General features: G+C 35.8%; 2 protein-coding genes across 2 annotated transcripts in view; one reads left to right on the top strand and one right to left on the bottom strand.

Annotated features, from left to right (window-relative positions):
• LOC115427390 (START domain-containing protein 10) overlaps positions 1 to 19,636 on the bottom strand; it is a 47,640-nt gene extending 28,004 nt beyond the window's left edge. The window contains 2 exon segments of the mRNA XM_075353495.1: positions 19,260 to 19,316; positions 19,318 to 19,636. Of these exon segments, the coding sequence (XP_075209610.1) occupies positions 19,260 to 19,316; positions 19,318 to 19,407 (147 nt within the window). The 5' untranslated portion in view covers positions 19,408 to 19,636.
• Positions 19,637 to 47,736: 28,100 nt separating this feature from the next.
• On the top strand, positions 47,737 to 130,849 carry tgfbi (transforming growth factor, beta-induced). Its single transcript, XM_030145996.1, has 17 exons — positions 47,737 to 47,945; positions 51,382 to 51,480; positions 84,113 to 84,177; positions 86,545 to 86,702; positions 88,380 to 88,544; positions 90,688 to 90,834; positions 90,969 to 91,110; positions 92,262 to 92,474; positions 93,154 to 93,291; positions 93,898 to 94,040; positions 109,826 to 109,962; positions 118,226 to 118,356; positions 122,565 to 122,689; positions 125,020 to 125,122; positions 126,811 to 126,878; positions 127,627 to 127,651; positions 130,033 to 130,849. The coding sequence occupies exons 1-17, from the start codon at positions 47,827 to 47,829 to the stop codon at positions 130,095 to 130,097; spliced, it is 2,043 nt and encodes a 680-aa protein (XP_030001856.1). The 5' UTR covers positions 47,737 to 47,826; the 3' UTR covers positions 130,098 to 130,849.
• The last annotated feature ends 13,330 nt before the right edge of the window (positions 130,850 to 144,179 follow it).

Genomic DNA, 144,179 nt, shown 5'->3' with positions numbered 1-144,179 from the left:
TCAGGTTATTCATGTTTTATGTTAAAGGATAGTTTGTAAATGTACATATTTTCATAATTGAATGTTTTTTATTGCACTAAAACAAAGAGAAAAAGTTGTAATTATTTATAGGTTTATAGGATGCTATTACTTTAGTGGTCCGGCCCACTTGAGATCCATTTGGGCTGAGTGCGGCACCTGGAAGAAATGAGTTTGGCACCCCTGCCCTAAATGATTACACTCTGAATAGAATAGAATAGAATAGAATAGAATAGAATAGAATAGAATAGAATAGAATAGAAAAAACTAGACTAGAATAAAATAAAATAAAATAAAATAAAATAAAATAAAATAGATCTTTATTGTTTTATTGTCATGGTCACAGGAACAATGAAAATCAGTTCAGCAGCTCAATTCAGTTTACCATCAAAACACTTAGTGCACTCTGTGACTGGACTCAGTGTTCACTCAGAAGATTTTACTAAGACTAAATTCACTAAAATGCCTTTAATCACATTGCATTTTCATTCTAGAAGAACTTTGGCCTCTTTGAAGAACACAATGGCTCATGAGATAGAGCCCCGCCTTTACATTTGAAGGCCTTTTTCAAATATAATGAAGGTGTGCCTCTTCCCTAGACACACCTTTCTTATATTTGTTTTATTTATACGCTCCCTGCTTGGGGATCTGCTCGCTCATCCGTTCATTCGTTTTACATTAATTCTTAATCCTCTGTAGGGTTGTGGGGGTACAGTGCCAATTCCAGGTAAAGGCGGAGTTCACCCTGGATATGTCGACAGTTCATCAAGCGCTGACATTTGGAGACCCTATTCACTTCCACAATATAAAGTCAGTAATTAGCCTGTTACGGTGTAGGTCTTTAGACTGTTGGAGGAAGTTGGAGCAGTAGTAGGACAGTACACTATGAGTTATTACAACTCTGTCTTCTCCAAACACATTCTTGGGACAATCATGATTATAACCCTGGACTACATTACCCAGGGAGCACTGCATAACAGCAGGGGCGCCGTAAAGGGGGGGTAAACGTGACAAATTCATGGGGCCCAGCATTTCTGGGGGGTCCATAGAACTGTAGAGTGGGTCCAGTGGATACAGGTTAGAAGGTGTGAAAATTTCATCTAAGATCTACTGTATAATAGAGGCACAGAATCCAGGAGTCAGACATTGAAAGCATGTTAAGTTTCACTTTTGCTTCATGCCAGCGTTTGGTAAATTAGTGATGGACCACACCCCCACAAATATCCTCCTGAGACCCAGCAATGCATTTTTGTCCTCTGTAGGGGAAGAGAGTTTCACAGCTTTACTTAAAAAAAAAAAAAAATGCTGTCTACTGCAAAAGACATTGCGTAGAAAAAATTAAAAATGTATCTGGAAAAAGTGTAGCATAAGTGTTTACCTTTCATGGGGCCCACAATTGCCAGCAGCGCCCCAGCATAACAGTATTAGGCTTCTATGAACATCCAGACTTTCAGTTTATCACAAAACATGTCAGCCCGTCACAATAGTTATGCCGTCTTGTTCAGCCACATCTACCACTTGAGTGTTATTTTTGACCTCACATAGACTGTTGATCATTAAACAACTGGTGGCATCACTCATCGGTTTTTGAACTGCTATTTTGAAGCCAGTATCTTCTGATTTCACTGTCATCGTGTTGGCTTTATGGAGCCGGAAGTGACCATATTTAGACAAAAAGAGTGGAATTGCTCAACCGCTCTGTCTTTTCTGATTCAACCAGAAAGCAAATCAATCAAAGAAACATAGGAGCAAGACTGGAAAGCCTCCAGTCTGCCCAGTTTCACTGTGGATGAAAACAAAACGGCTGATGTGTGGCTTATTAACTCATGCTTCAATAACATGTATCACTGAGCCTTTCCTATCTGTTCACTGATGTTGCTGAACGTTTGCTTAAAGGTGCCCTGCCACACATATTCCATTACTTTTGGACTCTGTAACATTTTTTGTGGAAAAAATACCTAGGTTACCAAGTTTCAAGCCAGTCTACTGTGGTCTAGAAAACCTGCTGGAAGACTCAGCTGGATTTGGGCCAGTTCTCACGAATATTCAACATGCTAATTTGCTTGACTCTGATTGGCTAACAGCTAGCCAGTGAGATCCTGGCTTTTCAGCATCCTTTACCCTGAAAGTTTCACCTTCAGAAACTGAAAGTGAAACTTAACATGCTTTGAACGTCCGACTCCCAGCTTCTATGCCTCTCCTGTACGGTGGACCTTACACGGAATTTTCTTAACTTCTAACCCGTATCCACTGGGCCCCCTCCACTGCTCTGTGGCCCCCCAGGAATGCTTGGCCCCACGAATTTGTCATGTTTACCCCCCCCCTTACGGCGGCTCGGCTTGCTGTATATGAAAACTGTCACTGAGCTAGAAGAATTCTGTGGGGATGGTCTCACCTGCATAAGCTGACGAATAGTAATGAGCTCAGGCATTAACACGTCACACTGACCAGCTTTTTGAATTGACCTGATTTCTCCACTTATTTCTTGTCAGTGGTGATAGCAGACAGAGGAGGTAACAGTTCATTTTCAAATTCACGACAGAACTCAAACACCTATGGACCAAACATATTAAAAAAAAAAAAAAAAATACTAGTAAAATCATTTTTGTGTGGTAGGGCACCTTTAGGCCTAATGTTTCTGACATTATTATAGTTCAGCAGAAAGGATTTCTTAGCTGTGATGGGAGGAATTAGTGACATTTGGTGAGTTTGGAGATTTTTACCTTTGGTTTAGATCAGGGGTGTCAAACTCATTTTAGTTCAGGGGCCACATTCAGCTAAATTTGATCTGAAGTGGGCCGAACCAGTAAAATAATAAAATAATAATATATAAATAATGACAACTCCAAATTTTTTTAGTGCAAAAAAACCCAAAAACCAACATTAAATGATGAAAATACTTACTTTTATAAACTATCCAGATTAAAAAAAAATGTGAATAACTGAAAAAACTGAAATTTCTTGAGAAAAATAAGTGCAATTTTAACAATATTCTGCCTCAACATATCATTTATACATGTGTATTATGGATCAGTAATATATTAATATATAAATAATGTCAACTCCAAACTTTTCTCTATGTTTTAGAGTGAAAAAGTAAATTTAGATTTGAAAAGGTTTACATCTACAAACTATCCTTTCAAAAGATGTGAATAACATGAAAAAACTGAAAAAATAAGCGTAATTTTAACAATATTCTGCCTCAGTTTATCATTTACACATGTACATTATAACTTACAAATACACAAAACATTTATCAATAGGCAGAATATTGTTAAAATTACACTTATTTCTCTTAAGAAATTTCAGGTTATTAACATTTTTTGCAAAATTACACTTTGTTTTAGTGTAAATACATGAAAATATTTACATTTACAAAGACAAAAATTTGGAGTTGTCATTATTTCTATGTTATTATGATAGTATTTTACTGGTCCTACCCACTTGAGACTGAATTGGTCTGTATGTGGAACTTGAACTAAAAGGATTGTTAATATTTTAGTGTAATTTTTGCATTTCACAAATTCATCCCAAGGGCCGGACTGGACCCTTTGGCGGGCCGGATTTGGCCCCCAGGCCGCATGTTTGACACCTGTGGTTTAGATCATATAAATAAGAGATATAAAATGCATGTGTGTTTGGTCTATGGTTGGGGTTCATGATTTGGTGTGTAACTGCTGTAAATGGACTTCACCTGTCACCAACACCTCAAACTGTTACATGCATCCTAATGATCATGGAGTTCATGTTAGATCCTATCAGGTGGTGTTATGATTTTCCAGTTGACGGATAAGATACTAATGTATGTGACAGAAATCTTGTGATGGTTGTGGGACCAACAGTTTTCACTAAGCAGTTGTTTATTCAGTGAACTTCTCCTATCGGACTCCACTCACACAGATCAGACTCTGGTCCACCAAGGCCATGATGTGGTTACATCTGAAGACTGGAATCTGGCATCTTTAGTCATTTCTTTCCTATTTCTTTCGTCCACCAAGATTCACTGTAACCATGGCAACATAAGTCCTCTAAATACTTATCAACCATCACTGACCATCATTACCTCCGCCAAGGAGGTTATGTTTTTGCCAGGGTTTGTTTGTTTGTCTGTCTGTCTGTCCGTTAGTGTGCAACATAACTCAAAAAGTTATGGACAGATTTTGATGAAATTTTCAGGGTTTGTTGGAAATGGGATAAGGAAGAAATGATTAAATTTTGGTGGTGATCGGGGGTGGGGGGGCCCACGGGGGGGCCCATTTCCAACAAACCCTGAAAATTTCATCAAAATCTGTCCATAACTTTTTGATTTATGTTGCACACTAACGGACAGACAAACAAACAAACCCTGGCAAAAACATAACCTCCTTGGCGTGGGGGGGCCCACGGGGGGGGCCACTGATCAGCCTTGGCGGAGGTCTGCGCTCTCCGAGTGCTTCTAGTTTTTTTCTAAAATCCATTTCTTTTCAAAGATGAAAACATTTTTAAAGACCCGTTAACATACAGTCGTAGAAAAAATGGTTTGACTACCCCTTGTTTTCTTCAGTTTCTTGTTCATTTTAACGCCTGGTACAACTAAAGGTACATTTGTTTGGACAAATATAATGATAACAAAAATAGCTCATAGTAGTTTAATTTCAGAGCTGATATCTATCCATTTAACATGTTTTCTTGATAATAACCAAAATCCCTTCAGTTCTTCCATCAGTATCTATGGCATTGTGCTTACAAAAACAGTGCTTTTAGACATTCCATGTTTTCTTTTCTGTCTGTTTTAGTCACATGATACACACAGGAGTTACTACTGGATTGTATAACTATTGTTTTATGATGACTTTTGACGCTCTAATAATTTTTTCTGCGGCTGTATATAAGGTAAGGTGCTATAGCGGAGGCATCAGTATGACTGCAGATATCATTCAAACAGGAAAAACAATAACATGAATGGGCATAGTCTACTACACAGCCGATAACACAACACACAACAGTGTTGAAGTAGACCTCATTCATATGCATCACAACCACAGCTGCAGCAGCATGTCAGTGAAATAATACCAATGTCATAAAAAAGAAAATGATGTCAAGAATTTTTTAACGGTTACTGATCCAGTTTTTACATCTTTAATGCTACTTTAGAGCTGGAACTGGACTGGGACTGTAATGTGTTCATCAAATCCCTTTTCTTAAAATTAGGAAAGACTAAATAATTGTTTTGGTATTATTAACAGAACAAAAATAAAACAAAAGTCTGTTGACATTGTTCAATATATTATATAATGATAACTTAGATTTCACTGGTCTGTGATTCTGTTTCTCTCTTCTGATCTTTTAATCCAACTTCACCAGAAAAACGACAATACTGGTCAATGTTGAAGGGCCGTAAAATGACTGGTGTTTATGTACCTCTTTCGGTTGTTTAGTTTAGTGACCTCTTATGGATTTATGCTGTAAAGTGCAATAGTCATGTCGGTAAATAGGGACAAACCTTAGACGGAGGCGGTTACATGGTCAAAAAATTTTTTTGCGTGTTTTCCAGTTTATTTTAGTTCTAACAATGATCTTTTCCAGATTATTTCTAAATCAAATTTAAGCCATGGCATTACCACAGCATTAATGTTTTGTGGTATTTTTTAACTCTGTCAGTAGTGTTCTGTCTCCGCCATTTCCGTGCCTATGTCATTTTGGGATTCACTGATAACACTGGTCAACAACAAATTTATTGTTTAAGTTTTTTGAGCTGATTTAGGATAATTTTGGTGTGCTGAATCCAAAAATCACATTAATTTTGCTCAATCAGGTCAACTTTCTGAACTATGCTACATATTGGCTTTTTAACATTTTTGCTTACATTTATGGGCATTTTCACATCATATGATACAAAATTCTTTCATATTTCTTGCAATAAACGATTTCTGAAGATTTTGCTTTTGCCAATTTATGATTGTTTTTTTAATATTACAGGTGAATGAAATGGCTTCGACTAGAAGATCTTGCAAAAATAAGCCTGACGTATTCTGCTACATCTGCGGTGAATACACCATTGTACCGAACAGGAATCAAGTCACGAGTTTCATAAAGTGTGCTTGCCAATCTTATTTTGGTATTAATTATTATATTTTGTGAGAAGATCAAATTTTTCAAAATCAAATTAAGAAAAAAACCTGACCTGATTGAGAAAAACAGATGTCATTTTTGGATTTAGCGGTGCAAAATGGTCCTAATTCAGTTGAAAAAACCTAGACAACTTGCAAAAAACCTTTTTTTTGTAACCCAGTGTAACCTGTTCTGTCATACAGCTATGAGCACCTGTTGGTTTGTCCTTCCCTCCTCTGACTGTTATGTCGGCAGTTAGTGTTTTATGTTACAAACACAGTAAAATAAGAAGACACCTGCGGTAACCTGTGAACAGTCTGACGCTATAAACACAGAACTGACGCGGGTTTGTTTCCTAGTGGAGGTCACTGTGACACTGAAAATGTCTTATCTTACCACCACAAAACACTGAACTGTCTGTCAGCTGTCTCATATATTGAATCTGACCAATCAGAGATGACCTCTGCCACCAGCTGCAGTTCCTCTGTCAGCCACTAGATGCTGCTTTGTTTTGTATTAACCCAATAAGACGTAAACATTGTTACCTCCGCCAAGGAGGTTATGTTTTTGCCAGGGTTTGTTTGTTTGTTTGTCTGTCTGTCTGTTTGTCTGTCCGTTAGTGTCCAACATAACTCAAAAAGTTATGGACAGATTTGGTTGAAATTTTCAGGGTTTGTTGGAAATGGGATAAGGAAGAAATGATTAAATTTTGGTGGTGATCGGGGGTGGGGGGGCCCACGGGGGGGGTGCAGACCACAAAATTTCATCAAAATCTGTCCATAACTTTTTGAGTTATGTTGCACACTAACGGACAGACAAACAGACAGACAGACAAACAAACAAACAAACCCTGGCAAAAACATAACCTCCTTGGCGGGGGGGGGCCCACGGGGGGGGCCACTGATCAGCCTTGGCGGAGGTCTGCGCTCTCCGAGTGCTTCTAGTTTGAGAATAGTCTCTAGAACCACAGGTCTTTTCTGAAAAGGTGGCAGAATTGTAAACACTCACTCAACATCGACAGTCGCCCATCATCAACAGTTTTAAAAACATTAATGTCGCACCTGGTCTTAAAAGTAAAACCAACTAATCATACACTCAATAAAAATACACAAACATTGCAGTCAGTGTTTACTCTTTAAAACCTGACTTGTCATCGCTGACACACCCTGTGCATATGCAGTTTGGATGGCTGTAATTCTTTCACTGTTTGTTCAAATAGAAAAATTCCAACAGTTTCTGAAACCTGAGACATCGCACTTTATTGGTTTTATGGGGTCATTACGGTAATTTCACTGGCGCCTGTACTAGAAGCTGGAGAAGAAGCCATTTTAGCAGAATTATAACACGCAGTAAAATGTAAATGACTGCCAGATTTGGAAAGAACTGGAAAAATAGTGCTCTGGAAAAATCGGCAAACGGACTCACAACATATTTTCGAAATTTTTTTATAGTCAAAATACCAAAAAAATGTTCAGGAGGAACATTTAGGCTCAGTGTAGGTCTTGAAGGTTAAAACATGAACATGCCACATGTAGTCTCACTGCATTAGATCGTAACAAGTTAACACAATGTAAGAAGCATTTTATAATGTTGTTCAGGGACATATTTAAGTGTTGCACTTCCCTCCAATTAGAAATAATTTTAAACTCTACCTAAACATTTATTTCAGGGATTTTAATGTTGCGATCTCAAGAGAAGTCATCTGTTACTAGTTAGGTCTCTGAAGTTGTAATTGAAACACATGCTTATTCTGTACATCGTCATGTATTAGAACAATAGGTGGAACAGAAGGTGGACTTAATGACAGTGATGATGAAATCAGATGAATAAATCCAACAGTAACAGATGAGAATACATGGAGTGATGAATAATTTGCTCAACAAGTTAAGTATCAGCAGATAACTTCATATGTGTTAATATGTACAGCTTTGACTGTTAGAAGGAAGTACGTAGACTTCCACATCGGTCTCATTCTGGAGCCAAAGCTGTTGTCTCTTGGTTTTGACTGATTTAAATTGCACTATTTATTTGAAAAGCTAATTTACTGAATTTCTAGTTACACAGTTAGCGTAAAACACTACTTTATAATGTTTAGTTCCATAACTCTTAATGTTAAAAGCTTTGAATTTAGTTAAGTGGTTCTGCAGTTTTAACCCTTTATCAGACAAGTGACTATTTTTGGTAATTTCCTCAAACATTAAAAATGGGGCCAATCTCATGCTTCAGCGACGTCCAGAAGCATGTTGGTTTTTATAACATGATACAGTGATTCAGAGAGATTTTATAGACATTTGGAAGCTGTAAAGAGTGAATATGAGTGATTTTTGTCAGTTTATGACCTTATAACAGTTGTTTTATTGCATGTGTTTACTTTTTAGCAAGTGCTGCTCAGATGTTTTATGGCAAGAGAAGGTGGATGACAATGTCCAATAGCATACTAAGGCTGAAATTTTGAATTTAGGGTATTTCAGTGAGTGCCCTATAAAGGGTGAAGAGATGACAGATCAACTATCAGGTCATTTATTTGGAATACATGTAAGGGTTTGGTGAATAAAAGTTTGGAGAAACAGGTCGTGTCCCTTTAATTAATAAAATGTAAAAGAACAAAATATTGCCGAAGAACTTAACAGAGGTGTTTTGAGTGTTTTTTTTCTCTACAGAAGATGGATACAGCTGAATACAGAGGTTTCTGGAGTTTTTAATTAGTTTGAATGTTTATTTGCATTACATTTCATTAGATTGTCACTTAACATTAAAAAAATTAAATGTATGGTTTTTGGGAATCGAAAAGAAATTGATGGATATTACATTAAAAATATGCGATGCTGAAATTGAAAGTGTTTGATATAAAATTTTTAGGGGTTGTTATTGATCACAAATTAACATGGAAACCACATATTAGATATATAAAAGGAAAGACTGCAAAATCAGTGGCAATCTTGTGTAAGTCCAGAAATCTACTCAACCACAAGGCACTACATATAATTTATTTTTCACGTATACTCCCTTATATGTCATATTGTGTGGGAGTGTGGGGCTCGACATATAGAACAACTGTAAATACTATAGTCCTCTTATAAAAACGAGCCATACGTATTATTAATAAGGCCGGTTACAATGAACATACTAATGAACTGTTTATGAAATCCCATATTATGAAATTTAATGATTTGGTTTACAATAAAATAATGCAAATAATGTATAAAGCCAAATTAAAGTGACTCCCCGTCTGTGTACAAAGGTTCTTCTCAACACATGAGTCTAAATATGATTTGCGAGATGTTTGTAAAATTGTTGAACAAAAAGCTAAAAAAGAGACAAAAAGCAGATGTATATCTGTTGTTGGAGTTAAACTATGGAATGAGGCCAGCATGGATTTAAGAATGTGTAGCCCATTTTTGAGATTTAAAAAAAGGCAATTTTTGAAGGATACAACTGTTAAACTCTAACAAGTAATAGGTAAATTATTTATTTTGGAGTCTACATTAAATTACCATTAATTTGGTGGTTAAGTTTTCTATTTCTCTGGTTTATTTTCACCTTTTTAGGTTTTGCTTGTTTGTTGGCTTGGATACTTTTTTTTTGTTGTTGTTGTTTTGTCTTTTTCTTTTTCCTATATTGGATGCTGGGTAGCTGAATTTGTTCTGTAGGACAGGCATTAATATAAGCATTCTGCTTCTGCCTGTGCCTTTTCAGTCATAACCTGTTTGTAATGTTTGAAGTGCTGTTGTTGACACTGGTTATTGTGTGATGACTGAATAAAGAATTTCATCATCATTCCTTCTCTTTTACTGAGAGGGATTCGTTTTACTGCATTTAACACATATTTTTTAATCATCACTAGCTGCTTTTGTCATGTATTTTTTTAACATTATTATGTCTGTTGTTGGGTGTTTTGTTAGTGTTTAGGTTACAGGTTTGGCCTGACTAAGGCAGCCTTATTTCTGTCGCAGTGTAACCTGTAACTCCAGCTGTAAAATGAGCAGAAACTCTCCGAACTGGAAATCCTCCAGTGGAGAATCGACCGGTCAGAAGAGGGTTTAACTGGGCTGCAGTGGACTGAATTATGCTGAACCAGGTCGGGTTCTGTCCTGGATCGACTCCCAGCTCTGCAGTCCCCTCTCGGACGCTCGGCTCTCGGGTTTCCAGCCGTTCTGCGTTTTTCTTTCCGCTCTGAATTTTTCAGCACGCTGACGCCGAGCGGCTGCAGGAGGCTGCCGGTCCGATTCCCCCCTGACCCTCTGACACAGTCGGCTGGACCCGGAGCCCCCGAGCAAGGCAGCGACACACTGACCTGATTCAGTAACACGGCCCACTTTTCAGGAAAAGGCTGCTTGGCGGATGGAGTCAGCTGTTTGACAAGCTTAAAGTCAGTGTGAGTCAGACTGAATGAAGTTAGTGATAAATATGGAGCTGCTCAGTCTGAGTAACATGACACACAGATAAACATGTGAGCTGACATCCAACACCTGCTTAATAATAATGTTTACATATTAGAGAACAGAAAACGATACGGAACTTTTTAATTCTACTTCTCCGTGTAAATAAATCCTGACGATCTTTGACATCTATTTTATTCATAGCCCTATCCATTCCATTCCATTCCATTTTTGTGTTTATCATTTTGCACCATGTGGCTCAGAGATGCAACACCATTCTGTTGAGCTTTTGAAATAAAATCCCCTGAAGCTCTTAAGAACAATCGGCTGGAGGAAACACAACTGGCTGATTCAGCGTCTGTATTAAATCGAAACTTCCATACTTTTACCGCATTGCTGTGTCAGATCAATATTTTTTTATGTCAGATGCTATTTACACCCAGTACGATTGGATGATACTGTACAATACAGCACATAGTAAACAATGTACAAGCATCTATTTTAACCCAAACCTAACCAAGGACTTATGATGCTTAAAACTAATCAAACTATATACTTAAAGGAGTGATATTTTGCTTTTTTAAATGGAATTATGCATTTTCAAACATTTCCCGGTGGTCTACATAAGCTGTAAATGCTCTGTTTGGGTCTGAATTCTTCATTAATTCAACTCCACAGCTCCATCTTCAACCCTATTTCTGAGTAATGACACCAGAAAGGTGGTTTGGAGCGCTGGCCCTTTAAATGCACATAAGCCACTTCAGGCCCCGCCTCCTCCAGGTTGTTGACTGTGCTTTCTGTCTCGTTCAGCCACTTGAGTTCATTAATACAACCAACAAATGAACATTTTAGGTAATCAACTCGAAGTTTGGACATATTTTCAGTTTTTACTACAACCGCTGCTGCTGATAAACAATTATGTCGTACTCGGAGAAATGCTCATCGGAAGTCTTGACCTTATATATGCAAATGTCGTGACATAACTAGATATAAAATGGAACAAACTAAGCAGGAATTCAAACAGGTTGTAGAAATCCACTCGATTTTGGCCAAAATGAATATAAAGATAGCTTTGCAGCACCTGGAGGGTTCAAATTCAAACTTTTGGAACCATTAGGATCCAAATGCAAAAACAAGTGAACCAAAGACTAATAAAAGTGAGTTTAGCAAAATATGAGCCCTTTAAAGTTGAAATGATGTGAATAAATAAACACAGTTCCTTCAGAAAACAGCATGTGTTCAAACTAATTTGGATTTTAGAATCCCTTTTAACTGTTTTATCAATTTTGTATTTTTCTGCTGTACAGATATACAGTCTACTCTCGTTATACCGCCAACTTCCGTTCACGGCCAAATTGGCGGTATAGCGAAAATGGCGTTACAACGGGTTGCGTCCATAATGTGCATGTCTTTACTATATGATGTCTATGCTGCCTCCGTTAACCCGTTCTAATTGCGTTTCTAAATAAATCTTGATTCCGTTATGTTGTAAGGCAGGGATCGGCAACCTTTAACACTCAAAGAGCCATTTCGACCCGGTTTCCACGGAAAAGACAACACTGGGAGCCACACCTCGGAGGTGCCGCGCCGCGCCGCTGGCGGTATAACGGTCGGGAAATCAATGGTATAAGTGTTGTTTGTGCATGGAACTGGGCTGGCGGATGGCGATAAGCGGAAATGGCGGTATAACGGCGGGCGGTTTAACGAGAGTAGACTGTAGTTTTCTTCATTTTGCATGTTTAAGGTCTGCACATACTTATCATGGTTTTAATAGTAATTTATTTGTCCATTTAACAGAACATGATATACATACTAGGCCTGTAACGGTACACATACCGAACCGAACCGTTTCGGTACACACCTGTTCGGTTTCGGTACACAGCTGTACTGAAACAGCACAGTATGATGAGAAAAAGAAAAAGGAATGAAAGACATCGTTCAATGCGGAACTTTAAATCCGTGCAAGTTTCACACGGACATACAGAAGGATGCACACATTGACCTCAAATATGAAATAGCAGCTGATATAAGGTTAAAAAAAACCAACAAATATGATGTGAACCTGGAAGGAAGAGACTGCAGACCCTCCACCATCAGTCCAGTCCAGTTTGGATCAGTTCAGGTTCAGGTGAAAGACAACAACGAGGAAAGAGACGTTAATAAGACGGACGTTGTTTGGCCCCTAGGAACTACGGTAGTTCTACAACACTGACACTAGCTCTGTCTGTCTGTCTGTCTGTCTGTCATGCACGCTGTATAATAGAGGAATAAATAGAACGTTGAAAGTATGTGAAGTTTCACTTTCGTTTCATGACAGCGTTCGTTACGTTAGTTATGGAATGCACCCCCAGGTATATAACTGCGCCCCCCTACCCCCCGGCTCAAACAAAAAAAAAAAAATCCCCTGTACACACAGGCACACAACACAGTTTGTTCTGTCCTAAAATAAATAATTTGGTTCATTGTGTTGTCAGTGTTTCTCTTCAGTTTGTTTCAACAGAATACCAGTTTACCCTCTTGTTAATGTTGCACTTCATGTGGAATTTTTTTGTTATTTTTATGCAGAATGTGAACTGACAGAACTGTGATTAGATTTTTCTTGTTTGTTCGAAACTACCTTTCAGGGAAAAGTGCAATACTAGTGTTTAAAATACATTTAGTAACACTAATAATTTATTTCATTTTCTGTTTGATTTATAGCAGCAGAATTATATTATTCCTGTTTTTCTATATTCTGTTGTGTCCAAAAATTGGGGGAAACATTTTTTTTTAAAAATTCATAAATGCATTAATAGACATTTTGAGGGGTTTTCTTTCCTCCCGTACCGAACTGAAAAAAACCGAACCGTGGCTTTGAAAACCGAAAACGTACCGAACCGAAAATTTTGTGCACCGTTACAGGCCTAATACATACATACAGTTTGGATTTCTATATGAAACATGGGCAAAAAGGTGTAGGCTGAAGCAACATTTTATTTATGCCTACCCTATTTACAAAAAGGAAAGTTGCAGAAACTAAACAAGGTAACAAGATGGCACAGTTTTAAACAATAATATAAATCAACAAATAATACAATCTAAGCAAAATTGGCTCACCCTAATATTTTATATTTATTGAATACCTTAAACATCCTTTTAAATGTAGTGACTGATGTGCATGTTTTTAATCCTTTATCGAGGTTATTCCATAATTTTACTCTAATTACAGATATACATTTGCCTTTTGTGTTGTGTTTTAATAGTAGTATATCAGTAAATTTCAATAATAGTCTGTAGATGAACTTGTGTGTTTTCATATTCACTATTCTATTCCAAACCTTTTTTTTTAATTCAGCAAAACATCTGCACTCATTATGTCTTGTTTTATTAAATGTATGCCTCTTGAATCCTGCTATAATTAGGTTTATTTATTTTATTAAATGTTGCCATACTTTTATCTTGTCAGTTTTTTGTTTTTTTTTAATCTTAGAAAGTCCTACAGACGTCTGTTGGAAAGTATCATCTGCTTTAGCTGCAGTGGTATTTCCAGTTTATCCATGAATGTTATTTGCTCCTGTCAAATAGAAGACGACTAACAGTTTAATTTTAATGTCCCATAATCAGCTTGGAGCAGGAAAAAGCCCCTCCCTCAAAAGAATCGACAATGAAGACTGTTCTTATACTTACACCTGAAATCATTCACCGCATTAGAAACTTGATAATGGATGAATTGCACATCGGAGTTAGTGGTTCGTACAATTTTTCAACTCGATACCCAAGAAATACTCCAAAAAATGTCATTTCATTTCTCCTCTGGACCCAGTGTTACAAAACTGCATTTTTACTGACTCCTTGGTTTTGCCTCGTGTCCATTTAAGATACATTTATGTTTTTGTACTATTTTTTAATGGAATTTCTGTCATTTTTACTTCATTTCCATCTTGTGTTTTGTGCATATTTTCACATCTTCTTCATCTTGAAGACTGAGACCCTCATCATTGCCCCGGATAGTGCAATCCCAGGGATCAAACATCACCTTGGAGACCTGAGTTCCTCGGTAAAGACAAAACTGAGGAATCTGGGTGTCATCTTTGACCAGGACATGTCTTTAGAATTCTACTCCAAACACCTAGTCAAAAACTGTTTCTTCCACCTACGCAACATCTCCAAACTCAGATCTATGGTGTCCACAAATGAGCTCGAGATGATCGTTCACGCTTTCGTATCTTCTCGCTTAGACTACTGCAACAGCCTGTTTACATGCTTAAACAAGAAGGAGCTGGCCCGTCTACAGTTTGTCCAGAACTCTGCTGCCAGGCTCCTGACCCACACAAACAGGAGAACCCACATCACTCCCATCCTTAAATCTCTCCACTGGCTCCCTGTTCTATATCGTCTTCATTTCAAAATTCTTGTGCTAACTTTCCGGGCCCTACATGGCCAGGCCCCTGCATACATTGCTTCCCTGATCCAGCCCTACAGCTCGACTCGTAGCTTGAGGTCTTCAGGACAGCACCTGCTGATGGTTCCACGGACCTGTTTTAGCACACGCGGTGACAGGTCTTTTAAAGCTGTGGCACCACGTCTATGGAATGACCTGCCTCTACACCTACGGTCCATGGACTCTGTAGAGAGCTTTAAGAAACACCTCAAAACCCTCCTGTTCAAAAAGGCTTTTTAGTCTCCCACCTGACCCAGGACCACCACAGACTGATTACACTCTATGTATTCATCATAACGTACTCCATGTGTCATCCCCCCCCCCCCCCCCAGTCTCTATATCTCTATCGCTCTCTCTTTTCTCCTCCTTTACTCTCTCTCTCTCTTTAACCCCAACTGGTCAAGGCAGACAGCCATCCTTCAGGAGTCTGGGTCTGCTCGAGGTTTCTGCTGTTAAAGGGAAGTTTTTCCTCGCCACTGTCACCAATCACAAGTGTTGCCCCTGAAGGATTCTGTTGGGTCTCTGTAAACTTAATTTGATTCTGATTTGAATTGATAAAGCACTTTGTGACTCTGTCTGTGAAAAGTGCTCTATAAATAAAATTTACTTTACTTTACTTTACTTTATCTTACTGCCTATTTTACACCATTTTCTTGTTTCGTTTTTATAACTGAGGCATCTCTTTTGCTTTTCATATCTTTGTTTAGGTCATCTTTTATAACACTTCCAGTGAACACTCTTCTTCTATTTAGAAGTAAATTAATCCAAAATGAATTCCCATCTCTTATTTTATTATTATTTCACCTTGACATCTGGCAACTCAATAAAAACAGCTCCCTAAGCTTTGGAAAAGGCAGATCTAAGCCCAAACAATAAACAACTAAATAAATAAATCCAGAACATCCAACATCAGTCTCAGTAATAATCAGTATTTGTAGAATTGAACTTAAAAAGAATAAGCTATTTTACCTCAGAGTCACCAGTTCAGAAACTTTGTGTTTCTACCTATAGAGAAAAACGCGGTTCTATCAGATTAATCACTTGTTCTTTTTATTTTGGTCAGGTTTAGGAAAAGATCCTGGTTGGGATTCAACACATCAGTTACCTGTTGTACCGCTAGTGTGCAACACTGGGTGTAAATGGCACTATAAAACAATTAATCAGGCCCTTTAATGAGTAAACTTTTCTAATAACTTCACATCTGTATCAGATAAACACTATATTTTCCAGTTCCAGATACCTGCTGCTCAATGTTCTGTGTATTTGTAGATCCACTGTGATCTGGAAGTTGTAATGCTTAGGTGTAAATGATAAACTGAGGCAGAATACAATTAAAATTCACTTATTTTTCTTGAAAAAAAAAAAAAAAAAAAAAAATAGCTTGCTCAGGAATGTTCAGGTTATTTATATTTTTTGTTTAAGGATAGTTTGTAGATGTAAACATTTGCGTACTGTAATTGCACTTTTTGCACTAAAAGACATTTCAGGCTGTTACTGTTACTCAGATTTTTAAGGAAATTTTGGAGATGTCAACATTTGTACTTTTTTTGACTGTTCTTATTTTACTGGTCCTGTCCATTTGAGATCATATTGGGCTGAATGTGGTCCCTGAACTCAACATTTGTATTCTACATCAGTGGTGTCAAACTCATTTTAGTTCAGAGGCCACATCAAGCCTACCATGATATAAAGTGGGCCGGACCAGTAAAGGAATATAAACAATAGGATAAGAACTTTTGAGTGAAAAAAGTAAATTCCATAAAATAAAAAATACGCTTAAATATCCTACAATACACGCAAAAATACACTTAATTATGCTCAAAAATCCTACAATACACGCAAAAATACACTTAAATATGCTTAAATATTTTACAATACACGCAAAAATACACTTAAATATGCTTAAATATTCTACAATACATGCAAAAATACTCTTAAATATGCTTAAATATTCTACAATACACGCAAAAATACTCTTAAATATGTTTAAATATTCTACAATACATGCAAAAATACACTTAATTATGCTCAAAAATCCTACAATACACGCAAAAATACATTTAAATATGCTTAAATATTCTACAATACACGCAAAAGCACACTTAAATATGTTTAAATATTCTACAATACACACAAAAATACTTAATTGTGCTCAAAAATCCTACAATACATGCTAAAATACACTTAAATATGCTTAAATATTCTACAATACACCCAAAAATACACTTAAATATGCAAACATATTCTACAATACACGCAAAAATACACTTAAATATGCTTAAATATCCTACAATACACAAAAATACACTTAATTATGCTCAAAAATCCTACAATACATGCAAAAATACACTTAATTATGCTCAAAAATCCTACAATACACGCAAAAATACACTTAAAATTCTGTAATTAAAATGTTTACATCTGCGAATTGTACTTGAACTACACATGAACAAATATGAACAACCTGAAAATTCTTTAGTAAAATAAGCGCAATGTTAACAATATTACGCCGTAGTTTATCATTTATACACGTGAATCACAAGTTAGAGATCACAGTGGATCTACAAACACACCAAACATTAAATAACAAGCAGAATATTATTAAAATTCCACATACTTCTCTTAAGACAGTTCAGATATTCACATTTTTTTGTAAAAGACTAGTCCGTAAATGTAAACATTTTTGTGTAATTTTACATTTTTTACACTAAAACAGCCAAATTTGCAGTTTTCGTTTATAGTTTATAATGATAGTATTTTGCTGTTCTGATCCACTTTAGAATTAACTGACCTAAAATTATTTTCACTTCCTTGAGTGTTAATATTTTCAGTGTAATTTTTGTATTTCACATTCATCCCATGGGCCGGACTGAACGCTTTGGTGGGCTGGACTGAACCCTTTGGTGGGCCGGATTTGGCCCCCGGGCCGCATGTTTGACACCCCTGTTCTACATGTATGCTGGGTCTGAAGCGGCTCTTAAATACGCTTAAATATTCTACAATACACACAAAAATATACTTAATTATGCTCAAAAATCCTACAATACACGCAAAAACACACTTAAAATTCTGTAATTAAATGTTTACATCTATGAATTGTACTTGAACTAAACATGAACAAATATGAACAACCTGAAAATTCTTTAGTAAAATAAGTGCAATGTTAACAATATTACGCCTTAGTTTGTCATTTATACCAAACATTAAATAACAGGCAAAATATTATTAAAATTCCACATACTTCTCTAAAGACAGTTCAGATATTCACATTTTTTTGTAAAAGACTAGTCTGTAAATGTAAACATTTTTGTGTAATTTTACATTTTTTGCACTAAAACAGACAAATTTGCAGTTTTCGTTTATAGTTTATAATGATAGTATTTTGCTGTTCTGATCCACTTTAGAATTAACTGACCTAAAATTATTTTCACTTCCTTGAGTGTTAATATTTTCAGTGTAATTTTTGTATTTCACAAATTATCCCATGGGCCGGACTGAACCCTTTGGTGGGCCGGACTGAACCCTTTGGTGGGCCGGACTGAACCCTTTGGTGGGCCGGATTTGGCCCCCGGGCCGCATGTTTGACACCCCTGTTCTACATGTATGCTGGGTCTGAAGCGGCTCTTAAATATGCTTAAATATTCTACAATACACGCAAAAATATACTTAATTATGCTCAAAAATCCTACAATACACGCAAAAATACACTTAAAATTCTGTAATTAAAATGTTTACATCTACGAATTGTACTTGAACATAACATGAACAAATATGAACAACCAGAAAATTCTTTAGTAAAATAAGTGCAATGTTAACAATATTACGCCTTAGTTTGTCATTTATACCAAACATTAAATAACAGGCAGAATATTATTAAAATTCCACATACTTCTCTTAAGACAGTTCAGATATTCACATTTTTTTGTAAAAGACTAGTCTGTAAATGTAAACATTTTTGTGTAATTTTACATTTTTTACACTAAAACAGACAAATTTGCAGTTTTCGTTTATAGTTTATAATGATAGTATTTTGCTGTTCTGATCCACTTTAGAATTAACTGACCTAAAATTATTTTCACTTCCTTGAGTGTTAATATTTTCAGTGTAATTTTTGTATTTCACAAATTGGGCCGGACTGAACCCTTTGGTGGGCCGGACTGAACCCTTTGGTGGGCCGGACTGAACCCTTTGGTGGGCCGGACTGAACGCTTTGGTGGGCCGGACTGAACCCTTTGGTGGGCCGGATTTGGCCCCCGGGCCGCATGTTTGACATCCCTGCTCTACATGTATGCTGGGTGTGATGTGGCTCGTCCGGGTCTGTGTGTGGTCCAGGTGTGGTTCTGTGCTGGTACCTTGAGCTTCTGGACCGTCTTGCTCTCCTCCGCCCTGCACCACACCGTCACCCCCCCCCTTGTTGTAGCGGCTGATCCATCCGTCCGCGTTCAGACACTGGTCTTTGAACGACGAGAAGTCCGAGTCATCCGGGATTTGAACCGGCATCTCCTCCTCCTCCTGTTCACAAAACCAGCCTCAGAAGATGAAGAAAAAGAAGAAGCAGAAGTAGATGTAGAGATGAGAAGCAGAGGAGTGGAGCTTCACATCAGCCTCTGAGCAGCTCCAGTCCTCAGACGGCGGCTGGGTGGACTGGGTGGACTGGTTGGACTGGTCTCCGGTGTTTAATAATGAAAGGAACCATCAGACGGACACAGAGCAGAGTGAGGAGCAGAGGAGCATCCCCAGGTTTTATTGGCTCCGGTCTCAGCCTGCATTATGGACTACTCATCTCTGCACAGATAGGACTCAACGGACAGAGCGCTCACTCTGATGCAATTCAAGAAAACAATGCAAACTTAGTCGGATTTTAACCCTTTCATGCACGAATTATGAGAACCTTAATCCAGTTTTTTTCCTGAGTGTTTTTATTCCTCTTTAGGCATGAAAAAAAAAAACAATACGATTGGAAAAAAAAAAAAAAAAGAACCTATTTTTCATGGAGTTGCAAAAATATCCCCTCCGCTGGACATCATGCATTTAATTTTTGAAGAAAAGAAACATGTATTTACTGATACACTGTGTGAAAAGTATGAAATATTTTTTTTTAATGCTGCTAATCTGATGTTTTGTCACATTTTAACATACTCTAATATTAGTTATTACTCACTTTATGGAGATAATATGCAAAAAAAACCCACCTTTTTTGTTTAAGAAAAATGGTTAAATACAGTCTAATAACAATAACAAGCAATTAATTTACACTCAGACCTCTTACTGCAAATCAGGTTTATCAAGAACAGCAAAGTTACAGTAATGGTATGAATGTCAGTGTATGGGATGATCCTCAGGCGTCCACTGTGTTGGCTGATATGGAACTAAAACAATAAAATCCATGAATATATAAGAGAACAGCTGGAGAATAACTGTTCACTGGAGTGACCACTATGCATGAAAGGGTTAAACCGTAGATCAGTTGTGTTTTTTTTTTTTTTTTTTTTGTTTTTTTTAGGGACTGAGCCAAGAGGGAAGGCAAGGCCCCTTTTGTTTTAAATTCGTTTTTTATTATTATTATTATTTTCCCGACACCACTTTGAACTGGATTTTGACCCCCTAAACATGCTTGAAAACTCACCAAATTTGGCACATACCTCAGGTCTGGCGAAAAATTTGATAAAATGCAAACATTAACCCCATCGGTGCCAAAATGAGCTCTCTAGCGCCACCTATGACAAAAAAACACTGAAACCGCCATAGCAGCCAGCAGGAATGTCCAAGAGACATGAAACCAATGCCAAAATGTTCTATAAAGAATATATATATATATATATATATATATATATATATATATATATATATATTTTTTTTTTTTTTTTTTTTTTTATAAATAAAATGAGGACATAATAAAAATGTGAATGGTACGCACACAGACAGACACATACACACACAATAAAGTTTTTCAAAATCAAAGCTTTTATAAAAATGGTAAATTATCACTTCTATGGTCAGCTGTTCAGACAATTTCAAGTCACTCAAATGGATTGTGTCTGTCACACACACATATGCATACACACACTAGGCTTTTCAAAATAAAAGCCTCATTAAAAGGTGATGGTTGTTTCAGCAGAGGGGCGCAGGTGTTCTGTAGGGATGAAAGGAGGACGGATGCATAAGGGAGGGGGCTGGTGTTGGGATGGAGAGGTGTGAGTGGAGTGGAGGTGGTGACGGTCACGGGAGGTGGAAAGTACAGGAAGCGGAACACACGGGAAGCGGATCGCCCGGTGCGAGGTCCCGCCCAACGCTGCTTGCCGCTTTAATTTTATAATTTATTTTTTATTGACATTCAGTATCAGACATTCACATTCAGTATGTTACATGTACATATAGCATACATTTGTTATCTGCTCTAAACGCCAGAATAATATTTTTGTTTTATGTCAAATCAAATAAAAGAAAGAAAAAAAACAAACAAACCTTGGAGTCAGGAGCCTATGTGGGGTCACTTGAAATTTCTAGTAAATGATACAAAATAATAATAATAATAAATGTTAGTAATAATGATATTTTTTAAAATGTATGGTAAGTTGACAGAGACAATCCCGATCCATAAAAGACATGACAAACTGTGAGTGTGAAACTGCAGCACTGTGGTTCTGTTTATCTTTCAAATGTTCATTGTGGTCAGTTTCAGATGCTGCAGCTCTTTCATAATTCATAGTTTCAGTTTTTGTTTGTTCAGTATTAATTGTCAGCCTTGTAAATCACAGCTGGACTGACTGGACAGATCTTGACCAAGGAAAATAAAATCCTCACTTTGTGCAGTAATCTACACCTGGCTTTTCTGCCTCCATCCATAATAATATACATTATATAGACTAAATGTCGTCTAAAATTAACGTTTATTTGCAACATAGTATAGCAAAATATTACATGATCCAAAACTAATTAATTTCAGCAAAAAAAGAAAAAACTCTTCTGTTTTGAATGTGTGGGGTCGCCATAAATTTGTGATGTTAAAATGGGGTCACGAGCCAAAAGCGGTTGGAACCACTGCTGTAGATACTTATTATTCACAGGTGTTAAATAACTTCAATTTAAGTGGTTTTATATGCAAATTTAATGAACACAATAAAACATATGAAGTATTATTAACAAGCCCTGCAGTGAACTTGTGAAGAGGAAAGTCATTTTTGGCTTTTGTTTCCCTCTTATTGTTAATATTATTATTATTTTATTATTAACAAGAAAACACTTGAAGTTATAAACTAACACTACAATGAACTTATGAAGAGGAATAAGTTTTATTAAGTCATTGCTGTCTTTTTCCCTCTTATTTGTTATTACTAATATTATTATTAGGGTGAATTGTCCTAATATAGGACACTTAAGCTTCACATTATATATTATTATTAATAATAATAATAGTTTGGATTTCTATAGCACTTTTTTGGTTACTCAAAACGCTTTACGTTATTGACCCGATATTCATTTGCTCTCACATTCCCCACATTATTATTACATTACCATGCTGACTTAACATTTTAATACACTACAGAAATACAAAATATGTCCCACATTAGGGCAATTTACCCTACTAATAATAATGATATATTTAGATACCAGAGTTATTGCAAAATTTTTGTTAAATGAAGCACAGTTTTTTGAAGAAGAGAAAATCACATCCTTTATTAATCCATGAGAAAATGCTCATTTTCAGAGTAGCTCTAATTGTACATGTAACTTGCTGAGACTATTTTGTATAGACATTCAAACTTTATTAATGTACCTAAAATGGTAGCACTGACAGCCAAGCAAATGTAACTCATGAAGTTTTTTTTTTTTTAGTTTTGTTTTTAATCAAATATGTCAGTGTTAATTAAAGAGTGACTGTTCTTCTCAATAGAACATCTCTGATCTCATTCTGTGCATGAAACATGCTGCATTCAGGTGTTACAGTTACAACAACCATCTAAAACTGCTGATTAAATCTGTAGATAAAATTGATGCTATGAGTTACACTGATATAAAGCTGATGTTTTGTTATTTTCTATTCTCTCATTTAATTTTTTAATTCGCTGGATTCAGTAGCATGTTGTCTTTTCTTATTGTGAAGTGTTTCCTCCTGTTGAGCTGAGTGTCTGGATTTCAGATGGACCCTGAAGGCAGCAGAGGCTGTAAGTGACACCTGTTGTCCAGGTAGGAGGGTGGTATCCACTCAGACTACAGATCAGGTATCAGCAGCTTCTGTTTCTGTAAGTCGCACACACAGAGGAGAAGCTTCCAGAAACAGTAATGGAGGTAAAAGAAACACATCACCCTGAGCTCTCACTATGTATCAGAAAAGATGAGACAAATATGACTTGAAATTATTTTTCTAAATGTTTGACCTCCAGTGATGCAGGTTTGAAACTGAGATCAAAGCAGGTTCCAGTTTTTCTCCTTGGTCTAAACCACCACCATCCAACATTTAAATAACTTCAAGCTTTGTCCATTTTCTCTTTGGTTTGTTGCATTTATCTTTGGTCAATATAATTAACACCCTTCTGTCACATTTATATGGATATATGTATACTTATATGCGTGTGAGTAGTTAGAAGTATTTGCTCAGATACATGTACATCTATGCATGTTTACATGAGGGGGAAATCTGTTATATTTATTTATGTGCTAATGTTTATTCATTCAGTATGAAAGAGGATTAGAGCCACTGGAACAAAAAAAAAAAAAAAAAAATAATAATAACGATAATGTCCAATATAATTTTTTTTATTATGAGAAAAAAAGCCAGAATTCTGACTCAAATCTCAAAATTCTGACTCTTTTCTCAGAATTCTGACAGTTTTAAAACATTTTTAAATTCTGGGATTAAATATTTTTTTTATTCTGAGATTAAAATCAGAATTCTGAGGAAAAAAAGTCTGAATTCTGACTTTTTTCTCAGAATTCTGACTGTTTAAAATATTTTTTTTATTATTGTTCTGAGATTAAAGTCAGAATTCTATGGAAAAAAAAAGTCTGAATTCTAACTTTTTTCTCAGAATTCTGACTGTTTAAAATTTTTTTATTATTATTATTGTTCTGAGATTAAAGTCAGAATTCTAAGGAGAAAAAAAGTCTGAATTCTGACTTTTTTCTCAGAATTCTGACTGTTTAAATTTTTTTTATTTTTATTTTTTATTATTATTGTTCTGAGATTAAAGTCAGAATTCTAAGGAAAAAAAAAAAGTCTGAATTCTAACTTTTTTCTCAGAATAATAACAATAAGAAGAAGAATATTGGACCTTAATTTTAACTTTTTTTCCCCAGTGGCTCTAATCCTCTTTCGTAATGCACTCATGTTGCAACTGAACAAAAAAGTGCTTCATTTGTTATCAGATGTTAACTGTTAAGTGTGTAGCCGAAGGTGTGAGAAGAAAAAGACAAAACTGATGATACTGACAACATGTTGCAGTCCATGTCAGCAGAAAAGCATCTCTGCAATGGAAGAATATATTAACTTTCAGTTCTTGTCAGTATATTATCTCTAGGATTTCATAGCTAACACATCACAAAGTTAAACAACATGGCTGACTCATCCTGCGTTTCTTTTTAGGGTCACTTTCATCAAATTTCAAGTAGAAGTTACCAAATACAACTTTCAGGTAAACATAGGACCTTTATAAAATGCAAAGTAAGATGTACTTTTGATACTTTTTTTTTTTTTTTTTTTTTTAAATTAAACTGTCTGTAAAAACCTTTTTTCTCAGCTTAACCATGACTTGAGGTATTAAAAGACCCATCAGCCTCAATTGCTGTTGCCATGGAGAAGGGTCCTTGCAATGTTTTTAAGTTGCAGATTAACCACAAAATGCAACAACAGATTAGACCTTGAAGAAGCAGGTGAGTTTGAAGCTCTGTAATGGGATGTTTAATACAATAATGAACCTTTGGAGATGTAATTTAGCACATCTGTTCATCTTTTATGAAAATATTCAGGACATGCTGATACAAGTACTGATTCCCTGGAGAATAAGTAGTAATCTGCCACTCTGCCCAGTTTAATATACAAGATACACCAATGTTTCCAAATGCATGTACTCTGTTGGCTGTTCAGTAGGTCTAATTTATACAGTTTATGTAAATATTTTTGGTGAAGTAGTTCAATCGATCTGTCATGGTCGTGTTTTTTCTAATAGTTAACCTACTTTTTAATCTCTAGATGCAACTTTACAATGAAAACCTCAATTTAAATAAACTACATACATGTTTACATACATACAATATTTCTAAATGGTGACAGTGTTGCAGGTCAAATCATGAAATTGTTTCACTAACACATTTACTTCAATCATTTCAGGTGCAGTTACATTAATCTGAGGTCAGTTTAAGAGGCATTTGGGAAATTCACACCAATATTTCCAACAGATGGACTCTACTGTGAGTATCAGCAAAGGGAAATACTGTTGTGATTTGTGATCTTCAACCAGCCCAGTGAATGAAATTTACAAAAAAAAAACCTCCATTTTGTTTCAACTTGGAAAGCAGTAGTAGTAGTTTATTCGGTCGTTAATGACTTTAACCCTTTCATGTATACTGGTCACTCCACTGGACAGCTATTCTACAGCTGTTCTCTTATATATTCATGGATTTTGTTGTTGTTTTCGTTGTTTTGTTTTTTTTTTAGACATATCTTTATTAAAGTTTTAAGACACTACATATCTTTTCTGACATGAATTGGTAACATTATGTAGATCTCCCCTGAGGATAAACCCCCAGAATCACAAGCCCTCCCCATAGTTTTCACACAATTTATCAGTAAATACATGTTTCTATGCGTCAAAAATTAAACGTGTGGTGTCCAGCTGAGTGGATATTTTTGCAACTTCATGAAAAATAGGTTCATAAGAATTTTTTTTTTTCATTATTATTTTTTTATGGGTTTTTTTTAGGTTTTTTTTTAAATTATTTTTATTTATTTTTCAGAAGAAAATTTTCAGTCACATTGTTTTTTTCATGCCTAAAGAGGAATAAAAACACTCAAGAAAAAATTTTGATTAAGGTTCTCGTAATTCGTGCATGAAAGGGTTAAACAACAAACAAAAACAACATATCCATTGTTCCATATACAATGCAACCGAAAGAGTTTAGGCTGAAGTTAAGATTTATTTTGCCTAACCCTATTTACAATTAACACAATGTTTCCACAAGAAAACAAACAATGAAAAAATAAATAAATAAATAAAGTTAGATATACAACAGAACAGAATACATATTTTATTTAATTCAGGTAAATCATGTTCTTATCTCAAACACCAATATTGATCCTTGTCTTGTAAACAAGCAAGGAAAGCATACACTGTGTTTTAGGATATAGGTGAGTATTTGCATATCGAGTGGGAAATCAGATCTGATTGTGGGCGGATCACTCCAGACACACGGAGATGCATTCTAATGTTGACTGTTAACAGATGTGTTTACAGTTGGACACCTGAGAATGGAAACATCCATGATAATGTAAGGTCTGGACATGTCAAAGGTCTGGAACAAATGACCCGTCTACGTTAACCCATAAAGACCCAGTGCTACTTCTGTGGCAGTTCACCAAATTTTCTCTCTATTTCACCTTTCTTAAGTGATTTATCACATTGATTCTAATGTTATCCTCTGTATTTAGCATTTTTTAGTGTAAATAAGGTATTTTTCCCTATATTTAATTTCCTAATCATGTAGATGTTCATGAAAACTCAGAGTAAATTTAAAGTTAGTATTTTTACAACAGAGAAAAACTTAATAAAAGTGACTCTTTCAGCAATGATATCAATGACTGAACATAAAAACAAGCATCTACAACTTCTGTCACTTATCAAACTCCATGGTTTTACTGGTGAATCAATGTTATAGAAGTTGACAGTGTTTCCACGGTAACTATGGTGCCTCTTTACGCCCAAATGGGTCATATCTGATAACCATGACAAGATGACAAACTGCTTTGTACACCAATTATTTACATGTATTGATAGGATTAGTAGATCAATGGGTGTTAAACATTTTAGATCAGTAGATGCTTTTGGTCACCGGTGGCTCTTTCGGTCTTTATGGGTTAACTCAGATATTTTACAAAACGAACATTTTGTCCACACATAAACAGAGTATATAATATAATATAATATAATATAATATAATATAATATAATATAGACACTTGGCTTTCCGAGGTGAAGACTTTTAAAACCTATTAAAGTGTATCTGTGTGAAAAACAAAGAAACTGGAAAACAGTTGAATCATGTGCACCTGCATCTGTCGAAGCCTGAAACATGAAATATGCACTAAGTCAGAGAGTGGAGCGCAGGAGCTGACAGTCAATACTGACACACTTGGGAGACGGACACATGTACTGGTGTTGTAGTAAAATATGCATAATACAAATAAAACACTTAAAAAAAAACCTAAACTAACTTTTTAAATGTAACTTTATTATTGCTACTAGACCCTCTGTTGTCTGAAGATCCACACTTATAAGTCCAGCACAGACTATGTTCTGCATTGCATTTGTGGTCATTTTTGCATTCTGTTGTGTACAGCAAAACCTGTATGGGTAGAATTTTGTATAAAAGTTTGAGTACCTAGAAAACCGCTATATAAAACCGATGTATTATTATTATTATTATTATTATTATTATTATTATTATTATTATTAAAAGAGGCAAAAATGTCCATACATTAGTGTGAACAGGGTATTACTCATCCAAAACTGCCATTAAACCCCACACACAGTTTCACAGAAATAAATGTCGACTCCTCAAAGAAATGCACCTCCCATACCTAACAGGTCTAGTGTTTGAACACCATGCACTTTGAAGTTAGAACTGACAGAATACATGCCTTTCTAGGAAGGAACTGTGCAGATTTTTGAAGTTGATCCCTGGGATTCATCTGGATTTGCTTCCTCCATCAACGTTTGCATGATTTGACATTAAAAAAAAGATGGATCTGCTCCACTAGTTGTTGATGGTTGAATGTGTTGCTCATACAGTACTGTTCCAAGGCTGGATTTTTGTTTTGCTTCATACCTTTTTGATATCCATTGCGTCGTATAGAAATACTCCAGCAGAGGGCGCTGCTGCACACTGAAACCAGTCTGTGTGGCTGATGTTCACGCTCCACTGCCAGGTCTGAAACATCAGTGAGTCACAGCTCCACACTCCTTCCCCACACAGATGACCTTTGACCTCTCAGAACATCTGCTGGAAACCTGAACACAAAGCTGCTCTGTGTACTTGACCATCTGTCATACACTAAATCCGGTTTACTGGTTCTGATGTTTTACTGGAGTTTTCCCAGTTGGACACTTTCTTCTTCTTCTTCTTCATCTCTTGATGTGTCTGACAGCTGGAGTCACTTGTTTCTGTGAAGATTCAAGTTTTACATCCACATCCATGATGACGAGCACTGAAACACTCATTTTTGAAAAGAGGTTTATTGTTGAATCCAAACACACTTTGGAATTTCAAGTAAACCTGCATCCAAAACCTGACAGAGGTAGTGTCAGAAGTGCCGTAAAATGGTCCCTGTCTGTGATTTAGTGTTATATATGATGTGTGTGGATGCATGTTACTGCTGCACTCATGTAAAAGTAGGTTTTTATTGTTATCATTGGTTTGCATGGAGCTCATTAATGAGACTAATGATTATGTTCAGAATCAGAATCGGCTTTATTGGACAAGTACGTGAACACATACAAGGAATTTGGCTTAGGTTTTTTCTTTGCTCGTATGTTTCAACATGAACTCAAAACAACATGAACCCAGCCGCACTTGAACACAGACCTAATATAGACAAACATTCGACTAGAGCGGTGTTTTTCAACCTTGGGGTCGGGACCACACATGGGGTCGCCTGGAATTCAGATGGGGTCACCTGAAATTTCTAGTAATTGATGAAAAAACTAATCAAAAATATATGTTGAGTTGACAGAGACAATCACATTACATGTGATATGGTGAGTAAAAAACAAGCACATACATAAAAGACATGTCAAACTGTGAAGCTGAAACTGCAGCACTGTGGTTCTGTTTATGTGTCAAATGTTCATTGTGGTCGGTTTAAGATGTTTATGTTTATGTTTATGCATTTGGCAGACACTTTTTTCCAAAGCGACTTACAGGGGAAAACCAATCAAATCACTCAGTCAATCAAATTTTATTTATATAGCACCAGATCACAACAAAAAAGTTATCTCATGACACTTAATATGTAGAGTTGGTCAAAACAAGACTCTAAGCCAATTTACAGAAACCCAAGATGCTGCAGTTCTTTCATAATTCATAGTTTGAGTTTTTGTTTGTTCAGTATTAATTGTCAGCCTTGTAAATCACAGCTGGACTGACTGTACATATCCTGACCAAGGAAAATCAAATTCTCACTTTGTGCAGTAATCTACACCTGGCTTTTCTGCCTCCGTCCAGAATAATATACATCATATAGACTAAATGTCATCTAAAATTAACTTTTATTTGCAACATAGTATAGCAAACTATTATATGATCAAAAACAAATTAATTTTAGCAAAAAATAAAAAAAAGTCTCCATTTTGAATGTGTGGGGTCGCCATAAATTTGTGATGTTAAAATGGGGTCATGAGTCAAAAAAAGGGTGGGAACCACTGAACTAAATACATGTTGAATGAAAATATTTCTAAATGGTGACAGTGTTGCAGGTCACATCATGAAACTGTTTCACTAACACATTTACTTCAATCATTTCAGGTGCAGTTACATTAATCTGAGGTCGGTTTAAGAGGCATTTGGGAAACTCACACCAATATTTCCAACAGATGGACTCTACTGTGAGTATCAGCAAAAGAAAATACTGTTGTTATTTGTGGTCTTCAACCAGCCCAGTGAATGAAATTTACAAAAAAACCTCCATTTTGTTTCAACTTGGAAAGTAGTGGTAGTTTGAGTTTATTTGGTCTTTAATGACTTTAAACAACAAACAAAAACAACATATCCATTTTTCCATATACAATACGACTGAAAGGGTTTAGGCTGAAGTTAAGATTTATTTTGCCTGACCAAGGAAAATAAAATTCTCTTTGTGCAGCAATCTACACCTGGCTTTTCTGCCTCCATCCATAATAATATACATTATATAGACTAAATGTCGACTAAAATTAACGTTTATTTGCAACATAGTTTAGTAAACTCTTACATGATGAAAAACTAATTAATTTTAGCAAAAAAAATGTCTCAGTTTTTAATGTCTGGGGTCGCCAGAAATTTGACATGTTAAGAAACAAAAACAAAATTAATTTAAATTAATTTTAGCAAAAAAAAAAAAGAAAAAAAAGGCTCCGTTTTCAGTGTCTGGGGTCACCATAAATTTGTGATGTTAAAATGGGGTCATGAGTCAAAAAAGGTTTGGAACCACTGGTCTGAGACAAACACTCAGTCTGTTGGTAAATAATGATGATGAGGTTTGGGACTCAGACCTGAGGAAGGTGTTCAGGTTTAACAAGGTCTTATATGAACTGTGTTTGGTGTCAGTTGTCCAAGTTCACACAGGGGTTTATGATATTCAGATTAATTTATATATGAACTAACATCCTAACTTTGAAAATAATAAAATATTTTTGGTTGATTTCGGTTTCCAAATGCAGTTTTTCTCTAATGTTGGTAAATAAACACACTTTAACAGTCCTTTAAGCATATGTCATATAGTAACCTACTTAAATAAAACTTTAATGAACACATTATGAGTCTGTAATACTGACTGACGGGTTTGTCCGTGAGGGTCTGTAAAACTGTAAATATTTTCCTCCGTCTAAATGTTTTACAAGTGGAAAAGAGGTCAGAGGTCAGCACAGGAGGAATTCAGGTCACACTGAGCTGTTAGCTCAGGTGGAGTTTCAGCGTTTTAACCATTTTTAATGTGTAAGTCTGTGACGAAACTAAACTGCTTTTGGATAAAATGTTGAAATGTTAAAAAAATACTAGATCAACTGCTTCTTTATTCAAGTTCAACAATTTTTCAAACATATGATATGATAAATAGTTTATTGTACTGTATGTAGGGAGTACGGTGTGTTGTGTTTGTGTAATTATTGTCCTATTGTCGATTGTATGTAGACATGTGTTATATGCGTTTTGTCTGGAGGCTTGGACAGACTTTATTTTTGATATGTGTCATTTTTTTTAGAGTTATTTTGTGGAGCTGACATGGGACTTTGTGGCCATTAGAAAAAGATAGGCTAAGGGGCCGGAGGTAGATAAGTTGCACTTCATCCCACTCCACTTCAAATTTGTTTTTTTTATATATTTGTTTTTCTTTGTTTTTGGTCTTAAATGTTGAAAGTTAAAAAAAAAAAACAAAAAAAACCAAACAATAGATGCCTAATAGAAACAGTACTAGGTAATAATATAGAAATATGAACATACGGAATAGATGCAAAAAAATATCTCAAGGACTTTAATAAATATAGACAATAGTTGCTTAAAGTGATTAATTCTTAGGCTCTACATTCTGTGACATGTTACATTACTCAGACTTGGGACACAACATACTGAAAAAAAAGCTGTGACAGACAAAATAAGACTGAAATATTGGAAGGTCCGTTAACACAGTTCCATCAGATTATACAGTCAGGAAACAAGTGAGTGGATCCAACAAATGTTTTGTCTTTGTCGTGATCAAACACTCTGGGCCCAAATTATTAAGACAAATATTCAAATAATATTTCTCAACAGAAAATTGCAAAGAATTTGCATAAATTAAGAGTGTAAAGTATTCAGAGTGTGATTGATACTGTCTGAAGTTTAGGATGACTGCTGCTGTGACCTCTGTCTACTTAACAACCAGAAGGAGCACACTTTGATCAATATCAATATTTATTTATTTATTTTATATTACTTTATATTTATTTATTTATTATTATTTTATTATTATTTTCATTATTTTTATTTTACTTTTTTTTATTATTTTATTTTTATCATCATTATTGTTTTTTTTTTCCTCATTTCTACATATTCTTTCCTCTAATTACAAGACAGTGGCTACTTACTCCCACTTAGTGCCTAAAAAACTTTTTGCTGTTGTCTCACTGGCTGCCACACCTGCAGTCCATGAGTATAAATTAGTGTCTTCCTCTTTCTTTGTAACACCCTGAAGAAGGCCTATTCCGACACTCATTGGTGTGTTTTTAACTCCAGCCGTCAAAGAATTAATCTATACGCCTTCATGAAATAAAGGCTTTTTTTTACAATTTCTAATTTTTCCAACCAAATGAGTGCCTGGATTTTTGTCTTTTTTCTACACTTTGATCAATCTTTCAATTTCTGTAAATTTGTCATCCCAGGTTGCTGTTTTTTCTTGGATCATTATCAGGTTTACATTTTATCCTTACATCATCTGCATATGTGTCACACCCAAGTTTATTAGGTCCATGGCACAAAGTGTAGCTGCAGTAAACTTTTAAGACTGCACTTTGTAGGAGCGGTAAAGGCCAAGGGCATAAACCACTGCTCAATATGTGGCATTTCATGACAAACCACAGCGCTACTGTAATGAATATAGACACATGGACTCAGGAGAACATCAGGAAACCACTGTCATTTAATACAGTTCTCTGCTGCATCCAAACATGAAACCTGAAACTGAGTTTTCTGGACACAAACTCATCTCAAACGAACTGAATGACAGTGACTGGATGAGCTCATGGTTCAGTTTGTTTTCAGTGAAGCTGAGTTAGGACATGTTAAGAATCGACCGTCGAAGACCGTCTAGACCAGTGGTTGTCACACTTTTTACAGTGTAGTACCCCCTGAAATGCATATTTTTTACCCAAATACCCCCAACTCTCACTTTGGCATTTTTGTTTGAAAAAAGGAGGCAAAATTAGTTCCTGTGTCAAAGGTGTCTGCATTTGTTTTCTAAACTTTGTAAAGAAACAACCTATATTTAACTGTAAGAAATATTCATTCATTTTCTGAACCCGCTTTATCCTCACTAGGGTCACGGGGGTCGCTTGGAGCCTATCCCAGCGACATAGGGGCAAAGGCGGGGTACACCCTGGACAAGTCGCCAGTTCATCTCAGGGCTGAACATATAGAGACAAACAATCACTGTCACATTCACACCTATGGGCAATTTAGATTAACCAATTAACCTATTAGTGCATGTGTTTGGATGGTGGGAGGAAGCCGGAGTACCCGGAGAGAACCCACGCAGACATGAGGAGAACATGTAAACTCCACAAAGAAAGGTCCCACCCCCGTCGACTAGTGTTGGAATCGAACCCAGGACCTTCTTGCTGTGAGGCACGAGTGCTAACCACTGCACCACCGTGTCACCCTATGTGTAAGAAATATATTAAAAACAACAAATCTTTATTAGCAAATTTTCCATGCACAATGTAAACTGAAAAGATCCCTCTTTCATTGATAAGAAAAATAAATTGAATGGTTATTAATGAATAAATGAACCTTTCATCAACAAAAAATAATGACTTAATTACTCAAATAAAAACTCATCTTTAATTATATAAAATGGAAATGTTCTTAAAATGTTACCAAAGCTTAAACAATATGACTGACAATAATAATAAAAATAAAATCAATAAGGTCACAAGCATCATTTTCTATTATATGAATGTATTTGTGTTTTATATTTTAGCATTAATTCTCATTATTTTTTTGTATTCAGTTCATAATGACTTTGAAAAATTTCAAGTACCCCCCGGGCTTCTTCCAAGTACCCCTGGGGATACTCGTACCCCCATTTGAGAAAGACTGGTCTGGACTGTAATCATTAAAAGGGGCTGGTCTGGGACTGACCTGCACATGTGTTAAGGCATCATCATTGTATACACTGCCGTCAAGTTGACGTCTCTTTCCCAGCGCCTGTAGTTATTTCATTCCTTTCAGGAGGAACTTCAACGCAGCCTGACTGGAGTTTTTACAGCAGTGTACAGTCTGACGTTGACGGGATGCGTTTGTTTTAAGCGCCAGCAGCAGCAGAGTGTGAAAACGGCCAAATGGGCTGTAAAGTAAAAATAAAAGCTGACAGATTCCTCATGTCTCATTACAGGTTGAGGTCTGACATGGTCCTGTGGTTACCACGGCAACAGCATCTCTGTCAGCATGTCATTTCACAGACCTAAAAGGTAAACAGTACTGGAATGCAATTTATGACATTTAATTTATGACATTTATTATTTCATTGATCATTTATTCATCTGTCGTACCTGGAAATTACATCCAACTCTCAGGTGTTTCGTCTGCTTTCAAATTAAATTAAACTCTTTGTTTATTCACTTCTTAACTGCACTGCTGGATTTTCAGCATGAATTACTTCAGTGAAGTTGTATTTCACTTAAGCGGCAGCATGGTCGGGTATTATAACCAATTTGTGTCAATTGGCATAATTATTGTTTCAAACAGAAAAGTTAAATGACAGTAAAATATGTCTGATAGTCTGTATCACAGTGTAGTAGTTTATACGTTTGGAGTTAAAACATTTTACACTGCCAGGGCCATTCAGTCTGAAATTTAATCAGAAAATTATTTTAACCCATAAAGACCCTGGGCTACTTTTGTGACAGTTCCCAAATTATTTTTTCTCAATTTTTCACTTTTCTTAAGTGATTTATCACCATTTATTCTAATATTATGCTCAGTATTTTTGCACTCTTAAGTGAAAATCAGGTATTTTCCTATATTTAATTTACTGATTATGAATAATGTCCTTAAGAGCTCAAATTAAAGCTGAGGGTTATTATATCAAAAACAGAAAATGGAGAAAAAAGTGGTTTCTTCAGTAAAATATATCATTAACTGAGCATAAAACAAGTGTCTCCACCTACTGTCATTGATCCAACTCCATGGGTTTTACTGGAGAGTTAATGTTGGAGAAGATGACGGTGTTTCCACGGTAACTACGGAGCTCTGAACGTCATATCTGATGACCATGAAAAGATGAAGAACTGTATTTTACACAAATTATTTACATGTATTGATAGGATTATTTGATCAGCACTTATTTTTTTTTTTTTTATATGTTTGGGTCTTTCTGGGTTAATATACACTAGAACAAAAAAAAAACAAAAATGCTTAAACAAATGTACTGTGAAACCACGGTTTTAAATATCCCTCAGTTGCTCACCCTGTCGACCCACATTAATCACTGCCCCAGAAACAGAATTTAACCTGTGATGAGTTCACAGATGTCTGTATTTAATATGACTCATCTCACTGTTTTTAAAGAAGTCATCACTGACACCAGCTGTGTGTCTGTGTCACTGAATTTCCACTAATGTAGGGTTTTTAGGAACATTCTCTCAGAATAAAAATGTCTGGGTTTGTTCAGTGTAGACTATATATAAATAAACTTGACCTTCAGAAAAAATGTCAGTACCTGAAGCTTCACCCAATCCCAACTCGACACACTCCCCTTCAGCCAATCAGTGATGAGCTTTAAGTGCTTCCTCTCTCTCTCATGTCGTTGGTGTCTGGGAACCCTCCTCCACCCCTCTGCTCTCCTACATCCGTCTGCAGTTTCTCTCTCATGACAATATCTCTTCATCAAACTCCATCCATCTCCATCATCAGCATCAGTGTCTTCAACTCGGAGACATTTCCCCCTCATGACGGTAACACTTAATTCATGTGATTGTTTCCCATGGTGTCCTTCTTACTAAGCGCTGAAGTCTAATTCTGGTTCAACACTTATTTCCATTGCTCCTGTCATTCTCTTTTATTCCACTCTCAGTCTGTCATCAATGAAATAACCGTGTAAATAAACCCTTGATCTGGTTGTTTCTCTCTGAATAAATAAATCTGTGCTTCCTGATGTGAGGAGTTTAAAGGAATGACATAAATAGATGTAGAAAAACAAAACTCTCTTAACTAAAAGTACTTTTTTATTTTATTCATTAACCCTTTCATGCATGAATTATGAGGACCTTAGTCAAGATATTTTTCCGGAGTGTTTTTATTCCTCTTTAGCAGGGCCAGATTAACACCTCATTGTACCCTGGGCAACAATATTCAAGGGCCCCATCATCACAACCCCAGGATCCCGATAATCTGGCAAAATACAGAATAAATTCCAGGAATATATGTAAATATACCCCATACTTCAATATCTAACTATCATCAAATGCATTTTGATGTACAAATGTGTAAATATTCGTAGAAGTACAAGTGCACTACTATAGCCTCTTGTCAAGGCCACTCACTTGCATATGATGATATGAAAACAAAACACATTAGCATCAGTATAATCTAAAATTGATCCACTACATTAGAAAGAGAGGGAAGTGTCCTCCATTTTCACAAAAAAATAAATAAGAAACCATTTCCAAAGTATCCAGTATTTTTTTAAGAACACTTTTTGCGGGCAGTTTCATTTATAAGCAAAAGATAACCAGATATTTTCGTTATGCCCGAGCTACCCAGGGCCCTTCAGAGGTCGCAGGCCCCTGGGCAATTGCCCAGTTGCCCATATGGTTAATCCGGGCTTGTCTTTAGGCATGGAAAAAAACCAAAAAAAAACAATGTGATTGAGTTTGTTTTTTTAAGGAGTTATAAATATGTCCACTCAGCTGGACACCATGCATTTAATTTTTGAAGCAAAGAAACATGTATTTAAAACTTTACATCAGAAAGTGATATGGAAAACTATGTGATAAAAACATTTTTAATGCTGCTAATCAGATGTTTTCGCACATTTTAACATACCCTAATATAAATTATTATTCACTTCATGGAGATAATATGCAAAAAAAATGTTGCTTAAAAAAAAAAACAAAAACAAAAAAAAAAAACCTGGTAATTACAGTCTAATAACAATTAGCGATTGGTTTCCACTCAAACATGTTAGTGCAGATCAGGTTTATGAAGAACAGTAAAGTTACAGTAATGGTATGAAAGTCAGTTTATGGGATGGTGCATAAGTGTCCTCTGTGTTGGCTGATATGGAACTAAAACAACAAAACCTGTGAATATACAAGAGAACAGCTGGAGAAGAACTGTCCACTGGAGTGACCACTGTGCATGAAAGGGTTAAAGGACTCATATTTTGCTAAACCCACTTTTATTAGTCTGTGGTTCATTTATTTGTGCATTTGGACCCTAATAGTTCATACAGTTTGAATTTGAACCCTCCAGGTGCTGCAAAGCTATCTTTATATTCATTCCAGCAAAAATCAAGTGAATTTCTACAACCAGTTTTAATTCCTGCTTAATTTGTTACGTCTATAACTAGTTAAGTCACAACATTTGCACATATAAGGTCAAGACTTCAGACGAACATTTCTCCAAGTACAACATAATTGTTTATCAGCAGCAGCGGTTGTAGTAAAAACTGAAAATATGTCCAAACTTTGAGCTGATTACCTCAAATGTTCAGTTGTCGGTTGTATTAACGAACACAAGTGGCTGAACGGGACAGAAAGCACAGCCAACAACCTGGAGGGGGCGGGGCCTGAAGTGGCTCATGTGCATTTAAAGGGCCAGCGCTCAAAACCACCTTTCTGGTGTCATTACTCAGAAAGAGGGTTGAAGACGGACCTGTGGAGTTGAATTAACCCTTTCATGCATAGGTCACTCCAGTGGACAGTTCTTCTCCAGCTGTTCTCTTGTATATTCAAGGGTTTTGATGTTTTAGTTCCACATCAGCCAACACAGTGGACACTAATGTACCATCCCATACACTGACATTCAGACCATTACTGTAACTTTACTGTTCTTGATAAACCTGATCTGCACTAACATGTTTAAGTGTAAATCAATTGTTATTTGTTAGACAAGAAGGTTTTTTTTTTTTGCATATTATGTCCATGAAGTGAGTAATTACTAGCATTAGAATATGTTAAAATGTGAGAAGACATCAGATTAGCAGCATTAAAAATGTTTTTATTTCATTGTTTTCATATCACTTTCTGATATTGGGTTTTAAACACGTTTCTTTACCTCAAAAATTAAATGCATGGATATTTTTGTAACTCCATAGAAAAAAAAACTTGATCGCATTGTTTTTTTTTGCATGCCTAAGGAGGAATAAAAACACTGAAGAAAAAAATCTTGACTAAGGTTCTCACAATTCATGCATGAAAGGGTTAATGAAGAATTCAGACCCAAACAGAGCATTTACAGTTTATGGAGACCACAGGGAAATGTTTGAAAAAGCATAAGTCCATTTAAAAAAAGCAAAATGTCACTCCTTTAAAAGATTGAAGATGGTAAAAAGGCTGAGTAAGTTTTTTATTTTTAAATGGTGAGATAAATGTATTGTATTCTTTCCAGTTTCCTGTAATTTATCAAAACATTGATACAGATATATTGACCTGATGATGGTGGTGATGAGTGGGGAATAATGCATTACTCCTGTATGAACACAGCTAGTGTAAAATAGAGCTTTTTTCAACAGTGAGCTGAGTCATATTAAATACAGACGTCTGTGAACTCATCACAGGTTTATATTCTGTCTGAGTCAGTGAAGAATGAGGCCTGAAAAGATGAGCAGATCATGAGCCTTTTAAACACTTGGAGGTGTGGTTTGTAAATAACTGTTACTTTTAGGTCTTGACAATTTCATGGCTTAACTTAGGTCAAAGGGTGAGAACCTCCAAAGTGAAGCAAATGAGGAATTATCTTAGACTTTAACCCTTAAAGACCCACAGCTATTTTTGTTGCAACTTCCAAATGATTTTTTTTTTTTTTTTTTTTTTCTTTCCAAAGATATTTATCACCATTTTGTCTTTGGCACTTTGCATTTTTCAGTGAAAATCAGGTATTTTCCTATATTCAATTTACTGATCATGTAGATGTTACTAAAAGCTAAAAGAGTCAATTCAGCTTATTAGATCAAATCAAATAATAATAATAATAATAATAATAATAATAATGGATTATTATTGGAGGTTTATCTCTCTGATTTCTGGAAAAATATCTCAAACTACCCGATCAGCAGCGTGTGCAGGATTCCGAGGTACAAAACAGCATTTGCAAATTCAGCGTTTTCATGTGTGGCCATTCGACAGTGGAACACATGACCAACGGAGCTATGAACAATTACAAACTATCACACATTTTCCCGCATGGTGAAAAATCTACTACTCTCTAACCAAACCTGTAACCATAATGTAATGTGATGTGAGCATGTTTAAAGTGTGTCTGATGGGCTGCAGCGGGACCAATAAGAGTGAATGATTGGATGTGAATTTTTTTTTTTATATAGATGGAGGTATAGAAATACATCTTATACTGCTCTTTGTACACTACCAGTCAAATCTTTTGACTCACCTGTTTTTTCTTTATTTTCATGACTATTTACATTGTAGATTCTCACTGAAGGCATCAAAACTATGAATGAACACACGGAATTATGTAGTTAAAAAAAGTGTGACATAACTCAAAGCACGTTTTATATTTTAGATTCTTCTAAATAGACACATTTTGCTTTTAATAATAATAATAATAATAATAATAATAAACTTTATTTGTATAGCACCTTTCATACAGAAATTGTAGCCCAAAGTGCTTCACATTGATTGAAAAAATACAATATTAAAATACATTAAGATTTGATTATACATCAAGAGAAAATGAAATTTGAGAGAAATACAATAAAATAAAAATAAATATAAAAACAACAACAAAACACATTAAAATATTTGATTATGCATAGAATTTTTGAAGTGCAAGAAATAAGATGAGAAATACAATTAAAAAAAAATAAAAAATAAAAATAAAAATAAAAATAAAAATAAAAATAAAAAAATAAAAATAAATAAAAATAAAAATAAAAAATTTAAAATAAAAATTACTGCTTTGCACATTCTTGGCATTCTCTGGATGAGCTTCATAAGGTAGTCACCTGGAATGTTTTCCAACAGTCTTGAAGGAGTTCCCAGTGATGCTGAGCACTTGTTGGCCATCTGCGGTCCATCTCATGTCATTTAAATGAGAAGGTGTGTTGAGTCACATTATGCAATAAATTCCCATTATGTAATAAAAGTTGAAAATGTAATAAGAATGTCACGTCATCTTGTAATAAAGCCGCATTATGTAATAAACTGACGCATTTTGTAATAAACTACGTCAGCGCATTATGTAGTAAATTTTTTCACATTATGTAGTAAGTTATTACAATTTGAGAAATTTATTACAAAATGCACTTGACACATTTTTATTTAATAAAAATGTAATAACATGGTTCATTATGTAATAACAATCCAAATTAATATAATTTCAGAGCAATTTAGAAGGAATTAGTCACAGGAGCTACAGGTAATGGAATCAGAACTTTAACCACACAGTTTAAAGATTAATTTAGCACATTGTTATTATATAGCTGTGTCAGTTGTGTCTGATACAGTATCTTATGATCCTGGAAAAATGTTCCTTGACACCCTCAGATTGAACAGCAAACATTTATTGTGTGTTTTATCAATTTATGTCACAGAGATAAGCTCCAGTCCATACATGAACGGTCTTCCCATCTCTCTGCGCCTTCCAAAAATTTACTACATAATGCATTGAGGTAGTTTATTACAAAATGTGTCAGTTTATTACATAATGTGGCTTTATTACACGATTACAGGGTGGGGAAGCAAACTTTACAATATTTTGAGGCAGGGATTGAAAGACAGTGTATGACCAGTTAGTTTATTGAAAGTCATGAGAATTTATTTGCCACAAGAAAATGTACATAATAGAAAATGTTTTTATTCTATGTGTCCTCCTTCTTTCTCAATAACTGCCTTCACACGCTTCCTGAAACTTGCACAAGTGTTCCTCAAATATTCAGGTGACAACTTCTCCCATTCTTCTTTAATAGTATCTTCCAGACTTTCTGGTAATAGTTTTGCTCATAGTCATTCTCTTCTTTCCATTATAAACAGTCTTTATGGACACTCCAACTATTTTTGAAATCTCCTTTGGTGTGACGAGTGCATTCAGCAAATCACACACTCTTTGACGTTTGCTTTCCTGATTACTCATATGGGCAAAAGTTTCTGAAAAGGTATGGATAATAGTGTTAGGTATGATTATGACATCAATATATGTTTGGTTTCAAAACAACTGACGTAGTGCCTGCTGAGAAAAAACAACTAAATGTTCATTGTAAATTTTGCTTCCCCACCCTGTACATGGCATTCTTATTACATTTTGAACTTTTATTACATAATAAGAATTTATTACGTAATGCAGCTCAACAAGGTGAGTCCAAACTTTTGACTGGTAGTGTATGTTTTAGTTTTTATTCATGTCTGATAACATTAGCCTGCCCAGGGACTACAGGTGGAAATTAGCACTAATGCTACAACCTGGCACTCAACATCTGTCCTTTTTAAGGTTAATGTATATTGTGCATTGTCCCTGTCTAAATAAATAAATAAGGAAATAAGGAAAATTTGATTTCTATAGCGCTTTCCAAGGCACCCAAAACGCTTTACGTTAGTGATCCATTACTCATTCACTCTTGTATTCACACTCACACAGAAAACATAAGGAACTAGAAAAGTGCAGTTTCACACACACTCCCCCCCCCCAATCACCACCAAAATGTAATCATTTGTTCCTTGTGCCAGTATCAACATTTCCTGAAAATTTCATCCAAGTCCGTCCATAACTTTTTGAATTATCTTGCTAACAGACAGACAACAAAAACAAACCCCGATGAAAACATAACTTCCTTGGCGGAAGTAAAAAGTGACTTTTTCTGCAAAATCTATCATTAACTGAACATAAAAAAATGTGCGTCCGTCCACTGTCATTGATCCAACTGCATGGGTTTTACTGGTGAATCAATGTTGTAGAAGATGACGGTGTTTTCGTGGTAACTACGGAGCCTCTGAACGTCCAAATGGGTCATATCTGATGACCATGAAAAGATCTATAAACTAAAATTATTTACATGTGTTGATAGAATTAGTGGATCAACAGGTATTAAACATTTTAGATCAGTCGTTGCTTTTGGTCATTGTTGGATGTTTGGGTTTTCATGGGTTAATACCGACGGCCACTCGATGTTTCTTGGAAAAAACCCTGGCTCCTGCAACCTATATTGAACTTATCTCTTAAAATACTAGTCAATGTTTTTTCTAGGAGTCATTCCAGTCTCATATATATTTTATTTGGAGCCTTTATTCTGGTTCATCTATCACTTATCTGCCAAGTCAGGTTTTCACTGACAGTGTGGAAGAGCGCTCACCTGACTTTTGGAGTCCACATATCTGTTTCAAGTGTGGTTATGAGTTGTAATTCGGAGGCAGCCATGGCCTAGATGGCTGGAGAGTTGGCTTGTGACCGAAGAGTTGCCAGTTTGATCCCCTGGGCTGATGGAGAGTTGTTGGCTGATGTGCCCTTGAGCAAGGCACTTAACCCCCCCATTTGCTCCCCGGGCATTTGACATGGCCAGCCCACTGCTCCGAGCATGCAGTGTGTGTGATGCATGATCTAGTGATGGGTTAAAGGCAGAAGACAAATTTGGGTGTGACAAACTACTACTGACAAAATAAACAGGGTTCCTGCGGGGTCTTAAAAAGTCTTAAAAGTCTTGAATTTCCAAATCTACATTTAATACCTTAAAAAAGTCTTTAAAAGGTATTAAATTTGATATGGTGGGTCTTAAGTTATGTTGCCATAAACTTGTTTGCTGTATTATGTTTAAATATGCCTGTTAAATGTCCAAGCTGCAAAGAAAGTAACGTTAGTCGACTCAGTTCCACCCGTTCCAACCTGATATTGAAATTAGGAACCAGTTATTGCTAACTTTGCAGCCTCTGGTAAGAAATGACTCGGAATGATGGGAATAACGGCGTTGGAGTAAATAAATAGATTTTTGCCACTATGGCTGTGTAATAGGTATTAAATTCTGTTCTAAGTCATCTTAGAAAGGTCTGAAAAAGTCTTAAATGTAACTTGTAGAAACCCGTAGGAACCCTGAATAAAGATTCTATTCTATTCTATTCTAATTTACGCTGATGAGGCCATCACATGACTTTGTTTTGCAAATGTTTCATGAAGTTAACCACGTCAGCGACCTAGAATTTAGTATTTGCTTATACTTAACCCTTCCAGACCTTTGTCCAAATACGGTCACTTCTTGCTCCTAAAACCCAACATGGTGATGAAATACAAACTCCTGGCTTCAAAACAGGAAGTGGATGATGTCACAGTTGCTCTATCCACTTCTTATGTAACTTGTATGCACATTTCAATAGAAAAACATATCTGTTATGATTGGGCAAAGGTCATGGTGATCAATACATGAAAAATGTTACATAAATAAATACAGCGTGTACCTTTGATTTGAAAGTTAAATGCTGTATGCTGGTCTTCTGTGTTTAAGTCTGGTTTGACGTTCTGCCATAACTGTCACCTTCTGTCTTCTTCTGTTGTTTGTATGCAAGAGTATTGCACTTTTACTTTACTCATTCATACAACCACAAAAAGGTTGCGAAATAACCATAAAACATGCATAAACACCTTCAAAAACTGGCCTTTATTGACATTTTTGTGGTGAGGTCAAGCTTTTAAACCTGCCTTAGAGAGCTGACCTCAGCTCAGGTCTGTACTGCATTAGCTCATCTTTACTGCCCCAAAGAGGAAATAAAGTACTACAAAACCAAGAATACTTCAACAGTCAACAGTAATCAGTCACACATCACCAACATCCCAACACATCTTCGGTACAAAGAAGGAGTTAGTTCACGTTCTACTGTTTCATCGTGGAGATTTGCCGAGTACACGGTCTGAAGAGAGTTTAACAGACAAAGGAGGATTTGGTTCTTTTACATGTTTTAGACTCTTTCACCCCCCGTCCCACGCTCTGCCTCTGAATATTTTCCATCTGTTTGTACGCTGATGACGCCCTCGTGTACAGAGAGAAGAAAGAACCCCAGCTGGACACCAACAGTCAGAAACCAAAATGAATGAGCATTCTCTCCTCGGTGGGGACACTGAATCTGTTTCTTGTCACTTTGAGAAATGTCTAATTTAAGTAATTCATGAGACAATGTACTTTCCTATCTGTGTTTTAGTCATGTGATCCCTTTGTGGAAATGATTCCACATGCCACAGATGTATACAAACCCTGATGGTCCCGCAGTGATCACAGATTCAGGAACTTTCCATGTTTGTGTTTGTTTATGGTTTCACCTCCCGCTTTGAGCTCCGTTTCACAGCTGCTATGGATTAACCACATCAGATTTTTACACAAAATCCAAAGTGTAGGAGGCTGGCCGACAGTGAGCATCTGTCTGGGAAACTAGGAGGAGGACGGCAGGAGGTAAAACAGATGGAGCAGAGGTGGGCTTATGTCTAAAACAGGTCTCCATCAATCTAAAAACAGCAGGGGGTCGAGCCTCGAATCCTCCGGAAACCTGTCGAACATTGAACTCTTCGATACGGAGTCAATGTCAGACTTTGATGCGCATGTCAGTGGACAGATTGTCAAATAAGAGGAGACAGACCGTAACAAAAATCAATACGGTTTAAGTGGAATGAAGAAGAAACTGTCAAGTGTGAGTGTCTGTTGTAATAACATCCATAAGTGAAACCCTAGACTGGGTGTGAAGATGGACAATGTGACACAACGTCCTCCCACTGTGGAAAAGAGAATCCAAAATCCTGCATGTGAGGGTACTGTTGTTGTTTGGTTTTGTCTTTCATCTTTTTTAGTCTGTTTTTTGTGTAGCGTATGTTTATTTTTTTGGGTTGTTTTCTGTCCAGTCTCTGTGCTTTTTGTCTATTTTCTTCTAACGTATGTGTCTGTGTGTTTATACATGTATATTTATATTTTGTCTATTGTCTTTTTTTTTTCTCGTAATTTGTGTCTATTGTCTTTGAACTTATCTATTGTCATCTGTTAGTTTTTTTGTGGCTATTGTCTTTATTTTTTTTGTTTTGGTTTTTAAATTTATGTCTGGTGACTTGTAGTTCCTTGTTGTGATTTTGTAATTAAAAATAAAAATTATTTAAAAATAAAATAAAAAAAAAAAAAAAAGAGAACCTCCAAACAGCCAACCAAAGACTTCAAGATGTCTTAAGTGAAAATGGTGATCACACTGTACTGACTTTTACCTTTTTTTTTTTTTCCCCTCCAGTTTCGTGAATTAATGAAATTAAGAATAAAGATCCACGGTCCTTACAACCCTGAAAAAAACAGAAAAAAAATCCTGCAGTTTAAAGGGCTGCTATACTGAATCAGGCAGAGTCCACCTGTTGTATTTTGGACAATTTTTAATTTTGTTTGTTGCCATCGTTGCATTTTGGAGCCAGAAATGACCATATTTGGACAAAAGGGTGGAGCTAGAAGAGTTCAACAGGTAAACTACGGCTAACGTTAACTTACTGACATGGTAAAATGGTAAATTTCAGGAAACATTTTACAGTCCTGTGAGTGTAACTTATAAACATATCTTTAGTTAAGCTGTTAAAAAAATGTTTTAGACAATAAAGAGATGCTCCTAAAGTCTGACTGGGAAGGCATAATCTGTCAATGAGAGCCCAAGAATCAGATATTAAAGCCCAGAGTTTTCCTAAAATAACAGTAAGAGAACAGTATTAAAAAAAAAAAAGAAAGTTGATGTGCTTTTTTAAATTTACTTTATGATCCCATTGAGAAATTCAGTCACTGCATTTTATCTATCCTAATACACACACAGTACTTAGCATTAGCAATTAGCATTAGCACACATTAGGAGCAGTGAGCTGTTTCTTGATGGCTCAGAACAGAACAAAACAATACTAGAATAACTCCAGAAAATACAACGACTTTATTTATCAAGAGTGATTTTCAGTTTAAGTCAGAGTTTTGGAGACTTTGTTTATCAAGAGTGAATTTTTGGAGACAGCATCTAGTGGCTGTCAGTGGTATTACACCTCAAGATACTGTGGCTGCTACAACCTGAATCTACCCAAAGATTCTAGAAGGTAGAAACAATTTGAGAGACATTTATCGGACTCATACTAACTTTTATATTTAGCCCAAGTCTCATCGAGTATCATGGAAATGGTAGGTTTCATTACCTATCCTGCAGCCAGCCACTAGGGGGAGATGCCTTTTCTTTACTATGGGGAGCTTTTATCAATGGCGGCTGCTCGTCTTTCAGACAGGGGAAGCTCATTGTCGGCTTACATAAAAATAAATAAATAAAAAAGTCAAGTTATTTAAACATAAATTCAGTCATCTTTTTAAGAAAATGGTCAGTGACCTTAATCGTACCAAGTAAACAAGAAAACGTTGAAATTATGTTAAATGGAAACAAGGAAGTACAATGAGTGTGTTTTATTTACAGTGCAAGAAATGAACAAGTAATTTCGTAGTGGTTTCTCTGTGATTTCACAGCAGAATGTGTGATGGTATTAAACTGAACTGTGTCAGTGAAGGAGTAGATCTGAAAACAGCTGTCAATCAAACGGGATTCAGCCTTTCGACCGATCCTCCAATCAGCATGTGGAAGCCCAGTGTCCAGCCCGGCCAAGCTCCGCCCACACCTCCATTCACCTCCAGAGACGCCTGGCGTCCGGGGGCGGGACAACATGGTGGCATTTATCCAATTACTGTCCAGTTTTGAGGCGATGAAAAAAACTGTTCCACTCAGTCCCACTGAAGTGCATGGACGCTGAGCGTCTACGGACAAATGCACTGAGCAGAGATCGAATGAGAAAACAGAGACACGGGAATGGAGGAGAAGTGAACAACATCCAGTCCGTTGGTTTGTGATGAAGCTGATTCTGAACAAACTCGTCTGTGAGATGAACGTGTTTTAACACATTTGGAGTCAATTAAATGTCAACACAACCGAACATATTTAACCATTTGGGGAAGCCGGGCTGCCCTTGCAGTCTATGAGAAATCGCCTCTGGCTTATATCCATCTTTACGTACAGTCTCTAATCTCCAACTAGAAAAATAAAGATACTTACGGACTCATAAACTAAATCAAGGCTAAAATTTAAAAAAAATTTTGAAAGTTAAAATCAAATTAACCCTTTCATGCATACTGGTCACTACAGTGGACAGCTATTCTACAGCTTTTCTCTTCTATATTCATGGATTTTGTTGTTTTCGTTGTTTTGTTTTTTTTCCACACATATCTTTATTAAAGTTTCAAGACACTACATATCTTTTCTGACATGAATTGGTAACATTATGTAGATCTCTCCTGAGCATAAACCCCCAGAATCACAAGCCCTCCCCATAGTTTTCACACTATTTATCAGTAAATACATGTTTCTGTGCGTCAAAAATTAAACATGTGGTGTCCAGCTGAGTGGACATTTTTGCAACTTCATGAAAAATAGGTTCATAAGAATTTTTTTTTCTTTTTCTTTTTTTTTTTTTCATGTATTTTTAAATTTTTTTTAATTATTTTTATTTATTTATTTATTTTAATTTATCTTTCAGAAGAAAATTTTCAATGGCATTGTTTTTTTTCATGCCTGAAGAAGAATAAAAACACTCAGGAAAAATTTTGGATTAAGTTCTCATATGTCGTGTATGAAAGGGTTCAAATTCAGTTATGCTCCAGAATGAGTGAAATTCACTTTTTCCGTGACGTCCCTGAAGTGTTCATAGCAGTTTCTTTCAGACTAATGTTCTGTATCTCTGATTAAATGAGAGTCCCTGAACGCCTCACCAGTTTGATGTGATTCCTGGTGGTGCATTCAGGTGCGTCCGTGTCAGGTTGTGCAGCTGGGACTTCAGAAGTGAAACTGTTCAAAAGTCAAAGTGCCTGAAGAAGAAGAAGAAGACTTGTGCATTTTCCTTGAAGTGGACTCCTGAGGACCTGGACAGTTCGGGTTTCTGAGTGTCGCCCCTCCCCTCTCCGCCCTCCTTCGGTTTATAACCCGGGTCGGTCCTGGATCCCGGAGACACGGACGAGGAAACGAAGAGAGGAAGCAGACACGAGGCTGAAGCTGGTGTGCAGGATCCAGAACCCATGAAGATGAACCGGCTTGTGCAGGTCCTGGCCCTGGCCCTGCTCCTCACCATCTGTGTGGCCCGGTCCCCGTACCAGGCGGTCCTGCAGCACAGCCGGATCAGAGGCCGGCAGCAGGGGTGAGTCCCGACCCGACCCAACCGAACCGAACCGAACCGGGACATCCGAGTCTGTCCGGGTCTGCACTGATGCTTCCAGGGCTTTTACTGTCCAGGACTGAGCTGACACATGATGCATTATGGGGTGTTTAAAAATATAGAATAGAATAGAATAGAATAGAATAGAATAGAATAGAATAGACCTTACCTTAATAATTGATCTAATTATAGATAATAGTTTGCAGATCTTGGTTGTTTACCAAGCTGGATTTTTTTGTCTTTGTCTCACCAAACACAAGAAATAACTTAAAACAAACAGTGTGTAAAACTAGCACATAAACAGTGTTACATTATTCCATAAGAACAGTTTTTATTAGTTTATGTGGATTCAAATCTCTGTGTTGGGATAAAATGAAAGGATTTGGTTCAGAATCTACTGCCATTATAGCAACATCTATCACTACAAAGTTCTAAATATCGGATAATCAAGTGAGTTACATTGCGTTATTTACACATTTGGGTCTGCACTGATGCTTCCAGGGCTTTTACTGTCCAGAACTGAGCTGACACATGTTGCATTATGGGCTGTATAGTAATATAGAATAGACTAGACTAGAATAGAATAGAATAGAATAGAATAGAATAGAATAGACCTTACCTTGATGATTGATCTAATTATAGATAATAGTTTGCAGATCTTGGTTGTTTACCAAGCTGGGTTTTTTTTGTCTTTGTCTCACCAAACACAGACAATAACAGCTTAAAACAAACTGTGTGTAAAACTAGCACATAAACAGTGTTATATTATTCCATAGGAACAGTTTTTATTAGTTTACGTGGATTCATATCTCTATGTGTTGGAAGAAAATAAAAGGATTTGGTTCAGAATCTACTGCCATTATCCACTTTTATTTTGCTGCAACATCTATCACTATAAACCTCTAAATATGTGATAATCAGATAAGTTTCATTGCATTATTTACACATTTGGGTCTGCACTGATGCTTCCAGGGCTTTTACTGTCCAGAACTGAGCTGACTCATGTTGCATTATGGGCTGTATAGTAATATAGAATAGACTAGACTAGAATAGAATAGACCTTACCTTAATAATTGATCTAATTATAGATAATAGTTTGCAGATCTTGGTTGTTTACCAAGCTGGATTTTTTTTGTCTTTGTCTCACCAAACACAGACAATAACAGCTTAAAACAAACAGTGTGTAAAACTAGCACATAAACAGTGTTATATTATTCCATAAGAACAGTTTTTATTAGTTTACGTGGATTCATATCTCTATGTGTTGGGAGAAAATAAAAGGATTTGGTTCTGAATCTACTGCCATTATCCACTTTTATTTTGCTGCAACATCTATCACTATAAACCTCTAAATATGTGATAATCAGCTAAGTTTCATTGCATTATTTACACATTTGGGTCTGCACTGATGCTTCCAGGGCTTTTACTGTCCAGAACTGAGCTGACTCATGTTGCATTATGGGCTGTATAGTAATATAGAATAGACTAGACTAGAATAGAATAGACCTTACCTTAATAATTGATCTAATTATAGATAATAGTTTGCAGATCTTGGTTGTTTACCAAGCTGGATTTTTTTTGTCTTTGTCTCACCAAACACAGACAATAACAGCTTAAAACAAACTGTGTGTAAAACTAGCACATAAACAGTGTTATATTATTCCATAAGAACAGTTTTTATTAGTTTACGTGGATTCAAATCTCTATGTGTTGGGAGAAAATAAAAGGATTTGGTTCAGAATCTACTGCCATTATCCACTTTTATTTTGCTGCAACATCTATCACTATAAACCTCTAAATATGTGATAATCAGATAAGTTTCATTGCATTATTAACACATTAATGGTTGAATAATGACCTCTTAGATTTAATGGATAAGTGCTTTAGTGCAGTTTTGAGATACTTGTACTTCACTTATTTCCGTTTCCTGCAGTTTTATACTTCCACTCCCTTGCATCTCGTGGATAAGGATGATTATTTTTATGTTTTAAGGAGCTACAGTTTTTTTTCCTCTCACTGTCCAGTGAAAACAAATGTGTCGACTGTTTGTGATTAAACATTGGGTGAAAAAACATTCAGATACTTTCCTTCAGGCAGTGGAAATACTCAACTTTCAGTACCTTCAGTAAAAGTTTGTGAATGTAGAAGATAAAGTAGTCATTGTTTTGCTGTTATATATGATGTGAATTCATTTTTATCTGCTGTAGATGCAGAGTTTTCCTGAGGTGGTTGGTTGAGGTGCTGCTACTTTTGACCTGTTTTGTACTGTGTGATTCTTCTCATTATGGACAAACCTGAATTAACTGTTTTGTTTATATAAAACCTGGAATTGCTGATTAATGCCTTCACATTTACCCAGAGAGTTAAAGTGTTCTCTTCACAATGTTTGTTTGGTCCAAGCAAGAGTGAAAACCTCTAATTTATATTCATTTAATTAAAAATAAAAGCAGGAAATCTTGATACATGACTTTTTTAACATGAAAAATGAAACTTTTCTGCAGTCTGAAATAGAACAAAATATTCTATAAGCTCTAAAGATGTTTTGTGTCGCATCTGTGATCTGAAAAGCAACTAAAGCTGTCGGACAAATGTAGTGGAGTAGAAGTATGAGAGTACAAATCCTCATGTGAAGTATCTGAATTACAGTACTGCAGTATATGTAGTGAGTTATTTGGGTTCAGTGAAAAATCTTCCGTCTCCTTAATCCAAATAAACTCTTGGTTTACATGGAAAAGTCACTGCTGCAGATTAAACTAACATTTATAATGACGCTGCTTATTTTCACTTATCACACTTATAGCTAACTGTATTATACTTGGACATGTTTATTGTAGGAAGGATTTAATGCACTTTTACTTTATTAGTGGGGTATTTTCAGTGTTTAGTTTAGTACTTTATCTAAGGGAATTCAATCTTTAATCTAAAGTCTTATTAAAACATGTATATTATATTATGTATATTATATAAAACATGTATACTAGTCTCTGTAAACTTAATTTGATTCTGATTTGAATTGATAAAGCACTTTGTGACTCTGTCTGTGAAAAGTGCTCTATAAATAAAATTTACTTTACTTACTTTACTTACTTATATTTTTATGTTAAAGTGTGAGTTTGATTGGATAAAATAGCTAAATATGTCTTTAAACACATGACTTTTGAATGTGATTAGTGTTCTTTCTGATAAAAATTCCAGGGTTTTCCTCATTTTATTCTCCTCCTTCTTACTCAACCTGCGTAGTTAAACTAAATCATGAGGAATCGGGTGCTTTTATGGTCAAACAGAAATCTTAATCTATCTTTAATTTTTGTATTTTAAATGTTTTTCATCCTCATTTTGTCAGACAGTTGAATGAGAGGTCTGTGTTGAAGTGTGTTTGTTGGTCTGTTTCTGATCTGGATCTGTTTTTGTGTTTCAGGCCAAATGTTTGTGCCATGCAGCAGATTAAAGGCACTGATAAGAAATACTTCACCAACTGCAAACAGTGGTACCATCGCAAGATCTGCGGAAAACCCACGTAAGTCTGACCTACAGCGGATTATCTCTGACATGTGTTTATGAATGCCATTTTACAGGCCAGGGTGTACCAAGAGTTTTGCAATAATGACTCGTTTTTTACTCAATCTTTCTGTTTTTTGTTTTTTTTTTTAGTTTCAGTTTTATTTGCCTGTTATTATGCAACCACACTCACAATGATTCTATAAATTATTTCATTTGATAAAGAAAAGTGATAATGTTCTTGTTTTTCCTACTCATTTATATCATTCATACTAGTTTTTACACTGATTTAATCATGTCTGTCAAAGTGCAGACCTACATCAACAATCATCCAGTCCTGGTTTGGTTTTGTCGTCGGATGCTGATGGATCTAGTTTTGGCTTTTTAAGGTTGTGATCTATAACTGATGATTTGGAAATTGAGACAGAGAACATGATCTCCAACAGAACAAAGTAGTTATGTTGTGTAAATTAAATGTACAGTCACGGAAAAAATGATTAGACCACTCCTTGTTTTCTTCAGTTTCTTGTTCATTTTAATGCCTGGTACAACTGAAGGTGCATTGGTTTGGACAAATATAATGATAACAACAAAAATAGCTCATAGTAGTTTAATTTCGGAGCTGATATCTATCCATTTAACATGTTTTCTTGATAATAACCAAAATCACTTCAGTTCTTACATCAATATCTGTGGCATTGTACTGACAAAAACAGTGCTTTTAGGCATTCCATGTTTTCTTTTCTGTTTCAGTCATGTGATACACACAGGAGTTAGTACTTGATTGGATAACCATTGTTTTTGATGACTTTTGATGGATATAATTCAATTCAATTTCAATTCAGTTTTATGTATAGAGCCCAATATCACAACAAAGTTGCGTCACAGGGCTTTACATAAATTGTTAATAATAATAATACAATATAATAATAAAATGTAAAGACTAGGGATGGAAATTGATAAGAATTTAACCATTCCGATTCCATTATCGTAGGCAGAATCGATAAGCAGAATCGTTAAGTAGACAGGCAAACGATTCCAAGAAATTGAGCTACTGGGAGCTGATTCTCAAAAAGAACCGATTCTCAATTCCCATCCTTAGTAAAGACATTTTATTCTTGAACTATTAATGAACCAAACTACACTGATGTTTATAACGTTGCATTGTTCATTGTAGTTTCATTTAGTGTTTGTGCTGCTGAAAACTGTCATTTTAATTTCAGTGAATGAGCCGATGTTCTCGCTGCTCGTTTTAGTTTCCATTTACTCCAATAACCCTGCTCTGGACTGGTCTCCTGTTGGGCTCCGTGACTCTCAGGTCACATTTCTCTTTTCTCTGTGTTTTTGGAGTTTTGGGTTTGACTTTTGTCCTGCGGGACGGACACAGTTTGTGTTGTTGGACGGAGGAATGTCCCTCTCTGGAGGTGTCCTAACCTCTTATGTAACTCCTGTAGAAGAAAAGCCTGCAGCCTGGCAGAACCATCAGTGTCAGTTTACTGACCGCAGGGTTCACATAAAGGACAGTGTCTGTTTCTTTAGTTTTATTTCACATATATGCAGCTCAGAATCGGCTTTCACATGACTTTGGCTGGTGCACAAAGAAACAACCATCTGTGTGGTCCACAAGTGTTTATCTGAACACTGTGATGTTCAGCTCAGCTTTATTTATGTAATAATCATAATAATAGCAAAAACAACAATAGTAAAACATTTTATTTAGGCTGTTAAGTCAGTCAGAGTCATTTCAACGTAACATTAAAATACTGGATTAGCCGTTAGCAGAAGTTTCATTCATATAAAACCAAGTAATGATCAGAAAACAGCAACGGCAAGACAAAAGTCACCAGTGTTTTGTAGTGCAACCTTTATTTTTGCTCTTCTTTGTCTTGTTCAGTGAGTTTTATTGGTAGAGTTGGATCTGTTTAGTGTTAGCATAACGCTGCAAATTTTGTTGCATTAGTCTTTGATTTTATGAAATTAGTCATGACATACGCTGTTCTCAGACTGTTAGCTTGTTACCCCACCCCCCAAAGGGGAGGCAAGGGGTATTGTTTTTGGTTTGGTTTGTTTGTTTGTTAACACTTTAGCAGAAAAACTATTGGTTCAGTTAATACCAAACTGGGGTTATAGATTGCCAGTGGCTCAGAATAGATGTCATCACATTTTAGGAAAAGTAAGTTAAAGTTCAAATTTTTTATGATTTTTAAAAAATCTTCCCATTTACTTTTAATGGGTAAAATATATGCAAGGGGCGGGGTTTGTTGTGTCTGGCACCGCTTGTTTTAGGTATTTGACAATTTAACCATTTGACCATTTAATATTTTACTATTTATTATTTTTGTTTTTTGACTGGTGTTCTGTTGTCCAAAAATTGGTGTCGTTGAACTTTATCTGATATTCTTCTGGGTACGAGGATGTATAGCATGTGTATATTGGTAAAGGCATTGCGTAGCATTACCATGGCAACACAGAACCGTGACACCTTTGAGAACATTCAAGGTCACCGTACAGAGTTTCGGAAGAAGATCAATAAAACAATAGAATATACAGGATTATACACAAACAAGAGAATGAAGAAAATATATGATAAAGATAATTAAAGCAGGAGTTTCTCAATGTAAAACTTTCATTCAAACATGTGGTCCAAAGTGGAGCATCATTATAACAATACAGAGCAAAAGGCAAAAAACAGAACAACATAAGAATAAAACTAGATGTTAAAGGAGTGACATTTTGCTTTTTAAAAATGGAATTATGCATTTTAAACATTTCCCTGTGGTCTACATAAACTGTAAATGCTCTGCTTGGGTCTGAATTCTTCATTAATTCAACTCCACAGGTCCATCTTCAACCCTATTTCTGAGTAATGACACCAGAAAGGTGGTTTGGAGCGCTGGCCCTTTAAATGCAAAGGAGCCACTTCAGGCCCCGCCTACTCCAGGTTGTTGGCTGTGCTGCTCTGTCACGTTCAACCAACAACTGAACATTTTAGGTAATCAGCTCAAAGTTTGGACACATTTTCAGTTTTTACTACAACTGCTGCTGCTGACGAACAATTATGTCGTACTCAGAGAAATGTTCATCGAAAGTTTTGATATTATATGTGCAAATGTTGTGACATAACTAGTTATAAAACATAACAAATTAAGCAGGAATTAAAACAGGTTGTAGAAATCCACTTGATTTTTTGCCCAAATGTATATAAACATAGCTTTGCAGCACCTGGAGGGTTCAAATTCAAACTGTATGAACTATTAGGGTCCAAATCCACAAATAAATGAACCACAGACTAATAAAAGTGGGTTTAGCAAAATATGACCCCTTTAAGGGTAAAATAAAATGTGAAAAAACCTTTAAATTTAAGTAATAAACATTACTCTCAGGAGCGTTTTCTATTTTAGCGCCCCTAAAGGCAGCAGAGGAAATGACACAAAAAGTGTTAAAAAGTTTGTTTTAAAAATCACTTTTTTCTCTCTTTACAATAAAACTGCTTATGTTGTGACAGTGTTATATTAAAGTTTAGGGATAATCTAAGTATTTGGTTAATGTTTGAGGAACTCCGTTGTCATGGTTACTGTGATTAACACATGGTTGTGACAGTAACCCATAAAAGTAACAACATTAAGTATTAGTTTAACGCTGTCTTCTTATAAATATTCAACATGTCCTTGGTTTCCTGAGTGTGAGTCGTAGTAACAGCTGTATGTGTTGTCCTGGGAGAACGTTCTCCGGCTGCAGGAGGCTTCGTTCTGACGCTGAAGCTCTTCGACTTCAGGCTGTGACAGAAACAAAGAGACTGGAAAGGCACACACTGTATTAATGAGGCTCTGGCAGCCGAGGACCAGCTGTGTCGCAGATCTCACACTGCATGAGCCCGACAGCAGTAAAGCCCAGAGTGTGTGTCCGTGTGTGTGCGTCGGCCTTGTAAATGTGATAATCACCTGAAATTTTCCAAAGTGCATAGGTTTAAAAGAGGAAACTGTTCTGCAACTCTGCGGTCAGCCAGTAAAACAGAAATCTGTTTGTTTCTCAGTCAAATTAAAAATAATGACCAGCAAACAGTCCACATTAAAGGTTTAATAAGAGTTCAGAAGCTCTCAGAGTTGGTATGAAATGAACTTCCACTAACATCTACAGCGTTAGTATTTCAGTGACCGTTTACCCGACTAATTGTTCATGACTGTAGAAGTGAAGTAATTTTAAAAAGCATGGAAGTTTTTATTTATACAGAGTGCTCCAGAAATAAGTCTTCAAACTCAGACGTAAGTTTTCATAGATATACAAGCTGTTTTCATACATACATATACTGTTAATACTGTTCATAGATATACATACTGTCACATACTGTTAATACTGTAAATTTATTTTTGATTTGTGCATTAATCATTACACTTAACACAATAATTATAATAAACATAAAAACCCAAAAAGGAATAGGCTAGAAGGACGAGTTTATTTTTTTTGTCTGTCCTTTTCACCCGATATACTGTTTACAGTAAACTAAATGTGTACAGCATGGAGCATTCACACCATAAACAAAAAATAGAATTAAATCAGCAACAACAAAAGCATATTTACCATCTCAATTCAGTATTCCTAAATGATTTATGAAATATTGTGTCTATTCATATTTTATGTTTTTTTGTTTGTTTTGTTTTTTTTAATTCATCTGGACTCAGCTCTAAATGTAAAGAATGGAGTTGGATGCTGATAGTGTTTCCTCCACAGGGGTGAATTTGATTCTGAGGCTTATGAAGGTATAAAGTTATTATGGGATGTTCTTATCTTTGCTAAGTTTCTGTTTGTTGATCCATGGTTCAGACTAAACTGTGACAGTTCTGACCTTGTTTGTTGGATTCAAACAGATCTGTAGTTCAGCTACTGACAACACAAACCTGTACAGAAAACAGGTGATTAGTGGTTTTACTGTGGCTCTAAGCTAACAGAGCTAAGCTAACAGAGCTATAATGTAAACTATCAGCTGATGCAGCATGAGAAGATTATACAGGGGTTGGACAAAATAATGGAAACACCTTCACCTCAAGATGATAATGCCCCAATCCATACAGCTAGAACTGTTAAAGAATGGCATGAGGAACATTCTAATGAAGTTGAGTATCTCGTATGGCCGGCACAGTCCCCAGACCTCAACATTATTGAGCATTTATGGTCAGTTTTAGAGATTCAAGTAAGACGTCGATTTCCACCACCATCGTCTCTAAAAGAGTTGGAGGGTATTCTAACTGAAGAATGGCTTCAAATTCCTTTGGAAACAATTCACAAGTTGTATGAATCAATACCTCGGAGAATTGAGGCTGTAATTGCCGCAAAAGGCGGACCTACACCATATTAAATTATATTTTGTTGATTTTTTAAGGTGTTTCCATTATTTTGTCCAACCCCTGTACAACACAGTGTTATTGTGAGCAACTGTTAAAATAAGCATCTATGAGTAGTAGTTTGAAGAAGAAAACTTGATGATACCATAATGCATATGTGTGGAAACAGTGAGCGTTAAACTTTATTCAGTGACAGATGCAGTCTATTAGGGCTACATGTTTTTGGCCAAAAATAAAATCCCAATATTTTTTCTCTAAAAACTCGATTTTTGATTTCAATTTTTGGGTAAAATTACAAAAGACAACAGAAGTCGGCATGTTTTCGCCATGTTTTCGTGAGCAGCCCGCAATGCAAGGCTCTGCTCCCTACCTCAAATCTGTGATGGTATGACAGAATCCCCGAAAATTCCGTGACGGGCTCACACAGGTTATACCAGTGTAAGTCAGTGACAGGCATGTGTGGACCCTGCACAGTACGGTATGATGAGTATCCCCATACAGTTATATTTGAATGGGGGGATCCGTGCGTGGACCACGGCTTACATTGGTATCTCTACTGCAGGCCCATCACACATTTAAGGTCCATGGTCATTACACAGACTTCTGCAAAAGACCGCTTTAACAGTTAGGAGGATCCGGTGGCACGCAGCCCGAAGACACGAGATAGATGAAACTGATTTGATGATTTTCCTTTTTTAAAAATCTTCCTAATTAAAAAACCTGATTTCAATTCAAAATCAGTTAATCACGCAGCCCTACAGTCTGTGGATACATGGGGTTGATTTGTTGGTGGTTTTGGTACCTGTGAATGTGTTCTGTTACTCAATGAACTATTCTATTTATGGCTGCATCAGCGACAAGGTTATAATCGTTAACGAAAACGAACGAAATGACGAAAACTAAAATTGAAAAAACATTTTCGTTAACTGAAATAAATAAAAACTCTAATTAAAAGAAAAAAACGATAACTAACTGAAACTGTATTGTGAGCTTACAAAACTAACTAAAATGTATAAAAATTATGGATAAAATTCCCTTTGTTTTCGTCTTTGTCAATGTCGGATTGATATCAAATTGGTTTATTTCGCTCCAGCAGTTTTAGCTAGCAGCACCATACGACACTTCACAGTCTGTCATGTCTGGTCACTGGTGGTTTCCAGTCATCTTCTGGTCCCCACTCTACCTGGAACATACAGACTAAAGCTGGGACAAAGTAGCACAGTCCTGTCTGGGATTGACTTTAGTGATGAGTGGGGTCGGGTTTTTGTTTGTTTTTTTTTTGCTCACTGTGTGTGTGCGTGAGTGACAGAGACAGAGCAGAGCTAAATGACAGAGTCAGACAGGTGTAAGCATCCAGGTAAAAACTGGAGTTTACCACCATGAAAAGACCTTCCAAGCCCTGAACTGCACAGTTTAGAAGAGGAGAAAAGAGGAGGATGAAAACTAATCCAATTACAGAGGTATGGAACCTGATATAATGTTAAAAAACGTTTGATGTTACTAGCTACAGCTAGCTGAACTGAAATGAAGCAAAGTTGGCTAATAATGGAACTGGAGATGATTAAGAGATGAGAGATCTGCTAAGGTGTGGTTTACTGATGATGGACTGGGTTATATATGTTTATGTTTCTATCTGCTTTAACTGCTGGTTAACTGTTTATATATGTTTCTATCTGCTTTAACTGCTGGTTAGCTTGTTATATATGTTTCTTTCTGGTTTACTGCTGGTTAGCTGGTTTATATATGTTTCTATCTGCTTTAACTGCTGGTTAGCTGGTTATATATGTTTCTATCTGCTTTAACTGCTGGTTAGCTGGTTTATATATGTTTCTATCTGCTTTAACTGCTGGTTAACTGTTTATATATGTTTCTATCTGCTTTAACTGCTGGTTAACTGTTTATATATGTTTCTATCTGCTTTAACTGCTGGTTAGCTGGTTTATATATGTTTCTATCTGCTTTAACTGCTGGTTAACTGTTTATATATGTTTCTATCTGCTTTAACTGCTGGTTAACTGTTTATATATGTTTCTATCTGCTTTAACTGCTGGTTAACTGTTTATATATGTTTCTATCTGCTTTAACTGCTGGTTAGCTGGTTTGTATATGTTTCTATCTGCTTTAACTGCTGGTTAACTGTTTATATATGTTTCTATCTGCTTTAACTGCTGGTTAGCTGGTTTATATATGTTTCTATCTGCTTTAACTGCTGGTTAGCTTGTTATATATGTTTCTATCTGCTTTAACTGCTGGCTGCTTTGTGCATCTCCTCTCATGCTTTGCACATCTTCGCATTGTTTTCACATAAGTGACGTTGTGTATGGATCGCACCCCCACCCCCCAACCTGCTATAGGGAATTTATACATTGTACTGTACATGTGTTTGTGTCTCTGCTCAGTCAATGAGCCGCCCTAACCCGACCCCCAAATAAAGTGTCCAGGGTAACCCACTGATCCGTGCCTCACTAATTTCTTTGAATAGGATGGTGAGGAAGATAAAATATATGAAATAACTAAAACTAATACTAAAACTAAACTAAACTAAAACTAAGCATTCGGAAAAAAACGATAACTAATAAAAACTAGCAAACATGCTCTAAAAACTAATTAAAACAAACTGAATTAGAGAAAAAAAAGTCAAAACTAAATAAAACTAAACTATAATTAAAAATCCAAAACTATTATAACCTTGATCAGCGATTATGTCAGAAGTTAAAGTTTTTGCCATGTTGATGCTGAGGTCTCGTCACTGCGGTGGACTTAGTTTATAGCCTATTGTTAGTCGTTTCTGGTTTTATATAAGAGGTTTTAGTTTGTGAAGATGATGTTGATGGGATTTAGACCCAGGGACTTAGACCCAGTGTACAGTCTGGCCTGGCAGATGGGATGCAAAAATCAGTATGTAATGGTGAAACTGACCTCAAAAGCTCATGTATAGTCACTTTTCATCTCTTTTGCATTTCTTTGTCATCATATGAGTCAGATCAGCAGCTGGTGGTTTCCATGGAAACTGCAGTGTCAGCATTTTGCCGGAAATTCTTAACGGCAGTGTTTCACTCATCCTGCTATTTTCTGACACATTTTCTGTCATCTCGTCTGTTGTGTCTCTTTTTGTTTTCTGTTGGATCAAAATAGTCTTTTTTTTTTTTTTTTTTTTTTTTTTTTTTAATATGATTTTGAATATGTGAAGTGGTAATGTACACATATAGTTCCAGAGTTTGGTAGTGAAAATCAGATGTGGTAAAGCTGTGCAGAAGGGAATATATGCATTAAAAAAAGAAAAATTAGTTTTGAGACCATAGTTAGATATTTTATCATAATCATTATTGAACAGCCCACACCTTTCAGGATCATCTGTCCTGTGATTGGACAACCTGACTCTGCTTCAGATTGTTTTTATTTAGGTTCAGGTGTAAAAACAGTCAGAATTCATGCTCGTAATTTCAGGATGTCACTAGAGTTGTACGATAATGGCAAAAAATATGATCACAACTGGTTGATGAATACTGATATTTATACTGATACATCATTTGCTAATGCTGCCAGTTGCAAAATTATCTTGATAATGTCTTAAAGGAGTGATATTTTGCTTTTTTAAATAGAGTTATGCATTTTAAAACGTTTCCCTGTGGTCTACATAAACTGTAAATGCTCTGCTTGGGTCTGTATTCTTCATTAATTCAACTCCACAGGTCCGTCTTCAACCCTATTTCTGAGTAATGACACCAGAAAGGTGGTTTGGAGTGCTGGCCCTTTAAATGCACATGACCCCACCCCCTCCAGGTTGTTAACTGTGCTTCTTTGTCCCATTCAGCCACTTGAGTTCATTAATACAGCCAACAACTGAACATTTTAGGTAATCAGATCGAAGTTTGGTCATATTTTCAGTTTTTACTACAACCGCTGCTGCTGATAAACAATTATGTCGTACTCAGAGAAATGTTGACCTTACATGTGCAAATGTCGTGACGTAATTAGTTGTAAATGTAAGAAATTAAGAAGGAATTAAACCCGCTAGAAATCCACTCGATTTTTGTTGGAATGAATATAAAGATAGTTTTGCAGCACCTGGAGGGTTCAAATTCAAACTGTATGAACTATTAGGGTCCAAATCCACAAATAAATGAACCACAGACTAATAAAAGTGGGTTGAGCTAAATATGACCCCTTTAAAGCTGAAAAATCAGACTTTATTTGCTGAAGTTTAACAAAGGGAAGCCTGTATATTCTTCCCATGGATCATGGTTATGGATTTAAGCACAGGAAAATACAAAAAACTATATCACCTTTCCAGTTCTAAATAACATTTATGGCCATTCAGGTATAGATTTCAGAATTTATGAGGTGCGCTTGAATGCAACACTTCGTCTGTCAATGCCCATGTGTTTTGTCATTTTGGGTTCATGGTGTAGTATGTGGTATGACCAAAACAGATGCAAACAAATGAAATAAATCACAGAGTTTAGTTTTTATATAACTCTAGAAATGTGTCAGAAGCACTTTTGGAAATTGGGTTCATGAATGCCTCTTTGTTTCTGCCTGTTTCCATTTTTTAACTAAAAAAAAGGAAATTCAGTATTTAAAAAATTGAAATATGGCGGTGACACAGAGCGAATCAGACGGGCAGACGTCATCTTTGGCCGAAGGTGCAGACGTTCAGACTAATGCGTATCCCTGCTGACTGTCTGCACTGTACGTCTACTCTAAAATGTGTTTCTGTGTTTGTGAATGTGTTTCTGTGAGGAGCTTCTGTGATCTGACAGGATGTTGAATGCAGCTCTAAATCCTCCTCCAATGTTTCTCACAAAGATTCTTTCAGTTCAGATTCAGGAAACTGCAAAAAAAAAAAAAAAAAAAGAAAGAGGAAGAGAGAGTTTGTGAACACACACACACACTCGGCTCTTATCGCTGACAGTTCAGCTCTGTGTAATTAGATTTACATGCTTAAAGTTGGACAAACTTGAACTGTGTGTGAACAGTCGTCTCTTTGTGTCGGTGGGTTTCTGAGGAGGAGGAGGCTCAGAAGAGGTCAGAGGTCAGCAGAAGGAAGACTCATAACTCTCCTCATAACTTCCCAGTCAACACTCCTCCTCTCAGCCCTTCAGCAGACACTCACCGTTTATAAGGGTTTTCATCCAACTCAGGCTTTTATTATGGATCACTTCAACTTTGTAAAGCGGGCAAAAATAATTCAATAGTTAAAAATGTCATAAAATGAAAGAACAATTTCAGTCATTGAGCCTGTTTACATACAGACGTACACTATCACTCGTGTCATTATCTGATTTCTGGAGTTGTGAGATTATTCAAGTGATCATATAAACAATATAATCTGATATGTTTTATCAAGTAACGGCAGTAGTCTGATTATGAGAAATCAGAACAAGACACCTGGATTTATCCCCAATACTGTCTTCTTGCATGCATGCAGATTAACCCCTAAAGATCCAGTGTGACTTTTGTTACAGTTCGTAAATGATTTTTTTTTCTATTTTTAACCTTTCATAAGTGATTTATCACCATTTAATCTAATATAGGTTGAATTACCCGGTAAATTATTGTTTGTTGTACCTATATGGGGTAATTGTATGTTGTAACTATGTGTTGTGTTTCATGCTGTCTCTTGGCCAGGACTCCCTTGAAAAAGAGGTTCTTAATCTCAATGGGATCCTTTTCCTGGTTAAATAAAGGTTAAATAAAACATAAAAAAATATTATGCTCTGTACTTTGCATTTTGAAGTGAAAATCAGGTGTTTTTATTACCTCTGCCAGGAGGTATTGTGGTCACTTTGCTTTGTGTGTTTGCATGTTTGTTTGTTTGTTTGTTTGTTAGCAAGATAACTCAAAAAGTTATGGATGGATTATTCATGAAATTTTCAGGAAATGTTGATACTGGCACAAGGAACAACTGATTAAATTTTGGTGGTAATCGGGGGGGCAGATCTGTCTTGGCGGAGGTCTGTGCTCTCTGAGTGCTGTTCTTGTCTCATATGTGATTTACTGATTATGTAGATGTTCATTAAAGCTCAGATTAAAGTTGAGAGTTATTATATCAAAAATAGAGAAAACTAAAGTTTGTTTGTTTTTTTTTCTGCAAAATTTATTGTTAACTGAACATAAAATAAGTGTGTCCATCCACTGTCATTGATCCAACTCCATGAGTTTTACTTTTGAATCAATGTTGGAGAAGATGATGGTGTTTCCACGGTAACTACGTAGCCTCTGAACATCTAAATGAGTCATATGTGATGACCATGAAAAGATGATAAACTGCATTTTACAGCAATTATTTACATGTATTAAAAGAATAAGTGGATCAACAAGTAGTGAGCATTTTATATCTGGGAATGGTTTTGGTCCCCAGTGGATGTTTGGGTCTTTATGGATAATCTGATTTATTCTGCTCTTTTACATCTGCACATGTTGTAAAAACAATTAAAATCATAGAAAATGGAAGTTACATAGTCAAACATGAGCGGAAGACAATAACAGGAAGTTTGAGTCTTCTGTCTACACATACATTATATACTTTTAAATAAATCCGATAATGGACTAGAGCATCTAAACCAGGGTTTTCGATTATCACATTTCTTAAGTGCGTGTAAACACATCAGATGTGATTATAACCATTATCTGATTACTCCCAGTTATCGGATTTTTATGGTCATGTAAACAGGCTCAATGAACATCTGTCCACATGCTTTCTGTCACTTCTGTGAAGCCATTTTCCATGTTTTCTTGATAATAACCAAAATCATTTCAATTCTTCCATCAGTATCTATGGCGTTATACTGACAAAAACAGTGCTTTTAGACATTCCATGTTTTCTTTTCTGTCTGTTTTTGTCACATGATACACACAGGAGTTAGGACTTGATTGCATAAGCATTGTTTTGGATGACGTTTGATGGTCTAATAATTTTTTCCGTGACTGTAAGTGTTCTAACTAACACAAGATACTGTTAGTTTACAAGGAAGAAACAACTAGCTTCCTGCACAAAATCCTGGAGCTCTGTCTAATGCTAATGCTAGGTGCTGTCTGTATTAGGATGGGTAAAACAAATAGATCGAATTTCCCCATGGGGTAGTAAAGCAAATTAACCTTTAACCTTTCAACCTTCCCACACCAAAGTAAATCTTAATAGAAAGCTCTGGCACAACTTCACCCACTTCCACGGTGCATGGAGAAGGAGAAAAACCAGCACGGGTCAAGAAGTCCAGCCACCGTCCCAGACCAAACTAATAGAAAACATAGAGAGAAGTGGACAAACAGTGGTTCTGTGTTGGCTTTTATCAAAACTGTCTGTAGTTTGTGTTCATGCTAACCCTTAAAGTAATTTAAAGTACTTTTTACTATTGTGTTTTACTGTAATGTTTTTAAGTTTGTGATACTGCTGGAACCTGTACATCTATCTATCTATCTATCTATCTATCTATCTATCTATCTATCTATCTATCTATCTATCTATCTATCTATCTATCTATCTATCTATCTGTCTGTCTGTCTGTCTGTCTGTCTGTCTGTCTGTCTGTCTGTCTGTCTGTCTGTCTGTCTGTCTGTCTGTCTGTCTGTCTGTCTATCTATCTATCTATCTATCTATCTATCTATCTATCTATCTATCTATCTATCTATCTATCTATCTATCTATCTATCTATCTATCTATCTATCTGTCTATCTATCTGTCTGTCTGTCTGTCTGTCTGTCTGTCTCTTTCCCTCTCTCGCTCTCTCTCTCTCGCTCTCTCTCTCTCCCTCTCTGTCTCTCACTCTCTCTCTCTTTCCCTCTCTCTCTCCCCCTCTCTCTCTCTCTCTCTCTCCCTCTCTGTCTCTCTCTCTCTTTCCCTCTCTCTCTCTCCTTCTCTGTCTCTCTCTCTCTCTGTCTCTCTTTCTCTCTCTCTCTCTCTTCTTTAGTGATTTATTACCCCGCCCCCTGAGGAAGGTAAGGGGTATTGTTTTGGGTTCGGTTCGTTTGTTTGTTTACGCTCTAGCAGCAAAACTATTGGGTGAATTCATACCAAATTTGGTTTATAGATTTCCAGTGGCGCAGACTAGATCTCATTACATTTTGGGAAAAGTAGGTCAAAGTTTAAACTTTTTAGGAAGTCTTGAACATCTTTTTGCCTCTCCCATTTACTGATAATGGGTGAAATTTCACATGTCTATAAAAACATCAATTTTGTTTCAGTTTACTTCAGGCTTGGCACATTTATAGAGACAGTTGATATGTTGACATCAGTACATGCATAGACATGATGACATCAGCTGGATCGATGCCAAAAAAAGCTACATATGTGTGAGAGGCGGGGTTTGTTGTGCCTGGCACCACTTGTTACTGTTTATTATAATATTATCTATTATTACACTTTGAATTGAAAATCAGGTATTTTTTCTATTTTTAATTCATTGATCATGTAGATGTTCATAAAAGCTCAGAGTAAAACCAAAAGTTGTATTTATTAAAACAATGAAAAGTGAAGAAAAAGCAGCCCTTTTAATTTTATTTATTTATTTATTTATTTATTTAGCACAACAACAAATCAAACATTTGGACAAACAAACAAACAAATTGTGCAGGTGAGATCAGAAAACCCAGTGGGGCTTATAAAATTAATCTAACCTCATTACAGTATTAGCTTAAAGAATGACAATAGGAATAAAACAATAATATACCATGTACAACAAAAATTTAAACAAAGAATAAAAGAAAAAGAGTATGTATGAGTATATGTAAGGGTGGGAGAGTGTGTGTATTAGGGATATTTAAATTTGTTGAATCATATATGTCCTAAGTCTATACTTAAACTAAGTTTTAACTAAACATTAAAGCAAGTGTCTCCATCCACTGTCATTACTCCAACTCCATGGGTTTTACTGGTCAATCAGTGTAGATGACAGTGTTTCCATGGTAACTACGGAGCCTCTGAACATCCAAATGGGTCATATCTGATGACCATGAAAAGATGACAAACTGTATTTTACCTGAATTATTTACATGCATTAATAGGATTAGTGGATCAGTAGATGCTTTTGGTTGCCAATAAGTGTAGGTGTTTTTGAGGGCTTTTCTGTATCCTGTATTTAACTTGGTTGAGACATGTTTAATCTGTTTCTCAGTCTGTGTTACTTTTTCTCAGCAATACCTGCAGGAAATCACATCATCTTGCTTGTTCCCCTCTGTCCAAAACACCACCGATGAGCTGTCACCACCTTGATTTTACTGTTTTGTTGCACAGAACCCTGTTGTTATTTCTGAGGTTGTAATTTGTCTGAGGAAAACATTTTACCAACTGAGAAACTGATTGAAAGTGGATTATTCCGGTGGTCAGGAAGTGGTTATTTTGATCCGGCTGGTAAAGAGAGTCTTGGGGAATGTGAGGGAAGCGTTGTTTATCTTGTTGCTGGATGTTTGAAAAGTTGTGGATTCCATCAGGCGTCGCAGCCGTAATGCGATGCGTCCATATCATCATCCACCGCTGATGTGCGCTGATTGACAGGATATTCGATTAGGATAATTAACGTGCTTCCACTGATGTCAGCTATAATATTAACCTGCCTTCAATAGGAAACATATGTAAAAGAAGTTACTTTTTTGATGGTTTCCCTGCCAACTTCAACTAAAAATCCTCTCTATTTCACTTTTTTTTTAATTGTCTGCAAAAGAAGTAAGTACTAAACATTAAGGACTAAAAAAATCACATCATAGACTTTAAAGTGTGAACAATTTAATGTGATCTCTGTTTTTTGTGAGACGTGGACTAAATGTCAAAGCTGCATCTGCAAACTCTTTAAGTAAAAACAGATTCTGATCAATAAACATGACAAGACAGGGTTGAAAATATGCAACTGAGCAACATGTAAACGGAAGATTGTAAAGAAAAACAGAAGATAAGATAAGATAATCCTTTATTAGTCCCATGATGTGGACATTTGCAGCATACAGCAGCATAGGGATAGTAATAAATGTAAGGATTAAAGTAAGAAATATAAAAAGTTGTTAAAAACATGTAAAGTAGGACACAGTAGAAACAGTAATACTAAATAATCTTAGATTCTGTCAGTTTCGCGATATGTCACAGCCTTTTTTCATTGCACGACCAGGCTTTTATTTAGCTTTTTGACTTCATGTATTCTCAACATCACAAGGAAAATATATTTTTTTTTAAATTCCATCATGTATGTGATGGATTTGGTAACTGTAGTGTTTGCACGACCGTACAAATTGGTACAAAATATGAAGCTGTTCATTTGCATGAAACAGTTAAATATAATGTCAGTAGTACAGACATTTAAAACAAGATTTGTAAACAATTTAAACTAGGCTTCCATTTTAAAATGACACAAAGTACATCTTGTGTGTGAAGTTATAACCATTAATAACCATTAATTAATCTACTGCTGGTTTTAATTGTTTTATTGTTTTATTGTTTTAATTTTTATAGTTGATTTTTATTATTGCTATTGTTTCCCCTATTCTTATTCATTTTTAGTGTGTTGTGTTTTTTTTAGGGAGATGAACAGAATAAGAATCTCATTGCATAGTATAACTACCTGTTTTTGCTGTGCATATGACAATAAAACTCTTGAATCTTGAATCTTGAATCTAAGAAAGGTACTCCCCTCAGTACACTCTGCGCAGGTCTGTGAAGCATGTTTAGCAGCAACGAAATGTCATTTACTCCTGTTAGATTGTTTCGGTGTGACAAGATAAAACTGGCCAATCTCTAAAGGGCTCATATTTAGCTCAACCCACTTTTAATAATAATAATAATAATAATAATAATAATAATAACAATAATAATAGCTTTATTTATATAGCACCTTTTAAAAACAAAGTTTACAAAGGGCTTTTGACAAGCAAGTAAAGGGCACAACAGCAGGATACAAGATGTAAGTAAAAACACTAAAACAGAAGCAACACAATAGGAGAGATGTGTACCACAATGCAGAAACATGACACGTCGAATAAATTAAATGAATCGGAATAAAGAGGGCAAGGATAACGTAACATGATGCTGTTAAATCAATGCAAAAATAAAGGCGTGAGATAAAACAACGTAATGTATAAGAATATAAACCAACAGTCAAACAGGATAAGATTCAAATTAAAGAAAAAAAAAAAAAATGTAACATTAAAATTAAAAGGGACAAACATCACATAAAAGCAAGTCTATAAAAGTGTGTTTTAAGAAGTGATTTATTAGTCTTTGGTTCATTTATTTGTGTATTTGGACCCTAATAGTTCATACAGTTTGAATTTGAACCCTCCAGGTGCTGCAAAGCTATGTTTATATTCATTTTGGCAAAAATCAAGTGGATTTCTACAACCTGTTTTAATTCCTTCTTAATTTGTTACGTTTTATAACTAGTTACGTCACAACATTTGCACATATAAGATCAAGACTTCCGACGAACATTTCTCCAAGTACGACATAATTGTTTATCAACAGCAGCGGTTGTAGTAAAAACCGAAAACTTGTCCAAACTTCGAGCCGATTACCTAAAATGTTCAGTTGTTGGTTGAATGGGACAGAGCAGCACAGCCAACAACCTGGAGGGGGCGGGGCCTGAAGTGGCTCATTTGCATTTAAAGGGCCAGCGCTCCAAACCACCTTTCTGGTGTCATTACTCAGAAATATTGTTGAAGATGGACCTGTGGAGTTGAATGAATGAAGAATTCAGACCCAAGCAGAGCATTTACAGTTTATGTAAACCACAGGGAAATGTTTGAAAATGTATAATTCTATTTTAAAAAAGCAAAATGGCCCTCCTTTAACCCTTTCATGCATGAATTATGACAACCTTAGTCAAGATTTTTTTCTTGAATGTTTTTATTCCTCCTTAGGCAGGAAAAAAACAATGTGATCGAGTTTTTTTTTTTCTTTTCATGGAGTTACATAATGTCCATGCATTTATTTTTGAAGTAAAGAAACATTTGTTTAAAACCCAATATCAGAAAGTGAGATGCAAACAATGACATAAAAACATTTTAATGCTGCTAATCGGATGTCTTCTCACATTTTAACATATTCTAATGCTAGTTATTACTCACTTCATGGAGATAATATGCAAAAATAAACCCTTTTGTCTAACAAATAAGTATTGATTTACACTAAAACATGTTAGTGCAGATCAGGTTTATCAAAAACAGCAAAGTTACAGTAATGGTATGATTGTCAGATTTATGGATGATGCATAAGTGTCCACGGTGTTGGCTGATATGGAACTAAAACAACAAAACCCATGAATATACAAGAGAACAGCTGTAGAGTAACTGTCCACTGGAGTGACCACTATGCATGAAAGGGTTAATACTAAGGTGTATTCAGACTATCTTCTCCTGTTTAACAAAATGAAACATGTAACATGTAATAATAATAAAATTGCACCTAAGAACAGCCTTAACAGAAGTCAGCCTCCCCTCTGACTGACATCACCTCCAAACGTGATTTTATCTTCCTCTGACTTTCCTCAGATTGAGTCGTTTCACAGACCACGGCTCGTTTTTCACTTTTCCGTAGTGTTTTCGTTCTGCTGGATGTTTGTGGAACGTTTCCCCCCGGCGACTCGACCCCACCGGCTGAAATACTGCGACCTTGCTCTGTTTGTTTTGTCAGAAATCCACAGCGGCCATCTTTATTTATGTGGAGAACAAACGGGAGTCGAACTTCCATCTGGTTTGATAATCAGTCCAGCGTGTGTGCCAACACACACACACACACACACACACACACTGATCTCCATCTGTTTACATTTTACTGCCTGCGTCGGTTCGTCATGATGTGATATGAGGCTGCAGCTCGGGGAGTTTCTCCTTCTTCTGTCTCCAGACGTTAAGATTTTTATTTTATTAACGGAGCTGTGAACAGGGTCGCACTCAAACAGAAATATAAACTACATCTATTCATTCCCCCGTCGTAGTAAACCAGAATCCAACCAAAACAAGGAGCCACTGTTCTCTTAGTGTTTATTTAACCACATCGGAGAACAAAGTGATCGGCTCCTGCTGCTTCCAGGTGCACTCTGCTCCTGTACCTGCCTCCACTGTTTAAAGCAACAAGAAATATGTGTTCAGAGTTTGTCACACCACAGAAAAATGTGTGGTAAAGGTACACACTGTCTTTACTCCTTTGTAAGTACAGAAGCTCGAGTCTAAAAGGGCTTATTCAACTTTTTTAAGGTAGTAAAACGGAGGAAGTACAGGCTGTGAACGTAAAAAGTAGCTTAAATCTTAACCTGATTTTTCATCTTGTCGAATATGAACTCAGATAGCACTCCTTTTCTTTATTTGAGTGAGTGTTATACACAAAAATGAAGTAAAGAAAATTATCAAAATATAAAAAAATCATGAAAATCTTATATAAAAATTCAGACTGTACTTTTTCTTTATTTGAGTTAGTGTTATACACAAAAATGAAGTAAAGAAAATGATCAAAATTTTTAAAAAAAATCATGAAAATCTTATATAAAAATTCAGACTGTACTTTTTCTTTATTTGAGTTAGTGTTATACACAAACATGAAGTAAAAAAAAAAATCAAAATATAAAAAATTATGAAAATCTTGTATAAAAATTCAGACTGCACTTTTTCTTTATTTGAGTGAGTGTTACGCACAAAAACGAAGTAAAGAAAATTATCAAAATAACAAAAAATAATGTAATGTTTTATAGATCTGATGCTTTCTTTCATCCCACGTTTTTCAGCTTCAGTAAGTCCAGTTTTCCTCTTAACACCAGAGAAACCAGAACAAACTAACCAGAGAAACGACCACGGTGGTTGATCAACAGGGATTAAAACGACGTCTTGTGGCGGTTGTTGAAATAAGTGCCAGTGAAAAAACTAGTGACATTGATGAGGTGAATATGAAGGAGGTTCGATGCGGTTCTGGGGGAATAACAAACTTCCCAGATCAGTGTTTATGTGTCAGCGTGTCTTATTTCATCCTTTACCACAAACTTTAACCTTAACCAAGTGGTTTTTATGACTCAGATTGACCTGAACATTGTCACAACCTCAACACAATAGTTACACAGTGTTGTAGTAAGTAATAACGGTTTCCTTTGAGAGCAAAAACTAGTACACATAGTGACTAATTTTAAGTAACACTGACCATTAACAAGTCTTAAATGTGGTTGTCATAGATTAAGGCCTTAATTATCCTTAAAATTGTTAATTAATTCTTAAATCTGACGCTCAGAGTTCTTAACCCTTAGGGGTCCGCGGTCACGGCCCTGTGACTCAATCACATGACGTTTTCAACACGTCGTAGCGTCAGAAGTTGGTCATGTAAACCACTGGGGACAATTGTATTTGAAAGTGCGGACTTAAAACACTCTCCCTCTTTTTATTTGATGTTGACAGAGCAAATACAACCAAAGATATGACGGTTTGAACTCAGAGCAAACAAACGTGAATAAAAGTATGAAAATGAGGTGGGGGGGCGTTATATTTCTGACCATGTCTTTGTCATTTTTTGTCCTTTTTCAAAACGGAAAAACTGGCCGATTTTGCGGATTGTAATCCACAGACTGCATTAGCATTACAGCTAAGGGTGAGGATGACCCCACCTGAACTGGATGAGGAAACCAGGAGGACCGGGAGTGGGGTGAGGTGGTGTTGGTGCCGGGGGGGCAGTGAAAACGCCAATGTAAAGACATGCTTTTATGTCAAATATTTGAGTATAGTTTTAATTTATTACAATTTTGATTTTATATACCTAATATTTAGAACCAATATTGACTTTTAAGGTCTTTGAAAAGGTTTGTTAAGCATCTTTGTGTTATTTATGCAATAAATTATGTAAATTTTTCAAATCGGATTTTATATTTTTTGTGTAGTTTTTTTTCCTTTTGTGTTGATATAGTAGGTTAAAGTGAAAAAATAATAGATGAGAAAGATGAAGTTGTGCTGAAAAAAAAAGATACCAAACATTGGTATAGTAAACATTTCTTTATATAGTATATAAAGGCAAAATCAAAAGTACTGAAAAACATTTAAAATAGGCTCAGACCACTAAGGGTTAAGAATCCCACAGATAGAATCAGTTATATTTTTGTGCTTTCTAGTCTTTGTACAGAATTAGTCAAATGTGTAACACTGGTCTACAAGGAAAATGCTTCCAGAATAAAAGTAATGAAATTTTACCACGAGTGTCACTGATAAAGAAAAGTCAAGTCAAAAATGCTGGTTGGCTGAACTTTCCAAGACACAGCCTTGGGTCGAAATGTGAAATTCAAGAATTAACGAGAGAATGGGTTTGACTCAAAAGGAATATTTGTCTCAGAGCTACAAGATCTACTTCAAAACACTGTCTGCACATTAGAATACATTCACTTTACAGGTTCTATTTAGTGGAAGATTTATAAAACTATTATATAAATGTACATAAACCAATGTATATGTATAATAACACTTAATCATATACCTTGAAAACATCAGCAAACCAGCACTTTTGTCATTTATTTTCCAATAAATCTTATTAAAATATGTAACATGTAGCACATTTAATCTCTGAAGCAAATCATTTCTAAAAAATTGTAGACCAGTGTTATTAGTGTTGATCATTTTATCCTAATGAGGATGAGTGGATCCTCCAGCAGTCATTTATGGGTGGAAGGGTTCAGGTGTGAGCTTTAGCAGCTTCAATTCAGCTTCATTTCAATGTCAAAAACATTTAACCTACAAAGGATTTCAGTACCAACACAACAGTCTGATCATGACGGAACTCAGAAATAATGAAAATGGGCAGGAACCAGAATGGTAAACTCAAAGACTGAACATATTAGATCCAGTTTGTGAAATACATGAAAATGCTGGAGATCCAAAAAAAAAAAAAAAGGTTAAAAGTTGCGTGAAAATCTAAATTCTGGTTCTTTTAAGGGCCACTGTATAATAAGTTTAACATTGATTCCAAGAATAAACATGAATTTGATAATTGTAATGAATGACATATTCTGTATCAGCCATGGGTCCAGATTTTTGATTAGACCATGAGCTTTTATGAAGGTGCTGTGTCTGCCGTTGTCCTCATCATCATCTTTGTCTTTATCGTCGTTTCCATTGGCAATTTCAGAAGAAAAATCTCCTTTGACAAAACTACTGGTTGGATTCATTTAAAATTGTATATATAGCTTATGTAGGACAATATCTACAAAGTTTGTCCACGGTTTTGAAAAATTTAGATTTACCTTTTACCTTTTATTAACCCTTTCATGCACGAATTATGAGAACCTTAATCAAAATTTTTTCCTGAGTGTTTTTATTCTTCTTCAGGCATGAAAAAAACAATGCGATTGAAAATTTTCTTCTGAAAAATAAATAAATAAATAAATGAATAAAATAAAAATAATTTTAAAAATGTAAAAAAAAATACATTAAAAAAATAATATGAAAAAAAAAAAAATCTTATGAACCTATTTTTCGTGAAGTTGCAAAAATGTCCACTCAGCTGGACACCACACGTTTAATTTTTGACGCATAGAAACATGTATTTACTGATAAATTGTGTGAAAACTATGGGGAGGGCTTTGTGATTCTGGGGGTTTCTGCTCAGGAGAGATCTACATAATGTTACCAATTCATGTCAGAAAAGATATGTAGTGTCTTAAAACTTTAATAGAGATATGTGTGAAAAAAACAAAACAACGAAAACAACAAAATCCATGAATATAGAAGAGAAAAGCTGTAGAATAGCTGTCCACTGGAGTGACCAGTATGCATGAAAGGGTTAAAAATTGTGCGTATTTTAACCCATAAAGACCCAAACAGCCACTGGTGACCAAAAGCATCTACTGTTATAGAATATTTAGTACCTGTTGATCCACTAATCCTATCGATCTATTTAAATAATTGGTGTAAAATACAGTTATTCATCTTTTCATGGCCATCAGATATGACCCATTTGGACGTTCAGAGGCTCCGCAGTTACCATGGAAACACCGTCATCTTCTATAACATTGATTCACCAGTAAAACCCATGGAGTTGGATCAATGACAGTGGATGGACACAGTTTATGTTCAGTTAATGAGAGATTTGACTGAAAAAATGTCACTTTTTCTTCAGTTTTCTCTGTTTTGATCTAATAACCTTTGTATTTACTCTGAGCTTTGATGAACGTCTACATGATCAGTGAATTAAATATAGGAAAATGCATGATTTACACTGAAAAAAATCAAAATAAAGAGGATAATATTACAATAAATGGTGAGAAATCACTAAAGATGGGTTAAATATATATATATATATATATATATATATATATATATATATATATATATATATATATATAAATCATTTGTGAACTGCCACAAAAGTAGCACTGGGTCTTGGAAATGATTAGAGATATCAATACAGTTCCTATTGATCGCTGATAGGAAGTCATATATGGACTTTGATTGAATTAGTTGAGTTCTCCTCCTGTGAAAGTCCCGCCCACTTCTACTGGGAGATTAATCTGCATCCAGACCACAGGACCCTAACATAGAACAGAACCTGACAACCACACAAATTCAACTTGGTATTGATTCTTAATAGAACATGCCAGTGAGATACAAGGCCACTGGTACAATTTTTCAAGATATTAAGGGTTGAATAAATGAGCACAAACTGACGCCTGTCACCGACATGTCAGAACAGGATGTGTCAGGTATCTTTCAAACACTGTATCTTCATCACCACCTCAGATAACCTCGTATTTCTGTGCATTTCTTCTGCAGTGACACGTCATTCGCCCTCTTTGCATCAGGCGTGAAACAGTTTTTTTCAGTTGGCTCTTCCCGTTGGCCGTTACAGTCGTCTGTCTGTCATCAGTTAAAATAGGTGAAATGGGAGAGTATTTGTCCAGCGTTGGTTTTCATTTGGCTTTTCTTCGTCTCTGCTCAGCCTGCCTGCGTGGTGCTAATGTTTTTCTACCACAGGATATTTCCCGTCTTTAACAGAAGGACTGCTCTGTGTCAAATCCATGTCATTCCTGAACCCAAGTCTGTGCAGCTTCAGAATGTTTCAGCTTATTCCTGGTGTTTCCAGCTTTAGGAATTTGATGGGTTTTGATGGATCAGACAGTTAGGAACTGGCTCTAGTCACTGAGTCAATCTCATGTGGATGGTGTAGTTTTAACCCCTAAAAGTCTGGTTAGAGTCTTATATTTTTGTAATTTCTTAACTTATTCACGTCTTGCACATCACAGAATTCAGGGAAAATTACTCTTTCTTGTTTCCATCAATCATTAGTTTTATATTTGGCATAAAAAACAAATATTTTCAATGTGAAAAGAACATATTTATCCCTGTGACTTATTACCTCCGCCGAGGAGGTTATGTTTTTGCCAGGGTTTGTTTGTCTGTTTGTCTGTCCGTTAGTGTACAACATAACTCAAAAAGTTATGGACAGATTTTGATGAAATTTTCAGGGTTTGTTGGAAATGGGATAAGGAAGAAATGATTAAATTTTGGTGGTGATCGGGGGTGGGGGGGCCCACAGGGGGGCCACTGATCAGCCTTGGCGGAGGTCTGTGCTCTCCGAGTGCTTCTAGTTCATTATGCACTGTAAGCCTGGACTTTGTATTTACTAAAATGCTTTAATTACAATGTACTTAATGATTTAAGTTTTATGACATTACTATAAAATATTAAGTATATTCTACTAATTTGTAGACATTGTCGATTGTACAAAAAAGTTTAAGTTGAATGGATTTAAATCACTAAGTTTTTGTCATGACCACACCTTTTTTTTCCACATTGCATTGTGGGTATTGGGCATGTTGAAAATGTGTTATTTTTCTGTGCAGGGGTTCAGCGGGGTTGTGGTGTTAGTGTTAATTTTGACTTAATGTGTGTATGGCAGTGTTTATTGGCCCTTTTGTGTTTGTTTTTGTGTTTTTGTAGAGCTGCACCATGAGTCAGAGCCATAGGCCAAACAATTGCTTTCCTGCTCATCCATAATTTTCATTAATTAATGTAAATTTTATTGCATTTTCAAATTTAAAGCACCTCCCATACTGTCTAATTACATTAAGCTAAGTTCCTGCTAAACTTCCATCCACGCCACAGTATATTATATGAAACATTTTATATTGCAAAATACTTTAATTTAAATCAATTTGGAATTGAGTACAATGAACTGATATTAAGTCTAATGATTGCACAAAATAATTGACAGTGCAACAAATTTTAAGTTAAATTAACTTGGCATTTAGTGTGTTGTACTTAAAATAGCAATTCCATTCAAATAAAGCGTATAAGTTTAATACACTCAAGTTTTGATTACTCAATTACTTAAATTTTTTAAGGTAACCGGTTTCCTCAAATTTTTTAAGTAAACTCAACTTATGCGGTCTTACACTGTGACATTAGGAGGTGTAACTAAGTAAGTAAGTAAATTTTATTTATAGAGCACTTTTCACAGACAGAGTCACAAAGTGCTTTATCAAATCAAATCAAATTTACAGAAACCCAACAGAATCCTCCAGGAGCAAACACTTGTGACTGGTGACAGTGGATGGAAAAACTTCCCTTTAACAGCAGAAACCTGGAGCAGACCCAGACTCCTGGAGGATGGACGCCTGCCTTGACCAGGTGGGGTTAAAGAGCGAGAGTAAAGGAGGAGAAAAGAGAGAGAGACAGAGATAGAGAGAGACTGGGGTAGAGGGGGGAGGTAGGGGGAGACACATGGAGTACATGTAACACTGTAAAGTAGCAACTTTATATTGCGAAAAACAAAACAGTACAAATAAAATACAATTAGAATACCCATAGAACACAAAAAAATACCATTAAAAACAGTTTAACCCTTTCATGCACGAATTATGAGAACCTTAATCTTTTTTTTTTTTTTCCTGAGTGTTTTTATTCCTCTTTAGGCATGAGAAAAACAATGCGATTGAAAATTTTCTTCTGAAAAAATAAATTTAAAAAAAAGTAAATAAATAAAAATAATTAAAAAAAAATAAAAATAAAAAATACATTAAAAAAAATAATAATGAAAAAAAATTCTTATGAACCTATTTTTCATGAAGTTGCAAAAATGTCCACTCAGCTGGACACCACACGTTTAATTTTTGACACACAATAACATGTATTTACTGATAAATTGTGTGAAAACTATGGGGAGGGCTTGTGATTCTGGGGGTTTATGCTCAGGAGAGATCTACATAATGTTACCAATTCATGTCAGAAAAGATATGTAGTGTCTCGAAACTTTAATAAAGATATGTGTGAAAACAACAAAATCCATGAATATATAAAAGAACAGCTGTAGAATAGCTGTCCACTGTAGTGACCACTATGCATGAAAGGGTTAAAATATGATGAATACATAAAGTGCAGTCAGTTTGTGGTGACCCTGAGTCGACTGGGAAATTAAAACGCTAAAGAGGTGGATGCTAAAGAGCTCATAATATAATAACTATAAATTTTACAGCAAAACCTGTACAAATATATCAACACTAATGAAGAATGTTACATTAACTTGAAGGCAGCAAGTAAAGGGTTTTTCAGACTGTTGATTATTTTTTCCACCAGTTGACTAGTTCTTTAGTTTATGAAATGTTAGCAAGTTAACCCGTAAAGACCCAGTGCTACTTTTGTGGTCTTTCCCAGATAAATATTTCTTTTTATTTAACCTTTCTTAAGTGATCAATCGCCATTTATTATAATGTTATCCTCTATATTTTGCATTTTTCACTGGAAGTCATGTATTTTCCAGTATGTAATTTCCTATATTTGATGTAGATAGTCATGAAAATTCAAAGTAAATTCAAAGGTTATTATATAAAAGTAGGAAAAAAATGAAGAAAAAGTGAGTTTTGCATCAAATTTCTCATTAACTAAACTTAAACCAATATTTTTTTTTCTGTTTTGATGTGATTAACTTTGAATTTACTCTAAGTTTTCATGAACATGTACATCATCTGCAAATTAAATATAGGAAAATACATGATTTATGCCCAGAAATGCAAAACACAGAGGATAATATTATTTTAAAAATTGGTGATAAATCAGTTAAGAAAGGTTAAATATCAGAAAAATTAATTTGGGAACTGCCACAAAAGTAGCATCGGATCTTTGCGAGTTAAGATAATCCAATAAAATGTTCGACTGTGTGTTTTACTCCAGTATTTGTACTTGTAATGGAGTGATCAAAGTGTGTACCTAGCAGCTGCCTTTCACTTCTTCTACAGCTCATAACAAAGTTGCTGAATACAAAACCCAGACAATTGTGTGGAAATCTCATTGGTGAACTAATGAACCTGTCTGTGGCCTTCAAGTACAGTAGGTTTTATTTTGTAGGGGGCAGGAAGTGTGGGGCCTGGTGGTGTTTTTCCAAGCGGTGGGAGTCGCTCCCCCCGTCAGCCGTCTGGTCGGCTGCAGATTCCTCTTCTCTCTGAGGAAATGAGCTTTATGAGCCCAGACGGCCCGGCCACATTTATTATGGAAATCTCTATAGGAAGTCCTGAGCCGCTCTGCTCGGCCGGCACGCTTCATTACAGCACACATGTGTAAAAAGCTGGAATGAAGAACATCTCTACCGACACAGCTGAGGCAATACGTTGATTTTTTTATTAACTAAAATAATCTCGTAACAGATTAATCATTGTAGTTATTTCTTAGGAGAAAGGTGGAAGTTACAGGTCCTCAGTGGTGAGATTTTATGATAAACTACATGAAGAACTGAATGTATTTAACCCATAAAGACCCAGTGGACGTTCAGAGGCCCTGTGGTTACCATGGAAACACCGTCATCTTCTACAACATTGATTCACCAGTAAAACAGATGGAGTTGGATCAATGACAGTGGATGGAGATGCTTGTTTTTATGTTTAGTTAATGATAGATTTTGCTGAAAAAGTTGCTTTTTTGTCAGGTTTCTTTGCTTTGATATAATAACCTTTGAATTACTCTTAGGTTTGATGAACATCTACATCAGGGGTGTCAAACTCATTTTAGTTCAGGGGCCATCTTTAGCCCAATTTGATCTCAAACAGGCCAGACCAGTAAAATAATGACTTAATGACCTATAAATAATGACAAATCCAAGTTTTTCTTTTTGTTTTAGTACAAAAAAAACCCAATTAAATGATGAAAATATTTACATTTTACAAAAAAGATGTGAATAACCTGAAAAAACAGAAATTTCATTTGAAAAATTAGTGCAATTTTGACAATATTATGTCTCGACTTATTATTTATACATGTACATTACACACAATGTTACATAAACATTTGGTAACAGGCAGAATATTGTTACAATTTTGGAGTTTGGAACTAAAATTTGAACAATTTCTACAATATTACATCTCTTATTATTAACACAACTACAGATCACAGTGGATTCATAAATGCACAATAATTTATTAACAGGCAGAATATTGTTAAAATTGCACGTTTCGGGTTGTTCATCTTTGTTTTTATTTATGTATTTATTTGCATTTTATTGTGAAAGAATAGTTTTGTAAATGTAAATGTAAATTTTTTTCCACATAATTTTGCACAAAGAAAATTTGTAGTTGTCATTGTTTATGGGTTATTGTGTTGTTATTTTTACTTAAGATCACATTGGTCTGTATGTGGAACCTGAACCAAAATGATTTGGACAACCTGGACTTTTCAGGTTAATTTTTGCACTTTCATCCTGCGGGCCGGAATGGAACCTTTGCCAGGCCAGATTTGGCCCCTGGGCCACATGTTTGACACCTGTGATCTACATGATCAGTGGATTAAATATTGGAAAATACTTGATTTCCACTGAAAATTGCAAAATTTAGAAGATAGTATTATAATAAATCATGAATTAATTTGGAAGTTGACTCAAAAATAGCTGTAGGTCTTTAAGTGTTAAAGTTTTTCATAAATTTATAAGATAATCTAATAAAAGGCTGAAAGATGTTAAAATACTGACTATATATATATATATATATATATATATATATATATATATATATATTTATTTATTTATTTATTTATTTATGATGGCATTTCTTTTTTAGATGGGGATAAATAATTGCAAAAACAAAATAAAGAAATAGCAAGTAACATCAATATTAATGAAATGTCATTAAAATTTTGGAATCAGTCAAGAGTTTTGCAGTAATTCATCTGTAAATGTAAGGATCATTAAACCAGATAAAACAGACGGAAAATAATGAGCATTAAATTCAGTGAAATGTGGGAATCAGTTTTCAGTTTCAGTCATAAAAGCTGAAACATAATGATGCTTTTTCTTCAACATCTGCTGTCCCCCAGCTTTGGCTTTTCTGTCATTTTTGGTGTTTATTTTACATTTACATAAGTTTGTAGTGTGTGACATCCACCAATTGATTCATGTTGTCCATATGTTATTGATCCATGCATTTAGATTGACAGTAGTCTTAAATGTTGGGAAAATGTGCAATAATGTAAAATAAATATTAAAAAAAAAACTCACAAAGCTAATTTTGAGGGGAGAAATAAAAGTAGGAAGTGGTAAGTAAAAATACTGAAATGCATCTGAGTGTTTATTCTGATAAATGTGAGCAGTTTATGTTCAGAATTAGATGTTATTTCGGTTTTTTGTTCTTACATGATATGACGAATGCCAGCTTCACAAAACTGAGCCTGGTCTAGACTTCCTGTCCTGTTGCTCAAACAGCAGCGGCAGCAGTTTTCTGTATTTATGACAGTAATGTTTCTCTGGAGACGCCCTGACCATCAGCAACAAAAATGAGTAACGGAACCAGATGAAGAAAACAAAATAACACCAGAGAAACGCAGTCATGTGACTTCAGTGATATGGAAACGGTTTGGTTCTAGGAGGTCCGACGTGGAACAGATGAGTTAGAACGAGAAGACTGGTCCAAAACCTGAACAAAACCCATTTTAACTCTTTATTTTTCACAGATTTGTGACACACTGACACTCTTTCAAAGGTCCAGTGAGTAGGATTTAGGTTCTGACTGCAGAAATGAATTGCAACCCCAGTTCCAAAAAGTTGGGACATTGACACAGAATGCATTAATTTGTACATTTCATAAACTCATATTTTATTCACAGTAGAACATAGAAAACATATCAAATATATCATTGAATTTAGTGGCAGTAACTTGTGTAGAAGGCTCGATAAGTAAGTGATGCAAAACTCTGGAAAATAGAGAAATTTGGAGAAAATTTTGAAACTAGTTATGTTAACTGGTAACAGGTCAGTAACAGTCAGAGTGAAGATGGACAAATATTCACTGATCATTGTGTTCTGTTTTTAATTGCATTTAAGGTAACATCCCTTCTATTTTAGAATAAGATGACAATGGGTCCAGAGTTGATTTCCCCTGAACTAAAAAGGCCAGAGCTCACAAAACAAACACTGAACACCATTTTTCAGAAATCTTAAAATGAGATGAGGAAAGTTAATCCTTTATTAGTCCCATGATGTGGAAATTTGCAGCATTACAGCAGCATAGGGATAGTAATATTAAAGGTAAGGATTAAAGGAAAAATTTCTTTCTCACCTCTAACTTATTTCTTACCTTTATAGTTTTTATATTTCATACTAAGAAATGTAAAAAGTATTTTAAAATATTATATATAAAGAAGCACTAATAATAATAATAATAATAATAATAATAATAATAATAATAATAATAATAATAATAAATAATCTTGACAATATGTTACCGCCTTTTTTCATTGCATGGCCAGGCCTTTATGTAACTTTGTGACTTAATGTATTCTCAGCATTACAAAGAAAATAAAAACATTTTAATTCCATCGTGTACCATTTGGTAACTGTACTGTTTGCACAACTGTACAAATTGGTGTTAAATATGAAGGTGTCCATTTGCATGAAACAGTTAAAGGACAACAATTTTTATTGCCCTGTCTGAAATGTAGAAATTGAAAGAAAGATTTCCAAACAGCTGAACCCATGCTTCCTTTTCAAAACCTAAGTTATGTTCTTATATATCAAGTTATAATTATTAATAATGAAAGTTCTAAAAGTAAAAAGTACTGAAAGTAAAATTTCATTAATAATGAAAGTCATAAGGGACCCTCACCATGTGTTGTGTAAGTTTGTTTTAATGCCTTCAGGCCGGTGTTACTGGGCACCTCAGAGGAGAACTAACAGAAATTCAGAATGTTTTATTCCTTCAGCTATCACACTTTTAAACTCTGACAGCAGCCATTTTAGTCATTTTATATGAGATTTTTATTATTTTTTTCTTTTTTAATTTTTTTGTTAGTAGAACCAATGGGGTCTTTTAGTCTGCATTGGTATTTATTGATTACTTATTGTTGATTATTTAAAGGTGCTGGAGACTTTTGTGACCAATTTTTCATCAGATCTGTCAAACCTCAGTCATATCCTCAGGTTCATGAATCTGTAAGTCTGTCTGTGATTACTCACCTGAATCTCTTGCATTACGGTGAACAATTTCGAAGTGCCATCTACCATAAACAGTCCATGTGTTTACAAACGAGCGAGGAGGGAACTCGGGCATCTTCAGAATTTTGTTGTTGACTTGCATTGTGGGAAGTGAAGGCTCGCGCAGCCACCTCACAGTGGCAGCTGGAACAGACACGATGGGAAACGGCAGGAACTCCCTTCCTTCTATGCATATTCCTCCAGCCGTTTCCACATTTCTGCGTGTATACCATATGGTCTTGCTGCCGCTGTCGGGTGGCTGCGCGAACCTCCATTTCCCACAATGCACATCGCGACAAAATTCCGAAGATGCCCGAATGACGTCCCGGGTCGGTTTGTAAACACACAGTTTGTTTATAATGGATGGCACTTCGAAATTGTTCACCCTAATGCAAGAGATTCAGGTGAGTAATAACAGAAAGACTTACAGATTCATGATACTGAGGATATGACTGAGTGTAACCGGTGGTGTCGGACTCTGCATTGTGTTTTTTTTTTTTTTTTTTTAATGACGAGACCCGCATGTGTGTCCTTGGAGGCAGTCTCCGTTTATTGTTCTGACAAAAATGATAAAACATAAAGACCTCTGGTCAGCGACCCCCGTAAAACACACTCCTGCACAAACCAAATGATAAAGAAATGTGTTTAAGTGCATTATAAGCGCCTGATACAGCCTAAACTAGCCGGTTCATGTAAAAAAAATGTAAATTAACAGAGACTAAACAAAAATTTTCACGAAGTGTACGGCTGCTTACCTCTCCCACAGAAATCCGGAACAAAAGGGAAGAGGCAAAGGCGCGAAAACTCAGGTTATACATGCAGTGTCACACTGTAAATTGCTCGCTAGGGAACAGACCAAAACCAACAGTTCCACACACTGACCCGGAGGCCCACAATGTCAGGTACCAACCAAAAGAAATGAAAATAAAATGAACAGATTTTGTGTAATTATAACAATACACAATACAATACACACACCCACATTGCTGCTAAATACTTGACCCTGTTACATGAGGTTTTACAGATTTAATGAAAAATTGGTCATGAAAGTCTCCAGCACCTTTAAATGCATTATTCGTAGTTGCTTTCAATGATCTTATATTTGTGCACTGATTTATTTGTGTTTGTCACATTGCACTTTGGATGTGGGCTGATGTCTGTGGTAAGCTGTAGATGAATTGCCTGTATGGGTTAAATAGAGTTTTCTGAATCTGAATCTGAAGTACTCCTATTCGATATGCCCTGCACGGCTCTGTGAAGCATGTTTAACAGCAAAAAAAAAGTCATTTGCTGCCCGTTAGATTGTTCCAGTGTGACAGAAAAGGAAAAATCCACACAGAAAGAGTTTGAGATTTAACCGTTTATTTGTGTCACTCAGCCCTATTTTGAGCCTCAGTCAGAATTCCAGCTGGTCTGTGTTGTATTTCTGTTGCCTTGAAACTATGACTCCACAAAACTCAGAACCAAATATCATTTCCTGTCGTGTAAACTGGATTATGATGAGTTTACAGTGTGGAGTTTCTCACGGCCCGAGCAGCAGCAGCAGTGTCACTGCACTGAAAAGGCACAAAAAAAGTTAAAATATTAAAGAGCTAAAGCAGAAAAAGTGAATCTGAAACACTCGGCGTACAGGTGTGTTCATCACTGCAGTTCATTATCTTCTTCTTTGGCCTCATTTTGTTCAGACAGCAGGTTTTATGTGTCTGTTGAAGCAGCCTTACGAGGCTCTGAGGTGGAGTTTTTATGGAGGAATGTAGAAGTGCTGGAATCAGCAGAACATGTGTCTGCGAGGTGAAAGCCGTCGGGTGCCAACAGGAAGACGAGACACCGCAGAGGAAGGAGGACAGGAAGTGTAGGCTCTGAAGGACACATGAGAGGACAGAAGAACATGAACTGACCTGATGAGTTTTGTGTCCTTCTGCAGGGTCATCTCCTACGAGTGCTGTCCGGGATATGAGAAGATTCCTGGAGAGAAGGGCTGTCCTGCAGGTATGACCTCTGACCTCTGACCCCTGACCTCAGCAACTCTGTATCAATGAGCATCATACTTACTAGAAACAGCGGTGAAAGGACGTCCGAGCTGCTGTTTTTTAGTTAAATGAAAGCATTTTAACTGATCAGTATACAGTTTTTACCCACAAGTGGGTAAATACCATTCATTTTGTTTATTTCATTTATTTGTTTGCAATTTGTTCGTTATTTTTGTGCCTTTTTTTTTTTTTTTTTACCATTTTCATTTGATTATTTTATCAGTTTTATTACTAATTTTAATAATTTCATTGGTTTTATTTTTCATTTTCTTCATTATTTGGTTCATTTTCTTGATATTTTTGTTCAATTTGTTCATTAGTTTGTACTTTTTTTTTTTGGTTATGGCGACTTCCAAATTAATTTTTCTCTACATTTAACCAAGTGATTTATATCCATTTATTCTAACATTACTCTCTGCATTTTGGATTTTTTTTTTTGTGTGTGTAAATCATGTATTTTCTTATATTTGAGTCACAGATCATGTAGATGTTCATGAAAACTCAGAGTAAATACAAATTCAATTATATCAAAACAAAGAAAAAGTAACTTTTTCAGCAAAGATATTGCTAACTGAATGTAAAAACAAGCGTCTCCATCCACTGTCATCGATCCAACTCCATGGGTTTTACTGGTGAATCAATGTTGTAGAAGATGATGGTGGTGTTTCCATGGTGACTATGGAGCCTCTGAACATCCAAATGGGTCATATCTGATGACCATGAAAAGATGATAAACTGTATTTTACACCAATTATTCACATGTATTGACAGGATTAGTGGATCAATGGGTATTAAACAGTTTAGATCAGTAGATGGTTTGTGTCTCCAGCAGCTGTTTGGGTCTCTATGGGTTAAAACAAACTCAATAAAACATAAATAATAATCAGTTAAAATAAAGTAAAAGAGAAGAGTGCAGATAGAACACAAGACAAAGGTGCATTGTTAGTAATCACAGATGAACATCAGATCACTGATTTATGTGACTGTATTCAACAGTTATTTACATTTATGCATTTGGCAGACACTTTTTTCCAAAGCGACTTACAGGGGAAAACCAATCAAATCAATCAATCAAATTTTATTTATATAGCGCCAGATCACAACAGAAGTTATCTCATGACACTTTTGATTGATTGACTGATGTATTTATTTCTAACATGAATGTCAAACAGAAGAAAATAAATAAACAAAACACTTAAACATAAGACATATAATACATATTCGAAAAGGAGTGAGAAGAAGTACAACTTATAAACTCCCACCCCTTCTCCTTATATAATTAATAACAATAATAACCTTCCTCGTCTAATCATATCTGTACACTATGCCGTAATTTGACTGATACTTACTAGTAAATAATTAGGTTTCTGGCTTATATTATTATGAACAAATATATTATTATTTACATAAACACATAATACAATAACACATATATGTATATACATATTCATACACAGATCTATACACACATATACACCTACATATATACACACACATGTACACACCTACACATACATTTACACACACTTACCACATACTTGTACATCTTTAGAACACCCAGTGATCCCCAAGCCCTCCCTCATCCCTGTACCTCTGAAAAATTGTGTCTTTGTACCTCTTTTTAAATTCTTTCATGTTTGGACATTGCTTTAACTCTATATTAAATCTGTTCCACAGTCTCACCCCGCTGACAGAAACACAAAAACCCTTCCTAGTCATGCGTATTAAGGGAATTTCAAAGTTAATTTTCCCCCTTACATCATAACCCCCCCTCATGAATACTGAATAATTTCTGTATATTTGTTGATAAATGATCATTTTTAGCTTTGTACATTATTTGAGCACTTTACATATAGAGTTGGTCAAAACCAGACTCTAAGCCAATTTACAGAAACCCAACAGAATCCTCCAGGAGCAAACACTTGTGACTGGTGACAGTGGAAGGAAAAACTTCCCTTTAACAGCAGAAACCTGGAGCAGACCCAGACTCCTGGAGGATGGACGTCTGCCTTGACCAGTTGGGGTTAAAGAGAGAGGGTAAAGGAAGAGAACAAGAGAGAGTGATAGAGATAGAGACTGGGGGAGAGGGGGAGAAGGGGGGAAGTAGGGGGAGACACATGGATGCAGTTGAGGATAAGTGAGTGATGACCATGATTGGTTATTGTTATTGGTTTGCTTTGTTCCCCATCTGTGCACCAGTTTGTTTGGTCATTTCAGACACGCTGATGCCAAACTGAGTCTGTGTGTTCTAATGACATATGATGTACAACAGGGCTGAAAAATGACAACGACCTCAGATCAGTAAGTGTGTGTGTGTGTGTTCCAGCGCTGCCTCTGGTGAACATCTTCAACACCCTGGGCGTGGTCGGAGCCATCACCACACAGATGTACTCCGAACGGGCCAACCTGAAGGAGGAGATCGAAGGACCCGGCAGCTTCACCTTCTTCGCCCCGAGTAACGAGGCCTGGGCCGCCCTGCCCACAGTCAGTGCACCACACATGATCTTCTATCCACATGCTACCACAGCGTCAGGACGTCTCAGTGCTGTTTTAGACTCTGTGACATCAGCTGTTGGTACAAAACCCTCTGCATTCCAGTAACGTTAAAGCATAAAGTCATTGTGTTCCCTTCCAAGAGAGAGCTGAAGTCCAAAGCCGTTCCCCATCAAAGGCAAAAGACAAGTTAATCCCAATAATTTTACATGTGAATAAAGTGAATCATAGTTGTTTTTTCTTAAAATAAATCACATTTGTTCTGGGCAACATTAAAGGTGGGGTAGGAGACGTTTTCCTGGAGCATTTTTTACAATATTGCTTAAACTCCCCTTCATACACCGATTACAAACAATTAATTAAATGCTCTAACACAAAAAAAAATGTTTTAGTCACCTGTGGAACAGACAGGACTGAAAAAACACCATCCAATCATTTTAACCGACCCATCGAAATGATTGAATGGTGATATGTCTGTCAACCTCTACTGCCCTTTGTCCCTCCCCCCTCTTCGTGCACAAATTGCACATTCTCAGAGGCTTGGAGCACTTGTACAGGAAACAGAGCCAGAGCTTGGCTATGTCAGCTATATTAGGATGTAAAGTTCACCGGAAAACTGTTTATCACTAGGGAATGTAACATTAACCAGCCAGGTATGAAGTGGGGCTGTTCTGCTGACAAACATAATCGTGAAATCAGCAGTTCCGCTGGTGAGGTTTTGCCGTGGCGCAGCACCACCACACCATACATTTCATACAAAAAAATCATCACTGGGCGAATTGTTGCTGTGCAGCGCTAGTGAACCCTTGGGAACAAGCGTCGCACGTCCCAGTACTCTGGAGGCGTGGTTTCGGGGGAAGTCTGAAGCAAGGGGTTAAGACTTTTGAATTGTGTATTTTCAAAATGTACCTTGCTCGAACCGTATTTCCAGGATCTCCTACCCTACCTTTAAGGCCAGGACAGAAGAAAATGTCTTTCCAACATACTGTCAGGGCTGAAATTGAGCGCATTTACATGAATGCTAAAACTCCGATCTTTATCTGATTTGTGGAGTTATCAGATTATTCAAGGGATCATGTAAACAGGATAATCCAGTATGTTTTACCAGGTAACAGCAGTAATCTGATTATGAGAATCAGATTAACACACCTGGATTTCTACCAATACTCCAATGTCTTTGTGCATGTATACAGATTAATCTGATTTGTTTCATTCTTTTATTTCTGTGCATGTGTAAACACAATTTAAATAAAAGAAAATGGAAGTTACGTAGTCAAACATGAGCAGAAGACAGTAGCAGAAAGTTTGAGTCGACCGTCACTATGTATGTACGTCCTCCGAAAGAAATCCAATAATGGACTGGAGCATTTCTTAAGTGCATTTAAACATGTCAGATCTGATTTATACAATTATCTGATTACTCCCAGTTATCAGATTTTTATGTTCATGTAAACAGGCTCATTGTCTGGGTGGAATCTGAGGTGAACTGTAGTTTTGAAACCACTACATCTCCATAAAAACATTACATAAGAAAGCGTATCTCATTGTCATAACTTGCCATTTTACATGTTTTGTTCCAAACCACTGCGCTGGACATAATTTTCCTTCATTCCCATGAACACACACTTGTCTTGACTCTGTTGTGTTGTTGTGGTCTTCATGCTGCAGGAGATCCTGGACGCTCTGGTGAGCAACGTGAACATCGAGCTGCTCAACGCTCTCCATTACCACATGGTGAACCGCCGGCTGACCTCAGAGGAGCTGAAACATGGCTCCTCCTTCCCCTCCATGTACCAGGACTTCCACGTCCACATCCACCACTACCCCAACGGCGTCAGTAACACACACTGTAACACACAACACAAGGAAATGCACCAAATATAAGCCCACGATTCAGGGAAAGTTTAGGGTTCATGGAAAATGTATTTGATTCGATTCGAGTAGGTAGAACTTTATTGTTCCTTTAGGTCAGGAGTCTCAAACTCAACTTACCTGGGGGCCGCTGGAGGTAGAGTCTGGGTCAGGCGGGGCTGTATTAAGTATCCCACAAAAAAAGTATTTCTTTACTTTACTCGCTGCTTCATTCTCTTTACTTTCTTTCTTGAATAAATCTTGTTGCCTCAACAGACATTTTTTCAGACTGGCGACCCTGTTCTTTCTCTCATCTCCCTGGTATTTTGTAAACTCCTCAGCATGTCTAGTTGAGTAATGACATCAGACGTATTCCTTATACACCGCAACTTTCTTTGTGTATATGAGACACGTAGGGGTGTCCCTGTGTTCCACAAACAAATACTCAGTCTCCCATTTATCCTGAAATTGCCTGTGCTTGTTGCTAATCTTCCTCTTCACGGCACGTTTTGAGAGAGAAATGACTGAAACTGGGTGATGGCATATGTTTTCACTCCGGAATATGTTTCAACTAAGTGACTAACGTTCATACGTCCCCAGGTACTTCGCGGTTGGCTAGCTTGACAACCATTGACAACAAATGCCACTGGAGGCTGTCACCAGACTATCTATGGTAGCCCATAAGTGATCAAAATAAATAAAACAAAAGCGTGGCGAGACTCAGAAAAAAGGTGCGTTTGAGAACTACGTACAGGCTGCGCTAACGCTAAACTTTGACGTCAAGTAGGGGGCCACAAAATATCATCCCGCGGGCCTCAGTGGACTCTATGCACAGCCCCACTACTTCCTGAATTTCAGGTGGGTCCTTTATTTCCTGTCTTTCATTATTGGACACACTGATTAATCCAGGTGTGCCTAATTAATCAGTAGTCACAATAAGGAGTAGCAGACACACCTGGATTAATCAGTGTGTCCAATAATGAAAGACAGGAAATAAAGGACCCACCTGAAATTCAGGAAGTAGTGGGGCTGTGCATAGACTTCATTGGCCCCCGGGCCATGAGTTTGAGACCCCTACTTCAGGCAGAGCCCTCGGGAAATTGAGGTTTCAAAAGCAGCATGACACCGAATATACACACACAAGAAATACCACAAGAAAATAGCAAAACAAAAACTATAAAAAAAAAAAAAAACAGTAGTGGAAAAAAAAACAAGCAATTGCACATTGGAAAGAACTCGTAGAAACAACAAGTATCAAAGTACTACTAATAATAATGATAAATAGCTAATTATGCTGTAATGTTATGATATGCACAATATGTATATATTTGTATATATTTATATTTATATACATAAATAGTTTAATAATCATAGGATAAAAGTTATAATAAAGTAATGACAGTAATAGTAGTCATAACAATGATATACAAGTAATACAAGTATGTAAGTAATAATAATAATAATAACAATAATAAGCATTCTTGTTTCTGTTGTATGTCTGTGGAATCTGATTTATTTACACTGACTTAAATGTGACTCCATTCTCTGCTGCCTGAGAACAATTCTGTGGAACTAATTTTCTGCCAAAACTTAACAAACACAAGATGTTTTGCAGATGCCCCACAATTCACTGAAACAGACACACAATGTGGTTTTCAAATGCAAAACATGATTAACAAATTGTTTTACAAATGCAAAATCAAACAAATACACCACACAGTTCTAATATCTTCTGCTTCAGAAGCAAATACAGCATGTGGAACAAGAACAAAACAACAGATAACAAAGGAAATCAGGCAATGAGTTTTGACAGGATTTTTCCACTGTGTGTGCTGATGATTTTCTTACAAATGTCCACAGTCATTTTCCCTCCAGAACAGCAGGTGGTGCTAACACATACGGTATTTGTTTCTGAAAAATTAACATGTTTGTTTGTTAGGATGTTAACTGAGTAGTTAATGAAAGTAATGTGCTCTGTTCTGGAGTTTCATTGTTTTATTCATATTTCAGGGAAAAAACTGGAAGTTCAGGTTCAGGAAGCTTCTTAGATCTGAGAAGTTGTTACCAGTATGATAAAGTGAGATAACGTTTTCACTCTGGATCCGTCTTTTTTCTGTTTCCTCAGATTGTGACGGTGAACTGTGCTCGTCTCATCAAACCTGACCAACACGCCACCAACGGCATCGTGCACGTGGTCGACCGCGTCATCACCGCCGTCTCCAACAACGTTCAGACTCTAATCGACGTCGATGACGATCTGGAGACACTGCGTGTGAGTACATCAGTGACTTCATCTTCCAGTGTTACTGTTTTCTGATTGGTCCGTAAACTACCTTCATCATTCATCTTTTGTAGAATTGAACTGCGTTGAATTCATCTGTTTCTGTCATAACTGGTGCGTTTCAGACGGCGATCGCAGCTGCAGGTCTGACCGCCCTCTTGGAGAGCGAGGGTCAGTACACCATCTTTGCGCCAACCAACGAAGCCTTCGAGAAGATTCCCCAGGAGACCCTGAACCGGATCTTGGGAGACCCCGTGGCTCTGAAAGGTGACCATCAGGGGGTGCTGTGACTGTGATTTTTTTTTTTATTTATCTTTTTTATTATACATATACTTTTATTAGGGTTCCTGTGGGGTCTTAAAAAGTCTTAAAAGTCTTGAATTTACAAATCTGCATTTAATACCTTTAAAAAAGTCTTTAAAAGGTATTACATTTCATATGGTACATCTTAAGTTATGTTGCCATAAACTTGTTCGCTGTGTTGTGTTTAAATATGGTCAGGTCGTTACTGGAAATGAGAATCAGTTCTCAACTAACTTGACTGGTTAAATAAAGATTAAATGAAAAAATAAATGTGTTGGGAAATGTCCAAGCTGCAGAGAAAGTAACATTAGTCTGCTCAGTTCCACCCGTTCCAACCTGACAATTTATTTTGAACGTTTTTGAAAAGATTGAAAGTTAACGCCACGTTTCCACTACATGGAATTGGCTCATCTCGACTCGACTCGACTTGACGCTGGTACCAGGTCCTATTCCTGGAGACCGTTTCCATTACAGGATACTACTGACTTTAGAGTACTTGGACGTCATAGCAACGCTGCATGCATCTTCTGTGACGTCTGCTCAGACAGTTGCTGATAAAGTCACTCGTCCCGTCAAGTTCACGTTGACTTTTTTCGTCGGCCACTAAGAACAGAAATGTCTGAACCTCCTCGACTGACCACGGTGTAGTTTTGTGGGCTGTCATCATGGATTAACCTACCGCTATATTTACTGTCAACTTCCAAATCAGTTTTTTAAATAGCAGGTTGAACATTGACGATGCAATGACGCAGAGACAACTCTCTGACCAGTCAGTGGTCTGCAGTGTTTACATGTCATGTTTTAGTATCTTTCCCCAGTTTTGGATCCTCGGCGGAGCAGAAATCAAAAAACTAGTGCCAGGTACCAGATTCCAGGTCCTTTTATGTAATGGAAACGCAAAAAGGTCGAGTCGAGTTGAGCTGGTACCACAGCATATGACTTGAAATTCATCTGTGGGTAGGCAGGGTATCAGTGAGCAGGAGAGGCGAAGTGTGCAGGTGTATGAGTAAACTCTATAAGCTTCTACAGAAAAGGGGACATTTCTAAAGTGTTTGACTGATGCTGCTTTGTCTCTGAGCTGATGTTTGTCCATCTGTCTGTCCGTCTTCCCTCAGACCTGCTCAACTACCACATCCTGAAGCACATGCAGTGCGCCGAGTCCATCGTGTCAGGGACGCCGATGGAGACGCTGCAGGGCACCATGCTGGAGGTCGGCTGCGACGGAGACCAGATGACCCTGAACGGAAGGGCCATCATCACCAGGAGGGACCAGCTGGGAACCAACGGGGTCATCCACTACATCAACGAACTGCTCATCCCAGACTCAGGTACCGACTCATACAGCACATCAACACCACATCGACTTTCGTAAAGATACTATTAAAGAAGAATGGGAGAAGTTGTCACCCGAATATTTGAGGAACATTTGCGCAAGTTTCAGGAAGCGTGTGAAGGCAGTTATTGAGAAAGAAGGAGGAGACATAGAATAAAAACATTTTCTATTATGTACATTTTCTTGTGGCAAATTCTCATGACTTTCAATAAACTAACTGGTCATACACTGTCTTTCAATCCCTGCCTCAAAATATTGTAAATTTTGCTTCCCCACCCTATATGACCTGCTTTTCCAAATAAACAAAGAATGGAAAAAAAACAAACAAAAAAAAACTGGACTTCACAGCCCAGATGTGGGTCTTTTAAATGGTGTAAGTCCTAAACCTGTAGGATCATCAGTCTTTTGCACAATCTACTACTTTTGTCTTTGTCGTTAAAAGTTTCTGTATAATAAGCATAGTTGTGCATCTTAATCTCACTGTAACATTAACAGTGAGACCTGAATGAATCAGATTTTTGTTCGTTTTGTCTGGAACGGACCCTTTTCGTGCCCAAATTCTCCAGCTGTGTTATTAAAAACTGTCACAGCTCATAGAAATGTCTTTTATTTCCTGTGTTCTTAGTGTTTGTTACCTCAGCATCACAATGACTTCATCGGTTTTCCTCTTTCAGCCAAAACTCTCCTGGAACTCGCCGAGGGTTCGTCCGTCGCCACGGCAACCAAACTATTTGTAGACGCAGGTCTGAGCTCCCACCTGACGGGTTCTGAACCGCTGACATTGCTCGCTCCTCTGGATGACGCCTTCAAGGGTAAAACACACGAAAATGTCCTGAGCAGAACCTTTATATTTAATGACTCGTGTCTCACATGGTCATAATCCTCTTTTCTGATTGGCTCCTGTTTTGTGTTAAGCGTCAATAAAGTCAGTAAAATGTCTGTTTTCTCAGATACTATTCATTGTACTGGAGTCACTTCCATTTTTGTTTTTTTCTTGTTTGGTTTCAGAGCTTTTCAGTGCATACATTGTTTTAATTAAGAAATTGATTAGTTTTAGTCTGGTTTTTATTGCATTCTAAGTAATTTAGTTCAAATTTTTAGGTATTATAAGATAAGATTGTCTTTATTTGTCCCACTAGAGGAAATTCCAGAGAATTTATGAGAAAAGTTTTGATCAATAGAAGCTGGTAAAGGTAGAGACAATTATTATTACAATTACAGTTATTAGACAACGGAGATGATTCTAGCTCATGTCGTATTTCATCGTAGTTTTTGTTTAGCTTTTGTGTTTTTTAAAGCTGTTTTTTGTTGTTATTTCAGTCGATAAATTCACTCAGTCTAATAGTTTTTCAGATTCTTTCATCGAAGAATCTTCTACAGTTCGTCTGTGAAGTATTTACCGTGTGGTTGTTTAACAGGAAGTATGACGATGACACCGGACATGAGGAGGCTGATGACCAACCACATCCTGAAGGAGCAGCTCTCCTCCAAGTCTCTGTACCACGGACAGGAGCTGGAGACGCTGGGAGGTCTCAAACTCAGAGTGTTCGTCTACAGAAACGTACGTCAGACACTTTAATTTATTCACACAGCTAAGATTTGTATTTGTATTATTAGCAGTAGTATATGGATATACCAGGAATTCCTTCCTTTCATCCGTCATTTCTGTCCAACCCATTTCTCTCATTTCACCTGGTTCTTTTCAAATTTCATACATGTGTTCTTTACATGTGCATTTCTGTCAATTTCTGCAGTTTTTGGAAAGTTTTTGAAAAGATTGAAAGTTAACCCATAAAGACCCAAACAGCCACTGGCGACTCAGATTAATACCTGTTGATCCACTAATCCAGGGATTAAAGTTCTCCGTCACCACGACGGATTTCCGTCAAATGGAAAAATTGAGGGCGGAAAAAAGTCATATTGAAGTAAGTTCCCCACGTGTTTCCTGGAGTCCAGCCGGCACCGCGATCCTGTCCTGAATCTGCAGGTGTTTAACACAGGCACAGGGGGCTGATAGGTTTAACAGTGATGAGAATAAGATGACTTCTTTATTTTTATGTCGGGAGGACAGATTGATGACTATTTATGTTTGGAAGGAAACGCTGCTCATTCTGTGCCTCACAAACACATGGACAAGTTCAGCTTTACCGAAGTTCAGCCTCCAGACTAACTTTAGTTTAGTGCTAACAAGTAGCTTTCATTATGAAAGAACCACAGCGAAAAGGGAAGAAGACACAACTGATCTACATGGACCTTCATGTCTGGGTTCATAGCTTATCTCCTCTTGCCGGTATATGACTAGTGTTTGTGTGTGTGTGTGTGTTTGTGTGTATGTGCCCTTCCCGTGCGTGCGGCTGTGCGCGCCGCGGCCTTACGCGGTTACGCGCCCGACTGCATAAGTGCTTTATTTGGACCCGTTTAGCATCTTATTTCTATCTGTGTGGTACAGTACGAAGATAAAACTGAATGAATGAGTAACACCCTTGGTACATTTTCCCCAAAATTCATGTGCTGTTGGAGTTATGTTTTAGGAGTTCCTAAATTGTTAAATAAAACGTTTTTCACTCATTTTTTGCAGTAAGGTTTTCTTCTAGTTATTTTCACTTGCTTCGAAGGTTTTCATACCCTTTAAAATTAACCACAGAGCACCAAAATTGACCTGAAGCTTTAAAAATTTTCTGGGGCAGGACCCCCAGACCCCCCACCAATACCACTCATGACATTTTTTCTATCCATGTTACTAATCTTCTACACCTGTACACTCTCCCATTCAGTGTGTTTTACAGTATTGACAAATTTGACTATATAAACTTGTACACTGTAGTAGTATTGTGTTGCATCATTTTTAATAGTGGCCAATGATTTTGACCAGAAGAAAATTTTCAGTCAGATGAAAAATTTTTGCTTTAATCCCTGCACTAATCCTATCAATACATGTAAGTAATAATTATAAAATGGAGTTTGTCGACTTTTCATGGTCATCAGATGTGACCCATTTGGACGTTCAGAGGCTCTGTAGTTACTATGGAAACACCGTCATCTTCTACAACATTGATTCACCAGTAAAACCTGTGGAGTTTGATCAATGACAGTTGCTGGAGACTCCTGTTTTACGTTCAGTTAATGATATATTTTACTGGAAAAGTCACTTTTCTTAAGTTTTCTCTGGTTCTGATATAGTAACCCTTAAAATGTAATATCAGAATGATGATTAAAGTACACGATCAGTAAATTAGATACAGGAAAATACCTGATTTTGCGCAAAAAAACTGCAAAATACAGAGCATAATATTATAATAAATGCTGATAAATTACTTAAGAAAGGTTAAATAGAGTCAAATAGAGTAAATTCATTTGGGAACTCAAAAGTAGCACTGGGCCTTTATGGGTTAAGACTCAAAATGAATCAATTAATCCATGAGTAGGCGGAGTATCAGTGAGCAGGTGGGGCAAATGGTGGATGTGTCAGTAAGCTCCGCCTACTTTTTTACTTGTTACACTGAGTTCAGGTGAATTCAGATTGTTCTGTGTTCTGTTTTTTTTTTTTTTTGGGGTGGGGGTGGGGGGTTAATGCCATAAAACTGCTGATCTAACATTCTTTCTGGATGTCTGGTCTCTGTTGAACTGTTTTACTCAAGGAAGGGTTGATTATTTCTTCCTCATCCTTTGCGTTGGGTGATCATGTCATGCCACAGTTTTTGGTTTGTAACTTTTTCCAGCACTTCAACCTCCGGATCTTTTACACTCCTGTCCTCCAGACATTCTTTCAAAGTAGATGTCCAGAGTATCCTCCTCCTCCTCCTCCTTCTTCTCCTTCTTTTCTTCAGTACTTTTTTTATCACCACATCATCAGTCTCATCTGCTCCATCATCATCTCACTCACCCCTTAACATTTCTTAGTCATTTGCTTTACCCTTCCATGAAATTCTCATCATTTTTCTTACATTAATTAGTCACAGCTCTGCAAACACTTTCTCATTTCCGATGTTAAAGAAAAAGACCAGATTTTTTAAGATGTTGTAAAGCTTTGAGAATGCAGATGAGGTCCTTATTCACATCTGGCATAATCCATCATGTGCTTCCAAGGTTGTTAAAGGAGGAAATACGTTTGTTTGTTTCATTTTCAACTTCAGATCACATCTTGGGTTTGGTTTCTTTTTAGAAGCCAGTAAATATTCTGTTTTTCTGGCAGTTCATCGATAAAACCTTTAGCTTTTTAAGTTCTCTGGATGTAAAACTATACATTTCTGCAAACTTGTGCACGTAAAACTATACCTCCACCTATGTGCGATTAAAACAACTGAATATAATGAGTAAAATAAGTAAAATCACTCATTTTAATCATATAATTACATTGAATCTGTTACAATTAATCCACTTGTATACTGCTAACAGTCCAGGACCTTCGACCTTTGACGGACCAGCCAATCAGGTGTTATCAAATCTCTGCATGAGCATGGGGATGGGTTTCTTCTGAAGGAGGGCAGCTTTGTACTCAACGTAGACATTCCCCAAAGTCTCATGTGTTTTACAGATAAAGCTCAAAGTATGCAGCCTAACAGCTCACGGCTGCCTGTTGCCATAGTAACACAACAAGCTTTGGCTCCTTTGGTCCATTGTGTCGTCTAGATGATGACGGGTCTGGGTGGATTCTGCAGTTTTCAGTGTGTGGTGTGTGTCTGTGCTGTGTTCCACTGCAAAAATCGCATCTAAATATTCATGTAATCATAAAAATCCAAATAAAATGTATTGATTTTAGAAGATGCGGACAGGTTTAAAATCAGAAAACAAGAAAGATTAATCCATAAAGATCCAAACAGCCAATGGCGACCAAAACCATCTACTGATCTAAAATGCTTAATACCTGTTAATCCACTAATCCTATCAATACATGTGAATAATTAGTGTAAAATACAGATTGTCATTTTTTTGTAGTCATCAGATATGACTCATTTGGATGTTTAGAGGCTCCGTAGTTACCATGGAAGCATTGTCATCTTCTACAACATTGATTCACCAGTAAAACCCATGGAGTTGGATCAGTGACAGTGGATGGAGACGCTTGTTTATATGTTCAGTTATTGATATTTTGCTGAAAAAGTCACTTTTTCGTCAGTTTTCTTTGTTTCTGATATAACAATCAACTTTAGTCTGAGCTCTTATGAACATCTACAGCAGTGGTTCCCAACCTTTTTTTACTCCTGACCCCATTTTAACATCAAAAATTTCTGGCAACCCCAGACATTCAAAATGGAGACTTTTTTTTTTTTTTTTTGCTAAAATTAATTAGTTTTTGATCCTGTAATAATTTTCTATCCTATGTTTTAAATACAGGTTAATTTTAGATGACATTTAGTCTATATAATGTATATTATTATGGACGAAGGCAGTAAATCCAGGTGTAGATTACTGCACAAAGGGAGAATTTGATTTTCCTTGGTCAGGATATGTACAGTCAGTCCAACTTGGATTTACAAGGCTGACAATTAATACTGAACAAACAAGAACCCAAACTATGAATTATGAAAGAGCTGCAGCATCTGAAATTGACCACAATGAACATTTGACAGATAAACAGAACCACAGTGCTGCAGTTTCACACTCACAGTTTGTCATGTCTTTTATGGATTGGGATTGTCTCTGTCAACTCACCGTATATTTTTTTTATTAGTAAGGTTTTTTTTTTTTTTTTATCAATTACTAGAAATTTCAGGTGACCCCATTTGTATTCCAGGCGACCCAATGTGGGGTCCCGACCCCGAGGTTGAAAAACACTGATCTACATGATCATTGAATTAAATATAGGAAAATACTAGATTTTCACAAACAAACAAAAAGAAGAAGAAGCAAAACACAGATGATAATATTACAATAAATGGTGATAATTCCCTTCAGAAAGATTAAATATGGAGATAAAAATCATTTGGGAACTACTACAAAAGTAGCTCTGGGTCTCTGTGGGTTAAAGTCCACATATTATTTCCTGTGGTAGAAGTACAGATACTTGTAAAAATAATACAAATTTTTAAAAATAATATTAATCTGGATATAGAAGATACAACAATAAGTCATACCAAGCTCATTCCAATCATCATAACAAGTCAAATAAATTCAGACACATCTTGTCACTTCTTCTTTTCTTCTAAATTGAGTGAAAAGACCCTGAAACCAGAGCTACTTAACAGAAGGACTCTTCTTAATTTGAGAGTCGTGTTGTAGTTATTGTTGGATGTCGGAGGCAGAAGCTGCTGCAGGCTCAGATGGTTTATTCTTCCAGCGGTTTTCATTATTTTTGGAAACTGTTCTTTTTAAAACTTCTCCTGCTGCGACTTCAGACTTTTTCCAAACGGTGGTGTGGTGATGTTCTCAGCAGCTTCACGTATTCATACACTTGACATCCTGTGAAGAAGGATGTCTTGTTTTGTGGTGTATTTCGGAGTGTATCTGTTTGACTGTGTTGTCTGTTGCCTGGTAGATGATGTGTCCCCGGGGGCCATAAATAATGCCTTTTGCCTGAGGTCAGCGAGTTTACAAAGGAGGAGACGTCCCCGTGTCTGCGTTTCATTAATAACTTGAACAAACACATGTTGGACGAGCCTCTTTTTTCTTCTTAAATCAGCTGGAAACCAAATCCGACCTGAGCAGTTAAAGAGCAGAACGCACGTCAGTTTGGTTTCCAGATTCTGAGCTAATGACGCGGCTCAGAGGAAACATCATGCTTTATTTTCACTCCAAAATGATTTTTCAAATGCACGACAACGGGAGGAAATGTGGCCTCATTACTGCGACCGCACCGACTGATGTCATCACGCAGCACGTCATGTGGTCATGTGAGTCAGCCAATCACAACCAAAGACAGAAAACCTGCACGGAGAGGGGAGGACCGGCCGCACACGAAGACGCAAAACCCGAAAAAGTACTTTTACTGCAGACTTTTACGTCAGTCCTGTTGAGATATTTGCATGTTAAGTTTCTCCATTCTCTGCAATTTTATAGTTCTTCGATTGACCTCGGAGGCAAATTTTGTACTTTTTACTTTACTACATTTGTCCAATAACTTTAGTTCTTCTTGCAGTTTGTCGTCTCCTTCCCGTCCAATGAAAACCACAGTTCATCTCTATATGTCTTGATTTTCAAAGTCTTTAGTTGCCCTACTTCAGTAATACTTCTCATATGTAGTATTGTTGTTCTAGAGGTCGGTCTCAGGAGAAATAATTGTATTTTCACTTGGTAAAAAAGGAACCTGGACTTTATTCATTTATTTATTTATTTATTTATTAAACTTATATTTTATTGTTTCATTTTTGAAATTGTACAACAGGTTAATGACTGAAAAGGCCCAGGCAGAAGCAGAATACTTATACTAATGCCTCTCCTACAGAACACATTCAGCTGCCCAGCATTCAGTATAGGAAAAAGAGAAAAACAACAATGCATACAACCAAACAAACAAGCAAAAACAGAGAAAAGTGAAACTAAACCAGAAAAATAGAAAACATAACCAACCAAATTAATGGTAATTTAATGTAGAGTCAAAAATAAATTATTTACAGTGATCCCTTATTTTTCGCGGTTAATGGGGACCGGTGCCCCCCGCGAAAATCGAAAATCCGCGAACTGGATCCGTAGCCCCCCGAGCCTATCCCAGACCTAGGTACATGTATGTATGTATCTATAAATAGTATATAAGTACTGCAAATGTAATAATTAGGAAATAAATGAGATATATATATATAAAAGAAAACAATGATTAGTACATGTATACATGCATATATATAGATCGGATACATGTACGTACTGTAAAACATCGGAAAGAAAAGAATGTAGAAAGTAAACAAAACACACACACACGTGCACACACTCGAGCATCAACACACGCAAACACACGTACATGCATGAACTGACATTTCTACATTCTCTCTCTCTCTCTCTCTCTCTCTCTCTCTCTCTCTCTCTCTCTCTCTCTCTCTCTCTCTCTCTCTCTCACTCTCACTCTCTCTCTGGCAGCTGCGGCCTCTCGTCTGCTGTGGGGTGGATTTTCGCGGAATTTCTGCGATTTTTTTCTTGATTTTTTATTTTTTGATGAATATTTCTGAAAAATCCGCAAATAACTAAAACCGCGGAACTTAAAGCGCGAATTGGCAAGGGATCACTGTACTTATTACTTATTAGAGCTTAACAATTACATCCTTCAAAAATTGCCCTACGTACCATTTTTTTTTAAATATCAAAAAGGAGCTCCACATTCTTAAATCCATGCTGGCCTCATTCCGTAGTTTAACTCCGAGAACAGATATACAGTACATCTGCTTTTAGTCTCTTTTCTAGCTTTTTGTACAACAAATTTACAAACATCTCGCACATCATATTTACACTCGTGTTGAGAAGAACCTTTGTACACAGACAGGGAGTAACTTTAATTTTACTTGATACATTATTTGCATTATTTTATAGTAAACCACATCATTAAATTTCATAATATGAGATTTCATAAACAATTCATTAGTATGTTCATAGTAACCGGGGTTATTAATAATACGTATGGCTCGTTTTTGTTGTTTTTTTTTTGTTGATCTCAAGTGGACCGGACCAGTAAAATAATAGCATAATAACCTATAAATAATGACGACTCCAAATTTTGGTCTTTGTTTTAGTGTAAAAAAAACCCTATTAAATTATGAAAATACTTAATCTTATAAACTATCCAAACAAAAAAGATGTAAATAACCTGAAAAAACTGAAATTTCTTCAGAAAAATAAGTGCAATTTTAACAATATTATGCCTCAACTTATCATTTATACGTGTGTATTATGGATCGGATCTACAAAGACACTAAACACTTTGTAACAGACAGAAAATAGGTAAAATTTTGCTTAATTTTCTTTAGACATTTCAGGTTGTTCATATTTGTTCAGGTTATTCACATTTTATTGTTACAGGATAGTTGGTAAATGTAAATATTTTCATAATTTAATGTTATTTTTTGCACTAAAACAAAGATGAAAAATTTGAAGTTGTCATTATTTATAGGCATAATGTAATATTGTTTTGTTTTTTTTTTGTTTTTTGGTTTTTTTTTTCCAAATCAAACCGAGAAGAAAATCATCTCATCTCAATCATTTTTTTTTTTTGTAGATTATTATGCTTTTATTTTACTGTAGATCATATTGGTCTGTATGTGGAACCGGAACTAAAATGAGTTCAACAGCCTTGACTGTGGAATTTTTGCACTTTGTAAATTCATCCCATGGGCCAGATTGGAACCTTTGGCGGGCTGCATTTAGCCCCCGGGCCGCATGTTTGACACCCCTGCTCTACAGAGACTATAAATCAACAATGATATCGAATCGTTATCAGGTATCAACCAATACACAAGGGCCCAGCATCAGCACTGGAACTGAAAAAGTCAGATCAGTGCATCCCTGTACCAGTGACTTCTGTTCACTTCTGTTTGAGATTTTTGTAGAAGAGGCTTTGGTCTTCTGGAGGAGACGCCAGTGAAAATCTAATCTAGGACCAAAACAAGCAGCATTTGTAAACTGTGCATTACAGGCTTTGTTTTAGTACAGGATGCATCTTTCTGCTATATTCATGTAAAAGCAGGTGCAGCAAGTGATGATTGGAATTATGGGTAACATGCTGATTTATTTATTTATTTATTTATTTATTTTTCATGTTCAAGATGCGTATGGTATTGACCTTACATCTAAGATTGCCAACCTTAATATATTCCTTCCATAATTGTGATCCATTGGTCCTTTGTTGGTGGTTCTGTCTTTCCCCAGTTCTTTGTAAAAGCTTTTTTGCAGCCACTAAAAGCACATTAACCAAGTATATGTCGTTTCCAGCTACATTTCCATCAGAGAAGTTCCACAAATACAGTCCATCACAGCACATTGGAATCCCATACCCCATTATTTGTTGTAGCATTCCACACACCATCTCCATTTTTTTTTCTTTTTACCTTTTTCCATCCCATGTCTTTTCATGTCACCTTAAAGGTCAGTCAACATAACAACAGCCCTGAAGCAAAGTTATAATAGTTTTTTCATTATAGTTTAGTTTTATTTAGTTTTGACTTTTTTTCTCTAATTCAGTTCGTTTTAATTAGTTTTTAGAGCAGGTTTGCTAGTTTTTATCAGTTTTCATTGTTTTCTAAGTACTTAGTTTTAGTTTAGTTTTAGTATTAATTTTAGTTTTGTCGTATATTTTCTCTTCTTCTCTGTCGTCGTATTCAAATAAATCCCAGACAGGACTCTGCTGCTTTCTACCAACTTTAGTCTCCATGTTTCCAGGTAGAGTGGGGACCAGAAGATGACTCTAAACCACAAGTGACGGACCGTGAAGTATCGTATGGTAGCTAAAATTGCTAGAGCGAAATAAATCGCTTCCGTATCAATCCAACATTGACAAAGACGAAAATGAAGGGAATTTTATCCTTAATTTTTATACGTTTTAGTTAGTTTTGTAGGCACACAATACACTTTCAGTTAGTTATCGTTTTTTTTTCTTTTAATTATAGTTTTTATTTATTTCAGTTAACGAAAATGTTTTTTCAATTCTAGTTTTCTTCATTTCGTTAGTTTTCGTTAACGATAATAACCTTGCCCTGAAGCAGCAGAAACTAACATGGTGATATCAGATCATACATGACAATCAGGCCTTAACCTGTGGTCGTTTAACAGAAACTACACTACATGGTGGTGTGTATCGTGAAATATTAGGATCCTGTCACTCAGTCCTCTCTCCACCACGTCTTTAGTCCATTCTTGATTTATTGTCCGTTATTCCGAGACTTTTTCTGAACCAAATGTGATTCCCTGAACCCTGTATCGACGCTCTGGCTGCAGCCTCCCAGGAACCATGGCTGACATTAGAATATGTGTAAGTGTTATTGATCCTGGACTGATGGGACTGCACTGATGTGGTCTCTGGTGGACTCCACAGTGGCTCCACATGTTTCAGGTCTGCATCTCATGGGTGGCTCATATTTCTGCTCAGTAATGAACTCTGCAAACCACAAAACGTTTCCTGCTTCCCACGGCTGCTAAATCTTTCCAGACACCATTTGTAGTCTGTCTGAGTGTGTGTTTGTGTGTGTGTTTGTGTGTGTGTGTGTGTGTGTGTGTGTGTCGTCTGAAGGGTCTGTCCTCCAGGATGTGATGCCGACGGCGGAGACGAGTCGACTCAGCAAGAAATCTGCGAAAAAGATGTGATGTTGTAGAATTCACACTCGCTGTTTCAGATCAACTTTTTTGTGATTTAGTGATTTATTCCGAACATGCAATGAAATTTAACATATATGCGAACAAGCAAAACATGCATAATAATACAAATATCAACAATCGTAACAATCTGAGACAGAAGAACAACTCAATAATTCCATTTACATGCCTGAAAAGGGGTGGGAAAAAGTGCAATTTATTTAATTCCACCCCTTCTCCCTAAAATATTATTAATAATTTATATGTCCCTCTTCCTTTTACGTTACTCTTTTATATTCGTATATCTATTTACACACACACACTCATTCATCCGTATGCACATACTTACGTTTTACATACGTTTATACATATACCCACAACATACAAGTACACATACACACATACAAATACACATATAACCTTTTCCAATGTGTTTCTTAGTTGTGCTGGTGAATAAGTAAATAAATTAATAATAAGTCAAAGAAAGAAATATATACAGGGTGGGGAAGCAAAATTTACAATGAACATTTAGTTGTTTTTTCTCAGCAGGCACTACGTCAATTGTTTTGAAACCAAACATATATTGATGTCATAATCATACCTAACACTATTATCCATACCTTTTCAGAAACTTTTGCCCATATGAGTAATCAGGAAAGCAAACGTCAAAGAGTGTGTGATTTGCTGAATGCACTCGTCACACCAAAGGAGATTTCAAAAATAGTTGGAGTGTCCATAAAGACTGTTTATAATGGAAAGAAGAGAATGACTATGAGCAAAACTATTACCAGAAAGTCTGGAAGTGGAGGAAGCAACAAAAAACGTACCAAAGCTTTTATTAAAGCTCTCAAATCCAAAATCCTAAAGGATCCAACCAAATCCATGAGAAAAATGGCAATTGAACTTGAGGTAGACAACAAGACCGTTAGAAATGCAGTAAAATATCATTTGAAGTTAAAATCTTACACAAGAACACCAAAACACTTGTTGACAACAGCTATGAAGGAAAAGAGATTGGAAAGGTGCAAGAAAATTATTACATGGTTCAAGAAAAAGTCCTCCATTGTAACAATCTTTTCAGATGAAAAGATCTTTACTGTCGATGCCGTTCTGAACCGCAGAAATGACACATTTATCGCAAAATCTCCTTTGGTGTGACGAGTGCATTCAGCAAATCACACACTCTTTGATGTTTGCTTTCCTGATTACTCATATGGGCAAAAGTTTCTGAAAAGGTATGGATAATAGTGTTAGGTATGATTATGACATCAATATATGTTTGGTTTCAAAACAATTGATGTAGTGCCTGCTGAGAAAAAACAACTAAATGTTCATTGTAAATTTTGCTTCCCCACTCTGTACATAAACTAGAAAAGCACTCGGAGAGCGCAGACCTCTGCCAAGGCAGATCAGTGCCCCCCACCCCCCCACCACCACCAATCACCACCAAAATGTAATCATTTGTTCCTTGTGCCAGTATCAACATTTCCTGAAATTTTCATCCAAATCCATCCATAACTTTTTGAGTTATCTTGCACATGGACAGACAGACAGACAGACAAACCAATGCCAGCAAGACCATGACCTCCTTGGCAGAGGTAACAGCAGTGAACATATGTTGACTATTAATAACCCTCATCCCTATATCTTGTGAAAATCATGTTCTTTTAAGTGTTTTTGAATTGGCTTTTGTTTGAACATTCCCTCAGTCTATTCCATACTTTAACACCACATACAGATATACTCAAACCACTTTGTGTAAAACCTTCCAAATGCATGATCCGTTGGTGTGATTGTCCCCAGAGCTGCACTGGTTTACCCCCCCCGGTCCAAACACATGCTGCTAACTGGATAACTGGTCTGTTCTCGTTTGGCTGATGCGGTCGTTTCCCGTAACAGTCACGTTAATGTCACGCTCAGCTCCAGGCTTCTTCTCAGTGAGGGATGTTTCTGATTTTAATTTCAACTGCAGCAATCTATAAAACAGCAAAATTCTCAGAGGCTTTATTAGCTTTATTAGTTTTAGTTACAGAGTAAAAGCTGTGTAATAATAAGTGTTAAACACATGATTTTAATCTCCTGGTATTAATCCACCCCCTCGCAGAGCTGTGTTCTCCTGGTTCTGATGGAAAAACCATCATCAGTGAAAGGTTCTCATACTTTTTCAGCTTGATACCAATGAAACCCCTTCACATATTAGTGTTTTACGTACTCTTTCACTGGTAAAACAATGTTGAATAAAAGCACTTGGCTGGCTGATCCATGTTCACCCATTAAGACCATTTTGTGGCAATTCCAAATATGAATTTTTCTCTCTATTTAACCTTTCCTCAGAGTTTTATCACCTTTTATTGTAATATTATCCTCTACATTTAGCTTCTTTTTTTTTTTTTAGGTGAAAATCATGTATTTTCCCATATTTAATTTACTGATCATGTAGATGTTCATAAAAGCTCAGATGGAAGTGGAGGGGTATTATATCAGAAAGAGAGAAAACTGAAGAAAAAGTGACTTTATCAGCAAATTCCATCATTAACTGAACATAAAACAAGTATCTCCATCCACTGTCATTGATCAAATTTCATGGGTTTTACAGGTGAATCAATGTTGTAAAAGATGATGGTGTTTCCACGGTAACTACGGAGCCTCTGAATGTCCAAATGGGTCATATCTGATGATCATGAAAAGATGAATAACTGTATTTTACACCAGTTATTTACATTTATTGATAGGCTTAATGGATCAGAAGTTATTAAACATTTTAGATCAGTAGATGATTTTGGTTTCCAGGGGCTGTTTGGATCTTTATGGGTTAACATCAAATCACGGATGGAATGTTAAAATGTTGTAACATCATACTGTCCAACCAACGAAAACCACTGATACACTGTCAATCTAAGTCTCTTCTCGTTTTTTTTTCTTTCCTTGATAGGTCAAGGTCAAGGTTACTTTATTTATACCCATAGGTAGATTTGTTTTGCAGTCTAGGTGATTGCTGTGGTATTACAATAATACATACGTTAAACATGTAAGACAGGTACTTGATCACGCTTACAGACAAGACAAAAAGACAGGACAAGAAGTGCTCAGTGTTCCACCATTCATCAGTATAGCAGCATGGATAAGTAAAAGAATAAAATAAATAAATAAGATCAAATAAATAAAAACAAGATGCAACAGAACACAATAAAAACCAGAAAAGATAAGAACAATCTGGAATAAAAGCCAGGATAAGAGCATAAAATTTAAAAATTTAAAAATTTGAAGTCACAATAATAATAAATAGAGCAAAGAAATGGAATAAATAACTAAATAAGTTAGTGAAGTGCAATGTCACTATTTCTTGTTGCGCTCAGTGACGGCGACAGGAACAAAGCTGTTTTTATAACGCTGTGTCCTGCACCTTGGGACTAAGAACCTCCGTCCAGAGGAAAGGAGTTGAAATTCACCTCGATACTGAGAATGTGTCTGTGATACCTGTGCACTGTTAACCCTATAACACTGAACATATCATATTTGATACATGAGTTTTGAAGCCCTCTACATGATCAGTGTGATATTTTTTGTCTTGAAAAACCTGATGTATACAATTAGATACATGCAATACACAGATAATCTACCAGGGGGAGGAATTTGTTCACCAGAAGCTTTTCCAGTGACACTATAAGATTGTCATTAATGAGGAAGGAGACAGAACTTTGCCGATTTTGAAAAGGAATTACCAATTTGTTAGACATGTTTGTGTTATATTATGTTTTTGTTTGTTCAAAAATAATATTTGAGCATTGAGACCCTATGGATCAAATACGATACAAAATTGAAACTCATACATGGAAATTGATAGTTGAAAAAAAAAAAGTTTTTGGTTGTTCAGACGGACCAATAAAGGCTCCAGTTTCAAAGAACTGGAATTTTCTGTCAATGATTAAATGGTTCATGCTTTGCAGGGTTAAACTCTTTTATATTAATGTTAGTCGTGGCAGAAAGTATCGCCAGTTTTTGGAAGAGGCTGTGTTGATTCAGTATTTTCAAATAACAATTAGATTAGATTTCATACGTTTCAGGACTTTTTTGGCAAATAAATCACATTTTGGCAACAAGTCAGTTTGTGTAGTTTCCAAAACTTTTGGCCATTTCAGTAAATGTGCAAGTATTTTTCAGAAACAGAGCCTCGTATACTGAATCTGAGCTGAACTGAACAAACACTCCGTTTTAATTGCAATACTGAATCCCATCCATTGCATTGTTATGTATGTTATGTATTTTACTCTGCTAATTGGGGACCCAATAAAAGTGTGTCCATGACTCATTTTGGGTCGGAGCCCTGAGCTTGGGAAAGGCAGGACTAAAGTATTCCATCAAAACAAAGAGACAAACTTGACGGATGAACAGAAGGAGGAAAAGGCTCCGCTGAGACCTGCAAGAAGATGTGGTTTTGGTGATCTGGTTACAAGTAGATGTTTGGAGTGGAATGCATGAACTAGAGTTGGAGTACTCAGTCTTCTAAGAGCACAGCTGTAGGGTTATCATTAAATATCTAGTATTTTTCTCATTCTGCCATCATCATTATTGAAAATTGAAAACATTTTTACAGTGTAATTCTTTCCACATACTTTGCCCATTCAGTAGCTACATAAATCATCTCACTTCTTACAACGTCTTTCTTCTTACTTCTCAATGTCGGCGACAGAATCTGAATAATCTTCAACACCTTTTCTCCACGATCCTGCCTCCCTTTACTACACACTTTACTATTATTTTCCATTACATTACGTCTATTTTGAAGTATTTTTCATCATTTTCACCATGTTACTTTTTTCATGTGTGATATGCACCCATGAAGGGAATACGAGTGAGTCGAAAAGTTCAAAAGTGTCAAAGACAAAAACAAGAGTCTGGTTTATTCAGCTCTACATGTAAAGTATCATGTGATAACTTTTGTTATAATGTGATGCTATATTAATGTAATTTGATTGATTGATAAATAGCATACATGAAAAATTGTTTTATTACCTCTGCCAAGGAGGTTATGTTTTTGTCTGCGATGGTTTTTTCTGTCTGTCTGTGTGCAAGATGACTCAAAAAGTTATGGACGGATTTGGATGAAAATTTCAGGAAATGTTTATACTGGCACAAGGAACAAATGATTAAAATTTGGTAGTGATCGGGGGTGGGGGGGCCACTGATCGGCCTTGGCGGAGGCCTGCGCTCTACAAGTGCTTCTAGTTTTGATAAGTAAACTCTGTATTTTTTTATTCTACCTCATATACAGGGTGGGGAAGCAAAATTTACAATATTTTGAGGCAGGGATTGAAAGACAGTGTATGACCAATTAGTTTATTGAAAGTCATAAGAATTTATTTGCCACAAGAAAATTTCCATAGTAGAAAATGTTTTTATTCTATGTGTCCTCCTTCTTTCTCAATAACTGCCTTCACACGCTTCCTGAAACTTGCGCAAGTGTTCCTCAAATATTCGGGTGACAACTTCTCCCATTCTTCTTTAATAGTATCTTCCAGACTTTCTGGTAATAGTTTTGCTCATAGTCATTCTCTTCTTTCCATTATAAACAGTCTTTATGGACACTCCAACTATTTTTGAAATCTCCTTTGGTGTGACGAGTGCATTCAGCAAATCACACACTCTTTGACGTTTGCTTTCCTGATTACTCATATGGGCAAAAGTTTCTGAAAAGGTATGGATAATAGTGTTAGGTATGATTATGACATCAATATATGTTTGGTTTCAAAACAATTGACGTAGTGCCTGCTGAGAAAAGACAACTAAATGTTCATTGTAAATTTTGCTTCCCCACCCTGTATGTTGTAAAATGAGAAGAATAAAAGAACAAAGCTGACTAAAAACTGCGTGAAGTATCAGTATCTGAACTATAGTAAAATACGTAATTTTTCTACATTTTCTGCAAAATGTGTAGGAAACGTTTTCATACTAAAAAAAACTTTTTCACATCTTTTCCAAACTTACAGAAGTTAAAGTCATCTAACTGGTTCTTTCCTCTTGTCTTTATTTAAATGATACTCGGATCAGGGTACAAACTACATATGTAACTGGGTTTTTACGTGAAGTCAGTTTAAAGTTTGTTTTCCAGCTTTGGTAACACTTCTTTGTGTCTGTTTTCAGAACCTGTGCATTGAAAATGCCTGCATCGCCGCCCATGATAAGATCGGCCGCTACGCCACCATGTTCACTGTGGACAAAGTGCTCACCCCCCCGATGGGAACAGTTATGGACGTCCTGAAGGCAGACGACCGCTTCAGGTGAGCAGAGAAACGTGTATATTTTATACGTTATATGAAGCGTGTTCAACAGATGGACGTTAAATCTTCTGTTAGCTCAAAAATTTTTTAATTGAGCATTATTGGGCTTTTGGCATCAGCATCTAGTGGCCATCAGTGGTATTACACTTGAATATACTTAAGGATTGGTGTTGCATTCAAGACACTCGTGTTGCCCCTTGTGCAATATTAGAAAAAACTGATATCAATAAAATACTTGGACTTTCTACAGTGGACTTAAAGAGCTCTAGTTATAATCATGTGGTGTAACAGTGGCAAAGGCATCTGACAAAGTTTTGGTTTTTTTTGGATGGCATTTGCTTGTGGCTTATTCCTCATTGTGCTGCAGATTAAATTGACAATATGAGCAGCAGCAGGAGGTACTGTCGAAGCTGCTGTTCTTGCTCAACATTGTGTTTTCCGTAGCTGAAATAATTCCACTCAACTAAGGCGGCTTTTGTTTTACTAACCATATTTCCTTTTCTGTGTTTTTCTTTGGGTCTTTGCTCATTTTCAGGTTGCGGTTGATCATTGGTGGTTGACTGCACACAGAGCTTGCATGTCTTTGACCAATAATAAACTATGTCTGCATGCAAGAAACTGTTAGATCAGACTTAAATATCCGACAGACATGTTGGAACCTGAGACCTCAGTCAGTGTTCCTGTTGTATTAGGCAGCTTTAACGTTCTGGAGTGATGTGTTCGAGGTCATTTGTCTTGTCTCTGTGTGTCTTGCCATACTCAAGTTTCGTACGAGAGCTTGAAATCCTTGAAAATGCCTGAATTTCAATGTGTTTTCAAGGTTTGAAAAGTGCTTGAATTTCAGTTTAAGTGCTTGCAATTATAACTTTGTGGTGTGATTTTATTTATTTATTTTTCCTATTAGCTGTGCCAGGTTAGATGACAACCCAAAGCTACTTACAGAGAGGTGATACAGTTTGAAAAATAAAAGTTTCTGTCAAAAAAGAAAATTACCAGGTGTTCTCAGGTCGACTCCAGGTGCATTTTTATCTTAATCTTCGTCTCGGTGTGAGTGTGTCTGAAGAATGCCAAGTGGCTTCCCTTTTTTGGATAAAGAGCGGTGTTCGCCTTTGATTTCCAAACTTTTTGCTATTATGAAACATGATTTTCGATTTTTATAGCTTAAAACAATGTACATCATTGTGAAAAATATAATAGTGAGTATATGTATTCCTGTAGATATGTGTTTTACCCCAGTGATAATGTGCTGTGCTGGAAAATTTTGAAAATGACCCTTAAAAGTGCTTGAATTTGACCCTTAAAATGTGTTTGAACCCTACATCTTGTACTCTCCTAATATAGATCCACGTAAGAAAATTAGAAAGCGTCAATTAAAACCTTAAAAACGGCATGTGTGCTCATCTGAAGCTGATTCAGTAATATCTTCAGTCTTGAGTTGAGATCATCGAGACCTTTTTATGAAAATATGATATGATTGAAAATAATAATAAAACAATAAATAAAAATCGTACAATACCTTTGGCTAAAAAAACAGTGCTGCTATTTTTTATAGTTAGAATTTCACAGGCGGCCACTGTCTTGATCTTCCGACAAAAAGTCTGTAACCAAATTCAGACATTATCAGGAGTTTCAGATGAGCATCACTTAATGTCATTATGGGATGTTCATGTAGCTAAAATACCAAACTTAAACTGTATTTGCAAACTTGGTATCACAAGTTGGCCTCCATTCAAGAGTAGGTTCACATTTGTTTCCTTTTTGATTTTAGATTTTTTCCCCATGCTCATAAATAACACATTTCTAACAGTGCAATGCTTAGTTCAGGTTCGATATTAATAATTATGGCAGTGCAGGTAGATGGCATATGCCAATGACTTTAATTTTTTTATTCTGACATAGATTAGATTAGATTAGATTAGATTAGACTTTATTGATCCCACAGCATCAAAATTCAATGTCAAGGCAGCAACAGAATAAAGTGCAAGAAAAAGTGTACATGCATAAAGATGGTGCAAAATCAAGATAGTGCAAAAAAAAAAAAAAAAAGATTAATATTGTAGCTTCAGATTCATGTTTACCTGGCATCACTTGTTTTTATTAAGACATTTCAGGTTTTTCATATTTGTCCAGGTTATTCACATTTTTTGTGAAAGGATAGTTTGTAAGTAAGTAAGTAAGTAAATTTTATTTATAGAGCACTTTTCACAGACAGAGTCACAAAGTGCTTTATCAAATCAAATCAAAATCAAATCAACTGGAAGTATTTTCTTGTAATTTTACTTTTTTTTTTTTATAGTAAAACAAAGAGAAAAACTTGGACTTGTCATTACAGGGTGGGGAAGCAAACTTTACAATGAACATTTAGTTGTTTTTTCTCAGCAGGCACTACGTCAATTGTTTTGAAACCAAACATATATTGATGTCATAATCATACCTAACACTATTATCCATACCTTTTCAGAAACTTTTGCCCATATGAGTAATCAGGAAAGCAAACGTCAAAGAGTGTGTGATTTGCTGAATGCACTCGTCACACCAAAGGAGATTTCAAAAATATTTGGAGTGTCCATAAAGACTGTTTATAATGGAAAGAAGAGAATGACTATGAGCAAAACTATTACCAGAAAGTCTGGAAGTGGAGGAAGTAACAAAAAACGTACCAAAGCTTTTATTAAAGCTCTCAAATCCAAAATCCTAAAGGATCCAACCAAATCCATGAGAAAAGTGGCAATTGAACTTGAGGTAGACAACAAGACCGTTAGAAATACAGTAAAATATGATTTGAAGATTTAAATTCTCATGACTGTCAATAAAGTAATTGGTCATACACTGTCTTTCAATCCCTGCCTCAAAATATTGTAAATTTTTCTTCCCCACCCTGTATTTCAAGGTTATTTAGATAGATAGATAGATAGATAGATAGATAGATAGATAGATAGATAGATAGATAGATAGATAGATAGATAGATAGATAGATAGATAGATAGATAGATAGATAGATAGATTGATTGATTGATTGATTGATTGATTGATTGATTGATTGATTGATTGATTGATTGATTCCAGTATTCAGCTGCTTTGCATACAGCACAAGAAGACAGTAAACAAACAGACCAAAACACAACAGTGGGTTAGTAACCAGGTTGACATTACGGTTAGTATATATACTCTAAAAGACACTTGCTAAAGAACTACCTGTGAAAGAGCTTCCTGTACAGTACTGTAAATAAAGACTTCTGATTGTATTTACACATTTCAGGGCAGTGACATAAAATGAAACAGTGATTTAATTGTAACAGTTATTTAAGTGATCTACGGTGGTTTGAAAAGTAGGTGTAGTCCAACTACAACAAGTATTGTAGTGTACTTGTCTGACACAGTTGCGAACAGATTGGGTTGAATGTGGCCCCTGAGCTAAAATGATCGTGAATATTGTCAGTGTAATTTTTGCATTTCACAGATTCATCACATGGGCCGAATCGGACTCTTTGACGGGCTGCTTTTGGCTCGCGGGTCACATGTTTGACACAAGTGATTTAGTGTCTTACTTAACCTTCACGCCAATGTAAAGAACACACAGGAGTACGTGGGAGGTGACAGTTCCATTGCTCCAAACACACGTCTTTCTTCACATGTGTAGATGGAGCATAAACGAGGCTTCAGCCAACACTTCAACTGTATCGTCATCGTTAACCTCTGCTCAGATCCGTGCGCTGCCAGATGACAAAGGTGTAGAAGACGGAGACTCCGTGTAGTTTCAGGAACATTCTGTGGTGCGGGCTCCTCGAGCAGCAGTCTGAATAAAAACCCACAATGGTTTGAGCAGATGGAGAGGAAATCATTGTGTTTTCTCAGGCTCAGACCTCCTCGATCCTCCTCCTCCTGAGGGGAGTTGAGCTCTAACTCTCAGTCTGCTAATAAAACTGAGCTTTTAATCAGGAGAGAGTGCTTCATTCTGTCGGAGGAAATCCCCAGAGAGTCTTTAATCTTTTCGACATCACAGCAGATCAGTGAAATATACCACAGTGTGAAACGCTGGCAGTTTGTCTGAGGTGGATAAATCTGTTTACAGCCTCTTTATCTCTGATCAGTGACAGTCGGCCTTCATAAGACTGGTTTATAAACATGTAATATTGGCTGAGTGAGGATCCAACCCTCATGTCATCAGACTAAAGTAAACCAGATTCACTTTGACATGCACTTCTACCCATGCTGCATCCAGAATAATTATAGTAAATGAAAACTGACACAAAAAACTAGCAGCAAAGAGATCATTCTGTAAAGTGAAATGAACGATATAACACAAACAAAATGGACGGTCATGTAAAACTAGTCTTTTTTTTTTTTTTAATGGGCTCAGCCGGCTGACAGGCAGCTGTCCGTACCGATAAGGCAGCAGCCGACACAGACTGTACTCCCAGTCATCATTGCCCATTTTTCTGACACCTTTGCTTGTGTATCCTCTTTTATTTGGACATTTTACCAGGGGGTACCTCACACTACTTTTTTTTTTCCCACTTGTCTTGTCCAGCGTTCTAACAACAGAATGGTAGTCTGGTTCCTTCTGGTGCTGAACAAATTAGCTTTGCCAAGGGTAACTTCATAAAGTATATGAAGCGCCCTTTGATATTCTACTGTGTTTATTATGAGTTTTGTTGAACACATTTCGATGCCGGACCTCACATGTGTGTGTGTGTGTGTGGGGGGGGGGGGGGGGGGGGTAGTAGAAGAAGGGGAGAGAACAGGAGAGAAGAAGGTGGCAAAGACCCTCACAAGAAAGTATCAACAATGCAAACGGAAACAACCATGGTGACAATTATAATGATAACAAGAACTACAACCAGAACTGAGTAAACTGGGCAGAAGAGAGAGAAAAAAAACAAAACAAACAAAACTACAGAAAAGAAGAAACCCACAACAATGAAATACATAAGACCTATGAAATGAATATAAGAAAAGAAAGCATGAACAAAATATCGTATACCACGTTCGCACAAATAATATCTATAACAAATCCACACAACATCAGTTGTTCACATTCATCTGCTGTGACAGAGTGAACAAGGCAAAGAGAATAATTATAGTAAATGAAAACTGATACAAAAAACTAGCAGCAAAGAGATCATTCTGTAAAGTGAAATGAACGATATAACACAAACAAAATGGACGGTCATGTAAAACTAGTCTGGTGGACAATAAAAAAACAGCTTGGTATGTTTAATGCACCATTTTAAGCACTTTTTAATGGACACTAATTTTTTTTGTTTGTTTTTTTTCTCACTTCAATTTTATTTTATTATTAATTTTTGCACATAGGTTCTTTGCTTTTTTTTTTTTTTTATTTTATTTTTTTACTTTTTTTATTGAAATTAGAACAATGATAATATAAAAAAGTCATATACAGTATGTGGGGGTGGGGGTGGGGTCTGCCTATTGACTTAATGTTAAGGTAACCTATAAAGGGCTGCCAAATTGAATAAAATAACTTTATTATTATGTTTTAGTGAAAATTAGATTTTTCTCCAAATGTAAGTGTTGCATAATGTCTTTCAACAGAGGGACACTATTTTTTTTTTTTTTTTTTAATCATATTTGATGTATTCTCTTATAAATCAAGCCATTCCTCATAAAACCTAACTCCAGCCAATACTTTACATTTCATTTTATATCTGAAAGTCCAAACCAAAGTAGATGTTTTTGTCATCCATTTGTTGATTTAGGTTTATTTTCACTGAAACGTTGCATGCTGCGTCTTTCTGTATTTGACAGTGATTATTTTATAGATTTATGGAATGTTTTTAATCCAGTAGATCTATTACAAACCTGTTCCGTCTGAAAGGAGAAACATGGACGAACAGAATGATATTCATGCACTTTACTGGTATTATGTCATTACATGTTTTTTCCTAGTGAACTTTGCATTTTTCTGCCAGACTGTATTAATATTATTATTACCAATAACTTCCTCTACCCAGGTGCACCCGCAGCTCATTTTAATTTCTTCCATCTTTCTTTTGTTTTTCTTCTTCTGATGTTTATTGGTGACTATAGCTGTGAGTAACTTCCAGACCAGACTGTGTGTGATTAGTGGATGGAAGAACTCTAACGTCACTCGTTCGTGTCTGAAATGCCACAAATTTATGATTTGGCTTTCATCATGTTGGCTTTTTGGAGCTGGAAGTGACCATATTTGGACAAAAGGGGTGGAACTATGAGAGCCTGAGGGGTCAGAGGTGAGCTAATGCTAAGTGCTAGCTTACTGACGCGGGAAAACAGTAAACGTCATCAAGCACTGTGTAACCAACTGTCTGTCAGGAGAAAATTTGTGTTTTATTAATCAAATTAGTAAATTAGTAATAAAACATGCATCCAAAGACATGCACTGATAGGTTAATTGGTTAATCTAAATTGCCCATAGGTGTGAATGTGAGAGTGATTGCTTGTCTCTATATGTTCAGCCCTGCGATGAACTGGCGACTTGTCCAGGGTGTACCCCGCCTTCGCCCCTATGTAGCTGGGATAGGCTCCAAGCGACCCCCGTGACCCTAGTGAGGATAAAGCGGGTTCAGAAAATGAATGAATCAAATTAGTAATATTACTATGGTCAACACAGCAGAGTTTGACCTGAGAACTTTTTAATGGAGGAAAAAAAAAAAATATGGACCACCTGATGACTTATTCGAGGTCCCAGATGAAATTAGTGACTTTGTATTTTTCTAGAACTCTAAGATTCTTCCACAATGGCTTCACTTTGGAGTTGAGGTCCTTGCCCCCCTTGGTTAAGTCCAAAAGTCATCCCAAGAGTGTTTTCATGCTGTAGGTTAAGGTCAAAGTGCCCAAAGTGTACAAAGATAGAGGTAAAAATACAAGATATGATAAATCTAGTAAAAATATAAAACAGGGTTTCTGCAAGTCATGAAAAGTCATTAAATAGATTTTGTGAAAATTAAGGCCTTAAATGGCATTAAAAAGCATTTAATTGGATGTCTAGAGGCATTAAAAAATTATATACACTTGATGGAAAAAAGCATTGTTATTCATGATTTATTTTGTTTATATAAACATTTAATAATTTGGATCGGAAGTATAGTGTGATGATTGACAGGCCGAACCCTTTAATTGTCTACTGTTTATGTCCGATAGATGAAGTCACAACACCAGGTGCTTGGAATGCAACGTGCTGTGAGTGTGTTCATGCTGTGGCGAAAAAGTAGAGGGAATATTAGCAAATGTCGGGAAAAAGGAAAAGTGCAAGTTTCAGTCGAAATGATTGGACGAGGAGCTATTCAGAACCTGGTTAAAGCCTGTCAACAGTAAACCTTCATAAAACTATATATAAAACTGTATCTGCCATTGGACATGGGCACTAAATTTGTTTAAAGTGGCATTAAAAAGCATTAAATTAGATTTGCTGATACCTGCAGAACCCTGTATAATGACAACTCCAATTTTTTCTTTTTGTTTTAGCACAAAAAATAAAATAAAATTATGAAAATATTTACATTTGCAAACTATCCTTTAACAATAAAATGTGAATAACTTGAAAGGTTTAAAGAAAATTAAGTGCAATTTTAACAATATTCTGCCTGTTACTAAATGTTTTGTGCCTTTTATATCCAATCTGTAATGAACATGTGTAAATGATAAAAGCTGAGGCATACTATTGTCATAAAACTATATATAAAACTGTATCTGCAGTTGGACATGGGCATTGAATGTGTTTAAAGTGGCATTGAAAAGGGCATTAAATTAGATTTGCTGATACCTGCTGAAACCCTGATAAATGAACCAAACCATGGTCAGTTTGATCTGGACTGAGACCACCTGTTCTGATCAAAGCAAAACCACAAATTTAGTTCAGATCAAATGGAAGAGTGTGGACTAAATTAGGTAGGTGTGAAAGCATTTCTGAAGCTAGATAAAGTCTCAGAGGAAAGAAGAATCAAAAACCAAACTGAAAGAGTAAAATTTAAAAAAAAATTAATTAAATGAACAGTTACAGAACTGTGAGAACTCCTCCTGCATCCAAAAAATACTGAGAATTGAATCTGCACATGAAGAAAATAGAAAAACTCCACTGAATAAAGAAAAGCAAAGACAGAGTAAAACATACACTGACGTCAAATACTTCAGCAGACATGGTGTATAGTCTAGGCTGAGCCGATCTGAAACATTTTAATCCCGAAAAGTTTCATACTTTGGGTTTAAAAAGCAGAAAAGTGCAGAGTGTCTACAGGTGTAAACCGCTCTTCATCTTTTCCAGCCTTCTGGTCGGCGCCATCCAGACAGCCGGGATGACGGAGCTGCTGAACCAACAGGGGGCGCTGACGTTCTTCGCCCCCACAAATGACGCATTCAGCGCCATCCCACAGGCCGAACTCAACAAACTGATGCGTGAGTACGAAACCGGAGAAGGATAACACAAACATTTATTAAAGTTAAACTGATGGCCATGGGTCTGGGACACAAAATAATAATAATAAATGTCATAATATAGTTTTATGTTCTGATGAATATCATTGCATTGGTTCGTTTGGTTTAAATTGTTATCTTTTCTTCTAAAATGCCTCAGAGATGGTTTTTACGTAATTTCTCTGAACATTTTTTTTCTTTATCTATTATTTTAAATGTTCTACTTCTAATTTTTTTTTTTTTTTTTTTTCATGCTTTGACTGTAAATAATAATTTTCTTCCACAACTAACCATCTACTTTCTTCACATTTCACTGAGGAAGAAAAGCCTGTAAACTTTAAGTAAATATTGATGTTTTTATCTCAAATCATCATAAATAGGACATCTTACAGCTGTAGACATGATGTGTCCCAATACTTTTGTCCATATAATTTATAAACATCAATATTTGCTCAATGTTTAATGGGAGATTTTTCTTCCTAAGTCAGATCTGAAGAAAGTCACAGCACGAAAAATATTTTAGAAATTTAGAGTGAGAACATTTAAAATCATAGTCATGGATTTAAAAAAAAAAACAAAATCAGCATTAACAGAAATTGAGTAAAAACCATCTCTGAGGCATTTTGGAAGCAAAGATAACAAAATTAACCAACGCGATGATATTTATCCCAGTACACTCCTGATGAAAATCTTAAGACCAGTTGAAAAATTGCAAGAATTTACATTTTGCACTGTTGAATCCTAGAAAGGTTCTAAGTAGAGTTTCAAGATGCAAAAAGAAGAAATGGGAGTGAGGCAAGACATTGGTCACTTTTCCATTGACCCTCAAATTGCGCAACTATAACTTGCACATAAAAATTTACCTAATGGAAAAACGACAATTTTTCCAAAAGTCTCATTTTTCGATTAAAAGTTTTTGCGCTGGCAAGAGGTGGTTTTTCAGGAGTAGTGCAAATGGTATATCACGCAAAAGTGCAATGGAAAGACCTTTTTCTGCAACTAGAGTCAGGTGAATTAAAAAAACGGATGTTACGACAAGCGAAGAAGAAGAAGAAACATGTTATGGTATGTGTGGACACACCAGGAAACCCAGTCATTTTTAAATTTTGTATGAGATAGAGGGGTAATGTATAATAATAATGAATATATCTGTAAATCAACACCATACTTACATTTGTCACCATGTTTATGGAATGACTTCTCGTGTCATTTCGCGATAATAAACAAACAAATCATCGCATTTGAGATTTAATGGAAAAACTGACATTACGCACTTCCGTTTTTTCGACATTTAGTAAATATCGGTAAAGTTTTGCAGAGATGTCCAATGCAAAAAAGAGACTATTTTGAGTAAGCAATTTATTGAAAACAACAATTCAACTGAAATAGGAGGTTCATCTGCCGATCAAAAGTTTAAGACCACAGCCTTTAAAAGACAAAATCTGTGCAAAAATGTGGATTCAGTGTCATTTTCTTGCAATTTTTCTTAAGATTTTGATCAGGTGTGTATAAAACTGTATTCTGACATTAGTCGTTATTGTTTTGGATCCCAGACGCCTGTTAGAAATGAAACATCTGAAGTCAATGTGTCCCAATACTTTTGTCTATATAGTGTATTTCTCTGACTGTATCTTCACACTAAGCTGAACAGTGGAGTTACTCAGTGTAGTGGAAATGATCTAATGCAGTCTGCAAAAACTGAACCTATTCTTTATTCTCTCACGTCGATGATCATCAGTGTAAATGATCCGTGAGTGTAATTCATTAGTATTTTCCTCGTGGGTTCATAGGGCAGATACTGACTGAGTCTGTGGGCGTAGCTGTATAAAATCCATCACATAAGCAGAAACAGTGCCGTCTGTCAGTGAAGGGCTCACCACCGTCCTGCTCCTTCTTTGGTCCGAACGTCCTTCAGAAACACTGTGACTCACAGCCGAGCCATTTGTGCACCACTCCACTGTTCAATCTGCTTTATACAAACTGTCACTTTCAGCCTAATAAAGTCATGCACATGAGTCTTAGAGCATCAGAACACGGCTCCGATCTCAGCTGTTTATTGCACAGTTTATATCTTGAACCATAAAGACTTAAGTATCTGAGTGCAGCTCGAGGAACAACGAAGATAGTGAACAGAGGCTCAGCTGTCAGTTCTTTTTTTTTTTTTTTTTTTTGAACTTAATTTTTATTAGATTTTCTCTTTTTTCAGTACAGTATGATTATACATTCAAGTACAGTTCAATTAACCCTTTCATGCATGAATTATGAGAACCTTAATCAAGATTTTTTTCCTGAGTGTTTTTATTCCTCTATAGGCATGAAAAAAAAACAATGTGATTGAATTTTTTTTTTTTTTAATTAACCTGTTTTTCATGGAGTTACAAAAATGTCCACTCTAATCTAATCTATCTATCTATCTATCTATCTATCTATCTATCTATCTATCTATCTATCTATCTATCTATCTATCTATCTATCTATCTATCTGTCTATCTGTCTGTCTGTCTGTCTGTCTGTCTGTCTGTCCGTCCGTCCGTCCGTCCGTCCGTCCGTCCGTCCGTTCATGCATTGATTAGTTTGGTTTAAATTATCTTTGCTTCCAAAACACCTCAGAGATGGATTGTAGTCCAACAGCACGAAGAGTCAGATGGAATACTGGTATCAGTTGTTATCCGTCAATCATCCGTAAACAATTTTTCAAGAATCTTCTTCTCTGAAACCGTCAGTCAGAATGACTTGATATTTCTTGTGGAACAACTTTGGGATCAGGTCTACCAAAACATTTGGGAAACATTGATTTTTGAATTTTTTGGAATTTTTGAGAAGTGCTATAATTTGAAAACAGTTGAAGATATTGATATAATTACTATTGACAATAGATAGGAAGTCACGTATGAGCTTTCATTTGGTGCCATGACCATCTATCTCCAGATTTCTAGAAACTTCTTCTCCAAAACCGTCTGCCAGACTCAATTGAAATTCATAGCAGAGGTTCCGTGGGGTAAGGTCTACCAAGTTTATTCAAAGAATTGAGAATTATTGATTTTTGAATTTCTAATGAATTTTTGAAATTTAAAAAATCTTCATTGCTTTATAATAGAAAAATGTTCAAAGTGCTTTAACTTCAAAACAGTTGAAGATATTGATATACGAGGGCTGTTCAATAAGTTCATGGCCTCACCCAGAAATACTGGTTGTTATAATACAGGATGTTACATTCTTTCGTGATGGGATAGTGATGCTTGAACATCGATGGACCAAGTGCATTGCTGTAAATGGAGATTATGTTGAAAAATAAAATATAAATTATCAGTCTGTGTTGTTCTGTTCTGGGTGAGGCCATGAACTCATTGAACGGCCCTCGTAAATACTATTGGCAACAGATAGGAAGTCACATGTGGGCTTTCATTTGGTGCCATGACCTTTGACCTTGACTGACCTTGAAAAGTCAAACAAATGTCAATTAATGTCTGTAAATATGCCGTTGGACTACAGACCCTTGGTCCTATTTTTACTCAAAATTTATTTTGCTTTTTGTTATTTTTATCCATGACTATGATTTTAAATTTTCTTCCTCTAAATTTCTAAAAGATTTGTTTTCATCCACAACTACTTTCTTTACATCTTACTTAGGAATAAAAATCTCCCATTAAACTTGAAGGAAATATTGATGGTTTTATCTCAAATCCTCATGAACAGGACATCTTACAGCTGTAGACATGATGTGTCTCAATGTTTTTATCTGTATAGTTTATAAACGTCAATATTTCCTTCAAGTTTCATTTTTCTTCCTTAACGAGATGTGAAGACAGTAGATGGTTAGTTGATGGAGACATTAAGTAAAAACCATTTCTGAGGCATTTTGGAAGCAAAGGTAACAATTTAAACCAAACGAACCAATCCAATAATATTTACCCCAATATAAAACTATATTCTGACGTCAGTCATTATTGTTTTGTATCTCAGACCCCTGTTAGATAAGAAACCTCTGAATTCAACGTGTCCACATACTTTTGTTCAAAACAGTAAGAATTAGATTAGATTAGATTAGATTAGATTAGATTAGATTAGATTAGATTAGATTAGATTAGATAGAGCTTCATTGTCCTGGTTGTAGTTCTGCAGCCTCTGAGAAGCCTAAACCATGTCTGTCTGCCTCTGTCTGTCTGTCCGTCTGTCCATCTGCGTCCCAGGTAACCGTCAGGAGCTGTCCAACGTCCTCCGGTACCACCTGGCCGAGGGGATGGTGGTCAGCGGAGGCGTGGGGTCTCACACCAGACCCAAAACTTTGCAGGGGGAGAAGCTGGAACTGGGCATGGTCAGTGTTCAGTCATCAGCTCTAAGAAAAGGAACAAAACATCACATCTAGGCAGTTCTTTTCATTTAGATATCTGGTACTAATATCTGGTAGGATAATTTGTAAATGGGTGTTATCATATTAGTGTATATAGGAAAAAGGATGTGTGATATTGTTATACTATTATTATTATTGTTGTTGTTGTTATCATTGTTATTATTATTATGTTGATATTCATATAAAGTAATAACACTGGGTTACAAAAAAAATGTTTTTTGCAAGTTGTCTAGGTTTTTTCAACTGAATTAGGACCATTTTGCACCGCTAAATCCAAAAATGACATCTGTTTTTCTCAATCAGGTCAGGTTTTTTTGCTAATTTGATTTTGAAAAATTTGATCTTCTCACAAAATATAATAATTAATACCAAAATAAGATTGGTAAGCACACTTCATGAAACTTGTGACTTGATTCCTGTTAGGTACAATGGTGTATTCACCACAGATGTAGCAGAATACGTCAGGCTTATTTTTGCAAGATCTTCTAGTCGAAGCCATTTCATTCACCTGTAATATTAAAAAAACATTAATCATAAATTGGCAAAAGTAAAATCTTCAGAACTTGTTTAGTGCAAGAAATATGAAAGAATTTTGTATCATATGATGTGAAAATGCCCATAAATGTAAGCAAAAATGTTAAAAAGCCAATATGTGGCATAGTTCAGAAAGTTGACCTGATTGAGCAAAATTAATGTGATTTTTGGATTCAGCACACCAAAATGATCCTAAATCAGCTCAAAAAACTTAAACAATAAATTTGTTGTTGACCAGTGTAATTGCTATATAGTGATCATAAGGAATAGAGATTGGGGGTAGGAGTATATAAGTTTTTACTCTTTCCTACTCCTTTTTCAAGCATGTATAATTTAATTTCATTTATTTTAATTATCTTATTTTAATTCATTCATTCATTCATTCATTCATTCATTTATTTATTTATTTGTCCGTCTATCTATCTATCTATCTATCTATCTATCTATCTATCTATCTATCTATCTATCTGTCTATCTGTCTATCTATCTATCTTTTGTTTGCTTATTAGCCTTTTACGTACCAGTACTTATATTTTGTTGGTTGATTTTTGTTTTGATTTCAGTGTCTTCATGTTCAAAATAAAGATTTCAATCAAAAAAAAAAAAAAATACTCAGGAGTTTATATAAATATAATATTATAGCTCATTTATTCAATAAAACTACAACAAAAACTGATAAAACACCTAAAAATAGAATACAGATGGTTAGAATATTAAAATAGAATGTGAAAACAATAAAATAAACAGATAAAACTGGGAGGTTTTAGGGGAGTTAAAATGTCTAAAATATAACCTGGAGCCACTTCATAAAGTGCTTTAAAAGTGATCAGTGACACCAGTTTACTCTTTCAGGTTGGCTTACAGTCTTAGATGATTTTAATCAGTTTTACAACGCAAGTAGTTTTATTTAGATTTTTGTATTGATGAATTGCGTAGTTTTCAATATTAATTTGAGTTTCTCACATATTCTGAGGAAAGCCTTTATTTATAGAAGTTAAACAATGGATATAAATGGATGAACGAACGCAAAAAGATCATTTAAAAAAAAAAAAGTGTTCATTAAAAATCCCATATTATGCAAAGAAGTTTAATTTTTTCACCACGCACCATTGACATTAAACAGTGAAAGGTCAAAAAGGATAATCTATTTAGGGTTTTGTTTTTTGTTTTTTTTTTACATTAGGCATCAGAGCTTTTATTTTTTTCATGTTGTTATTTTAATTCTTTTTTCTTTTTCACTGCTATTTTGAGTCCTGATTTTACAATAAGCCTCACCATTTCTTATTGTGAAATACTTGATCAACACATGAAGTTTACTGGAAAACACTTTTCAACTACAGTGGCACAAATAAAATGAGTTTAGGCCTAAAATTTTAATACGGGAAAAAAATATCCAAGTATTTAATACTGTTTGGTTTGTAGCAGCAAATAAAATGGATCCAACATAGGACACTAAATTATAAACTATAGCAGCAAAATAAGAATAATGATGTAAATATATAGAAAAAAATAATGGTTAAAAATATTTATAGAGAGAAAAATAACATGTAAACAAAACCTGTATCCATGTGGAAGACGGATGTCAAAAACATTGCTGTAAAGTGTGATTTATGACACAGTAAACAACAGCAGAATATGAAACTCAGCCTTTTTCTTTTATTATGATACATTTGATCACACGGCTCTGATCACTATACTATCAGTGCTCGGCTCTTAATCAATACCTCTGATCAGCTGATTTGTGTTTCTGTCCGTTACAGAGGAACTACACGATTTACGTCAACAGGAAACCAGTGGCGGAAGCAGACCTGATGGCGACCAACGGAGTCGTCCACGCCATCAACACCATCGTCAAACCTCTGCGTGGGTATTAACGATAGCGTAGGTTCGGTTTAGTGACATCTAGTGGTGAAGTTGTAAATAAATAACAACGAGGTGGACGTTACTGTCTGAGTTAGTGATTTATTTCAAACGTATAAGAAGACGATGAACTCAAGAAATTAAGAAAATAGAAAAATGACAGAAATAGAACGTAACAGATATAGTTACTACAATTTCTTCAAACATCTTCTCTGACGAAACTACTTGTTGGCTTCAATTAAAAAATTGTATGTAGCTTCCTTTGGACACTGTCTACAAAGTTTGTTTACATTCTTGAGAAATTTAGATTTTTGAATTTTTGAGGAATTTTTTTGAAATATTTAAAATTTGCCTTTACTTATTACGGTCCATATTTTAAAGGCTTATAACATGTAAATAAATACAGATATCAATGTAGTTACTATTGATCACTGATAGGAAGTCATATATGGACTTTCATTTGGATCCATGACCTTTGACCTTGAGTGACCTTGAAGGGTCAAACTCAAGATCATCAATGTCTGCATTTCAACAGTCTTCTTCTCTGAAACTACTGCTCAGATTTATTTAAAATTTTATATGAAGCTTCCTTGGGACAATGTCTACAAAGGCTGATCAGTTTTGAGAAAATTAGATTTTTTGCATTTTTGATGATTTTTTAACTGTTAAAAAATGTGCCTTTACTTCTAATGGTCCATATGTTGATGGTTTATAACATGTAAATGATTAGAGATATCATTATAGTTACCAGTGAGCACTGATAGGAAGTCATATATGGACTTTCATTTGGATCCATGACCTTTGACCTTGAGTGACCTTGAAAGGTCAAACTCTAGGTCACCAATATCTACATTTCAACAGTCTTCTTCTCTGAAACTACTGATCAGATTCACCTCAAATGTTATTTGTAGTTTCCTTGGGACAGTGTCTACAAAGGCTGATCACAGTTTTGAGAAATTAAAATTTTTGATTAATTTTTAAATCGTCTTAGAGTACCTAGAAAAGCGCTATGGGAAAACGATGTATTATAATAATAATAATAATAATAATGATAATAATGATAATTATTATTATTATTATTATTATTATGGTCCATATATTGATGGTTTATAACATGTAAATGGTTAGAGTTATCCATTTAGTTCCTATTGATCACTGATAGAAGTCATATATGGACTTAATTTTTTTATTTTTTTATTTTTTTATTTTATTTTGAACATGCAAAGAAAAATAAGACAAAACAAAGCAAATCAAGACATAAACAAAATAACATTCAAATGGGCAGAATCTATCCTCAAGCACATACAAGTCTGAATATCGCGTGCTCAAAAAGATTTGATTGAATTAGATGAGTTCTCCTCCAGTGAAAGTCCCGCCCACTTCTACTGGGAGATTGATCTCCTGCATCCAGACCACAGGACTCTAACATAGAACAGAACCTGACAACCTCACAAATTCAACTTATTATTGATTATCGATAGAACGTGCTGGTGAGATCCAGGGACACTGGTCCTATTTTTTCTTTCTTTCTTTGTCCTTGTTATTAGTTTCTGTCTCTGATCATTTCTGTCTTTTTGTCTTTTGGTTGTATTTTGTCTCTCATGGTTTCTGCCTCTGCTGGTTTTTATTTCCATATTTAATCATGTTTTCTGGTTGGCTGTGATCTTTTCTGGTTTTGTTTTTTTCTGCAGCTCCTAAGGTGGACAGGGAACAGGCTGATGGACCTGCACTTCCCGTCAGATCGGCATCTTCATCCAGGGTGAGAATGATGGACTGACCGTCGGTGTGAACAGTGATACGTCATGTACATCACAGTGACACAGATATGTTGGATACTGGATTCTGATTGGTCAATGACAGAATCTAAGGATAAAATCATGTCAAATCATAATCATGTTTGGACGAGTTCATATTAGGGCTGAACGATATGGACAAAATTTCATATCTCGATATTCATGCCAGATATCTCGATATCGATACGATACTATATGACTACGGGTTCAGTGAAAACCAAGCATTTTTCAGAAAAATACAAACGTCATGACACAAAAGAATGTGGAAAGTGCAGTTTTATTCATAAGAACTCACTGCCAGTCATCAACATTAACATAAAGTACGAATAAATTAAATTTGTTGTGACTTCCACAGCTGTACATGCAGGGCGAGCACGGGGGAAATCTCTATCATTTATATCGTTGCTTTTTCGATATTAATATCTTGAATGTTCATATCTCGATATCGATACAATAACGATATATCTTTCAGCCCTAGCCGATATGGCCAGATGACAAGAACATCAGTCAATAATGTGAACCCAACACCACAGAATGGTCTTATATCACGCTGGCAAACTTATTTTTTACAGTAACAACCAGCTCAAATACATTTCACGCAACTTTTGGCTCATTCCTGATCCAATTCAACTATAAGTAAAAGTCTAGATGTTTCTAAGGAGTTGTTGATTTCCTTTTGGGTTTCATTCATTGTGTCTTCGTTGTGTTTCACAGCTCGACTCCAGGAGCTTCAGGAACGGTGAGTTTTTTTTTATTCCTTTTCATGTTTCTACTCATCAGCGATAAGTGTAGAGCAGGGGTGTCAAACATGTGGTCCGGGGGCCAAAACCAGTCCACTAAAGGTTCCAATCCGGCCTGTGGGATGAATTTGCAAAGTGCAAAAATTACACTGAAGATATTAACAATCAAGGCTGTCGAACTTGTTTTAGTTCAGGTTCCACATTCAGACCAATGTGAGCTCAAGTAAAATAATAGAGTAAGAACATATAAGTAATGACTCCAAATTTTCTTCTTGGTTTAATGTGAAAAAAATTATATTATTTTATGCCTATAAATATGATAACTCCAAATTTTTCTCTGTGTTTAAGTGCAAAAAAACCCATTCAATTATGAAAATATTTACATTTACAAACTATCCTTTAGCAATAAAATGTGAATAACCTGAACAAATATTAACAACCTGAAATGTCTAAAGAAAATTAAGTTCAATTTTAATAATCTTCTGCCTGTTACTAAATGTTTTGTGCCTTTTATAGATCCGATCTGTAATGAAGATGTATAAATAATAAGTTGAGGCATAATATTGTTAAAATTACACTTATTTTTCTTAACCCATGAAGACCTCGTGTTGCTTTTGTGTCAGTTCCCAGATTAGTTTTTCTCTCTATTTAACCTTTGTTCAGTGATTTATCACCATTTATAATGCCATTATCCTCTGTATTTTGTGTTTTTTCAGTGTAAATAATGTATTTTCCTATATTTAATTTAGTGATCATGTAGATATTTGTTAGAGCTCAGATTAAAGTTAAGGGTTATTACATCAAAAACAGAGAAAACTGCAGAAAAAATTACTTTTTCAGTAAAAGCTCTCATTTACTGAACATAAACCCAGTGTCTCCATCCACTGTCAGCTCCATGGGTTTTACTGGTGAATCAGTGTTATAGATGACGGCGTTTCCACAGTAACTACGGAGCCTCTGAACGTCCAAATGGGTCATATCTGATGTCCATGAAAACATGAATAACTGTATTTTACACCAATTATTGACATGTATCAATAGGATTAGTGGATCAACAAGTATTAAACAGTTTAGATCAGTTGGTGATTTTGATCACAGGTGGATGTTTGGGTCTTTATGGGTTAAGACATTTACATGTTTTTTTCAGGTCATTCACATTCATATTTTATTTGGATAGTGTGTAAATGTAAATATTCTGATTCTGTTGGGTTTCTGTAAATTGGCTTAGAGTCTGGTTTTCACCAACTCTATATATAAAGTGTCATGAGAGAACTTTTTGTTGTGATCTGCCTCTATATAAATAAAATTTGATTGATTGAGTGATTTGATTGGTTTTCCCCTGTAAGTCGCTTTGGAAAAAAAGTGTCTGCCAAATGCATAGAAATGCATAAACATAAATATTTTCATAATTTAATGTTATTTTTTTGCACTAAAACAAAGAGAAAAATCGGACCAATGGCCCTGTAGTTTACCGGCCAAATTAAAAGCTTTGGGAAATGTATCCAGATGCCATTTATCATCACCTAGTTCTATGTATTTATTCTATTACAGAAATAGCCCATGTTTTGGTCATATTCCAATCAGATCTGTCAAAAATTCAAATTCCAACTTGATATCATTGATACTGATTTATTGGATCAATCCACTTCCTATCTGTTATAATGGGGAAATATTTCAAAGTCGCACCAAATCCAGAATCAGATCTGGATCGAAATAATTTCAATACCTTGTGCTGACATCATCATACAGAAGCTGTATACCAAGTTTGAGGTCAATCAGAACTGGAGTTTCAGAGAAGAAGACGATTGAAATGTTTTCCCCATAAGAGCCCATGTTAAATTTTCCATAAGTTCCCGGATCCAGAAGAAGATCCTGATCAGCATGTGGACATTATGTTTTGGTTATCTTCCCATCAGGGCTGGACTGTAGAAATTTACACTGGATATCATTTATATTTACTGAGTTATTGCATCGATCCACTTCCTATCTCTTATAATGGGGACATTTTTCAAAGTGGCACCAAATCCAGAATCAGATCCAGACCCAAATAATTTCACTAACTTTTGTTGACATCATCATAAAGAAGCTGTATACCAAGTTTGAAGTCAATCGGAATTGTAGTTTTGGAGAAGAAGACGATTGAAATTTATGTAACGGACGCCGGACGCCACATGACGACAATAGCTTACCGCCTCTCAGCCGGTAAGCTAACAAGCTAAAAAATTTGGAGTCATTGTTTTTGAGGCTATTATGTTATTATTTTACTGGTCCGGCCCATCTGAGATCGTATTGGGCTGAATGTGGAACCTGAAAGACTAAGTTGTAGACCACTGGTGTAGAATGGTATGAATGTTTCTAATGTGATGTCGTTCTTGGACAGACGATCTTTTTCAGAAGGTGATTAAGAGTCGCTCCAGCAGGACGATGCCTCGGCGCCAAAAATAAACCACACAACAATACTTCTGAGTAACCAACGAAGAAGAGCAGAGCACCTTCTCAACCCAAAGGGCCAAAGGTCACAAGTTTTCCCCCTCAAATCCTTTAACACAGCACACACGTTTTCGTTTCTTTTGTTTTTTAACCATCGAAGCGAACCGATCAGGAAAACATCTGCGTTAAAATTCAGGTTTTAGTTTGACTGAGATACAAAAGAAACACTGTACATGTCTTCAAATCACACGCTTTGAACATTTTAGATGAAGCTCTTCAGATTTCTGTATTTGTATTTGTTTACACACAGTCTAACGATGTATCTGAAAAGCATTCTGGGAAATGTAGGAAACCACTATCTGAAGCAGAAGATGAACACACAGACGTCTGGGTTGGTTTTTATTGGACTGTGCGACAGAATCTGAGGGGGTTTTCTTCTGAAAACGATGAAATATTGTTAGAGAAGAAGGTGCTGTTTTTATTCTTTACCTAAACAGTGTTGTATTTTCTATGTACTGTAAAAAAAAAGAAAAACAAACCCAGCTAGTTTTTGCCCGTTAGTCACAAAGTTTGAAGTCTTGAACACTTTTTGTAAAACTTGTATGTCCGTGTTTTTGTGTGCGCGATGGTCCTGCAGCATGTGTGCAGGTTTAAGCTGAAACCAAAGAATCAAACAGTCATCGGAAGGTTTTCTGGGGGAATTTAGGAATTTGTTTTTTCGTTGTGTTTTTGTAAAATAAAGCGGAAAAGTGCCACAAACACCTGAAGCTGAAACTGTGTGTGTTTGTGCGTGTCTTTATGCAGCATTGTGTATGAATGTGGCTGTTTGGAGTTTATTATAAAGTCTCAGTATCAGCAGAATTTGATAACACCTAATTTCAGCATCTTAAGGAAAATAAAAGCTCAAAAAGTGAAAATGGTTCCCTTAATTTCCTAGATTTTACAGTTTAATTACTCTACAGGGTGTATCAAAAAAAAAAAAAAACATTTTGAGAAATTACCCCCGGTTCCGCATTTGATAGTTTTGGGAATTTTCTTTTTTTTTTAAATTCTTTTATGGACTTAAATCCCACCACTACTTTGCACAAACCAGTTTTAACTTGGATTCTGCGATTTGCCCCTGCTCACTCATGCATGAAACCCGGGTCTGTAAATTTGGACAAATATCCACCAATCCCCTACCTACCGACGTCCATATTAGACAACTCCAAAAATTACACTGGTCTACAAGGAAGATGCTTCCAGAATAAAAGTAATGAAATTTTACCACATGAGAGTCACTGATAAAGAAAAATCAAGTCAAAAATGCTGGTTGGCTGAACTTTCCAAGACACAGCCTTGGGTCAAAATGTGAAATTCAAGAATTAACGAGAGAATGGGTTTGACTCAAAAGGAATATTTGTCTCAGAGCTACAAGATCTACTTCAAAACACTGTCTGCACATTAGAATACATTCACTTTACAGGTTCTATTTAGTGGAAGATTTATAAAACTATTATATAAATGTACATAAACCAATATATATGTGTAATAACACTTAATCATATACCTTGAAAACATCAGCAAACCGGCACTTTTGTCATTTATTTTCCATTTAATCTTATCAAAATACGTAACATTTAGCACATTTAATGTCTGAAGCAAATCATTTCTAAAAAATTGTAGACCAGTGTTATCAAATGCAGAACTGGGGATAATTTTTCAAAATGTATATATATTTTTGATACACCCTGTATAAGCTGAAATAATGACTTTAAGGTCAATTCATATGTGTATGTTTAGATATTTATTACTCTGACATATGTTCAGTTCACCAACTATCCTATTTTCAATGTGATATCATGAATTTTGTACAGATAACACACCACTTTTAATTGGTGTGTTATCTGTATGCATTGTAACCTTTCTGCGTGTATGTTCACGCTGCATCAGTTACCATACAATGAGCGGTTAGGGTTAGCAGTTACAGATATGTAAACCACAGATCTTGGCGTACTTCGACACGTGATCAAATGACGTTGAATAACACGCGAAAGGATGAAAATGCGTACATATCGCATGGCAAATGTCATAAGAACTGGCGTGACACACAACGCGATTTCATGAGATCAGTCTGCAATTTTTATTAAAGTCAAAGATATTTAATTTGATCTGTCCTATTATGCATCATATCATTTAGTCCTTTTTTGGGTCCTGGTATGAACAGGATATAATCAGACGCAGAACCAACTCAACTGGCTGCTCTCCTATTAAAATATGTGATTTTGAAGCAAAAAGTCTCAAACGTTATATTTGACAAAAAATCTTGGATTAGCATCTTCTTTCCATTTGACGTCTGGATACTGAATTGTACCCGTAAGGGAAGTTTTGTATAATTTGCTTTTCCAAATAAACAAAGAATGGAGAAAAAAAAGTCTCAAAAGTTAAAGTCCAAATCATGTGTTTCCGTACACTGCTTTGGAGCAAATAAGATTACACTGGTCAACAACACATTTATTGTTTAAGTTTTTTGAGCTGATTTAGGATCATTTTGGTGTGCTGAATCCAAAAATCACATTAATTTTGCTCAATCAGGTCAACTTTCTGAACTATGCTACATATTGGCTTTTTAACATTTTTGCTTACATTTATGGGCATTTTCACATCATATGATACAAAATTCTTTCATATTTCTTGAAATAAACGAGTTCTGAAGATTTTAATTTTGCCAATTTATGATTAATGTTTTTTTTAATATTACAGGTGAATGAAATGGCTTCGACTAGAAGATCTTGCAAAAATAAGCCTGACGTATTCTGCTACATCTGCGGTGAATACACCATTGTACCGAACAGGAATCAAGTCACAAGTTTCATAAAGTGTGCTTACCAATCTTATTTTGGTATTAAACTTGGTGACCAAGATAAAGTTTGGGCGCCACACATGGTATGCAAGTCATGCATTGAGTATCTGCGTCAGTGGACCAAAGGCAAGAAGAGTTCTCTGAAGCAAAAAAACCTGACTTGATTGAGAAAAACAGATGTCATTTGTGGATTTAGCGGTGCAAAACGGTCCTAATTCAGGTGAAAAAACCTAGACAACTTGCAAAAAACATTTTTTTGTAACCCAGTGTAAGATATGCCTGAGAAAAAAGTCAGAATTCCGACTTTTTTTCTCAGAATTCGGACTTTAATCTCAGAACAATAATAAAAAAAAACAAAAAAACATTTAAAACAGCCAGAATTCCAACAAAAATGTTAGAATTACAAGATTAAAGTCAGAATTGTTACATTTTTCTTACAATAATAATAATAAAAATATATTGGACCTTTTTTTTCCTGTGACCCTAATCTTCTGTAATTATCTAACACTTCTAAATCTAAGCTTGTTTTTCTCTTGGTAAGAACCAGATCATTTGCAGTGTTCATGTGGTCTGATGAGTCCAGATTGACCCTGTTCCAGAGTGATGAAGTGATTACCCATCATGCCTAGTGCCTGCAGTTCCAGCCCGTGGGGGCAGTGTTCGGTCGGTCTGGTCGAGGTTCACAACATTGTGTCCAAAAAATGTTGGGACATCGACTTACGGAAACGATGCCAAATCAAAGCGAATGCCAGTGATATATTAGTGTGGGACTTCATGTCCTGTCGGTTTCTCATGCTCCTAGTAGCACTTGAGTTGTGTTTTTGGGTGAATTTCATGGAGATTTATTCATTTGTGTTGAACTATGATCACATAAAAGGGTTTTTTTAAACTAGAGGAAGAAAGAGTAACTGTCTTTAAAACAGAGCCATGTACGTGTGGTTGAAACGCAGACATCTGGATTAAAACAACAGCAAGATTTAACAAAAGCAACTTTAAACAAAAGAGTCTGGAGATCTGGTACCTTTGGATCTGTGAGTGAAAAACCAAAACCCCATAAATCTGTTTTTTATTTCAAATCCTGTCTTTAGTTTTGTGTTCAACAAACAAAATCAGTTAAGTTCTTGTTTTTGCCTGGAATTCAAAAACAGAAGTGAATGTGATTTATTCCTAAATGACAAATAAGAAATGAATATGTAAAAACCAAAGCTGTGTTTATTGTCTGGTATTGGTTTCTCTTTTTTTTTTTATTGGAAAAGCAAAAAGGAGTCGATTAAATGGCTTCTATTTCTGATTTCCAACTGGGAAATGAGAAAATACAGCAGACAGTAGTGGAGTGTTTTCAGTTTTTTGACTGTTAGACTAAAAACATGTTTTTCGTTTTGGTTTTTAAGGTGAAAAACTGATTTACTGTGTTTTGGTTTTAGAAATCCAGATTAATTACAGATAATCTGATGATACTTAGGAACAACCACTAAACCTTGGCCCAAAAACCTCGGTGTATAAGACATAATGAGATGAAAATGATATAAAAGATGAGATAAGATGCAAATTAAAACAACAGAAGATGTGAGGAGATAAAAACAAAGTGGGACAGTAGTGGTGTTAAAAGACAATATGAGACAAATAATGTAAAAGACATAAGATAAAACAGTCACGAAATGGAGACTAAAATTAATCCTCCTTATTTTCAGTTTATTTACTCACATTTGATTTGATGTTAGAGGACTTTAACCCTTTAAACCCTGAGCCTAAAATGGTCCGCTCTGACTTTTTTTCTTCATTTGACTAACTAAATGGTTAGAAAATATGTTGAGTGAGTACGTTTGCCCATTTTTCCACAGCACTTTTTTCCCAGATATTCCAAAATCTAGCAATTATTTACAATTTCCTGCATGTTATAATACTGTTAAAATGGTTTCTTCTTCAGCTTCTAGTACAGGCGTGAGTAAAATCACTAATGACCCAATAAAGGCTCTGAAGTGTAATGTCTCAGGTTTCAGAAACCATTGGAATTTTTCCAATAGCACAAACAGTGAAAGAGTTACAGCCATCCAAACTGTATATGTGCAAAGATTAAGAAAGATTAAGTAAAACACTTAGATTTTTTTGGATGTTCAGAGGCTCTGTAGTTACCATGGAAACACCGCCATCTTCTACAACATTGATTCACCAGTAAAACCCATGGTGTTGGATCAGTGACAGTGGATGGAGATGATTGGTTAATGTTCAGTTAATGAGAGATTTTACTGAAAAAGTCTGTTTTCTCTGTTTTTTATATAATAACCCTCAACATCTACATGATTAGTGTATGAAATACTGGAAAATACCTGATTTTCACACAAAAAAAGCAAAATAGTGGGGATAATTTTATGATGAATGGTGATAAATGATAAATGACTTAACCCATAAAGACCCAGTGCTACTTTAGTGGTAGTTCCCAAATGATTTTTTCCTCTATATTTAACATTTCTTAAGTGATTTGTCACCATTTATTATAAAATACTCCTCCGTATTTTACACTTTTCCAGTGAAAATCAGGTATTTTCCAATATTTCATGCACTAATCATATAGATGTTGAAGGTTATTATATCAAAGACAGAAAACAGAAAGAAAAGTGGCTTTTTCAGTAAAATATGTCATTAACTGAACATAAAAACTAGTGTGTCCATCCACTGTCATTGATCCGACTCCATGGGTTTTACTGGTGAATCAGTGTTGTAGAAGATTACAGTGTTTCCATAGCAACTACAGAGCCTCTGAACATCCAAATGGGTCATATCTGATGACCATGAAAAGACGACAAACTGTATTTTACACCAATTATTAAATGTATTGATAGGATTAGTGGATCAACAGGTATTAAACAGTTTCGATCAGTAGATGGTTTGTGTTTCCAGTGGCTGTTTGGATCTTTCTGGGTTAACATCAAATCACAGATGGAATGTTAAAATGTCGTAGCATCATACTGTCCAACCAACGAAAACCACTGATACACTGTCAATCAAAGTCTGTTCTCATTTTATACGTTTTAGATCAGAAACAAAGAAAACTGAAGAAAAAGTGACTGTTTAAGCAAAATATCATTAACTGAACATACAAACAAGCGTCTCCATCCACTGTCATTGGTCCAACTCCATGGGTTTTACTGGTGAATCAATGTTGTAGAACACAGGTGTCAAACATGCGGCCCGGGGGCCAAATCCGGCCCGCCAAAGGGTCCAGTCCGGCCCTTGGGATGAATTTGTGAAATGCAAAAATTACACCGAAGATATTAACAATCCTTTTAGTTCAGGTTCCACATTCAGAGCAATTCAGTCTCAAATGGGTCAGAACCAGTAAAATATGATCATTATAATCTATAAATACTTACAACTCTAAATGTTTCTCTTTGTAAATATAAATATTTTTATGTATTTACACTAAAACAAAGTATAATTTCTCAAAAAAGGTGAATAACCTGAAATGTTTTAAGAGAAGTAAGTACAATTATAACAATATTCTGCCTGTTATTAAATGTTTTGTGTGTTTGTAGATCCACTGTGATCTGTACGTTATAATGTACATGTGGAAATGATAAACTGAAGCAGAATAGTGTTCAGATTACACTTATTTTTTTCAGTTTGTTCATGTTATTCACATTGTTTGAAAGGATAGTTTATAGATGTAAACATTTTCATTGTTTAATTTTACTTTTTTCACTATAAAACATACAGAAAATTTAGGAGCTGACATTTTTTAGCTATATATTATTATGTTATTATTTTACTGGTTTGGCCCACTTCAGATCAAATTTAGCTGAATGTGGCCCCTGAACTAAAATGAGTTTGACACCCCTGTTGTAGAAGATGACAGTGTTTCCATGGTAACTACGGAGCCTCTGAACGTCCAAATGGGTCATATCTGATGACCATGAAAAGACGACAAACTGTATTTTTTACACCAATTATTTACTTGTATTGATAGGATTAATGCATCAACAGGTTTTAAACAGTTTAGATCAGGAGATGGTTTTGTTCAACGGTGGATGTTTGGGTTTTTATGGGTGAAAAAAGGTTAAATATAGAGAAAAATGAATTTGAGAACTGCCACAAAAGTAGAATTGGGTCTTTATGGGTTAAACAACTGTGTTCGACTGGAGGAAGCAGTATGTGAATCCACTGTGAATAAATGAGGACTGGTTTTGGGGTGAGTGGGGGATGCATTATGTGCTCAGAGGTAAAGACACAGGCCCGGCTGCGTCTCCTCTGGATTATAAAAAGGCTGCAGCGCGTTGACGCGTCACAGCCGTCACGCCGACTTAAATCATGTGTAGTATGTGCAGGTTTCCCCCGCCGCCGGAGGACCGGAGTTATGAAATATTAATGTGGTCCAGGTGAGGCCGACAGCAGCTCAGGCCAACACAAACACAGCTGCTTTTACGGGGTTTTTACGTGGAGCCCTGAACGCCTCGGAGACACAAACACAAACGTCTCACTTTATCAGATCAGCTCATGTTTGGGTTGTACCAGCTGAAAATTAGAGCAAAAACTTACACATTTTCATGATTTTTGTTTTGATTTTAACAGATGAAAAGAGTAAAAGCCAGTTTAGAGTCTGAAGTGACCCCCCCCCCTCAAAACCAGATGGTGGATCTCAAGGGGTTGAAACTAATAAAAATGTCCAGATATTTTCGCTTTAGGTCCAATCATCACAGCTGACGGGTTGTGAATTATCACTGCGTCCTTAACCTCCGTGACCTTTAGCTGTAAAACGGCAACATCAGCCTGAAACTGTCCAGTCGTAACTTTATCCAAATTAATTTAAACGCAGACTACATTTCCCATCAGCCCACAGTCTGTGCTGTGTCTGTCATTCTTCAGTTTGTAAATATTAATACTGTAACACACATAGCATTACTGTTATTCACTGTCTTTAGGACCAGTTTCAACATTTTACCCAATAAGTGTCTGTCGTATTTTTTTCCTTTATTTTAAAGGTATTTAGAGATATAAACCATTAACAATTAAAGGAAAACTTTTATCATACATGATTTAGGGAAATGCAAGTGTCACTGATTCACACCAAGTTTGGAAGCTACACTGCAAAAAAGGAGTTTAAAGAAAGTAAAAAAAAAAAAAAAAAAAGCCTTAACAAGCAAGTTTTGCTTGAGAAAATGAACACTATTGTAAGGAAATATATGTAACTTTTTTCTCAATAAAGTATCTCAGCTTATGATGATAATAAAATGCATTTATAAAGCATGTTTCACTCAAAAGAATCTCAAAGTGCTACAGTGAAAAGCTTATGTTAAACTACATTCACTTGTAAGAAAAAAGAACTAGAACAATGGTTAACATGAACAAGATTGTTTTTTTTTTCTTATTTTAAGAAAAAAAAAACAACTTCTGAATTTAAGAAATGTGTGAAATGACACTAAACATTATATTAATCTATTTTCATCCATATTATTGTAAATAACTGCATTTGGTTTAAATTCTGTCAACTGCACCTGTTTTCACATGCCTTGATTTATGACAAAGTCACTTATTTTTTAATGTTCTTTTTTGGGAAAAAAAAAAGTGCTTATTAGAAGAAATTTTTGCTAATTATTTCTTCTCAGAGTTACAATATATAGTATTAAAGTCATAAAGTTAACCCAAGCAAGAAAGGAAGTATTTGGCTTCAAGAAAATATCTCCTGTTTTTTTGCTTCTTTTTTTTTTTTATCTACTTTTTAACTACTAAATTTTAATGAAGGTGTAAATTCCTAAAGTAACAATAATTAAATCACCACTGTCAAGAAAACAGAATACTCATTTTAACTAAATATCTCTTATATAAGATTAGTCACTTTTCTGTTGGACATCTTTACCAATATTTACTAAATGTTGAAAAAACAGAAGTGTGTAATGTCAGTTTTTCCATTAAATCACAAATGTGATGATTTTTGTATTTATTATCGCGAGATGACACGAGAAGTCATCCCACAAACATGGCGACCAACATAAATATGGTGTTGATTTACAGATATATTCATAATTATTATATATTACCCCTCTATCTATAAAAGTTCTATCTATCTATATAAGTTTTTCCTCGCCACTGTCACCAGTCATAAGTGTTTGCTCCTGGAGGATTCTGTTGGGTTTCTGTAAATTGGCTTAAAATTTGATTTGATTTGATTTGATTTATCTCCCCTTTATGTGAAGCACTTTGTAACATGTTTTAAAAAGTGCTATATAAATAAAGCTTTATTTACGTACTTACTTTACTTATCTCGTACTAAATTTAAAAAATGATTGGGTTTCCTAGTGTGTCCACACGTGATAATTTTCACTTGCTCCATTGGTAGATTTATTTATTTTTGCTTGAATTAAGAAAAAAAAAAAAAAATCTTGAATTAAGAAATTATATCTCACTGAAAAATTACTCTTTAAGTGCTTATGTCTTATTTTAAGTCCGATGACATATTTTGACTAGAAATCAGAAAAATACACTTGGTAAGATTGTGATTTTTGCAGCGTAATAAATCAAATATAGGAAAATCCATAATTTACACTGAAAAAAAACAAAATACGGAGGATAATAGTACAATCAATGGTGAAAAATCACTTAAGAAACGTTAAATAGAGAGAAAAGTTCATTTGGGAATTGCCACAGAAGTACCACTGGGTCTGTATGGGTTAAAGATAAAGCTGTGGAACTCTTGTCACAAAAAAAAACCATAGCTGGATCTTAGAAGGATGAGACTTAGAGCAGTGTTTCAGATCAAGATGTAAAGACAATAATAAAAAGATGGGAACATTATACAGCTAAAGAACTGAAGACACAATAACCCATTTCCATGTCAGCGCTCATCACTAGATTCTGTTCCTCCTCAAAAACAAACCCAACGAGGACAAAAGGCTGGTGTTCAGACGTTTCCTCTCACATGTGGTCGGTGAATGAGGCCCATTGTTCTGGAATTGGCTCATTCAGGCTGAAAGATGAAATCAGAGTGTGTTGGTCCTGATAAAGTGAACATAAGCCCAGTGTATGTCCTGGAGGCTTGGAACTCTTGGGTGTGTTTGTGTTCTGCTGCCTGGGCGTCTTCATCAGCTCACCTCGTCCTCTCCTCTGGGTCGTTCCGGTCTCCTCGGTGGATTCAGAACAGATGTGCTCTGCAGATCTGCGGCTTCTGTCCGGCCTGCTGTGTTTGTGTTGAGATGAGTGACAGGCTGCGATAATCCAGGACAGATGCCGCTCCTGCTGACTGCTAATCTGAAATTACAGCAGCACAGGAGGACCCTGAACGTAGCACAGTCTGCCACTTCACTGACCGGGTCTACACGGAGCCGCCAGGGCCTCGTTCATATGGGATTTATGTCTTTACTCTGATTACTCTGACAAGAACGACACCTGTGTTTCACCAAACAGAAGTCCAACCACAATTTAACAAAGAAAATGCTCAGATTAACCCTTTAAAACAGGGGTGTCAAACTCATTTTCTTCCGGGAGCCACATTCAGCCCAATTTAATCTGAAGTGGGCCGGACCAAATAAAATAATAGCATGATAACCAATAAATAATGACAACTGCAAATGGTTTTAGTGCAAAAAATAACATTCAGTTATGCGAATATTTCCATTTACAAACTATCCAAACAAAAAGGATGCAAATAACCTGAAAAATTAAATTTGTTAAGAAATGTAAGTACTATTTTATCAGTGTAATACCTCGACTTATCATTTCTACATGTGCATTACAGATCAGATCTACAAAGGCACAAAACATTTAGTAACTGGCAGAATATTGTTAAAATTGCACTTAATTTTCTTTAGACATTTCAGGTTGTTCATATTTGTTCAGGTTATTCACATGTTATTGTTAAAGGATAGTTTCTTCATGTAAATATTTTCATGATTTAATGTTTTTTGCACTAAATCAAAGAAAAAAAATTGGTGTTGTCATTATTTATAGGTTATATTATTTTTGAGTTCGATGCCCTAACTTGCACTTTGCAAATTCATCCCGCGGGCCGGATTGGAAACTTTGGCGGGCCAGTTTTGGCCCCCGGGCCACATGTTTGACACCTGTGCTTTAAGACTTTTGTGGCAACTTCCAAATTAATTTCCCCCCAGACCTAACCTTTCCTGAGCAAGTTTGTTACTTTTTTTTTTTTTTAACCTTTATTTAACCAGAAAATCCCTTGAGATTAAAATATCTTTTTCGAAGGAGACCTGGCCAAGACGGCACACCATTATAAAGTTACAAAAAAACAAACCAAATTCTACTATTTATTATTTTATTCTCTGTGTTTTTCAGTGAAAATCTGAAATTTTCCACTATTTTAACCCTTTCATGCATGAATTATGAGAACCTTAGTCGATATTTTTTTCTTGAGTGTTTTTATTCTTCTTTAGGCATGAAAAAGGCAATGCAATTGTAATATTTTTATGAATTTATTTTTCATATAGTTACAAAAATGTCCACTCAACTGGACACCATGCGTTTCATTTTTGAAGCAAAGAAACACGTATTTAAAACCCATATCAGAAAGTGACATGTGTGAAAACTATTCAACAAAAACATTTTTAATGCTGATGTTTTGTCACATTTTGTCATACTCCCATACTAGTTATTACTCATTTCATGGAGATAATATCCTCCTGAGACGCAGGAAATTGACAATTTTAGCTTTTTTACATTAAATAATTGTCTTGATTGGAAACTGCATAATGCAACAGTTTTTTCAGATACATTTTTAAAATCGTTTTTATTTGTTGATTGATTTTTTTTAATGGAATGTCCTTTGCAATGGACTGCATTTTTTAAATTAAACTGTCAAACATTTGTCCCCTATAGAGGACAAAAATGCATTGCTAGGTCCCAGGAGGATATGCAAAAAAAAAAAAAAAAATAATAATAATTTTTTTTCCAGAAAACTGTTAATTACAGTCTAATAACAATTAGCAACTGATTTACACTAAAACATGTTACTGCAGATCAGGTTTATCAAGAACAGTAAAGTTACAGTAATGATCTGAATTACAGTGTATGGGATGGTGCATAAGTGTCCACTGTGTTGGCTGATATGGAACTAAAACAACAAAACCCATGAATATACAAGAGAACAGCTGGAGAAGAACTGTCCACTGCAGTGACTTATGCATGAAAGGGTTAATTTACTGACCATGTAGAAGTTCAGAAAAGCTCAGAGCAATTTAAAAGAATTTTTCAGCTAAATATATAATTAACGTAACATTAAACAGGTGTCTGAATCCACTGTCAAACTCCGCAGGTTTTACTTTTTTTTTTTTTCACAATATATAAGTAAATTTATTTTCTTTTACTGAAAGCACTTGACAACCTACAATAACTTTTATAGAGTGTTTTTATGTATAAGAAGATACACAATAAATATAACCAAAATAAAATATGGAGATTTTTTATAAAAATATACATTAAAAAAAGAATCATTTCTTCATATTAATTGCTGATAAGGTGTCAAAAATCAAACCAAGATGTACATTTATTAACTTGAAATCCTCTATACACAAAATGTTTATATAGCACATTTTAAAGGTTTACTTTTCTATTTGTTATGTCATATGTCATTTACAGTGAACCAGCACAGATCACAGGTGCAGGGGTCTTCAGCCAAATCTATAAAATTATCTCAGATTTTTTTTTTTGTTTGTTTTGTTTGTTTGGTTTTTTTATGAAGAATGCATGTACTCCATGGGTTTTACTGGTGAATCAATGTTGTAGAAGATGATGGTGTTTCCACGTTTACTACAGAGCCTCTGAACGTCCAAAAAAGACAAATCTGATTATGATGAAAAGCTGAGAAACTGGGATTTTAAGGTAAGAAAACATATGAAGAAATACCAACAATTATAGAAAAATTAACCAACAAAGTATATATAGTTATCTGTCTTTTTTTTTTTTTTTTTTTTTTTTTTTTTTTAGAATAAATCTTGTGGTTTTTGTGATAAAAAAAAAAAACTTTACTTGGTGAAATGAATAAGTCACAGATCCATAAAGTTCAGAATTGGAATGACGTCACAAACACTAAAAATGCCAAAGAACAGCTGGACAACAACATAGCGCCATCTACTGGACAGAAGACCACATCACAAGTTACCAATACGATTTGAAAAGTCGAAGGGCAATTACTGGTACTTTAATTTAAATATGAGTAAATTCTATAATCAGTTCTCAACTAACTGACCTGGTTAAATATGTGTTTTAAATACACAGATAAGATAAGATAAGATAAGATAAGATAAGATAAGATAAGATAAGAGAACTTCCACACTGAGAATCTTTACAGTGTTAGAGAAGCAAAGAGCAAGAACAATATTAGTGGTAGAAAAAAAATTAAGTTACAGTAGTATGGGGAATGGGAAAAAACTAATTTGAACAAAACAGAATAAATAGGATAAGATAAGATGAGATAAAGATAAGATATTCCTTTCTTAATCCCACAATGTGGAAATTCACAGTTATCAGCAGCAAACATACACATACACGTAAAACAAAGTCATATAAATTTGAGCAGAAAAGTGTTTAAAAGGAGAGTGCAAATATGGTTTGATATGAATGTAGTGCAAATGGTTATAAATATAAAAAGAAATATATAAATACGGATTTGAATATATACAGATTTGGACAGGTGCAGTTTTAGATATATAAATATAATTATGGTGCCTATAGACAGTGATGGACAACATAAATGGAGGGAGGGTTGTTATTACACCACAAATAGCAGATATATACAATATATACAGTACAGTAATATAACTGACTTATAGGCAATAACTCAATATAATGTAGATTCATCAGAAAAAAAACAAAACACAATGAATGAAACCTGTTGATAGTGAAATAATGTCATTAACTTCCAATAAATATACAACCCCAAAACTTTATGTATGCTCATCCTATTCAATACATCTCATTTTTTTTTAAAATTACTGTTGTATTGGGCTAATCTTCGCTCATGTTTATTTGTGCACAAGTTTATCAGTAATAAGCAAGATCTTCCAGACACTTTTCATAATTTTTTTAGTTTTTCATCCAATTTACATTTATACTCAACTAGACATAGTGACAATCTTCATTTACCCTTCAGTCGAACATCTGGTCATCAATTTAATATTTTATTTAGAGGTCCTAAATTGTGGAACAATCTAGACATGTCTCTAAAGTCTATATTGTCATTTACATCTTTCAAAAACTCACTGAAAAAACATCTCCTGTCCTGACTTTTTCAGTGTTTTCTATGTTGTGTG

The sequence above is a fragment of the Sphaeramia orbicularis genome, chromosome 10 (genome assembly GCF_902148855.1).
Source record: "Sphaeramia orbicularis chromosome 10, fSphaOr1.1, whole genome shotgun sequence".
Classification (NCBI taxonomy): domain Eukaryota; kingdom Metazoa; phylum Chordata; class Actinopteri; order Kurtiformes; family Apogonidae; genus Sphaeramia; species Sphaeramia orbicularis.
The sequence above is the reverse complement of the archived record's forward strand: the minus strand, read 5'-3'. Positions and strand labels throughout refer to the sequence as shown.

Coding starts and splice junctions, on each gene's coding strand:
- tgfbi (XM_030145996.1), top strand. CDS start 47,827: ATGAAGATGAACCGGCTTGTGCAGGTCCTGGCCCTGGCCCTGCTCCTC. Junction 122,690..125,019: donor AGAAGCTGGAACTGGGCATG/GTCAGTGTTCAG, acceptor TGTCCGTTACAG/AGGAACTACACGATTTACGT. Junction 127,652..130,032: donor CTCCAGGAGCTTCAGGAACG/GTGAGTTTTTTT, acceptor GTTCTTGGACAG/ACGATCTTTTTCAGAAGGTG.